This window comes from Polypterus senegalus, chromosome 7 (assembly GCF_016835505.1).
Source record: "Polypterus senegalus isolate Bchr_013 chromosome 7, ASM1683550v1, whole genome shotgun sequence".
Classification (NCBI taxonomy): Eukaryota; Metazoa; Chordata; class Cladistia; order Polypteriformes; family Polypteridae; genus Polypterus; species Polypterus senegalus.
The window spans coordinates 82,855,528-82,999,706 of record NC_053160.1 but is presented as its reverse complement, the minus strand read 5'-3'; the positions used below and the strand labels follow the sequence as shown (position 1 = coordinate 82,999,706).

The following is a 144,179-nucleotide window of genomic DNA, read 5'->3' as shown; positions in this document are numbered from 1 at the left end:
AGCATTATTTTATAAAAGGCTTAATTCAAACAAGAACGTTGGGCGATATCTTGAGCACACCACAGAGTTTAAATGTGACTAGCAGACATATATTTAATCAGCCACCTGTGTGGTATGTCACTGCAAAAATACTCCCATACAGGTCTGTTAAGAACTTGGCATTAAGAGTGAAGAATACTTACAGATCCATTTATCTTTGTTGATGTTTTAAAAAGGCACAAATATATATTATTCATGGTGCTGTATACAATATGAAATTCTAAGGCTTGTATGCAGAAAACCTTAAATACATTTTTTGGTCCAGTGCCCACACTATACAAAAGAAAAATTTTAAAAATGGTTTTATTCAAAAGATTTCTTATTTTTATATATCGAGTGGCATCAGATAAGAAAAATAAATTCAAAGTAAACTTCCAGGATCAAAAACTATAAAAACTTTTCAAACTAAGGTGAAAGATGCTCAAAACTCACACTTGTAAGGATTTCTATTAGCACTTATATTCTTATAGTTTTCCCTGTTACAAATTGGAACACCACTGTTTTCTTTAGTAATTTGTCCCTTAGGTAAATTTTCTTTTTGTTAGACTTTAATGCTTCAAAAGTAGACTTTACAAGTTTAATTTCTGTGTGTATTTTTTAAATTTAACATCGTTATTCAAAGAAGATTTTAATTTTTTTACAATTATAGTAGTAATAAAAGGCTTTCTAAGGACCACCTTCCAGGACATACCACAATTCATGTCATGAAGACCTGCTTATAAATTCCAGCACATCACCATTAGTCCTTTGTTTGAAATTACGGATTTCAACAGATCTGAATGGTTAACAAGGGCTGGCTGAATACTTTAGGTGCTAATTTTCTGATATTGACTTATAACTTTCCACTTCTTAATCCAAGTCTCAGACTTAGCATTTTGGCTCTAGTTGAATTGTTGTGCTGTTGTTAATGTCTCTGAGCCATCTGGTTTTTGACAGCTATCCAATGTGGTATAGCTGTTCCACAGGTCCGAAAAAGTGGCAGTTTTTCATAAATAAATAAATAATTGGTTGAGCTCACACTGGGGAGTGTAGCAGGTTCAAATGATCTGTTGTGAAGATGCCTCATCTCTGGGTTGGAGCGAAGCGGTCAACTAACTGTACGTTGCCTTGTCGTCATGAGCGGGCGGTCTGATCAGCTCATTATCAGCCTGGGGCGGCAATCAAATGATCGCATTTGCCCTCATCCACCAAGCTCATCTTTTTGCATTATTGACCATGTTGGGTTCAAGACTCTCCCAAAGCTGATGTGGGAGAATGGAGTCGACCCACACCATCATATCCACAGCCTGGTTAGAAACTAGTTTGTTCTGGTTTCTGTCTTGAAAACAACACATAACTTCAGGTCTATTGATAACAAAATCTAGCAGTTGCTTGCTCTCATTTCTTCAGAAGCTAGTTGAAGGGGAGTCTGGAAATTAAAATGCAGAAATAGAGCATCTGTGCTGTGGACCAGATGGGCTGCTTCAAGTATTAATAGCTGGCATTGCATTCCAATGCTAGATGTATTTTTGTCTCCTCCTCAAAGTATATTTTACTTTTTATTTTCATCACAATTACAATAAAAAATTAGGAGATGTAGTAGCCAACTTGGAAAACAGTTAAATCATCAACCTGAACTAAAATGCAATCCAAAAGTCAAAATTCAAGAAAACTTTTGCAAAGTTCTTATTTTAATTTAGTTGCCCCTTTCTAACTCAAAAAAGTATTGGTGCTTGTCTTTTTCTGATAAGCATTCAGCTCTACATACACTCACCTAAAGGATTATTAGGAACACCTGTTCAATTTCTCATTAATGCAATTATCTAATCAACCAATCAATGGCAGTTGCTTCAATGCATTTGTGGGTGTGGTCCTGGTCAAGACAATCTCCTGAACTCCAAACTGAATGTCAGAATGGGAAAGAAAGGTGATTTAGGCAATTTTGAGCGTGGCATGGTTGTTGGTGCCAGATGGGCCGGTCTGAGTATTTCACAATCTGCTCAGTTGCTGGGATTTTCACGCTCAACCATTTCTAGGGTTTACAAAGAATGGTGTGAAAAGGGAAAAACATCCAGTATGCGGCAGTCCTGTGGGCGAAAATGCCTTGTTGATGCTAGAGGTCGGAGGAGAATGGGCCGACTGATTCAAGCTGATAGAAGAGCAACTTTGACTGAAATAACCACTCGTTACAACCGAGGTATGCAGCAAAGCATTTGTGAAGCCACAACACGCACAACCTTGAGGCAGAAGACCCCACCGGGTACCACTCATCTCCACTACAAATAGGAAAAAGAGGCTACAATTTGCACGAGCTCACCAAAATTGGACAGTTGAAGACTGGAAAAATGTTGCCTGGTCTGATGAGTCTCGATTTCTGTTGAGACATTCAAATGGTAGAGTCAGAATTTGGCGTAAACAGAATGAGAACATGGATCCATCATGCCTTGTTACCACTGTGCAGGCTGGTGGTGGTGGTGTAATGGTGTGGGGGATGTTTTCTTGGCACACTTTAGGCCCCTTAGTGCCAATTGGGCATCGTTTAAATGCCACGGGCTACCTGAGCATTGTTTCTGATCATGTCCATCCCTTCATGACCACCATGTACCCATCCTCTGATGGCTACTTCCAGCAGGATAATGCACCATGTCACAAAGCTCGAATCATTTCAAATTGGTTTCTTGAACATGACAATGAGTTCACTGTACTAAAATGGCCCCACAGTCACCAGATCTCAACCCAATAGAGCATGTTTGGGATGTGGTGGAACGGGAGCTTCGTGCCCTGGATGTGCATCCCACAAATCTCCATCAACTGCAAGATGCTATCCTATCAATATGGGCCAACATTTCTAAAGAATGCTTTCAGCACCTTGTTGAATCAATGCCACGTAGAATTAAGGCAGTTCTGAAGGCGAAAGGGGGTCAAACACCGTATTAGTATGGTGTTCCTAATAATCCTTTAGGTGAGTGTAGATAAATAAGGCATTCACATTTTAAAAGTATCACGTGGCCTCCATGTCATGACATCAGCAAAGGGCTTAACAAAAGTAAATAATATGGCTGTGGCCATACAATGGCAGCCATAAAATGGCATAAACTTAACACGAATAGAATATGGTATGCCTACATTTATTTTTAATACAGCAAGAAATACATGTGCAAACATTCCTGAAATGAAACAAAATAATACAAAGGTTACCAATATGTGTATTCATCTCAGATGATAGATTTTTTTTTTGTTTTTTTTTTTTATTGTTGTTGTTCTTCCTGATGCCAATTTGTAATTTTTAAAAGAAATAGACAAAGTCTCCAGAACCTCTGTTGAGGATGTTCTGCTCATCACAAGATTTATATGCAAAATGAACTCCATGGTTACAAGACATATAATGATTCTTCTCTGCTGTACTGGTACATTTAATAGACGGCTATTCATTTCCATGTCTGACTGCAAAGCAGCATTTCCATTACCAATTGTATTGGACTTTTTTTTAAAGCAATTCCTGCAGAATAGCAATGAAAAGTTCTCCAACAGTAGTTTTACAGCAGACATATTGTATTTGACAAGATCAATGGTCACCACTTTTTTCAAGCAAAATAGATTATCAAACAGAAAATGATTTATTATGCAAACAAACATATGCCTGCTTTATTCATACATGGTACAGTTAGATACACAAGTGAAAAGAAGCAAATTACAAAAAAAAAACAGGTATATTTAAGACTTACATTTTTCTCATCTTTGTGCAACAGGCTCTTTTTGAAAGTACTCTTTTCTCAGGTTTGAAATCTGCCAGTTGTGGACCAGGGTTTTGAAATTGTAGCCATTTTAGCTCCCGATCAACTTGCTTAGGCTTCTACAATGTCACAGAAAAGACATATTATTCAAAAATAATTAGCATAAGTAATCCTTATATTTGCTTATGATCCTAAATGTTTAATTATATAGACTTGAAAGGTCTGAGCTGCATCCTGCGCAAGACTAATGGAATATCAATTAATTGCAGTGCACACTTACAGACAGTCCCAGCTTCACTTGTACTACAAAAAAACTTTGAGTTGCCAGTGAGTACACTAAGTACATCAACATAATGTGAGAAGCAAGCAGAACACCTGGGGCCTCATGCATAACGCTGTGCATGGAATTCACAATAGAACATGGCGTACAAACAAAAACAGAAATGTGCGTATGCAGAATAAAATTCAGATGCATAAAACTGTGTGTAAGCAAAGTTCCATGCACGTCTCCTTTATAAATCCCAGTTATTGGGAATTTTAACACACATGCACACACCTACAGCCCTACCCTGACTCCTCCTAGAATTTTACATATTTGAATATGCAAATCAATATAAATAGCCCCTTCCATTCAGTGTTTTGTCAAAAGACAATTGTAAAAATAATTTTAAAAAAGAAGAATTTCACTGAATACAAAGTGGAGGTCCCACTCAGCAAAGTGGAGGCAAGCAAAACTGTACAATTTCGTGCTTAGGGAGTGGTATGAGCAACAAAATGTAATTGATGGAATAGAATTCAAATGTTCAAGTTCAGAAAGTCGCACAGTGGCTGAAATAAAAAAGAAGTGGTTAGATGTCAAAGTCAACCTGAATAGGCAAGTGTCATCATATGGAAGTGTATTCAGGCCATAGAAGGAAAAAAAACCCAAGGGACACAGTGAAGAAAAAAAGGTTTATGTTAAGATTAAAGTCAAAATGCTGACTTTAATCTTGAAATTTCCACTTTAATCTTGTTGTTTATTTTGTCTATAAAGTAGAATGTCAAAAACATCATCTTAAAATAAATGTTTGATTTACTAGATTTTCTCAAATTTAATTGTAACTAAAGTAGCACGTTAAATGCTTCTACTCTATGTGTTCCATGACCAGTTGTTAAAAAAGGCTTTCCCTTACACCAACAGGAGTGTGCAGACAGTAATTGTCACACAGAATACATAACATTCATGATATTACAGCTCTCTGAATGTTTTAGAATACTAGGATGTTTACTTGTTATCATTTTCTTGATGAAATGCTTTAAAGCATGTATTAAATATATGGGGGCACAGTGGGGCAGCAGTAGCAATGAGTGATAAGGATTAATGGAATATTTTATTGCAGCAGGACTGTGTTTGTCAAAAGTACCAACCCCTAATTCCTGTCCTTTCGTCTTCTTTCTCCCCATAACCAATCACCACAAAATAAGCATCTGTAATAATTGTAAAACCAGCTGTAAGCTTAGAATGCAGATTCTTCAAAACTTTTAAGGAACATTGAAAAATCTTCATTATACATGTTTAATTATTCTATTAATCAGATTATCCGTTCAGGGTTGTGCCAGTCCCAGCAAACACAGAGAGTGAGGCAGAAACAATGCCTGGACGGGGCACCAGCTCATCACTACCACTGTACCACAATTCCCCCACATGTTTAATTATTAACAGTATGCTTTATTTAAACAAAGTGATTTTATCTGTAAAATTTAATATACTTACTTTAATGCATTTCATCATAAAAATGATATCAAGTATACATCCTAGTATTCTAACAGCACACAGCTCCAAGAGGATAGCTCTTGCAAATCTAAATTGACTTAGAAGCCAGTCATAATCATCTGTAAATACGCACTCTCTTCTATTGAATTGAATTGACTTCCTTTATTGTCATTGTATGGTATAATGAAATTCAATATGCAACTCCTCCATAAACCTATAAAATGAAAAAAATACAATAAAAAACAAAGAAAAATATACAATATGAAAGCATAAGTACAATATACATGGAAATATAGTGCAGACAATGCAAATGGTTCATAAAGTGACTTGGGTTGTGCAATATTACAGTTATAGTGCAAGATTACAGTGAGGTAATTTTAATTGTAAGAACCAACAGTTATATCAGGAGCACTTAATGTACTGATTGAGTGCATTTATAGCTCTTGGGATGAAACTGTTTCTGAGCCCCAAGGTCTGTGCAGGAAAGGCTATGAAGTGTTTTCAGGATGGGAGAGGTTCAAATAGACTGTGGCATGAGTAAATGGAATCCATGCAGAAGCTGGTGGCCTTCCTTGAGGCTGCAGTGTGTGCTATTAATGTCCTCCCGGACTAGGAGCTGTATCCCTATAATCCTCTGCACTCTCAATACCAAATGCTGTAGAGCTATCGATCATCTACAGTGCAGCTGTGACACCAGAACCACACACAATAATACAATGGGTTAAAATACTCTCGACATGCACTGAGAGTAATAACACTAAGGCAGCTATAGTATTTGTAATAGTTTGGCCATTCCGTGCCCCATTATATTGTTACAGAATGATTAATATCATGTGCCTTAAATTTGTAAATGATATGCAATTAATTTTGTCTTTTTTTTTATTAAAGTTTGTCTCATGGATATAAATTTAAAAAAGAAAGGGAGGACACACAGAAACAGTAGCACTGCTTTGACGCTGGGTGCTTCCAGTTTGCAAAACCAAGCAGAAATGTATGTATGCATGGTGTAAGGCTGCTGTGAAAATGTATAAAAAGTAAACTTGGAATAAAGCCATGCACATCTCAAAGTGAGCATGGAAGCAACATTTTTGTGTGTATACACCATTTAGACATGAGGCCTCTGGAGATGGAGTGAAGATTCAAGAACAATAGATAGGCAATTAACTCGAGTAGGGATGACAACGTTATAATGCATCATTAAAAAAGAGAAACTGTTAGATTAACCAGAGACATTTTCTAATCAGATTTTACTACTTGAAAATGATATCACTATGAAAAACTGATTTCTTACCACTTCTTTCCTTTCTTGTGAGTAGCTCACACTGGACTCTTCACCATTTGTAGAATTAGAAGTCTTTATTGTTTTTAATCCACGGTTTCTCTTCCTGTACAACAGTGGCATTGTGTTCAGATTCCTAGATCATTCAAATATTTTCCAAGCTGTGTGTTACATATGTATATCGTTATAAAGAGCAGAGCTGCTAGTGTTATTTTCAAAGGTTTATTTAATATATTGGCAATGAACTGTTAACTCAGTCAAAAGAAGCAGTTCTTTTTATCATGATATATGAGCAGAGTGCATTACCTAAACATTTAGTAACCAAAAAAATGTCTAAAATACCTTCTCATAAATGTGCTTATTCAACAAAGCACATTTTTGTATTTTTTATGACCCAGTGGTACTTACTACTTGTTATCAAAAAATTTAAAATTTATTCAAAAATGTTTTCTGACTAACAGTACAAATACCCAACAACCGAAACTCTGAAAGTGCTGGGTGAGGCAGGAATAAAGAAAAGATAGCAGATGACTGTAGAAAGTGAACTAGTCACTCTATTTAAAAACAAGGGATATACACCAGATTATGTGGTTATGTTCAACCGGTGGCACATTACAAAACTTCTAGTTTGGAATGGATATCAGACTCAACAGCTACAGTTGTTAGATCTTGAGTATGTCAGGTTATACAATTGGGAGTTGCAGGGGATAATAAAATTACATCACTCCAAGCAGACATTTCAGCACACTTCCACATTTCTAAGTATTGTGAGCTTGCCTCATTCTGACAGTTAATACCATGCTTCCTGACAGCACTGGTGACTGTATGAAAGCTTTCAACCATGCAATCTTAGCCCTTTTATTTTCCTTTTTCCAATTCTGCCATGATATGAGAAACTGAAGACAATTTGTGGTCCAAAACACATGGTTTGTCTTTCCTCGGGACCGCATTGCACTTCCAAGTGATCGCTCCTTGGTCGTCAACTCTTGCTCACACACAAGTCTACCCCCCAATGTTGTCACGGTGAATCACAGACCTGCCTGATTGAGTTGCTGGGAATGTCAAAATATACAACTACAAGTCACAGTAGAGCTCCACCACTGCCCGAACTTTCTGAGATTATGTAAAGGAGGTCTGTAAATGACAATTGCTGGAAAAGTTATGAAGTGATAGAATAAGAGAACTTGTGAGGATAGATAACAGATAGAATGGGTTCATTAATGGTAAAGATATGTATGTGCAGTATTTATTGTGCTGGAACTTCAGGGGAACAGGCTACAATAACAACAACATTTATTTATATAGCACATTTTCATACAAAATGTAGCTCAAAGTGCTTTACATATTAAAGAATAGAAGAATAAAAGACACAGTAAGAAAATAAAATAAGTCAACATTAATTAACATAGAATAAGAGTAAGGTCCGATGGCCAGGGTGGACAGAAAAAACAAAAAAAAACTCCAGACAGATGGAGAAAAAATAAAATCTGTAGGGATTCCAGACCATGAGACCGCCCAGTCCCCTTTGGGCATTCTACCTAACATAAATAAAACAGTCCTCTTTGGTTTAGGGTTCTCACGGAAGGGCTTGATGATGATGGTCATGTAGACTTCTGGCTTTTAGTCCATCAATGTTGGAGCATCATGATACTTTGAGTAGATGGTGGTGGCGCAGGCCGCCACCACAAAGAAACCGGAAAAAGAAACAGAAGAGAGAGTAGGGGTCAGTACGGATTTTAGAGCCACCATGAATAGTTATTATGAAGAATTGAACATACAGAGTATCAGCATTAAGTTAAAGTGAGGTTATGAAAAGGCCATGTTAAAGTAATGTGTTTTCAGCAGTGTTTTAAAGTGCTGGTGAATTCATATTGGCAGGCTATTCCAGATTTTAGGTGCATAACAGCAGAAGACCGCCTCACCACTTCTTTTAAGTTTAGCTTTTGGAATTGTAAGGAGACACTCATTTGAGGATCTAAGGTTACGATTTGGACTATAGGGTGTCAGACATTCTGATATATAAGATGGAGCGAGATTATTTAAGGCTTTATAAACCATAAGCAGAATTTTAAAGTCAATTCTGAAAGACACAGGTAACCAGTGTAGTGACATCAAAACTGGAGAGATGTGCTTAGATTTTCTTTTCCTAGTTAGGATACTAGCAGCTGCATTCTGGACTCGTTGCAAATGATTTATGTCTTTTTTGGGAAGTCCTGAGAGGAGTGCATTACAGTAATCTGACTGAAAACAAAAATGTGAATTAATTTCTCAGCATCTTTCAATAATATAAGAGGTCTAACTTTTGCTATGTTTCTTAAGTGAAAAAATGCTGTCCTAGTGGTCTGATGAATATGCAATTTAAAATTCAGATTACAGTCAACGGTTACCCCTAAGTTTTTTACTTCCGTCTTAACTTTTAACCCTAATGCATCAAGTTTATTTCTGATAACCTCATTGAATCCATTTTTGCCAATCACTAAAATTTCAGTTTTCTCTTTATATAGCTTGAGAAAATTACTATTCATCCATTCAGAAATACCAGTAAGACATTGTGTTAGTGAATCGAGAGAGTCGGAGTCATCAGGTGCTATTGATAAGTACAGCTGTGTGTCATCAGCATACCTGTGGTAGCTCACGTTGTAACCTGAGATAATCTGACCTAACGGAAGCATGTAGATTGAGAAAAGCAGCGGACCCAGGATAGAGCCTTGTGGAACACCATATAGAATATCATGTGTCTTTGAGTTATGATTACCATAACTAACAAAGAATTTTCTACCTGCCAGGTAGGATTCAAACCAATTTAAGACACTGCCAGAGAGGCCCACCCATTGACTAAGGCGGTTTCTAAGAACATTATGATCAATGGTGTCAAATGCGGCACTCAGATCGAGGAGGATGAGAACAGATAAATGGCCTCTGTCTGCATTTACCCGCAAGTCATTTACTACTTTAACAAGTGCAATTTCTATGCTGTGATTTGTTCTGAAACCTGACTGAAATTTATCAAGAATAGCATGTTTATTGAGGTGGTCATTTAACTGCATAATGACTGCCTTCTCTAGAATTTTACTTAAGAATGCTAGAGAAAACATGAAAAACAAAATGATCCACTTATTGAATTCAGTCCCAAAGGATGGAATGTTTTGGAGTCTATACAAGTGGAAAGTTCTGAATAAGCTAGTAAGACTGTTATAAATGAAGTCTGAAGAATTGATAGCAATAGGGGGAACTGCATATGCAGAGACAGAAATGTTTAATGTGCATGTACAGTAAAATGTTCAGAATTTAGGTATATTTCTATTTACCATGAATGTTCATTGTTTACAATGATCTACAGCTCAGGGACCACATGGGATATCTTGTTGTGAAACGTACACCCATAGCAATTTATAACCAACATATTAATGGTACATATGCTTTCATGGTACTAGTGTGGGATACTATGTTCATTCTTTTCATGATGTCTTTACTATGGTACTGTAAGGATTTTTAAGAGCAGCAGAAAGACAAGCAAAGATAAGAGTAACAAAACCATCAGAGCCAAAATAATAATTTTTTTTTTTTGGATCACTTCGTATGATCTTTGGGGGTCAGACCACAGGGTGAGCTATTGTACAGTGCCCCAAAGCAATTTTCATCTTAAGGATCGATTCTCACAGCAAAGGGATTTGAACCAGCAACCTTCCAGATACCAGCGCAAATTCTTTTTGTTTTGACATGTTATTGAATTTATTAAAAGCAAATTCTTAGCCACAGAGTCACTGTTCTGCCTTGTATTAATAATACTAAAAAAACATCAAAAACAATAATCATAGTTCTTAGTCCGTATATTGAAGTTCAGACTGGTTATGCAAACATTCATCTTGTATATCATGGCTGCCATAGGACACATGGCATGTGCATCACATGCCTACCAACCACATAGCATCATAGTGACCAGATACACTAAATGACAAAGTTAATGAAATAAAAAAGGCAAAATGGCAGCACTCAAAGAAAGACATAAAACAAAATGGCAACACAATGGTGTCACAGAATTAACAGTATAAATTATACACAAATCACAATGATTGTGACAAAAGAAACTTAAAGAATATTAATCCCCACATGAATTAGTGGGTCCCTGACAGTTATATGCATAACTCTGATATTATGTTAATGGAAGCAGAACAGCTTATCAAGATGTATACAATATATATGACAATGGGTCCAAGGATCTCACCCCGATACCTAATGGCAGTCAAGGTGCCGTTGTGTAGCCTGTAGAGGTATGTGCGTCCCTCCATGGATATGCCTCCCCAGACCATCACTGTCTCACCACCAAAGCGGTCATGCTGAACAGTGTTACGTTCTCCACAGCTTCTCCAGACCCTTTCATGTCTGTCACATGTGCTCAGGGTGACCCTGCTCTCATCTGGAAAAAGCACAGGGCGGTAGGGGTGGACCTGCCAATTCTGGTATTCTATGGCAAATGCCAATCGAGCTCCGCAGTCCCGGGCATTGAGGACAGGGCCCACTAGAGGATGTCAGGACCTCAGGCCACCGTCATGAAATCTGTTTCTGATTGTTTGGTCAGAGATATTCACACCAGTGGCCTGCTGGAAGTCATTTTTGAGCTCTGGCAGTGCTCATCCTGTTCCTCCTTGCCCAAAGGAGCAGATACCGGTCCTGCTGATGGGTTAAGGACCTTTTACATCCCTGTCCAGTTCTCCTAGATTAACTGCCTGTACCCTGGAATCTCCTCCATGCCATTGAGACTGTGCTGGGTGACACAGCAAACCTTCTGGCAATGGCATGTGATGATGTGCCATCCTGGAGAAGTTGGACTACTTGTGCAACCTCTGTAGGTTCCAGGTATCACCACATGCTTACCAGTAGTGACATCGACTGTAGCCAAATGCAAAACTAGTGAAAAAACATTCAGAAAAGATGAGGAGGGAAAAATGTCAGTGGCCTCCACCTGTTAAACCATTCCTGTTTTGGGGGTCATCTCATCTGTTGCTCCTCTAGTGCACCTGTTGTTAATTTCATTAACACTAAACCAGCTGAAACTGATTAACAACCAGCCTGCTACTTAACTGACCAGATAAATAGCCCACAAGTTTCATTGACTTGATGCTATACTTGGATTAAAAAGTGTTCCTTTAATTTTTTGAGCAGTAATATATATATATATATATATATATATATATATATATATATATATATATATATATATATATATATATATATATATATATATAGTCTTTCATGTTTTCTAAAAATAATATACACTGCAATACTATTGGAATACCATAGAATAAGACCATAATGTGTTCTGTGATAGACATCAGTATCTGTTTCTTAAGTAAAAGAAAGTAAAATGAAGGCAAAGTAAGAATAAGGCAGTGCTGCTTCATAAACTAAAACGTTTCAGCGTAGCTGCCAGGTATGTAAATTTCTTGTAATAACAGCTCTCACAACATCTGATTTAAAGGTCATTACCTTTCAGAACCACATGAAAGCAATGACCATTTTACTCAAGGATTCTTTTATCAACAATAAAAACTGAAATTTTCATTTTTTCATTTTGTACCTCACACATAAAATCATAAAATGGCAGGGTTCACATACCAGATTTGTTCTTGTAAACACCGCTCTGTTGTGTTGGATTCTCTATGGAGAGGCTGTGATCTCTATTCCTCTTGGCCTTTTGGGTAAATTGCTTCCTGCCACCTGTTTTCATTGTAAATTCATTCATCAATTATGTCAATGATGATAAATTAAACAGAAGATAAGTAATCCAATCATCAGTTTCCCATAATCTCATTTTTTACATATATTGTATGGCACCAACATAATGAGTGAAATATTACTCTTATACTGTAATCTGTTTTATTTGAAATAGAGGGGAATTAGTTATTCAAATAGTTAAATCAATTAGCGTGATTAAGAGTTGGGTTCAATTAATTCACAAAAGATAAGTAAGATTATACAGTAAATTGTTAATGATATAACCCTGTTCTTGATGTAAATATAAGGTCCCTGTCTCTTCAATGGAACAGCCGCAGTCACTCTGGGCTTTCATAAGGAAACAAAACAATCAAGTTGTTAAAAAATTGTAATATACATTATTTGGAATGCAGTCACCCAATGACATAGTTTTATTGATTATTTATTCACTGGAACCATTTTATGTTATGTGAACATTTCCATGCATGAAAAGCACCCTACTTTTCCACAAAATGAGGTAATTCAACTGAAGATTCAGGTGGACTAAGTATATGTAAATCATGGAGAAAGAGAATTTGAAATCAGTTCAATTCTTTTTTCTCCTTAGCACAATCAAATATTTTAAATTACTTCTTCCTGTATTCAAATTCCATTCATCCATTCAGAACTAAGTGGAGTTGAAACCTTAGGTGGAAGACAGAAGCCTAAATACAGCAGGCAGATTCGTGCACACACCCACATGCACCTACATTGAGTCAATTTCAAAGGGGCATTTAACTTGGCTAGCAAGTGGGGAGAAACCAGACTTCCCCGAAAAGCTCTCATATCTGAACAAGGAGAATATGCTTATGGCCCTCTGAAATTGATATGGCTGGATACTAAAATCAACATCACCTGAAGAGACGCTTATTACAGTGTCACACCTCTAATTTATTCATTTACTGAACCTGCTAATCTAATTTAGGGTGGAGGGGAGTAGGAGCCTATCCTGGCAACATTCTTCTTTTTACATACAAGTAAATACAAACTTATATTTTTCTTTCTATTTTATATAGTTTACGGATTTTAAGGATTACATTATTTTGAATGAATCACGTGTCACTAAGGTATATAGTATGAACAAATTCTGCCTTCCCACACTCATTTATAAAGGGTCAATTTAGCCTCACCAACTAAGCTGTCTTTGTAATATAGGAGGTACTCAGAGGGAAAAAAAGAGAAACATGGACATAGAGAAAAAGAAAGAGAGCAGCCAGGGATTCATGACCTCCTGACCTGTGAGGCAGCAGCACTAACTACTGAAACAGCAAACTACAGTTCTTTATTTTATCACATAGTAGTGACATATTTCAGAATTTTTCTCAGTTTAATCTTTCATCTTTTCGGATCTCAACTTACTTTCACAGTACTTCCTTAAACATTGTTATTTTTATTTCTATTCTTAAATCAATTTGCCTGTTATGATATCTACTATTTTAAACAGTTTCATTGTATGCAGCAGGTGCCACGCGAGGAGTTGTGGTATTGCATGAGGAAGTCGAGAGTGGCAGGGAAATATGTAAGAGTTGTACAGGATATGTATGAAGGAAGTGTGTCCGTGGTGAGGTCTGCGGTAGGAGTGACGGATGCATTCAAGGTGGAGATGGAATTACATCAGGGATCGGCTCTGAGCCCTTTCTTATTTGCAAAGGTGATGGACACGTTGACAGACGAGATTAGACAGGAGTCCCCGTGGACTATGATGTTTGCTGATGACACTGTGATCTGTAGTGATAGTAGGGAGCAGGTTGAGGAGACCCTGGAGAGGTGGAGATATGCTCTAGAGAGGAAAGGAATGAAGGTCAGTAGGAACAAGACAGAATACATTTGTGTAAATGAGAGTGAGGTCAGTGGAATGGTGACGATGCAAGGAGCAGAGTTGGCAAAGGTGGATGAGTTTAAATACTTGGGATCAACAGTATAGAGTAATGGGATTGTGGAAGAAAGGTGAAAAAGAGAGTGGTCTCCTCTGTTACGAGGAGTTGGTCTCGTCCGTTAAGGGAGACAGACATCTGAAGCGGAGCTCCACTGCAGCGGCTTTATTTTTACTCTTATTTCTTATTATCCTGAGGTACCCTGTATTTAACCAACCCGACGAGTTTCTACTACAGTATATAAACATGAGTAACAAAAAAAGGGGTCAGAAAGAAATAAAAGAAACCTAAAACTACACCCAAGTCTAGACAGGCATCAAGCCCAAGTGCAAGGTATGGCCTTTCAGAAACACAGACTTCCCAGGACCCCGCTCCATTGCATCATCTCCAGTCGAGAGCGAAAATGGGAACAAAAGTGCAAGTGATACAGGTCACAATAGCTTGTCGATTCCAGAAGATCATTTGAAACTAGAGATGGCCTTGCAGTTCACACATTCATCTACTCCTTGCAAGCGAGAAGCATCGGCTGTAACGAGGGTTACCACTTCACCCACGGAGCACGAAAGCCGAAACAATTTGTCCGAACAGAAGGAAATGATCGCAACAGTGGCCATGGCCACAGCCATAAATGAGCTCAAGAAAGACATTTAGAAAAATATGAAGAAAGAAATAAATGGCTTGCTCAAGACAAACGAGAAGCTGCAGCTGGAGCTGCAAGAGATGCGGCAGGAATACAAAGACTTGGAAAAACGTATATATGATCGTTTTGATGCAGCCTTTAAAGGTATGCTGGGAAAAATTGAGAAACACATTCAGGAAAATGCGTCTAAACTGAGAGAACTTGCCGATCAGCTGGAAGACGTTAAGCAGATATTCACGACTCAAATTGAAACAGCGGAACATTTGGCATCTGCCACCGATGGAAAAGCTACAGCTGTGAATTCCGAATGCAAAAAACTCGGAGACAAACTTGCGGCTCTGGAAGATGGATGCAGAAAGAATAATATTAGAATCAAAGGTCTACCTGAGAATCGTGAAAGTCAAAACCCAGTGAAACTCGTAGCTGAACTATTCTTAAAAATAATTGGAGAGGACTTTAAATCAGATACCAAGATAGTGGCAGCTTATCGCATACTTGGATCAAATACCTCTAAACCTAGGACTCTAATTGTCCTCTTGAGAGATTACAATTTAAGCTTAATGTAATGGCACTTCTCAGACACAAACAAGAGATTATATTTGAAAATAACCACATTCGTATTTTCCCTGATTTCTCACCCTGAACAGCTGCTAAACATGCAGCTTTTTACAACATTAAACAGCGGTTACAAAAAGCCGATATCAGATACAGCTTCTTGTATCCTGCCAAACTGAAAGTGGATATTCAAGACAAAATTTACATCTTCTCCTCCACGGAGGAAGCAGAAAAGGAATTAAGAAAGCTGATCCCGACACTTTTTTGAAATATGATAGTGAGTCGGGTACCATAGTTATACTGTACATCCTTTTCTCTTCTCGGCCACTTTTTGTTTATGTTTTAATTACAATTACACACGTATGAGTGGAAGAAATTAAAGTAGTTTTTTTTTATTTTAAACTATTCGAAAGGAGACTGTTTATCATCATACCCTTGGATTATTGTTATTGTTATTATTGCATTAGGGTTTACTATGCTTATCCTAGGCCACTTTTTAACACCATTCCCTGGGTTTACTGTCTTAATATTTCAAGATTGTTGAAGATTATATTTTATGCTTATAGTATTTAGCCTTTATCAGCAATAGATATCTCTACTTTTTAATTCTCAAACGCCGCTGCTGGGGGGCTTGTTTTGTTTTGGACATGCTCATAGGTATGTCAGAGAGCTGGGACTTTATGAAGTGGGGTCCAGCCTCACATGGGGAGGCAAAATGGGGTGGGGGTGGGGGATAAGGGGGGGAGAGAAAAAGAGCAAGCTATATCTAATCTATCCTTTTAATCCTTATAATTATAACTTCCAATGAAACAATAGGCTGCATGGCAATAACTCATGGGAAAATTGTGAACTGGAATGTTAAAGACCTGAATCACGAATTAAAGAGAAAGAAAGTATTCTCTCGCCTAACAGGTCTAAACACTAAAATAGTATTTTTACAGGAGACCCACTTATTAAGCAAGGACTGGACTGGCAAAATGTTCCATTCCAGCTTTAGAAAACTAGAGGTGTGGGAATTCTTATACACAGAACAGTCTTGTTTGTAGCATCAGATGTAGTATCTGATCCTGAAGGGAGATATGTGATTGTCATGGGCAACTAATTTAACTGTAAAGCGATTTTGATAAATGTTTATGCACCCAAAGTCGATGATAGAGAATTCATGCAGAATGTGTTTGCATCTATTTCCAATGTGAACACTCATAAAATTATAATGGCTGGGGACTTTAATTGTGTTTTAAATCCTCTCTTAGACAGGTATCCTGTCACAGGAGGGATGACATCTAACACTGCAAAGACAATTACACAGTTTTTAACTGACCATAACTTATCAGACCCCTGGAGGTTTCTAAACCCAAACTCAAGAACATATTCCTTCTACTCACCAGTGCATCATTGCTACTCAAGAATTGATTATTTCTTTATAGATAATAATTTCTTGCCTACAATTAAATCTTGCAAGTACGATACTATTGTTATTTCCAACCATGCCCCTCTGATCTTGGAGCTAAAATCATTATGCCCCACATACTCATCTCACAGATGGAGTCTTAACCCACTTCTATTAGCAGACGAGAACTGTACAGAATTTATATCCAAACAAATCAGTTTCTTCCTAGAGACAAATACATCCTCAGAGGTCACTGCAGGAATACTCTGGGAAACTCTAAAGGCTTTATTAAGAGGACAGATTATTTCATATCTTTCTCACAGAAATAAATTAGCAACCAAAAAGGTATAAGAGCTAACCAGTGAAATTACTAGAATAGATCAAGAACATGCCAGGTGTCCAAGTGAGGCTCTTCATAGGAAAACACAGGCTCTGCATTCAGAGCTCGTTTCTAACCAAAGACAACCAAAGAAACTGAACAACTCATTTTTAAATCAAGACATCATTACTATGAACACGAAGAGACAGCTAATAAGCTGTTAGCTCAACAAATCCAAAAGCAAGAAGTTCGCAATGCAATCACCAACACGAACAGAGATAAAATCATTGACCATAAAAATAAAAGGCACAGATTTAGAGACTACTATACATCCTTATAGTCTACTGGGGTTAAAGAAGACAAGACACAATCTAATTCATTTATGGATACATTACAGATAACACAAAAAGATACTTTTATTGCAGAGGAACTGGATAAACCTCTGGCGCTATCAAAATAACTAGATGCTATAAAGTCACTTCAGAGCGGGAAAGCAGCAGGCCCTGATGGCTACCCTGTTGAATTTTATAAGAAATTCTCCACTCAGCTAGCTCCCCTCTAATTAGCAACATTTACAGAAGCCTAGAGACAATCAAATTCTACCTCAAACTTTTCGCCAAGCATTGATCACCATCTTTCCTAAACAAAGTAAGGACTTATTACAATGTGCATCATACAGACCAATTTACTTCTGAATAATGATGTTAAGATACTCTCCAAAGCCCTAGCTAGAAGGGTGGAGAAAAGCTGCCTTTGGTAATATCAAAAGATCAAACTGGATTTATTAAAGGCTGACACTTAGCTTCCAATCTCTGACACCTGTTTAATGTAATATATTCACCTGCAAAGTCAAACATCCCAGAGATATTATTATCATTGGATGCAGAAAAAGCATTTGATATGATTAAATGGAACTGCCTTTTCACTACATTAGAGAAATTTGTGTATGGATCAAACTACTGTATACCAATCCAGAAGTTTTAGTTTGTATTAACAACATTTGTTCAGACTACTTTAAACTAGAACGTGGTACCAGACAAGGATGCCCCTTGTCACCAATGCTATTTGCAATCACCATTGAAGCACTGGCAGTTCACTGTCGAAATGCTTATCAGATAAAGGGGATTATCAGAGAAGGACTTGAACAAAAAAATTCTCTATTTGCAGATGATATGGTTTTATTAATATCAGACCCACAAAATACTGTGCCTACAGTTTTAACAGCACTTACAAAATTTCAAAAGATCTCTGGTCTCAGAATTAATTTGAATAAAAGTTTGCTCTTTCTAGTAAATTCTCAAGCATACAATATCAGATAGGACACCTTCCCTTTTATTGTTGCAGATCAATTTAAATACCTAAGGGTAAATATCACAAGTAAACATAAAGCTCTTTATCAACAAAATTTTGCCGTCTGTATGGAAAAAGTTAAGCAAGACTTGCATAGATGGTCAACCCCTCATCTCACTCTAGCTGAAATAATTAATGTTGTTAAGATGAATATCCTTCCTAAGCTTCTCTTTTTATTTCAAAAAAATAAATCATTCTTTAAGCAATTAGATTCAACAATAACCTAACTTATTTGGAACTTAAAACATCCACGTATCCAAAGAGCGACCCTACAAAGTCCTAAGGCAGAAGGTGGCATGGCTCTACCTAACTTTCAGTTTTATTACTGGGCAGCAAACATACAAGCTATAAAAACCTGGACATGGACACAAATAGATGAAAATACACAGGCTTGGTCAGCAATAGAAATAAAATCATGAAGTATTTCTTTATATTCCCTGCAATTCCCTAGTAACTTTGTTATACAGAATCTGCCTGATTTTCCTCATCTCCCACCTTCTTCTATGCTGGAAAAAATATTGCTTAAGTTTCAAGGACTCAGACAGCATTTCTGCAATATATAAAATTATTTTACAGTCCCTCCCTTTCAAAGATCCAAGAGGACAATGGGAAAAGGATCTCTCATTCAACATATCAGAAACGGAGTGGAAGGTAGCAATGCATAGAATTAATTTGGGCTCCATATGTGCAAAGCATACATTTATTCAACTCAAAATTATATATTGAGCACAACTGTCTTGGTTAAAATTGTCTCTCCAGGGCAAGATCCAATCTGTGAACGCTGCAATCAAGTCCCAGCCTCACATGGGTCACATGTTTTAGGCTTGCACCAAATTAACATCATTCTGGACAAAAAATTTTAAGTGCCTTCTAGACAGTCTTGGTGTCACAATCCCTCCTAACCCATTAACAGCTGTGTTTGGTGTTCTTCCAGATGGGCTTAAAGTGGAGAAGGACAAACAAAGTGTGATTGCCTTCACTGATCTGTGCAGAACGTTTTCAAAACCTGGCAAGATCTAATCGATAATATTTTAGAATAAGTTTTTAAAGCACTGAGGAAGTAGATTCTCTTCCCATTTCTTTTTCTTCTCCATTTATCTTTATCCACCTATTAAACTTATCAATTTATTTATTTTTACTAGCTTTATGTTTTATTCCGTTGGCCATGCTCTCTTTCTCAGGGGTGGGGGTTGATTTGTTTTCAATCCTATATTTTGTAATAATTGAACTATTTGTATGGAATGATTACAATAAAATCAATAAAATTAAAAAAAGAAAGTGCAGGCAGGGTGGAATGGGTGGAGAAGAGTGTCAGGAGTGATTTGTGACAGATGGATATCTGCAAGAGTGAAAGGGAAGGTCTACAGGACTGTGGTAGTGAGACTAGCTATGTTATATGGGTTGGAGACGGTGGCACTAACCAGAAAGCAGGAGACAGATTTGGATGTGGCAGAGTAAAAGATGCTAAGATTTGCGTTGAGTCTGACAAGGATGGATAAGATTAGAAATGAGTACATTAGAGGGTCAGCTCAAGTTGGACGGTTGGGAGACAAAGTCAGAGAGGCGAGATTGCGTTGGTTTGGACATGAGCAGAGGAGAGATGCTGAGTATATTGGGAGAAGGTTGTTAAGGACAGAGCTGCCAGGCAAGAGAAAAAGAGGAAGACCCGAGAGAAGATTTATGGATGTGGTTAGAGAGGACATGCAGGTGATGGGTGTAACAGAACAAGAGGCAGAGGACAGAAAGATATGGAAGAAGATGATCCGCTGTGGCGACCCCTAATGATTGGAGCAGCCAAAAGAAGAAGAAGAAGAAGATTGTATACAGCATATTGTTTCAGGTTATAGCTTACTGGATTCAGTTAGTATTCAAACTGTTATATTGCATCCTTGTGCTAAAATCATTTAAGTTAGTTTTTCCCCACATCAAGCAGCAATCAATACAACAGAATGACAAAGCAAAAATAAGATTTTAGACATTTTTGCAGATTTATTAAAAATAAAAAACTGAAGTCTCACATTTACACAAGTACAAGGGATGTCTGATGGAAAGTGAGCCTACCTATGAGGGAATAACACAAGGTATGTGAAATTAAATATTTCTTAAACAGACCAGTCCTTGTTTGTGATTTCCGCCAAATTTATTTCTTCTGCCTGTCACTGCTGAAAAACTTTCCAAAAAGGTGTGCCTCAGAATCCTCTTTAATCAACGCTCAGCCACACAGAGACATGTGACAGTGGAAACATTGCATGAAAGCAACTTTGAACTGTTGGCCGACCTTCCTTATTCTCCATGTTCTCTGTCCTGAGATGAAGGATCACCTGCAATGGATAACCACTGCTGCAATACTCCACTGATCTAGAGCCTCATGTATAACGCCGTGTGTAGAATTTACACTATAACATGACGTAAGCACAAAAGCGGAAATGTTCGTATGCACAAAAAATCCAGATGCATAAATCTGTGCAAACGCCAGCTTCCATGTTCTTCCGCTCCATAAATCCTGGTCAGCTTGAAAAGTAATGCACGCGCCTGCTGTCCTGCCCCAACAGAATTATGGCTCTTTGAATATGCAAATCAATATAAATAGCCCTTAAGAAAAGACAATGGCAAAAGCACAGGGGAAAATAGCAGAATTTTAGCAAATACCAAGTGGAGGCAAGGAAAAAAGTACTATTTGTTGTTTTAGAAAGTGGTATAAACAACAAAAGGAAGTTGATCGAGTGACATAGAGAGAAACTCCAAAGCTGAAGTTCACAAAGTCGCACATTGTCTGAAATAAAAAAGATGTCAGATATCAAAGTCACCATGAAAAGACAAGTCGTAGCACACTGTCTGAGTGTCATATGAAAGCTTATTAGGGTACAGAGGAAAAATAAATAGACACACAGTGGGGAAAAAAGCACGAAATGTCAACTTTAATCTCAAAATTTCCACTTAAATCACGTAGTTTATTTTGTCATTAAAGTAGAACATCATAAACTTCATCTTAAAATCGTTTAATTTACTAGTTTCTCAAATATCATTGTAACTAAAGTAGCACATTAAATGCTTTGTTTTGTATTTGATCTTCTATGTGCTCTATGTGTGTGAATCACTACGTGCTTCCAGGCTTTCTCTTATTCCGAGAGTGCACAGAATCCATTACGTTTGTAATATTACAGCTCTCTGAATAATTAAAATACTGAGATGTATACATGATATCATTTTCATGATGATAGGAGTTAAAGCATGTTTTTAAACATGGGAACACAGTGGCGCAGTGATTGTTCATGTCTCACGCAAGATGCTTGCTAGCAGTGTGCGACCTTAGATGAAATACTTTATTGCAGCAGTACTGTCTCTTTCAAATGTACTAAAATCCAATTCATGTCGTTCGTTTTCTTTCTCCAAATACCCAATCGCCACACAATCAGCTCTGTAATAGACGTTAAGCCATCTGTAAGCTTAGAACGCCGATTCTTCAAAACTTTTAAGGAGCATTGAAATATCTTCATAGTACATGTTTAGAATAATACAGCGCGAGGCAAGAACAATCCGTGAACGGAGTGCCAGTTCCTTGCTAGCTCTGCGACACCGTGTCCTCATGTGTTTAATAACAATATAGATTATTTAAATGAAGTTAAAGTTTTATCTATATAATATAATAAACATATTTTGCTGCCTTTCATCTTAAAAATGATATCGTCACCATATGTAAATACACGCTTTATAAAGTGGCTTAGGTTGTGCAATATTATAACTGTATTGCAAGTTTACAGCGAGGCGATGTCTGCGTGGGTTTCCTCCGGGCGCTCCGGTTTCCTCCCACAATCCAAAGACATGCTAGTTAGGTGGATTTGCGTTTCTAAATTGGCCCTAGTGTGTGCTTGGTGTGTGGGTGTGTTTGTGTGTGTTCTGCGCTGGGTTGGCACCCTTTCCCAGGATTGGTTCCTGCCTTGTGCCCTGTGTTGGCTGGGATTGGCTCCAGCAGACCCCCGTGACCCTGTGTTAGGATTCAGCGGGTTAGAAAATGGATGGATGGATGATTGTACATATAAATACAAACGGTTCTACAAGGAGCACCTGATGGACTGATTGAGTGTATTTATAGTTCTTGGCATGAAACTGTTTCTGAACCGCAAGGAAAGTCTCTGAAGCATTTGCCGTATGAGAGCAGTTCAATAGGCAGCATGGCTGAGGCAGCGTGTCCTTGATGCTGTATACCAATAATTCTCTTTCCAATCAGCTGCTTAGCTGTGATTACCCACTCAGATACAATGATATAAATTTGATAAACAGCTGAACTGATTTTCACGGAAGTTTTACATGTGCCTTGCCATTGATCCAATTTAATATATAGGGTATCAGGGAGAGGGGTCAAAGTGGGAGAAGGGGGCAACCCAAAAAACAGTGATGACTGGGTGCTACATTTCCCATCAGGCTGCAGGAGTGCACTACGGTTGATGCAGGACATTGTAATCAGTTTGCACAAAGTTTTCTACCGAGCAAAGCACGAATTTAAAGAGCACAAGTATGCATAGCCTTTTCTTCTCAACAAATCTGGATTACTGTTTTATTTTCCCGCTGGATTATGGCTTTTATCTAAGAGTACATCTTTATGCCACTTCATGGGTTGAATTTAGCCATGTTGAAATTTCTAAAGAATGTGTTTCCCCATTTATTTATACCAGCAAGACCGGGTACTTTGGCTATTAAAAAATATATCTGTCCATTGGATTCCTGAAATACGTCAAATATTCTATACATTATTCATAGAGACCCAGAAACTATATTGAAAATTTTTAAAAAGGGTCAGATCATGACAATTACAACCTACCTTCAACTGGTAAGGTTTACCCTCAATTCAGTTCCCGAGTTTAAAATGAATATAAATTTGTCAGAGAAATAAAGTACAATATAAACTTCAAACAGTATTATTATAATTATTTCATAAAATGGCTACCATTTTAACTTCCAAATCAGAAAGCTTTTGATGCACATTCCCCTGTAATTTGTGTTATTTTGTAAAACAACAACGCTAAGTCCTAGGATCGAGTCTAGGTAAAGGTTCAGGTAAACACCAGCCATGTTCCACGTGTGGTGAAAGTGATCTGGAGAAAGGTCCATATTGATTAGTCCACACCTTATCATCCAGCTACAGGATAACATAGGAGGTTCACTACAATTGACTCTAAAAGTTCCCAAATCCTTGCCTAATACTGAAGATTTAGGATATCAGAGCTGTGTTAATTAATTAATTAATTTTATAATGACATGTTGAACTCGGGATATTCAGGATTTATTTTCGAAGAAACCTAAACTCTATTACATTTGTCTGCTGTACAGTGTTATTTTGTTTATTAGCATTACTATAAAGAAGTTTTTGAATTTACATTAAAATAGTATTTTTGTTGCACTAGAGGTAGCTAAACCATCCTGTATGGCATCGATTCTAAAAATTTTAAAATAATATACCAAAAAGTACCATAAAAGCTCCTCGTCACTTTTAATTTTGAATGTGGATCTTGTTGGCAGATGCAGAGTGATAAAGTAAGAAGATATTAAAATTAGCAAATGAAGATCCATAAGATAGGTGAAAAACTGGTTATATCAGAAATAAAAGGAAATTAAATTCAATGTTACAAAAAATACTGAGAGTTTTTACAAAGTAGCCAAAGGCAAAAACATGAGCTGTGTCAAAAACGATTGGGACAACATTCCTCCTCCAAACGTCCAGCAACTGGTCTTCTCAGTTCACAGACATTTGCAGACTGTTGTTAAAAGAAGAGGGGATGCTACACAGTGGTAAACATGGCCCTGTCCCAACTATTTTGAGACATGTTGCTGCCATCAAATTCAAAATGATCGTATTCTTTTCTGTTTAAACATTTGATATGTTGTCTATGTTCTATTGTGTATAAAATATGGGTTAATGAGATGTGCAAATCATTGCAATCTGTTTTGATTTACATTTTACACAGCATCCGAACTTTTTAAGAATTGGGGTTGTATTTGTTTGTTTTTTAGCATTGAATTATTCTGTTCATAAGTTAAACTGAAGCAAATAATTTATTCACTTTCATGTATGTTCAATCAGATTTATGATCACGTGGAGCTCAGTACTGTGCTTAGAGAGTAAAAGTGCAAAAGAAAGAGCCAGTAAAGAAACAATTCAGCAGTCTTGTGCCAAGGAAACGCACAAGCACAGAGATACTGGAGTAATTTAAAGTTCACTAATACCTGGACCAGTGTTGTGAGGAAAAACAGAGCTCCTGCAAACAGAATTGGAAACAAACGTGACAAAGCCATTAAAAAGCTGTTCTGAAAAACACATGCTATTTTATATAGCACTTTTCCATAAGCCTAAAGTGTTTTGCATGGTTATTGTAACATGGTTATATACTTAAATGTATTTATTTTAGTTACAATTAGAGCAGGTAAGAGTGAAGGTAAGAGCCTTTTGTTAATTTGTTAGGTGAGGTTAAGTTGTTAACATTATTTTCTTAGTTAAAAAGTTTGCCTATATAAATATATATTAGTGCATAGTCAATGGAAGGTTCTATTATAGCCCATACAAGCTAAATTATAAATGAAATATTCTAATTATTTTTTGTCATTCCTCTTTTTTAATATTTTTATTGATTTTAATTAGAAACAGATAAACCTATCATACAGTCAAGAACAATGTAACAAATCAAAGCAAAATTCAACTCACAACCAAGAGATAAAGAGAGGAGCCAGAAACCGAAACTAATCTATAAAAGGAGCAAGAACAAAAGAGTATCCTTTTCCCTGAAATGGAAGTTTATTTTAAAATGTTAATTGATTAGATCCTGCCTTATTTAAAAAACAATTTGTACAGATCCTCTAAATGAGAATTAGATTTTTTCTAATTTCAAGTAGTATAGAACATCAGTTACCACTGACTTAAGAGTGGTGAGGTGGGATTCTTCCAGTTGAGCAAGATAAGTCTATGAGCCAGTAATGTAGTAAAGGAAATTACAGTTTGTTTGTCCTTCTCCAGTTTAAGTCTGTCTGGGTATTTCTTCTCATTCTTATTACAAACTAGTTCAGTTTGTGATCTGCCTTGCAGTTGATAAGGCATGGAGTGCAAACAGTTTCAAAGCGTGCTAAACCGTACTGCCATACTTTAAAAAATTTTTTAAACGTTAATCTGTCATATATCCTCCCTACGGCATTTGCTACTTTATTGACATACAGGGTGGCCAGTCTGAGATCTCTTTTCTTCTAACACACTGGTCATTCCACGTGCATGATCAAACACGTGAGCTACTGCAAAACTCCAGCTGCGATCTAGTTAGCCTTCCAATTTATATTGACTAAAGAAGGGATTAAAAAAAAATGTTTGGGGAGGGTATATGGGCTGGATGTAGAATTGGAAGAAGATTTTTTTTCTCACATTGTCACAATTGACGTGCATTTGTCTGATCTGTCAATCTTTCATTGCTATTCCAAAGAAGGAAAATGTGGAAAGGGACTTTCAAACTGTTCATAAAAACAACGAAACTGACTTTCTTCCGAAAAGCGATCTGAGAAAGAGAACGGAGAGGGAACTAAAATTGCAGTTAATCGGACAGCCGTCATTTTTCACTCGGCTGAATTCAAAAGCAAAGGCAGACACACCGAAGCATCGTTCCGGGTGAGTCACTTGATCATTAAGCATAAGAAGTCCTTCCAAGAGTTACCTCCTTGACTGCATTATTCGGCTCTTCTTATTTATGCGAGTCAGCCTTTTCCCACATGAAGATTATTAAATCCAAATACTGTAGTGACCATAAATGTATTGATTTGTTATTGTGCCATAAAGGTTATTCACTTATGCAAGATATGACAACATATATTTTATGTATAAAGTATACTCAGTATATATATATTGTGAGAAGAAGAGACAAGAGACATGGCAAGGGTTGGGGCAGCCACCCGTTTAATGCGGTATCCTGGCTGCAAAAGCAAATGATTCATGCAAAGTCAAGTTTACACGACAGAGTCCAAAACAGAGTCGAGGTGGTGGCTCCTGGTGGGATTTCCCGGGAAAGACCTGCAGGGAACTTAGAAAGAGCGTCAGCGTACCGAGCAGATGTATTATCAGTCCTCTCTAAGCCCTTCAGCTGCCTCCTATGCACACGTGTGTGACAATCTATACTAATAAAAGGCAAAGCCATCACTCACTCACTCACTCACTGACTGACTCACTCACTCACTCACTGACTCATCACTAATTCTCCAACTTCCCGTGTGGGTGGAAGGCTGAAATTTGGCAGGTTCATTCCTTAGAGCTTCCTTACAAAAGTTGGGCAGGTTTTATATCGAAATTCTACGCGTAATGGTCATAACTGGAAGCTGTTTTTCTCCATTTACTGTAATGGAGATGAGCTTGAACGCCGTGGGGGCGGAGTTTCGTGTGACATCATCACGCCTTCACGTAATCACGCAGTACATAGAAAACCAGGAAGACCTCCAAAAAGCGCTGAAGAAAACATGCATTATATAATTGAGAAGGCAGCGAAACAATAAGAAGCGAGCGAGTGACATATACAACCATATTTATGAGTTCTGCTACTTCGGAAACAAAGCACGATGTAAGCCTACACTTTAAATTAAGTTCATAGACAGGCTGCCGCTGGCGTTTGTAATTTAGTGCCTGCCCATATAAGGCCGTCTGTCAGCGGCAATCCAATAGCAAACTCCCACTAAATATTCACGGGTTAAGGACTGTGCTTATGCAGAGGAAGATGAGATGGTCAGGGTGGTGTTTGGTACAAACTCAGCAAAACTGCGAGAGAAAGTTTTAAGTGCCAGGACTAAGATAACATTAAATACAGCCATGGACATAGCACAAGATGGCACCAGCACAGCTGGGAAACTTCGATGCATGTACACCGAGTGGCTCACGTGAACTGACGCAGTGCACAGATAAAAAGCAACAGTTCCAAAGAGCGTTGAACAAAAACCGAATTACACAATTGAAAAGGCAGCAAAAAATATGAAGCGTCTTATACGTACAAGCATATTCATAAATGCAACTACTGCGGAAACAAAGCACACGGTGGAAAAAGTCAATGTCCCTCTAAAGGAAGACAGTGTAAAAAAATAACCCGTGCATGCAGTGTTTTACGGCTCAGATAAAGAAGAACACGAGCTGTTTATTGATGCAGTAAGAAACGAATCGATGAATGAAACCTGTCATCTTTACAACGATTGACAAACACGGAATGTAACTTGAACACAACACATCCTACAAATACGAACCTGATTGAAAGAAATAATGATAATCAAATCCTTGATGACAGCAACACTCAGTAACACTCACAAAACAAATACTGTATATTGACACTCATGTTACGTTATTTTTAAAATGTTCCCTTTTCTTTTTCTAGCTTTTTAACACACTACTTCTCCGCTTCGATACACGGGTATATATATATGTATATATATATATTCCGATCTACATACTCGAATAATGGATACTTTATTCGCCATCAATGATTGTTTTGGTAAAGCCATACTCAGTGTATTCATTAGATGAACGGTAAAAAAGTAAGAGCGAGGAGGATGACTTATTGAGGCATGCAGGCTGTAGTGCGCGTCAACTCTATCTGAATTGCGCGATCACATTTAAAAAAAAATATATTTTCAAGTTCTATTTAGTCCATATGTGTCAAACTCAAGGGCCGTATTATTGTTATTAATGGCCCGGGTATATGAAGCGCTGGTAACACAATAAACTACAGATCCCATAATGCAGCGCTTCAGCTGCCTTGCCGAACACTTACTGCGTTAATCAAGTCTAGCTTATGATGCTGCAAGTTATTGCGAAGCTAGCTCGCACAATGCTGAAGAGAAAAGTTGATTCTGAAAATAGAGCCTTTAAAAACCGATGGGAGGCTGAGTATATGTTTACTGAACCCGTGTGTCTCATTTGTGGAGCTAATGTGGCTGTAATTACAGAATTTAATCTAAGACGGCACTATGACACAAAACATCAGGGTAACCTGAAAGACCTGAATGCAATGCAGAAGATACAGAAAGCAGAAGAATTAAATAAGAATCTGACACTTCAGCGGACGTTTTACCGTGCACAATCACAAAGTGATTTCAAGTGAAGCTGCTTTTATGGGAGACACAAATGCACCAGTGCACCTTGCCTCACTTTCCCTGTTGCCAAGTAATGTTAAACCAAGTCGTCACTACGGTGTTCCCAAATACGCACTTTGCTCATAAACTGAGCGCACTGAGTTTGCACGGCGCTTTGGTGACTTTGAAGAACAAAAAAAGTCCGTCTACATGCGGCTCGAACCTTGTGCATGTTTGGTAGCACATATCTGTGTGAGAAGCTCTTCTCAGTGATAAAGACTAACAGAACAGCACACAGGAGTCGCCTCACTGATGAGCATCTGCAATCCATCCTTAGAATCTCCACAACACAGAACCTCACACCAAACAGAAACGAACCTGTTGCCAAAAAAAGATGCCAGGCGTCCAGCTCTAAAATGACATATGAGCAAAGGCAACTGAATGATTTGATTTGTTATTGCTAAAACGAACACATTTTATTTATATTTCCAGGTTTTGTTATGCAGCATGTTCATATTTGAATTTGTATAATTTTGACAGGATATATTTTTATGGAGAGCAAAATCTTTTGGGATATTTAAAATCTAAGTTTATTTTTATATAAAATTACATAAGAGTAAAGAAATTTGAATGTTTGTTCTTTTAACGTTTACTGTATTTCTAACTTGTATAATTTAGACAGGATATATTTTTATGGAGAGCAAAATATTATAAGTTGTTTAAGGTTTGAGTTGATTTATTCACGAATAATATTCCTGTCTGTTTTTACCATTCCTACCAAAGATATTTCTGTCGACTAAATAAAAATTCCTTCTATTTAAAATTTAAATACAACTTGAACAAATACGATAGTTCATAATCTCCACGCAGACTTGCACGTAAGAGCGGGAGTTATCTGTTTTAACAAGCAGCGTATTGCACTGATACGAAATAGCTGTGTGTGTATATATGTGTGTGTATGTATAGATATGTATATATATATGTTTGTGTGTGTGTGTAAATATATATGACAGCAATACTCATCACTCACAACAGTGACAAAACAATTACATTGACAATCATGTTACGTTATTTTCAAAATGTTTCCTTTTCTTTTTCATTGCTTCTTTAACACACTACTTCTCCATGCTGGTATTTTGCTAGTATATATATATATATATATATATATATATATATATATATATATATATATACTGAGTATACCTAGTATATAGTATATATACTGTATATATATATATATACTGCTCAAAAGAATTAAAGGAACACTTTTTAATCAGAGTATAGCATAAAGTCAATGAAACTTATGGGATATTAATCTGGTCAGTTAAGTAGCAGAGGGGGTTGTTAATCAGTTTCAGCTGCTGTGGTGTTAATGAAGTTAACAACAGATGCACTATAGGGGCAACAATGAGATGACCCCCAAAACAGGAATGGTTTAACAGGTGGAGGCCACTGACATTTTTCCCTCCTCATCTTTTCTGACTGTTTCTTCACTAGTTTTGCATTTGGCTACAGTCAGTGTCACTACTGGTAGCATGAGGCGATACCTGGACCCTACAGAGGTTGCACAGGTAGTCCAACTTCTCCAGGATGGCACATCAATACGTGTCATTGCCAGAAGGTTTGCTGTGTCTTCCTGCACAGTCTCAAGGGCATGGAGGAGATTCTAGGAGACAAGCAGTTACTCTAGGAGAGCTGGAGAGGGCCATAGAAGGTCCATAACCCACCAGCAGGACCAGTATCTGCTCCTTTGGGCAAGGAGGAACAGGATGAGCACTGCCAGAGCCCTACAAAATGACCTCCAGCAGGCCACTGGTGTGAATGTCTCTGACCAAACAACCAGAAAGACTTCATGAGGGTGACCCAAGGGCCCCATGTCCTCTAACGGGCCCTGAGCTCACTGCCCAGCAGCATGCAGCTCGATTGGCATTCGCCATAGAATACCAGAATTGGCAGATGCACCACTGGTGCCCTGTGCTTTTACAGATGAGAGCAGGTTCACCCTGAGCACATGACAGAAGTGAAAGGGTCTGGAGAAGCCATGGAGAACATTATACTGCCTGTAACATCATTCAGCATGAGCAGTTTGGTGGTGGGTTAATGATTGTCTGGGGAGGCATATCCATGGAGGGTCACACAGACCGCTACAGGCTTGACAAAGGCACCTTGGCTGCCATTAGATATCAGGATAAAATCCTTGGACCCATTGTCAGACCCTATGCTGGTACAGTGGCTCCTGGTGCACAACAATTCCTGGCCTCATGTGGTGAGAGTATGCAGGCAGTTCCTGGAGGATGAAGGAATTGATACCATTGACTGGCCACCACACTTTCCTGACCTAAATCCAATAGAACACCTCTGGGACATTATGTTTTGGTCCATCCAATGCCACCAGGTTGCACCTCAGACTGTCCAGGAGCTCAGTGATGCCCTGGTCCAGATCTGGGAGGAGATCCCCCACAACACCATCTGTCATCTCATTAGAAGCATGCACCGATGTTGTCAGGCATGTATACAAGAACACAGGGGCCATACAAAGTGCTGCATAATTTTGAGTTGCTGCAATTAAATTTTGGCAAAATGGACTAGCCTGCCACATAATTTTTTCACTCTGATTTTTGGGGCGTCTTTGAATTCAGGGCTCTGTAGGTTGATCATTTTCATTTCCATCAAACTATGTGGCATCCTTTTGTTCCTAACACATTACCCAGTCTATATCAGTATAGATATCCAGGAGGATTTCTTTTCCCATTGAGATCTGATGTGTTTTCAAAGTGTTCCTTTAATATATATATATATATATATATATATATATATATATATATATATATATATATATATATAGCATTTTTAATGTAGGTAGATCATTTCGACCTGGTCAAAAAAGTAGCTTGCAAGCCAAAAAAGTGTGGGGACCCCTGATGTATGTTATCATCCAGTTGACACTTAGTAACACAAGGGGGTGCCAGAGAGCCCCAGACTCAGCAGTACAGTCCACAATAAATACAATAAAGAGTTTTTATTCCACAAAGCACATTCCAATGAACACCTTTCCAACAATTAGCCACAATCTTATATATAAAGCAGACTGTAACAATCTTGCTGTCTTGTATGTATGTTATCATCCAGTTGACACTCGGAACGTTTCTGGTGTGATTTGTAAAGGCAACTAACAGTTTTATCATGAAAAATCTGTAGTATTATTTGTTTGTCGTTTAATATTTGTTTTGGTTAACTATATTTTCATCTTGCATTATTATTATAGTAATAATGTTGTAGTGGTAATAGAATTAAATCGACCTGATAATAAATAATATTAATTTAATTGACATTTTTTTTTGTCGTCAAAATTCTGCATGTAAAAACTTATTACCACAAAAACAAAAATTAATCTGTCAAGTTGTATTTTTTTATTATATTTTTATCAACCAGTTGATGCTTGGAACATTTTGGAACGTTTGTCTTTTACATGATCTTTGGAGGTTGTACAGTGCTTCTGGAGCAATTTTCAGGTTAAAGGCCTTACATCAAAGGTCTAATGGAGTAGGATCCCCTCTGGCAGTAATGGGATTTGAACCTTCCAGATACCTGCGCAGATCCTCAGCCACAGAGCCACCACATCTTGGAAAGTTTCTCCGATATTTTCAATCCTAATGAATTTCTTAAGCTTGAAATATGCATTATTTTTTGTATATTTGTTCAGGTGATACAGTTGTGCCAGGATCATAAACTAGTGACTGGCAGATCCAGCCGACATGCAAGGTTTTTCAAGCCCCATGTCATCTTCCACTAACACAGTTTTTCAGTTATACTCGAATCTGCTGTCACACATGTGCTCCAGGTAACCATTTTCCAGGCTCTGAAGAGGTAAACAGTACTACCCAGGAATGAGAGGGGGTGCTAACGTTAACAGTATTTTTTCCTTTCCCTGCAACATTGAACAACCACCCAAGAAAGATGCCTAGTCACGTCCATGATGCTCCAAGAAGGCTCTGCCCCTTCCGACACAAACCATATAAAAAGGAGCCACTGCCAGTGGCAGCACATTCAGATCTGGCATCAAGAGGATGGAGAGGCTAAGCAAAGCCAATTTTCTGTTGCATTTCTGGGCTCCACAGCTGTATTTTCTGTTTTTCAGTAAACAGGGAGACCCCTTTTGTACCCCAACTACTTATCTAAGTGCACTGGACTGCTTCCCCTTCACGGTACAATGTAAACATCAAGCAACTATAGAATCATTCGTGTTCAGAGTCCAAAAGAGACAAATAGTAAATGTGAAGATCTAGTTCCATTTTTGTCTTTATTGTCTCTTTGCACACTATTTTCTGTAATATATTTTATAGTACTGTTAATAGAGTCTAAAGTTATATTTCATGCTGCTTGACATAACTGAAAAACTGAATTTGTACTTAATCAGAAGACATAAACACTTGATGGCAGCTGAACTAACTAATCCTTGCTTTAAAGTCAAATACAAAAATATTCTTGGGGCCACCTTCTGCAGACTGTGCTGACAACCTGTTAACAGAGTTGGAAAAATGTAAGAGAACACAATACATACATTGTTTTATTTTGGAGTAATGATCAGGAAAAAAGAAAAAAAACATAAGATAGTCTTCTCTTAGTAATTTTTCATTTTGGCCCGGTCAAAGTATATTTTTCACTAATGCAAATTTTTAAAAATCCACTTTTTGTAGTCCTCAGAAATCAATGGCTGTTAGTTTTTTTTTTATATTACAGTTTCTTAACTGACAAATATTATTGGTTACACAGTACATTTTAAATTGTTAATACTACATGATTGATCTAATGTTCTAGTGGAGACGTTATACTGCATCAGACATCTGTATGTTGCGGTGGAATTGCGTTCAGAATGTGGATTAGATAACTTCTTTAATAGTTTAAGCAAATTTGCTCTATTTTTCTGTCCGTACATTTTGATCCCTATTCAGTAGTGTTCTTTTGAAATTAACATTTAAAAAATACCAATGGGAGAGCCAAACAAAGTGGATATACGCATGTAAATAACGTGACACATACTCATTGGTTTGTATTTTTGTATTTTTTTCTCTTTGCACGTGGCTTTCACAGTTTTCTATTACATAATGGCATAACTGGAAAGCATGCTGAATCAGAGGACATAAAATATCACTCCATTATAGCCATTACAGTATAGCCCTGCACAGGTATTTGGGACATATTACATAAGCAAGAAAGGACTAGGAATTTTAGTACCCTGGTTTCCATAATCACTACATTAACAAGCCCTGCTTTAGATAGTTAATATGCAGCTGTTACTACAAAATCTAAAACTGCCTTGAAGTCTTCATGTTTTATTAAGGATTGCAATCTGTTCTATCCTCCCATAATCGAAATAACCCTCTTTTTCCTCTTCAGTGTTACTCACAAACTGTTTTCTTTACTGATAACTTGCTTTCCTCTGGTAAATCTTACTTTTATTGTGTTCCTATTATATCTTTTGGAACTGAAAATTTTAAGCATTGCTAATGTAAGTCAAAATTGGCCCCCCGGCCCATTATTATTAACTGAAGAGGATTAATTCAACTTCTACAATAGCAATTTTTTAAAAGGAACTCTTCAGAGATATCTTCAATATCTCACAATAATACCCAGGAACTTGTGTCCCAATACATAGCTAAGAAAAATAAATGTTCAAGTAGGTGGTTATCAAAACGAATTACTGATATCTCTAAAATGAATCAAGAATATGAGGAATATGCTCAGGATCATCCAATGGTGCGCAGGAAAAGACTCTGTTGACAATCGGAATTCAAGAAACTGACAACAGGTGAAAAACATATACTGTATGTATACTGTATATACAAAGTTAGGCTTTGGTCTGATTGGCCAGTTTGGCCTAGATAGATCAGTGGTAGGGGTGCAAATGTCAATTTATTTATTTTCTAAAAAGAGTTAAAATGGAGCATTTCAATGATAACAAAGCAAACAACATAGTAAGAAATTTAAGGTCACTAAACCCAAGTAGCTTTCACAAACAGTACTCGGAAGAATATGATTGATGTTTTCACTGTGGGCCGATCTACCAACAAGACACACCAAAATTACAGTCTGTGAAGCAGGCTTTACACGAGCACACTTCAGAGAGGGAGCATCAGGTAGCAGAGGTTCAGACACACAAGGATACCGAGGAATGCTGAAGGTACATGATGTCATGTATGCATATCAGTAGATCACTCTCCAGGCACATCTGAGGTATGTACTACCACCCTGGCGTGACAGAGGGCGCTGGTGCTAACTTTATCCTCTTCTGTTTCCTCCACAATACTGAGAAGAAACCCAATCAAGGAAATAGACTCCCATCTGGTCCCCCACCTATAAATCCCAAGGAGGTGTTAAACTGTGAACAGAGCACACTGCAGGATGGAGCTCCTACCTGGTGACTAAGAACTCTGGAATTACAAACTGTGATAACTTCTGTATTTGCCTGTTTTGGACTGCTCTGTTTTTGTTTGCCTTTTTTCCTGTTTGATTCCTGTTTGCAGTTGGCACCCCAACATTTCCTTGTGGAATAATGCAGTACCTTACTTAATCAGAATGGAAGGCAAGAGATATTAAATGTTTTTAAATTTATTCTGTTACCTATATATATATAAAGTATATATATATATATATATATATATATATATATATATATATATATATATATATATATATATATATATATATATATATATATATATATACAGTCATATGAAAATGTTTGGGAACCCCGCTCAGCCGGCATAATAATTTACTCTACTTTCAACAAAAAAGATAACAGTAGTATGTCTTTCATTTCCTAGGTACATCTGAGTGCTGGGGTGTTTTCCGAACAAAGATTTTTAGTGAAGCAGTATTTAGTTGTATGAAATTAAATCAAATGAGAAAAACTGGCTGTGCAAAAATGTGGGTCCCCTTGTAATTTTGCTGATTTGAATGCATGTAACTACTCAATACTGATTACTTGCAACACCAAATTGATTGGAATAGCTCATTAAGCCTTGAACTTCATAGACAGGTGTGTCCAATCATGAGAAAGGGTATTTAAGGTGGTCAATTGCAAGTTGTCCTTCCCTTTGACTCTCCTCAGAAGAGTGGCAGCATGGGATCCTCAAAGCAACTCTCAAAACATCTGAAAACAAAGACTGTTTAGTATCATGGTTTAGGGGAAGGCTACAAAAAGATATCTCAGTGGTTAGTTCAGGGACTGGGGCCCTTGTTAAAGTCGAGGGTCGGATGAATTCAACCCAATATCAACAAATTCTTCAGGATAATGTTCAAGCATCAGTCACAAAGTTGAAGTTACACAGGGGTTGGATATTCCAACAAGACAATGACCAGAAACACAGTTCGAAATCTACAAAGGCATTCATGCAGAGGGAGAAGTGAGAAGTACGATGTTCTGGAATGGCTGTCACAGTCCCCTGACTTGAATATCATCTAAAATCTATGTGATAATTTGAAACAAATTGGCTGTACATGCTTGGTAGCCATCAAATTTAACTGAACTGGAGAGATTTTGTGTGGAAGAATGGTCAAAAATACCTCCATCCAGAATCCAGACACTCATCAAAGGCTATAGGAGGCGTCTAGAGGTTGTTATATTTGCAAAAGGAGGCTCAACTAAGTATTGATGTAATATCTCTGTTGGGGTGCCCAAATTTATGCACCTGTCTAATTTTGTTATGATGCATATTGCATATTTTCTTTTAATCCAATAAACTTAATGTCACTACTGAAATGCTACTGTTTTCATGAGGCATGTCATATATTAAAAGGAAGTTGCTACTTTGAAAGCTCAGCCAAAGATAAACAAAAATCCAAAGAATTAAGAGGGGTTCCCAAACTTTTTCATATGACTGTATATATATATATATATATATATATATATATATATATATATATACATATACAGTTTGTATGTATTTATATACTGTATTTATATATATATATATATATACATATACACACTAGAGGGCTCCGCCCCCTTCTTGCTTCGCTCACCCACCCCTGGGTGTGGTTAAACGAAATACAATTTAAAGAGATTGATATTTTCATTTCATTCATTTTTTATTTCTTGATATTTGCCAGTAATAAAGCTGTACTGAATGAGTTATTCCCCCTCCCATTATTACAAATCATTACAAATACATCACAGCATCATAGAGTCACAACTAGCTTATGAATATTTCCATGAAAACAAAAACTGAATAATTTACACATTAAATGTGTACCAGTCACAGGGAAAAGGACCATTTAAAATGTAATATTTTAAGGAGAATGAACATTTAGTTAACTTCAAAATCTTTGCCAATTTAAGTAAACTTCACTTTCCTTTCCATCTTTTATTGTACATACCATTGTAACTTAAGCAAACTTTAATTGTCTTGCCTTCACAGCAAATAAAAAGAGCACTCAATTACTAACTTACATTAGAGAAATATCTAACTTGCATTTCTATACAAGCCTATTGGTTAAAAATTACATTGGTATAACTTCAGAGGAAGGAAGGTAATACGGTATATACAGTAGAAATTTAAAATGTAGCAAACTTTGTAAAAGAACTATGGTTTGTGCAAGCGCTCCTCTCAAGCGATAGAGGCAACTAAATAACTGAGCTCTAGGTGGAGCACTGACTAATGCTGTTTCAGTTAATGCTGGGGTGCGACTCCCAGAAGAAAGAGATGCACCCACTGATTGTGAGACGTCTCTCTCACCAAGGCAGATAGGGTAATAACGTTTGGTTCACACAGACTCTCCTCACTAGATAAAATAAAGTTTTTGATTTTTTTTTTTTATGGGAATGAATTGGTTAAACTATTAAGGTAGACCTAATGTTTCTTGTGAAACTCCCTAGCACAGAAGACCTATGTAATTTGAGAAGCATGTTCTTTCTTTCATCTTATTGTTTAATATAAAATTAACTTGATGGAAACTTGTCAAAAAAACGACAGGCTGGGCACATTATATCTTCTTGCTGACACCAATCAGACTATGTACATTACAGTAATACAAGTTATAAAGACAATGTGTTAGTCAAACAATATTTTATTACATGCCTTCAATTTTACATATACTTAATAATTATTGAATAATTTAGTAAACATTTTCACAATTTCATAAATGTTATTTTGATTTTAAAAAGATTTCATTCTTTTTATAGTAGACATTTTAAAATAAAAACAGTAAACAGTTTGTTGTATTTACTAAAGAAGAGGATATAGATATAGGTCAATCAAAAATGTTAAATTATTTGTTTGCTTCCATTTTTCTTTAAACTTTTTCCTCAAATATCAAATACTGTATCTTCAAACAGTTAGTAATGGGACATTATTTTGTTATGTTTTCCGATGAGGTAATAGTTAGTGTTGCTGTGAGGATTCTCAGCTGCCAGTGTTTACTTTATTTATCCATTTTTGCTACTTATGGTACACTTTTGGTGTTCCGTAGCTGTCAACTGCAATTCTTATATTCTCACCTCAATGATGGTCTCAGTCATACTTGTACTCTGTTATTAAGTGCCTGCAGTTGATTTGCTGTGCTCAACATGCTTGTTGCAGCAAATAACCTTTTAAAAGGGGGCCGATCAGTGGCAGATGAATTGTTAAATTTTCCTGATAATTTCTTGGAACTGCTAGACATTATCTTCTTGATGGCCTTTGTTATGTTTTTTCTTGTTTGTTTCTCTTTCTTGTCTTCTACTTAGTGTGTTCCCTGCATTTTGTTTTTCATTCCTCCATCCAATTTTTTGTCCACATTTTTTGTATGGGTTTTTGACTCTTTTTTGGAGTATATTAATGATAGGGCGTGCTCCAGCTTCGTAGTGATAGTGAGGTGAAAGACAGGTCACTTCTTAGGGCGCTCATTAGCTTTTCCTTGATGAGGCTTACAGTAAGGGGTAACACTAAGAACTGTTACTAGAGACAATAAAATGCAGCAGCACACCTTACTTTTCCCCCGTGCATGCTGATTTCCGATAGCTGAAGCGCTTCCTTATTCTTTTTTCTTCCTTCCCCTCTTACTTTAACACTCTTTTCAAATGCAGTCTTCCTAAATTGTGAGACATCTTTCATTTTGGAATTCCTTTTTTACTTTGTATAATCATGTCTAGAAAAGGATGCATGCACACTGACAAATAATATGCACAAAAACTCAGACACACAATGTTCTGGGAACATAACCCTAATGTAGCTGGTTAATTTACTGGTGTGGTAGCCTTTGAGACAGTATGACTTAATTGTTAAAAATGCTGCTCAGTTCATTTTCTTTTAGCTTCAATCCCAGCTTGAAAAGGTAGATGTTAATGATGGGCACAAAAAATGGCCTTGGAAGATATTCTTTAAAGTAATTGATACTGTAACAGATTTAAACATCCACCAAATGTTTTTGTTATTGAAAGCTAGATAACAAAAAACTTGGTAACTTGTTTTGCTTTTTAAAATCCAGAATACAGTACTGTATACAATCAAATTTACCATTTAAACTCAGTGTTTCCTCCAAAAAAAAAACATCCAAAACATGTAATATAGAACTAATTTTTTTAAATATTTACTGCAATGTGTTGTAATATTCCTGTGTTCTTTACCATTTGCTATGTCAGGGTTGAAAAGGTTCAGTTTTGGGCACTTGGTCATGAAATTTATTATTATGTGTAATGCCTGAAACTGACATTTTTGACTATGGAGATAAATTATGGTCACCATACTCAAAAACCTTCAACATTGTATTTCACATGAATTACGTAAGTTAAAGCTTAAGGGGCTTGAATATGAAATACACAGTCATCTGACTTTGTTATGAGACATTTTTCTTTATATATCAGCAGTTCAGCTTTTATGTTTTTCCTTGTCAATAAATATTAGAATAAGGGTCTGCTTGCCATAAAAATCACACGCACTGCTACAGTACGTCATTGAAAGGCACCCCAGTAATACAATTAAAGCACCTTTACACATATTTTCACCTTTTACTTTATTTACAAACTAATTTAAAATCTCAAAGTACTGTCATTTAGAAACAAATTGCAGGGCCTGTATATTTGGTTTAACAAACATTTGGAGTTAATACAGTATTTTTCCTAAGCCATTGTTTAATTTAGAAGTAAGTTTTCTATAAACGAACTGTATATTTTATACTTTTCAAACCTTTCTTTAATAATCTTCTATAGGCTCAAGAAGAAATGATCCACTAGACATCAGCTCTCAAAACTCTTTACAGCCTGTAACACATCTCATCTCATCATCTGAAACTAGTTTTTCCTTCTTCTTCACTTCAGCGTTGTGCAGTTAGTAGACTGGAATAACATCTGGAAGATATCTCACAATCTAGTATAAGACAAACAGTCTTCTTTAGTCTTGCGTTTCTCATCTGCTTAGCAAGGGACACCATTAGCAAGTGGTCCTCAATATTTTTAAAATTAATCTTTTCTATATGTGGACAGTATAAAGCATAACAAACTTATCTTTTACACTGTTACACATGAATAGCATCAGGTAGAGAAACCAATTTTCTAAAAATTTCATTTTAGTCAACAAATTTTAATTTTATTTTGTTTATTTTGCATTGATTTGTGAAAAAATAACATTTCTATTTCACTGCTTGAAAAAGAAAATGCAGTTTACTTCTTCCTAAGAATTACTGAAACATTGGGATATGCAGATTATTTTTTAACCAATTCTGTATTTTTGCTTGATATTTTGTATTAAAATCACTGCGCATTTCTTTGACATCATTAATTTTTAGAACAACTAAAGAATATGAATCAGTCTTCATAGTGGTATTTACAAATTTCAGCATCTGAAAGTAAAAATAGACAAACACACAATTACATTAAAAAACAAATTAATACGTGTATATTTTGAAATGTAGAGACATAACCATAGAAATAGTATAAAGAGCACACCAGCAGTGCAAAGTCTCATGCCAGAAAATAACAAGATGTCTGTTTTTTTAACATAACAGAATCCACATTTACACTGTAAATTAAGCTAATTATAAGAGCCCAGACCTTTTCCAAAATCTTAATCATCCATTTGCCTTTTGACAACACCATTATAGGGCACATCCAAGTATCAATAAGTTAGGCTGATGATTTACGAGACAGAAGGATTCGATTTTGAAAAGTAAAAGAGAACTTGATTTGGAGTAACAGCCTCTGACAACAATAAACTTGTCCTGCTGCTTTGTACAGAATAACTCTGAATGCCTTGTACAGAAAGAAGAGCACCAAAACGCCTGCATTGTACTGTATATAGCTAACTCCAGCTTTCTTCCCTGCATTGTACAGAATTTGCTTTGCAACTCTCTTCCGAAAAAAGTGATGCTTCAAAAGAAGGTAACTTTCCTTAACACCTACCTTTATCATCATTTTCATTATAAATGTGAATAATCAATTGCATATTAATTACAGAGAAACTTTCTCGACCCACCACCACACAACATGCAACTACGTCACAACCTTTAGTTATGCAACCCTAACTCATTTGAATGTTAATTTGAACGTTGGTGCGCACTCGGTGAAAGTTCACAAGATCTGCAAACACAGACAGTCATGTTTCCACAGTATATAAGTACAGTACAGTACAGTACAGTACAGCTCTGTTGTTTTCACCTCAACTTCTAAACCACATTTTCTGCTTTGGTGTACCTACCTGTTTACTTTTTGCCTTTCTTTCTTTAGAAATGAAAGAACAGGATTTCTCCACAGCATTTATGTAAGTTACAACACTAACCAGTGCCTCCAATAGTCCTAATTAAACTGATATGCTACCTAAAATAGAATTATTTAAAAATTAAGGTATCTATTTATTTTACATTAAAATACAAAAAGCAGCAATGTGTTAACCTTACTTGAATCTTTACATATCCCAAAGAGTCTAAGCTTCTAGTGGCTCAAACATTTAAAAGAAATTGGTTCAATAGATAAGTGATGACAATGGCCAATCAGGTATATTTAGCATCCACTGTTGGTAGTTTCCTACAGGGATGGATTAAAAATGGTGTGTATCATGACTTTCTGAATAATGCATGTTCACAATATAGTTGTATTAGTTAAAGCAATGACAATTTTCTTTGCAGAAAGCTATTGAAACAGGGTGTGTCCATGCTGTGTGTCTGTTTGTAGCAGACAAGTTAGCTACAAATGTATTTCTGGCCTAAAGTTCTATTTGCGGTGTGTTTGTCCAAAATAAATAAATAAATTTGGTAACACTTTAGTTTAGGTACTGCAAAAATGCATGTATTTACTCTTATGTAACAAGACCTTAACAAAGGCTTCTTTTGGTCTTCATCACAGTCACAGTATACAACATCAGTAGATTGGTTATTCATCTCTATGCAGTGTGGCATATTGAGGTGATGGTAAAATTAATTGTTAAAATGAAGAATTTACAGGTCTTATACTAAATATGTAATATCAAGAGAAATGTGTCTCAGTTAAGCCACCACAGACCACTTGTGGTATAGCGGATCCGCAGCTCAAAAAGTGTGGCCAGTTTTATTACTGGAATTGTGGATAAATTGAGATGCTTTCCTGCTTAAGACATAGGGACCAGCACCCATACAAGCAACCCAAGATTATCATGGCTACTCAATCCTGATTGAGACAAAGTTAAGATTTGAGAAACAGAGATTTATAGATCCAAATGAAGAGTAGTCAAACTGAGGCAAGGATCAAAATGCTAAAGATCTGAGATTGGCAAACTTTTTCTGATACTGAAATTTAACTAAGTCGTAAGCAACAGCTCTGCCAAAGCCCTAAACAATTTCCTAGTATATCTGTGCTTTTCATTGCTTATTTCTCAAGTTGAGTCTTTCATTTATTTCAACATAAAGTTCAGATGCCTGTTAGCATACTTCTTTGTCTTAAATAATTGGGTGTTATGACATCTGCCTTGTGGTATTATAGTAACTGTCACACAAAATAGCATTAATTGTGACATCACTGAAAATATGGTAACATACAGTATATAAAAATGACACCAAATACAGAATATTTTTTTGAATCCTAAAAAATAGTGGCCAAATGGTTTTTTATTTTTATTAATTTTGAGTAAATTTTTTTAATACCCCACATGGCATTACCCTTGGTAGGTATGGCCTCTTTGGTGTCATTCTAAATAAAAATAGTTTCTACGATAGCTCTTTCTCCCATGACAATACATATCTTTGCTTGAGTTTGTTTGTGGGCTGCAAAATAAATTCCAAAGCTGCTGGTCCAGTTTTAGAATGGTATTCAATATTGAAAACTCACTAGTTTTATTAAGTAAATGTTGTTTTTTGATTTCAGAGTTCTTAAAAACAATTAACTGATCCATCAGCTTTATAAATCTGACTTTACTTTCAATACAGAGATACTGAGAACCAGAGTCTGATTTTACCTCATTAATTTTATATTCACTTGCGGCCCTTTCAGCTAAAATGCCCATGAGCACAGCTAAATCAGTTTCACTTTGGTTATATCTGAAAAAAAAAATAATAATAATAAGTAAATAGAAATGTAAAAAGTATCATAACACATAGCACTAGAAATATTGTAAACACAATACCCTCTAAATAGGGAGAGGATTCTAATTAACTATTAATACAAAACCCTTTCTAAAATATTTTCCCTGTTTTACAAATAAATAATATTCTCTCTGTGGCTATTTTATTAGGTACACATGTGTTTTTTCCCACAACAGCCTTCGTTTTCACACAACCAATAAAATGGCAAAAATAATAGCAAATAGTATCTTGCAGACAAGATCAAGAGGTTTATTTGTTTACCAGAATGGGAAAACATAATCTATGTGATACTGAGTGTAGTGTGATTATTGGTGCCAGACATACAGTAATCACCTTTGGAATGTTCATGCATCATCTGTACAGTTTACAGGTAATGATGAAAACAGAGAATGTGAAACACTTTGTTAATGTGAAAGCCAGGACCGATGGGGATTTACAAAAGTGGTGTACAGAATGGCATCCATGACTGGACAACAAATCAGATGGGTTTGGTACAGTTGTGCTTGAAAGTTTGTGAACCCTTCAGAATTTTCTATATTTATGCATAAATATGACCTAAAACATCATCAGATTTTCACTCAAATCCTAAAAGTAGATAAAGAGAAACCACTTAAACAAATGAGACAAAAATATTATATTTGGTCATTTATTTATTGAGGAAAATGATCGAATGTTACATATTTGTGAGTGGCAAAAGTACATGAACCTCTAGGATTAGCAGTTAGTTTGAAGGTGAAATTAGAGTCAGGTGTTTTCAATCAATGGGATGACAATCAGGTGTGAGTGGGCACCTTGTGTTATTTAAAGAACAGGGATCTATCAAAGTCTGCTCTTCACAACACATGTTTGTGGAAGTGTATCATGGCACAAACAAAGGAGATTTCTAAGGATCTTTGTTGTTGAGTTGTTGATGCTCATCAGGCTGGAAAAGGTTACAAAACCATCTTTAAAGAGTTTGGACTCCACCAATCCACAGTCAGATTGTGTACAAATGGAGGAAATTCAAGACCATTGTTACCCTCCTCAGGAGTGGTCGACCAACAAAGATCACTCCAAGAGCAAGGCGTGTAATAGTCGGCGAGGTCACAAAGGACCACAGGGTAACTTCTAAGCAACTGAAGGCCTCTCTCATGTTGGCTAATGTTCATGTTCATGAGTCCACCATCAGGAGAACACTGAACAACAATGTTGTGCATGGCAGGGTTGCAAGGAGAAAGCTACTGCTCTCCAAAAAAAACATTGCTGCTCGTCTGCAGTTTGCTAAAGATCACGTGGACAAACCAGAAGGCTATTGGAAGAATGTTTTGTGGACGGATGAGACCAAAATAGAAATTTTTAGTTTAAATGAAAAGCGTTATGTTTGGAGAAAGGAAAACACTGCATTCCAGAATAAGAACCTTATCCCATCTGTGAAACATGGTGTTGGTAGTATCATGGTTTGGGCCTGTTTTGCTGCATCTGAGCCAGCACGGCTTGTCTTTATTGATGGAACAATGAGTTCTGAAGGAGAACTCTAAAGGAAAATGTCAGAACATCTGTCCATGAACTGAATCTCAAGAGAAGGTGGGTCATGCAGCAAGACAACAACCCTAAGCACACAAGTCGTTCTACCAAAGAATGGTTAAAGAAGAATAAAGTTAATGTTTTGGAATGGCCAAGTCAAAGTCCTAAACTTAATCCAATCGAAATGTTGTGGAAGGACCTGAAGCCCAGAGTTGAAGCTGTTCTGTACAGAGAAATGGGCTAACATTCCTCCAAGCTGGTGTGCAGGAATGATCAAAAGTTACCGGAAACGTTTAGTTGCAGTTATTGTTGCAAAGGGGGTCACACCAGATACTGAAAGCAAAGGTTCACATACTTTTGCCACTCACAAATATGTAATATTCATTTTTCTTAATAAATAAATGACCAAGTATAATATTTTTGTCTTATTTGTTTAACTGGTTTATCTTTATCTACTTTTAGGACTTATGATGATGTTTCAGGTCTTATTTATGCAGAAATATAGAAAATTCTAAAGGGTTCACAAACTTTTAAGCACAACGGTAGTAAAAGACAATTAAGAATTTCATTTTTGTCAGCTAAGAACAGGAAGATTAGGTTTTAATGGATGTGTGATCACCAAAACTGATTGAGTGGAAAATTAAAAAAATATCTCTTGATCTGATGAATCTTGATTTCTGTTGCATCATTCAAATGGTCAAGTCTCAATTTGATATAAACTGAGTGAATTCATCCTAATCTGTGTTAGTGGCACAAAGTGATGATTGTGTACTTGTGTGAAGACTGTTTCTTGGCACACAATAGTGTTAATACAAATGAGCACCACGCAAATGTCACAGTGTACGTTAAGCATTGTTGCTGACCATATGTTTTCCTTTGGGATACTTCCAACAGTATAATGTGCCATGTCAAAAAGCACACATCATCAAAGATGGTCCCCTGAATATGACAATGACTTCAGTTTAAGCCAATAGAATACACAGTCTCAAGTCAAGTCGGGTGGGCTTTTTTGTCATACCATTTGGATCCATAACTTGATATGTTATATAGTTATACAAAATTAGGTTCCCCATGGCCACAGTGCAGTATTTAGGCAATCCAAGGGAGTATGGGGAGATTTTACATAAAAGAATGTTAAACAAGTAACAATTACCATACAACTCTGTATTATATTGACAAACAGCACAAAGTCAGCAATTGTTGTGTAATGAATAATACAGTATTCCCAAGGATACTGTATGTACAATGGAGAAGGTCTGTTAAAGTCCAGAAGCAGCAAGAATCAGTTGCTTTAAAGCAGATCACTAAGTATAAATATATATAGTGTGCAGGAGTACCATGTAGCAGTATGCTTTACAGCATTAAATATGTAAACAACAGTGAAGTTTGTACAAATAATTTGTTAGCAGTAAAGACACAATACTAATTAAAGTGCAAATAACAGCAATGCAAAACATGTCACATGCAGTGGTATATAAAAAAAAGAAAAAGAATAAGAAAAACAGCAGCATCAACTGTTCAAAGGAATGCAGAATAGAACAGTAATTTGTTATGAGCCTATAATAAGCGAATGCATGCAGACAGAGAATAACAAGGTGTTCAGGAGCCTGACTGTTTGTGGGAACAAGCTATCTGGTAGTGTTAGTCTGCAGACTATGATACATGAGGGGAAAAAAGTATGTAGGAGGGGTGGGAAGGATCCCCCACAATGCTGGAGGCTTTGCAGATGCAGCACTTTGTAATGCAACTGGCCATGACACTTTCTGTGGTGCCCCTGTAGAACCTGGTGTTCAGCTGGTACAGAAAATTGAACTGCTTCTGTGCTTTCTTGGTCAAGAAGGAAGTGCTGATAGACTATGTCAGGTCCTCTGACAGGTGCACACCTTAGAATCTGAAGCAACCTCTCTACCACAGAGTGTTTGATGTGCTGCTGGAACTGTGCATCTCATTATAGCTCTGAGTCAACAAGGTAAACAGGAAGGGGCTGTCCATGCAGTCCTGGGACAAATACTGCCTATGGTCTTTCTACCAGGAAGTTCAAAATCTAGTTTGAAATGGAAGTACTGAAGCGCAGCAGTTTTAGCTTCTCTGTGTTTATAATACTGTAGCTCATAAAATACAGTATGTGTACTGTATATTACAAATATTACATATGTGATCATGTTCCGCTTTAGATCACGAAAAGGCTCATTCCTCAAGTGATTAAAGTCTGGCCATTACCTTCACACACTGCAATGGACTGGACAACCAGGTGATTTAAAGCATTTCATCTCAGTGGTAAAAGTTCATTCACTTGGTCCACTTCTCAAAATAAATATTACTAAAATAATTCATAAAGCCAACAAAATACAGAAAATGTTGAATACTTGTTATTCATTATCAGGTACATTTGCAGACTTTAACCAAGTTATGAACCGAATATGTGACTTATAAAGTGAGCAGCTAAAAATTTGTCATCCAAATGTAAAATATATAAAATTTATTCTGGCTACACATTACATCAGATTTATCTGCCATAATGTGTCACATAACAGTCATATTCTGGAGAAAATGTAGAAACTTAGAGAAAAATTGTAAAATTTGATTAAGAATTTTTTTAGATAACTTGATATTTTTACTGGTATTTAAACTTTCTACATACAACAGTTATTAGGATTTCTGGTAGTTTACTCTTTCAAAATAAAATGTAGAAGGATAAAGGACATGTATATTTATTCTTACTTGTTTTTAATTATTTCCCAGTTTTCTTGAACAAAGTCCCATACTAATGGAGTACCAATTTTGTTTTCTGCGACCCACATCAATACTTGTCGTACAGAATGATTTTCAAATATTGAACTATTTAGAGATAACTGAAGGTACCTTCAAAGACAAAAGAAAAAATATAGAAACATAAAGAAAAATGAACGATAAACATGTCAAAGTAAATACTCAACATTCTTCTACACTTACCTCTACTTGATTACCCTCTCCCATTTTACAGTGTTGTGGTAGTTCTCATTATCCTCATTCCCTGTTCTTTTATTTTACCTGTTGAAACCTTTACAGTGTCAGACATGCAAACTTGTGGAGAGTTTCACAGGTTTTGAGAACAGGAAACACACGGGAAAGACTTGCAGTGACACTATTGTTAACACATGCTCTGTTTCTGTTCTTAGAATGGAGTTGTGACATCACTACTGCTGTGACGATTCATGTCTGGTCCCTTCTGGTCCTGCAAGCATTTAAGTCCTCATACAACTGAAAGGTCATTATGAAACACTAGATGATAGGCGCAAGTCAACTCTGAAAGGGATGGCAATCATTTGTAAGGCACTGTTACACATCTATACTCATTCAGTGTAGGGGTGCAAGTTAATCTGCTATTTATGACTTTTGTAAATAGCAGGAAAGCAGGCTACCTAGAGACAGAGTATACGTGCATGAAAATAACATGCTCTACAAACTTTACAAAGGAAAATATGGAGTCACAAATATGGTGAATATTAAATTAAATTAGATTAGATAGAATTTTATTTTTTCCAGGCAGGAATGGTGTGAGGTCTCCTAAAGGGCCCATACAGGTAGGCCAGTACCTTCATTTGCCAATCCAGATGAAGACAACCCCAGCAAACTATCTTTAGGCCTCGGTGTTGCTAGGCCTAAAATGGGGTAAACTGCCTTTGCAGTGGAAAAATTAAAAGAACAGTCCCAAAATGTAGCAAAGTGCCCAACAAAGGAGGTGATAACCACAAACCCCTACCTTATAAATAGGAGGGCAACACAGAATATGTATAAATGAAGAATAGAAAATAAAGCAAAGATGCTCAAACAATCCAAAACAGACAAAAATAACTGTCTAAAAAGTAATCTTACAGCAAGCAAGTCCCAATACACAATCCTTAATCAAAGTACTCACAACAAATCAAGAAGCCAGGAAAAAAACTGGAAAACAAGAAACAGCAATATTTTTGGAAAAACTCCCAATGGATCTTACACTCTGGCCTACAGATAAAGGCTGAGTGAGGACCCAGCAGTAGCTTCCTGAGGAGCTACTTGCAAAACACACAGAGAAATGCACATTTAAAAAGACAGTACATAATTGCAAAATTAACAGAAATTAAATTAAATATGAAAAATACTAAAAAATGTAAAATATAAAAACACATTAAATCATAACAGAGAGAGTCAGGAATCAAGCTCAAGTTTGTAGATTTCTGCCCCTGCATAGCCCTGATATTAATTAGACTTGCCCTAAATGCTTGGTGTTTTTAAATTTGAAACTTTATATAATACAGAGATATGTTCCATTTATCCATCAATCTATCTATCCATCTTAATAAAAGCTAAAGTCTAATATCAGATATCACAGGGCACAAAAACAGTAACATGTCCAAGAAAGAATATCACTACTTTGCTTACCTATCAAATATGCAAGAATGTTTTCAAGGGGTCAATTTAGAGTTTCCATTTAACATGTCGGTAAGTTTTTAGCTTGAGGAATGAAACAGGAGTTCTCATTGTAAGTCCATTTAAGCTTTAGGAGAACAAGACTGCTCCACATGAAAGACACCTTGCTATCTCTCTGGGCCTCCCTCTCATTTTAAATTGAAATGATATCTGATTTGATTGTGTTTCTTACCACCACAAATCACTCTCCCTATTACTTTCCATCTTTTTGTGTTTTTCCCACTTAACTTTAGCTTCTCTTACCTTGTCTCTCCAATACATTTTCATTTCAACTTTCTCCCTGACTCTTAGTTCATGTTACCTTCAATTTGAGGCATCTTTAAAGCTACTCCTTGAGTCACTTCTTGGCAAGGCTTCAAAATTACTTCTGGTGCCTTTTTTTACTACATAACTCCCATTTTTTGCATACAATGTCCCCTGAAGATTGGTTTCCCATGTTTTTCACATAAAGGTGTTGTGCTTCATCACACATGTTTTGTTACCACCTCACCTTTACTTCAATTTCTTGCAATTCAAAGATCACTTGATCCTTTACATCATATGAATCATTCTTTCGGTTTAGGTCAGGTACTCTGAGCATATTCTGGATCATCTTCTCAATCCCGTTTTATATGTAATCCTTTAGCATCTTCGGGAAACTCTTAGTTTTCCTCAAATTCTGACAAGACCTGTTTAAAATTTGTGGGCCTTTCCTATGTCTTTTGCTTTGCTGGCAGTATATTTTGCCATGGACAAACGTTGACAATGTATAGATGCTGTACATGTGTGTATTTGTGCATGAGTAGTGTACTCAATTTTACTTTGTAAGTATAAATCTGTGCACTGCTCTAAGTTGAAAGAATTATTTGTTATATTCTAAAATAAACTAAATTAAATTGGACTTTACCCTGTGCAGTGTACAACATTCTTTTCCCACTTAATGGGGCAAAATGCCATTTTGAATTACAGGTTTTAAGGAATCTGCCTACCATTTGTAATGGCTACATGCTAACATTATATATACATTTCCACTCACAGTGAACAATGTTCAGTTTTAGTTTAGCTTAGACTCAATTCAGGATTTCTGTTGTTATTTATTAGTGTCTTTTATTCCTGTATGTGCCTCTGAGATGTACAGAGTAGTTTTCTGCTTTCCCCAATTACCTTCATCTTTCTTTTCTTCACTGCCTTTCAGCATTAGTAAGCATAGTACTGCCCTTTACAAACCCAAATCTGAACGTTTTTGTTTCACCAATGGCATGAAATCCTTTAAAAAATGGACTATATCTGACCTAATGAGGATTTAAATGAAAATTTGTAAATTTAAGCCACTGCCCAAAGTTAATGAGTCATTGCCGACTCCTCTTTAAAGCTGTATGCTGTACTATTGAGTGATTGCTGTAAATCGCCTGTTTTGAGCACTTGTCACTGGGATTGAGTACTCTAGAATTTTGTGACTTTCTTTCACAGTCAGTTCTTGCCAGTTCTTTTTTCACTGTGACAGGTGAAAAAAAGGTTCTGCCTTCTGATAATACAGTATGTATTTGAATATACAGCATATGTGTGAAAATAGATTGATTCAAGTCAGATAAACTGCTTATAGACTGACAAAGTGAAGCAAGGATGATGCTTTGGAAAGGGAGTAATTGCAACACTTCACAGAAAAACCAGGGATATGTTCATGTCTGATAGTCAGCATTCCAATTTAAAATAGAAGCAGTTTACATACAAGCCATGAGACAAGTCCCTCCCTGAGACAGGTAAAGGGGTGGAGGGTATGTGTCGGCTAACTGTTGACAATAGTTTCCAGATGGGGGTGACGAACCTCCACCCCACTCCCGAAGACATCCTGGAGGCACCTGTGGAGAAAGCGCAGGGCCTCGGTGACTCACGGTTGGCGCAAGACGAGGTGAGACCAAGTCTGCCGCCAACCAGTGTAACTGACTTTTTCCGGGCTGCATGTGAGGTGGAGGCTGTCCTCCTACCTCTGCAGTCCCTGGCCCAGGTTTTTCAGGTCCTGCAGGAAGTGAGGGAGGGCCTGGAAAAGAAGCTCAGTGCACCGTTGGGAGCCCTCACACAGTGGCTTCAGAAATGCGGCGCGTCATCCTCCAAGCAGGACACAGGTGAGTGAGGCCTGTGCCATAGAGGAAAGGGGAGGGCGGAGTGCAGCGGCAGCAGTGATAATTAGTATTGCTTGCCAGGCCACCCCTCCCTCTACACTAGACGTTGCCGCAATGACCAACAGCGTAGCAGGGGAGCATGCAGGGAGGCAGCTGGTGGATGTTGGCTGCCAAACAACCTTGCCCAGACTGCCCACGCCGGTCTCGAAGCTGTCTAAAGGGGTGCAGATGGCGTGGGGTCCCTCTTCTTCCCATAGAGGGACTCAGACCGTCAGTGCATCCCAGAAAAAGAGGAGGGCCCAGAAGAAGAAACCGGGAACTCCTGACAGTGCACAGCGTCAGCCTGTTTGTTTGAGGGCATGTGAGGGCTACGCTGCAGAGGGGCGGAGACGCCAAGACGCCATGAGCCCTTCACTGTGCGGGCGAAGGGGCAGGGGTTTCCTGCCTGCTTCCGCTCCCGCAAGGGTCGAGATGGAGGGGGTCGTCCTTGTTACCACTGCGGCCGCAGTGGCCACGTCTGGAGGTGTTGTTCAGAGAGGACGTCCGAGTGGCAGGGACGTCGGGACAGCATCCCCAGACATTCTGTATATATTTCCACAGGGAAGAGCCGTAGATCCAAGGAAGCCGACTCCCTATCCTGCAGAGGACCAGCCCCAGCGGGACGTGCAAAGAGGGGCAGTGTGATGGGCGGCCAGGTCCCATGCTATGCCGGGATGACCCTTCAACACTGGATCCGGGGGAGCAGCCATGGGATACACTCTACGTCCCCTGGAACGCAAGGTGGTAGCCCTCCTGGGTTACATCGGGGCCACAGGTATGAGACTTCAGGACAGACCTGTTGGGCTCCGTGGCCACCACCCGAAGAAGCTACATGACTTAACGAGCCTCTGTGGGCTGGAATGCGGGAGGGCTACAAAAAGAGCCTGCAGCCAGTACTCAAGTGGCTAGAGTCGGGAGGAGAGGATGAAGCTTCAAGGGAGGAGTGGTGGTGCCAGAAAGGCATGTTTATGTTATTGCTTATTAATAGTGATTGAGTTGGGACTGTGTATTGCCTGTGGGTCACGGGGAAGATGTGTGCTCACAGATGAAGAAAAATAAAACAGTTTATTTTATTTTATATGTGCCTCCGAGTGTAATCTGTACAGGGTCAGGCGCTATATAGCGCTATATATATATATATATATATATATATAGTCACACACGCATGGGAGGCAGCTAAAGGGCTTGAGTGAAGGCAGTTGCCTGCGGGTGTGGCAGAGTGCACTGACTCTTTTCTCCCTTGCCTGTAGACCATCCCCGGGGGATTTCACCTGGATCTCCTGACATCACTTCGGGACTGAGCCAATGGAAGTCGGCCACACCAGCTCCAGTCCCTCTGATGTCACCTCCGACTCTGAGCCAATGGTGGAAGACCACGTGCCAGATCCATACGACCTCACTTTCTGTCTTCCCCTTTAAAACCTGCCCCTTTTCCTTTGTTTCCTCAGTCTTGTTTTGGACTCGTTGTATGCACTTCAGTGCTCTGTATTTTGAAAACGACTTTTGCAGCCAGGATACCACATATACGGGTGGCTGCCCCAACTCTTTATCTGTCCATGTCTCGTTCTTGTGACAGTGGCGTAGTCGGCAGGATGGAGAAGTCCCAGAGAGAAGGGGACAGGACCTGCAATATACCCAGGTGGGAGCGTGCGGGGCCAGTCTTCAGGCGGGGAGGGTGCCCGTGGTTGGCGTGACCGGTGCGGGCTCCGCTCCCGGCACTCATAACTAGGCCATCTGGAGGCCAGGGAGTGTGCGGGTGGGGCTCACAGAATGGGCTGCCCTGGAGGGAGGCAAAGGGACTCAGTATGCTCTCTTGGGGAGAGTGCCTGCCTCCCTGCGAAACCAAAGCCCCATTTACCACCTAGGGGTGCCCCAGACTGGCAGGGGAATAAAATAAAAATGGAGGTTGGACCCTGAGCGGCCGACCAACAAACAAGCCTGGTCCTTATGGGCAATGGTAGGGCATTGGCTACGGCCATTTGAAAACACGCCCTACCAAATAATAGAGCAGGTAGCTTGCTATCTGCTCCTGGAAGCGCTTCCCGTGGCTTCACCCAGCGGTTTGGGGCAGCAGTTTAAGAACATGTCTGAGCTCATAGAGCTTATGGAGACGCAGAGGGCGGCCTCACACTCTGGGGAGCAGAACCGTCCTCATGTCAAACTCAGCCGGGTGCGTTCCAAGACCTAGCCCCTCCCTGTACAATCCGGAGCTCAGATGCCCGCGGTGCGGGCGCGCAAACCGCTTGGGGGCAAGGAGGAATGCAGGTGGAGGGCGAGGAGGGGTTGGTGTGCTCTGGCTAATCCGTTGGCGGTCCCACATACTGGCGTGGTGATCGTCAACGGACACAAGACCACAGGTTTGTTCGACTCCGGCAGCAACATTTCCATTGTTGCCCGCCGCTTTGTGCTACCGCAACAGTGGCTAAAATTTAAGACCGGTATAACCTGTGTCCACGGAGACATCCGCTGGTACAGGTCCGCCGCTGTGTCATCAGTTACGGAGGGTCAGTTCAGAACTCACCGTAGCGTCCTACCTGATCCTCCACACCCGGTGATACTAGGGCGGGACTGGTCTAAAATCAAAAGCGGTGAGACACATACCACTCCGGGGTTAATTTGGGCCTCGTTATGGGCGGAGATAACCCGTCTCAAGCTGCCTCCACGCCGTGTAATCAGCCGGCAGAGAGAGCGAAGCGTCGCCCTGACTGGCGTGGCAACTCCGGCGTCGCGGGCTAACACGTCATCCACCAACGCCGGGCGGGCGGGAGGAAACCACGCCCATTGAGGTCGCGCTGACCCTCTCTCCGTGTTGCGGTTCCAATTTAAAGAAACGCCGGCTTCTTTTAGAAGGGAGCAATGGAATGATGACTCCCTGAAGTTTGTAAAAAATGCAGTGGTCCTTGTCAATGGCCAGCGCACTAATCAGTCGATGCCACAGGGCCCCTACTTTGTGCTAGATAATGACCTCCTTTACCGTGTAGCAATGCATGACGGGCAGGAGGCGAGGCTGCTGCTAGTGCAGCGTACCTTCCGGCGGCAGGTCTGCGAGCTAGCACACGCCCACCTCCTAGGTGGCCACCTGGGCACCGAAAAACTCTGGAGCGGATCAAGCTCCGTTTCTACTGGCCAGGAATTAATGAGGAGGTTAGCCGCTTTTGCCTTCCTGCCCGGAGTGTCAACTGCGACAAATTCCTAGGAGGGACCGTGCTCCTCTGTTCCTATTCCACTGATTGGCGTTCCCTTCCACAGAATCGGGTCGACCTGGTGGGACCCTGGAGCCCTCAGCCCGAGGACACAAGTACATTTTAGTCCTCGTGGATTACGCTACACGATACCCGAAGCTGTTCCGTTGCGCTCAGCTACCTCTAAAGCCATCGCGGGGAATTACTAGGGGTATTCGCGTGGGGATCCCCAAAGAAGTCTTGACAGACCAGGGGACCCCTTCACCTCGGAAGCGTTCAAGGAGACTGCCAGATTACTGAAAATAAAGCATTTAAAGACCTCGGTGTATCATCCTCAAACCGACGGATTAGTAGAGAGGTTTAATCAAACTCTCAAGCAAATGCTGCGTAAGGTGGTCAGCGAGGATGGAAGGAACTGGGATCAGCTCCTCCCCCTCGTCCTTTTTGCCTATCGGAAGTCCCACAAGCCTCCACGGGGTTCTCCCCTTTGAACTACTGTATGGGCGACAACCTCGGGGCATATTAGATATTTTGAAAGAAGGCTGGGAAGAAGAGGCTCTTCCCTCCACAAACATACTGGAGTATATCGCGCAGTTGCGATAGATTTGGAAAGATTCGCCTGTCCTTAAAAGTCACATGGAGGAGGCTCAAGCAGCACAGGCCGGTACTACAACCGCTGCACGTCTCTTGGGAGTTCCGCCCGGAGATCGGGTCATGGTCCTAGTGCCTACCTCCCACTCTAAATTGCTTGCCCACTGGCAGGGCCCCTCTGAAGTTAAGGAGAGGAAGGGACTGGTCGACTATTTGGTGAGTCAACCCAATGCGTCGGCCAAAGGAGCGGTTTATCATGTGAACCTGCTGAAACCGTGGAAGGACAGGGACCCCGATCCCTCCTCCGCCAGCCCGCTCACTCTTCGCTCACACACGACCTTAACTTCGCACGGACTTAAGTCCCAGACAGCGGCAGGAGCTGGAAACAGTTATCCGGACCGTTCGGGAGGTAGTCAGTGAGAACCTGGAAGGACCTCTCTGATTGAGCACAACATCGTGACAGAGCCGGGGTTGTTGTCCGAGAACGCCCGTATCGTCTTCCCGAGGCAAAAAAGGCTGAAGTGGAGCTTGAGATCAAGCGCATGCTGGAGCTAGGTGTGATTGAGGAAAGTTATAGTCCCTGGTCCAGCCCCATTGTGCTCGTCGGTAAGCCTGGCGGAAGTTGGAGGTTCTGCAATGACTTCCGTCGGCTTAATCAAGTCTCCCAATTTGATGCTTATCCAATGCCACGCGCGGGGCGACCTCCTCGAGAGGCTTGGACAGGCTCAATACCTGACCACACTTGACATGACGAAAGGGTACTGGCAGGTTCCTTTAACGGACTCCGAAGGTAAAAACGCGTTTAGTACCCCTAGCGGACACTGGCAGTATCGTGTCCTTCCATTTGGGTTACACGGGCTCCAGCAACCTTTCAGCGTCTGGTGGACAAAGTGCTTCGCCTCATAACTCATACAGTGCTGCCTACCTGGGTGGCGTGGTCATCTATTCCAGCACATGGAAGGAACACCTACAGCATGTCCAAGCGGTATTACGGACACTTGGTGAGGCTGGGCTCCGGATTAATCCCAAGAAATGCTTCTTGGATTAAGCGAGGCCAAATATTTAGGCTACCTGGTGGGTCGGGTACCGTAAGGCCACAGTGCTCCAAAATTGATGCCATTCTGAAATGGCCCGTCCATGAACCAAGCGGCAGGTCCAAGCCTTTCGGGTTAGCGGGTACTACCGCCGGTTTGTACCCGGTTTTGGAGAGCGCCCTTGACTGATTTAACAAAGAAGAGGGCCCCGAACATTGTGGTATGGACTGAAAAAACAGGCGCTGCATTTGGTGACTTAAAGCAGGCCCTTACGTCCCACACCTGTTTTGATGGCACCTAACTTTTCTTTGCCTTTCATCCTCCAGACGGACGCTTCGGACACAGGCCTGGGCGCCGTGCTGAGCCAAAGCGTCGATGGTGTGGAGCACCCCATCATGTTCCTGAGCGGAAACTGTTGGACCGGGAGACCAGGTATGCTGCGGTGGAGAGGGAGGCTCTGGCGATTAAATGGGCGATTACTCAGCTGAGGTACTACCTGTTGGGCCGGGAATTCACCCTTGTCACGGACCATGCACCTCTACAGTGGATGGCCCTCCACAAGGAGTCGAATCCGCGGGTCACCCGGTGGTTTCTTGACCTGCAGCCGTACAAGTTTTCGCTCGTTCATCGTCGGGGCGCTCTCCACGCCAACGCTGATGCTCTTTCGGGTTCACGACCTCTCGGTTAGGTCGCCCGACCCGCGGGTCTGGGCTAAGGGGGGGGCCTTGTCACACACGTGCGCATGGGAGGCAGCTAAAGGGCTTGAGTGAAGGCAGTTCGGGGCATGCGGGGTGTGGCAGAGTGCACTGACTCTTTTCTCCCTTGCCTGTAGACCATCCCGGGGATTTCACCTGGATCTCCTGACATCACTTCGGGACTGAGCCAATGGAAGTCGGCCACACCAGCTCCAGTCCCTCTGATGTCACCTCCGCTGTGAGCCAATGGTGGAAGACCACGTGCCAGATCCATACGACCTCACTTCCTGTCTCCCCCTTTAAAACCTGCCCCCTTTCCTTTGTTTCCTCAGTCTTGTTTTGGACTCGGTTGAATGCACTTCAGTGCTCTGTATTTTGAAAACGACTTTTGCAGCCAGGATACCACATATACGGGTGGCTGCCCCAACTCTTTATCTGTCCATGTCTCGTTCTTGTGACAATATATATATATATATATATATATATATATATATATATATATATATATATATATATATACAGTGTTAGTAAAACGCCTCATTATCTTGTATGAGTTTCTAATCTTAATGTTGTCATAAATGGCATTAAATCATGTATTTGCCACTTGTTTTGCATTTATATTTTGTGACACATATGAAGGAGGCAGGGTTGACTGATATATTATCAAAAAAAAACCAAAAAGAATAGACAAGCTTGGCCAGTAGAAATCAGTATCATATTCAACTGCAGCTTTAAATTGCCGATAATATCTGGAAAAAAAAGCACTAATGAAAGCCATAACAAAGCTTACAAAATATATAAGCACTACAGTATCTCATTATGCATTTACTGCCAACCTTTTCAGTCTTACCTATTCAGAATCCAGGGTTCTTTACTGAAGCTCAGAGCAAACAGCAGTTCATCACCGTAATCTGATTTATTGTCCTTTTGCTTTAAAAACATATTCCAGATAATCTCCCATTCTTGAAAGCTTCCAGATTCAATTCCATAGGACAAGACCACTTCTCTTATGAATAAAGGAAGTCTGTACGTAAAAGAATGAAAACACAAACATACAAATTATATTGTACAATTTAATTATGTTGGTATTTAAAACATGAAGGTAATAAGTCTGCTCACTTTAATTTAAACACAGAGTTTAGGTGAGTTGTCTGATAGGCGAAACTATGAATATATTATGTGATTTGGTTATGTCTAAAGGCATCAGAGGATATGACTTCAGTTTCTATTTTTAGTTTATATAAAATGCTCTTTGATTTATGAGTCCAGTGTGTCATACAATGTTTGAATTTCTGCCTCTGTTACAAACTCAGGTTCTGTCTTCTGGGGAGAGCACCAAGCAATTATTCTAGCCAGTTGAACAAAGAGACAATTCCTTGGCTGAAATGACTAACCAGGCCTTTGACAGCAAGGGTGTTTTCTTTCATAGCAGAGACTCCATTTGAGTTGTCATACTTTGCACGTTAATTGCTACACCACTCATCTCTCAAAAATTGGCTTGAACAACTTTGGTCTTTTTAAAAAGTGCTTTGATGGTAAGTGATCTACAACTAATGATGATGCACAAAATGCTGTACCATCCTAGCTACTGTACCTGTCACAGATTTCTTCTGAGTGAAGAAGGATATTTCAGTATCATAGTGAAAAAATGTGCTTGGTTATATTTGAAAATTACAGTATGTGGAAAAGCTGTTCTTGACTATGTCTTATACATTTAGATATATAAAAGCCTAGGACAACATCACTTCCTGAGATCCTGATGGCGTCTAGGATGCCATCAGAAGAAGGTCACTTCCGGTTCCCCATACGTCACTTCCTGTCTTTCAGTTCACTTTAGGACTACATCAAAGACACTTCTGTCAACTTTTCAAACCCAACACAGCCAGGGACAATACACGGGTGGCTGTCCCAAACCTTTATGAGTGTGTCGAGTATGATTTTTTCACACCATGAAAATTATAACACATTTAATGAAAATTAAGTTTAAAATTAGTTTCTAAAATAAAAACTAATAAAAGTATTTTAGAAAATATTAAGTGATGCAGAACAACCACAACCACTACTTACAGTACTTTTTGAATGAGCCATTTACAGTATATTGCAAATTACAGCTATAAAGTATTCATATTAAAGCAGCAAAATATGTCATACTGTTTAGTCAAGTTTAGTGATACTGTTTAGTCAAGTTTAGTTTTCATTTTGTGAAAATCTACACAACTTCCAGTTTTAATATTGAATTCCATATTTTTCATTATTTTTGTAGTCTGAACAATATTATCTCCTTTATTATGAGCGTAGTAAAAAAAATCTATATTGTTATTTAAACGTTACTTTTCCTAGACTTTAGAATTGTTGCAGGACAAAAAACTCCTAAACCTTGGCTTTAAATCAATAATTACAGAGAAATGTGTAATATCCTTAATGGTTTATACACAAAGAAAACAGCAACTGCGATACTAATGTTTTTGTTGCTGTTGTTCTTAATTAAAATGTTTCCTTGCATTGATATTTAAGCAAGATTCTTCTTGTCTCTCTCTTGTTAAAAGCTGAATGCAATGTCTGAAGACAGAAAAAACATCAGGCACTTCATAATATGTAATCTTCATTTACTGTATATCATCCACAAGAAACCATCAGTGTATCACCATGTGTTGTGGGGTATCTCAACTTCACAGTGAGGAAGGAGTCAAGGTCAAGAGCAGTGTGCCTTAAGAGACATGCTGAGCTGGTGACAAATGGTGAGAGTACACTAAATGATAGCTGAAACAGGGAGAAATTGTTTCATAAGCAAGAAAAACATGCTTTATGTGTAATACTTACAATGGTTATACATACAAATACACTATAAACATAAAGACATAACAGAACTTCCAGAAACCTTGTAACCTGTTTGAACACAACCTAAAGTTTAGGCACAGGTATGGAGAGACAGACTTCATAAATTGTCGGTCAGATGCATACTTGGCTGCACTTGTGTGCATGATGCTTCAGCCTTTTTGTAGCATGTGAAAGATGTTTCCTGATGGAACATGAAACAGTAGAGAAGGTGACAAGTTACAAATGTATGCATTACACTTACAGTGATGCTTGAAAGTTTGTGAACCCTTTAGAATTTTCTATATTTCTGCATACATATGACCTAAAACATCATCAGATTTTCACTCAAGTCCTAAAAGTCGATAAAGAGAAACCAGTTAAACAAATGAGACAAAAATATTGTAATAACTGGTAGTTGAATTATTAAACTTCCCGGAGCTGAACTTTGCTACTAACTTCCTCTAAGCTATTTGCTAGCGGGGTGCTAGCACCTACACGCAGCTGTACCTAGCTAATTAAGTAAGCGAACACTCATGTCCCATACACCGCACGACCCTGAGTGTCTCCGTAAATAATTGCATAGATGGAATATCTAGCAAGACACAGCTCTGTCCTTTTTTACCTCTTTAATAGAGCAGAGAGTCAAAAAAAAAAAAAAACAAAGCTTAATACATGCAAGGCCATAGCCAAAGTCATTCATCAACACATCTTTCTCCATAATGGTAACTGTTACACTTTTATATAACTGGGCTGCAAATGAACCAAACTCACCCAAACTAACTTGAACAGAAACACATATAACATCTCTAATGCAAAAGAAATCGACTGCCTTTCTTAAATAACACAAAAAGTAAACTCTAAAGAAATACCCATAATGCACCATGCTGTTAGCGCTGACTGCCGGGTCATTACAATATTATACTTGGTAATTTATTTATTAAGGAAAATGATCGAGTATAACATATTTGTGAGTGGCAAAAGTATGTGAATCTTTGCTTTCAGTATCTGGTGTGACCTCCCCTTTGCAACAATAACTGCAACTAAACATTTCCGGTAACTTTTGATCATTCCTGCACACCCGCTTGGAGGAATTTTAGCCCATTCCTCTGTACAGAATAGCTTCAACTCTGGGATGTTGGTGGGTTTACTCACATTAACTGCTCACTTCAGGTCCTTCCACAACATTTCGATTGAATTAAGGTCAGGACTTTGACTTGGCCATTCCAAAACATTAACTTTATTCTTCTTTAACCATTCTTTGGTAGAACGACTTGTGGGCTTAGGGTCGTTGTCTTGCTGCATGACCCACATTCTTTTGAGATTCGGTTCATGGACAGATGTCCTGACATTTTCCTTTAGAATTCTCTGATACAATTCAGAATTCATTGTTCCACCAATGAAGGCAAGCCATCCTGGTCCAGATGCAGCAAAACAGGCCCAAACCATGATACTACCACCACTATGTTTCACAGATGGGAATGCATTGTTTTCCTTTCTCCAAACATAACACTTTTTATTTAAACCAAAACGTTCTATTTTGGTCTCATCCGTCCACAAAACATTCTTCCAATAGCCTTCTGGTTTGTCCATGTGATCTTTAGCAAACTGCAGACGAGCAGCAATGTTTTTTTTGGAGAGCAGTGGCTTTCTCCTTGCATCCCTGCCATGCACACAATTGTTGTTCAGTGTTCTACTGATGGTGGACTCATGAACATGAACATTAGCCAATGTGAGAGAGGCCTTCAGTTGCTTAGAAATTACCCTGGGGTCCTTTGTGACCTTGCCGACTATTACACGCCTTGCTCTTGGAGTGATCTTTGTTGGTCGACCTGGGGAGAGTAACAATGGTCTTGAATTTCCTCCATTTGTACACAATCTGTCTGACTGTGGATTGGTGGAGTCCAAACTCTTTAGAGATGATTTTGTAACCTTTTCCAGCCTGATGAGCATCAACAACTCTTTTTCTGAGGTCCTCAGAAAACTCCTTTGTTCGTGCCATGATACACTTCCACAAACGTGTTATGAAGAGCAGACTTTGATAGATCCCTGTTCTTTAAATAACACAGGGTGCCCACTCACACCTGATTGTCATCCCATTGATTGAAAACACCTGACTCTAATTTCACCTTCAAACTAACTGCTAATCCTAGAGGTTCACATACTTTTGCCACTCACAAATATGTAATATTCAATCATTTTCCTCAATAAATAAATGACCAAGTATAATATTTTTTGTCTGATTTGTTTAACTGGTTTCTCTTTATCTACTTTTAGGACTTGAGTGAAAATCTGATGATGTTTTACGTCATACAGTATTTATGCAGAAATATAGAAAATTCTAAAGGGTTTAAAAATGTTCAAGCACCACTGTAGTTAAGTGATTTGAATGTTAGCGCAATTCACGTTTTTTTCCTACTAAAGTGCCATTTATCGCATTGTGTTTAACAAGGAGTTTTGTAAAGAAAATACCAATAACAATAATGTTACAATATTAGTCATATTAAAAAAATATAAATAATAATAGAATGAAATTACAGGCATCAGTAGACTAAATTAAATACATGGTTTAACAGCATTTTACAATGTCATCGGGTTATAAATGTAGCCCAGATAGGCTTGTGGTGGCTCAATAGCTTTCATAGACAGCAGATTCCAATTTAAGTGATGTAGAAATGAGATTGACTGATGTCTTGATGCTAGTTATTGATTATGGAGTTTCTGTCAGTAATTGAAGTTCAAATTTCTGAAACATACATTTTTCAAAGAAGTTCCCAATGGATAGTTAAAACTACTGTTGAAGTCCCAAGGTAAGATTGTTTGCTGCTTTGGATTACAATGCAGAGCAGGTATGCAGCTTTACCAATAAAATATGTTTGTAGTGTGAGAGAAATATTGAAACATCATATGTAGATAATGCAACCATGAGATTGTTTTAATGTAAAATAAATAATGAGTACATATTTGTACCCTACACTTACAAAGCAATGCTTTCAGTGCATAATTCCTTTACCCTTACATTCATTTCTAGATGGAGTTTTTTTTTTTGTTTACTTTTATGGTTAATTTACCTGAAACTGTAGGAGACGTGAGCTGGTATACAAGCTGCTGTCTACTGGAGACATGTTTTGTTGTCAGGTGTTGGTATTAGATAAGATAAGGGGAGGGGTGGAATATACAAAATATTTAAGATGAAGTGATCTGTCTCAACGTAAATTTGAAACAGTACACTAATCCATAACTTAAGTCACACAGAATGTTTCTCTGTTTTAAGATAATCAAGTTCGAAAAATCACCAGTGTTTTTCAAAAGGAGAATTTGAAATATCAAAACTTTTAACAACACACTCCATTTAAGATACATCAGCGAAAATTAAACATTCTTGACAAATTTCCTTATATGTGCCAAATTTACACAAAATTGGTCCACTGGGAATAACTGGGATGGACAGACAGATATGGCAATAAAAATATGTGCTCTTTATATGTTATATGTGACTACATCTAAAAATAATAAACAGAATTAACTTCTTTTCCTCCTATAAATAAAGCCCTGTCTGTGAATTTTAAATTTCAGATCTATCTATCTATCTATTTTAGAGACAACCACTACATTGCTGTTGGATGACCTAAGTTACCTGGAGGAAATATATCTAACAGTCACATTGGTGAGACAGAGAGGGGTGAAATGATGAAGAAATTTGTAAATTAGTTTAAAAGTCTTGAAATGAAAAGACACGGGTAAACAGTGTTGAGATTTACTGTTGCTAGTGTAATAGGATCCCTCGTTCTTGTACATGTAAGGATTCTGGCCACATCATTCTTAATTTACAGTATGTTTGCAGTAAAGCTCATTGGTAGGCCGAAAGAGGATGCTACCATAATCCATTTCAGACAACACAAAAGCATGTATATCTTTTTCTCTTTCAGCAGTGGAGAGAACATTGCAGATCTTGTATATATTATGCAAGAGGTAGTTATTTTACAGACATTACTAACATAGTTCTTCAGACTGAGATCACTGTCAAAAGTGACTCCAAGATTTTTAATATAGTTTTTTCACATTCAAAGATAGGTAATCAAAATAAACCTGTATATATTTTCTATGCTGCGGTGGGTTGGTACCCTGCCCAGGATTGGTTCCTGCCTTGTGCCCTGTGTTGGCTGGGATTGGCTCCAGCAGACCCCCGTGACCCTGTATTCGGATTCAGCGGGCTAGAAAATGGATGGATGGATATTTTCTATGAGAATCATTTACAATGATGACGACCTCAGTTTTATCTGTTTAAAAGTAAAACATTCTAGGACAATTACAAGCTAATGCAATCTATGCAGGAGTAAAGAGCTTTGAGCATCATGGGGTAAGGTCAAAACAGCAGCAAAGTATGCAAACTGAAGAAAATAAATGTTATGATTATTATATTATATTATATTATATTATATTATATTATAATGGGGTAAGCAGACAAAGTGGCCAGACAAGATCAACAAGTGGTCACCAGGTATCTTAGCATGGAAATGTCCTTTATGAACCCTGAAAATGACTTTAAGCCAAAGATTGTAATTCTGTAGTACTTTATCTTATTTAGTATCCTTGTTAAGAAGGGCAAGTAGTATTTGCTTTCAAAAATGCATGGGATGTTTTAAGGGCAAAAAAAAAGTCATAGCCAGAACTGATTAGGTTGAAAACTGGAAATTCATAACACAAGAAAATTGATATTGAGAAATACCAAGGAAAAAATATTAAGGAATATTTACTAATGAGTGAAGGGAGGATTATTGTATTTGTGTTTGCTTGGGAAGTGTCAGGCAATCAAATTAGCTAGCCCGTCTAGAAATTAATATTGCTTTTCGTTTTGCTAGACTTACAGTGAAAAAAGTGTTAATCTTTCCTGAATTGTATTGTGTAATATTAATGCAGTTTCCCTTTGTGATCTTCGTCATGTATGAAAGTGTGTCTCAACAGTACAAATAAACAGAAAATACTCAGATGACAGAAAACAACAATCAGATGCTGTACATTCCATGGCAGTTTACCACTGTTTTTTTCTTGACTATTTGGACACTGCTGTGCTAAAACGTATAAAATCATTTTTTTTGTGTGGTAGGGAACACATTTAGTGCAGCTTTTTTAAAGCTGAGGTCATATAGTGCTATATGATAAAGAAATCTTTTTTGACCCAAAACCAAACACAAAATTAACAATCAAAGATCAAATCCAAATACTTACATTTTGCTTAGCACTTCAGTTAAGTACAAGAGCATAATAAGGAACCACAATCCCCTGTACACAGTTTAAAAGAAGATCATTGTGAATGCTAGAATGACTCAAAGACCATGAAAACTTAATAAAGCAAAAAAAGAATAGAAAATTACACATGCTGCAAGTAAGATAGTTATTTTCTGACAGCACCAGTGCATGTTCTGCAGAGACAAGCTTGACACTTGTTAGCTTTCAGGCACTATCAAAAAATCTGCAGTGACCAGCATTGAGTACAAGGCAGGAAACAGCTCTGGGCCGACCACCAGTGCATTGCAATAGCCATTCACACCCATACTGGGCCAAATTAGAAACACAGATCAACTCAAAATCATTTAAGATGTAGAATGAAATCCCACAAATACATTGATTTCAAAACAAGATACTGTATTGCATCTGTAAGGCTGCAGCACTTATCAGTGTAAAATGTAAGTCATGTTTTATCATCCTTTTTTAAAATAAAAAATCTGCTGTTTTATTTGTAAAATCAAAGTATTACTGCCACTTGATTCTTGAAGTTTTACTCTAATAAAACACCCACTCTGCTAAATAGGGAGACAGCCAATGAGTCTATTAACCCTTGAAAAAAAAACTTTGACCTTGACAGACAGATGAAATTAAAAAGTTTGTCTTCATCTGCATATGAATATGTCACAGTAAACATTTTCCAAGTTTTAAATTAGTTTACTTATACTGTGTTCATGCTTAAAAAAATATTTATAAAATTCAGTGGACCTCCTTGTTTGTATTTTACATACAGTAACTTTCATAATAAATTATTATAGCTAATAAAATACATTTTGTATAATTCTGCATATTGATGTCGGACACACTGTATATGCCCACAACCAAATACGCAATAAATTATTTTTATTTTATACTTTATATCTGGTTCTTTAACAGAGTCAATGTTAACAAAATCCCATAAGTATATTACTTAGCAAATTTCTCAAAATATACCTACTCTTCTTTAGTAGGATTCTTTATCCATTCTGTAAAGGTCTTAGATGCCATTTGTAAGCATTCATGAAATCCAAGCCAACAAGCCACCGACATCACTCTTTGTATCTGATCCCTTGTGTTAAATAAAAAATGGAACACAGAATGAATAATGAAAGCGTTGTTCACCTTATTAAATTCCTCAACATGCATATCTATCTATCTATCTATCTATCTATCTATCTATCTATCTATCTATCTATCTATCTATCTATACATACATATGTATATTGTATATTGCTTGGGGAGCTTAGGTAAGTGTGATTTACCGACAAGACACAAGGGGGCACTGTCTAATAATGCTCTCTCTTCTCCTTCTCCCTTTGCAGAAATATAGTTTGACACCTCTCCCATTCTGATGTCACTTCTGGTCAGACCACCCGGACCCAACTCTTCCTCCCAGAATTCCTCATAGATGGCACCATTTTAAGAGCAGACTGTCTTGAGAATCTGCAATGAGTCACTTGTGTAGTACCACCCATTTTCTTTTTACTCATTTTGCATACTTTAATGTACAGGGTTTGCCTTTGGGTGCACCAGACCCTTTATCTTGTGCCCTTTTGTCTCTTTACTATATATAGCTAAATGGCTATATGTATATGTGTATACAGTATGTGTGTGTGTATACATTCCCTGGGAAATTATTACAGCACTATACTAATACTGGGTAGTGCCTACTTTTGCTTTCAAAACAGCTCATTGATATAAGGTAGGTTGGGTGTATGGATTCATACGGCCGGCACGAAATTCTGGACCCACCATTTGTGTGCCTCAACAGAAACATCAGACCAAGCTGTGTTTTTCCCAGCTTTAACCGTATAGTTTTGGTAAGGCTGAACACACTGCAGCTTTGGCTTTGTGGTCTCTATGTTTTTTTTCTTTGATTATATTTTCTTAAATATTCAGATCAAATCCAAATTGGTCAGTGGTATTTTCAAAAAGTGCAAGCTGAATTCTGATAATCGTCCTATTGAAATAACAGTTTTGGGCCATATGAAAAAGCTTATTTTTCATTCTGGTATTCAAGTAGATCATTTCAGAAGACCTAACACCAAAATTTAGAAATTGTGCTAATTCCGTATGATATTTTTGGTTCATTTATGTCCTATAGTTATAGATGTATATTAAATAATATTTCTATATCCCATTGTTAAAAACGATTAGCAAGTTTACAAATGTAGACTAGTATATTAAAATGCCTAAAAATGCACAATTAAAAGTTCAACTTCTAAAAATACTTACTGAAGAAATGAATCCTTCTCCACTTTCATGATGTCTCCTCCTATTGAGTTCATGATGTGTTGATAAAATGGTAAAAACATATTTGACACATGTTGCTGGGAAAAAAATAAGCAAACATGAAATACATGTTTTGAATCACACTGTCCAAATACTATGTTATGTTTTTCTACTTGATCTATTTGAAAAATAGTACCTTTAATGACCCATATAGAAGGAAAGGTTGGAATTTAGCCATATAATTCTCCACAATAACAAGCACCATTTGCCACACAAAAAAATCCTTTTCTTTTGCCAAATATTTGGTTGCATTGAGTATAATTTCAACATCCATGTTTTTGGATCTAGGGGAAATAAAGTGACAAAAAATAAACCATACATTATATATACTTGTGGCTGTAAATAAAAATCAATGTCATTTAGTTACATTACACTACTTCTTACAGTGTGATTTCTTTTTATACTCTTCAAGACATCTTAACTTTTGGTAAGAATTATTCATTTAAAAGTAATAGATTCTGATAAACACTATGTACTCAAATAGTCTATATATCTAACAGTCAAATAAACTGGAAAAATATATTTATTATCACCAAAAGCACATTTCTATAACATCCAGTTTTACTTTTGAATAGCAACTTTCAGGTGAAATGGAACACCAGGACAAAAACAAAATGAAAATGGATGCAGTAATACATCATGCTTGGCAGCCTTGGGTCCACTTCTTGTGATGCTTCTGGCCATGGCTCTTGCCCTTTATGCTCAGGTCCTTCTACTACAGAGTTACATTCTCATCTTTATCATTCTCCAACCATCTTAATCCAATTCAGTGTAATGGGAAGCCAGCGCCTATCTTAGGAGCACTATGGCGAGGAAAGAAACAGCCTTGGACATGACATCAGTCCATCACAGGGCTCTAAACATTCATAACTTTTACTTATTACCACTTTAATTATATGGTATAATGGGCTTCCACTTCAAAATGCTACTACTGCCAGTGCAATGGTAGATATTAAAATCTACCGTACCTGCAATCATTGTGCTTCTTTCTTTTGCAGAGACATGAATGATATTCACTATGTTTTCAAGGTTAAAATACTTACTGCACATGAAAAATTTCCCCAATCAGAAATACCCTGTTAAATAGTGGAATTATCTGTAAAATATGGGAATAATAACAAAATTACACATACTGCACTGCAACAAAAGCATCAACTTGATTTAAAGTATTTGGTACAAATAATACTGTATATCTAGGTAGGCTAAATAAATTCAGAAACATTGGTGGCAAGAATATATTGTAGATTTCTTATGCTGATTTTGACTCAAAAATCTAAACCTGCTTAAAATTGTGTATCTTTAGAAAGACTTACATATTGTAATGACCTGTTGGTGAAATGACATTTCCACCCATTTAATTAAACAAAACATAACACAAAACAGTGTAATAAAGTATACTGTACTGTTAAAAAACACATCAAATAGTTTGCATAGATTCATTTATGGTCTTTCAATTTTTTTAGTATATAATTCTAACCATAGATAACATTTTACTTCAAAAAATATTGTAAGATACAGTAAATCATATGCATATGCTTGGCAGGCATCTTAAAGGCTACGGTGATGGTAGTCACCCTATGAACCAGGGGTTGGTACTTTGTTCTAGTGCCTTCTCTCTTCCTTCCTCTGCAGAACAGGTGATTGACATATGTTCCCCTCTAAAGTCACTTCTACTGCCCAACCTCCTGGACCTGCCCCTTTCTGCCTGGAACCCACATGACCAGAAGATTGGCCATCTTTGAGTCAGATTCAGATGCCTATCTTAAAAGATTATTTTCTTTTTGTTTATTTTTATTATATGAGGTTGCATACATGCCCCAAACATTTTTCTGTGTCTGCTTCTTGTTTTACACATATAAGGACTGGTCCTGACCCTGAGTCACTGCACTTGATTCCATTACAAGAACAAACATGGAGCTCAGGCGCACCAGCTCCGTCAGAGAGACATTGATTCAGAGAGGAAGCAGATTGTAAGTAAAATCCCAGAATGCCCTGCACATGTCTTATAAGAGAAAAGCATAAGTGCATGACTGACAAGGGTGGGAAGTTGATCTCCTACTGTTTGGATATTTCTGGTGGATAACAATGATGTGTGGTTGAGCATTGTACTTTTACAAAATGGAATCAGTAGTGCTTATCCGAAAAACTCACAGAATGAATGAATGCATATACTCAGCATATAATCACATCATGTTTAAACTCCTCTAACAACATCTCTTGTACACATAATGCTTCCAAATAGAAAATTAAATGTCTCTTAGGTGCTAATTTCAATTAAACTACTTGGTAAGTTGCTATGTTCTTCCCAAAAAGTAATTTCTATTAAAATTAGTGCAAAATCTTCTTGAAGAATTTATTTTGAAATAACAGTTGTCATACACACTACCAACTGTATATCATGTCCTTTTCCCCAGCCTCAATCTCTAATTACTTTTTCTGAAAGGCTTGTGACTCCTTCGGAATTTTCTCAAATGTTTTCATTGGCTGGTATCACAATTTCACCATATTAATGATCAGCAACATTGAAATTGCATAAAAATGACACTCCACATGTCTATATTACTAATCCATACTTTTCTTTTTCATTTTGCTGAAAAAGAAGTTAATCTGACCCCTTGTATGCCATTAGGGGGGGTGAATCCCTGGGGCCAGTTAATGTGGTATGCACAACTTCAAATCTATCCATCCATCCATTTTCCAACCCGTTGAATCTGAACACAGGGTCATGGGGGTCTGCTGGAGCCAATCCCAGCCAACACAGGGCAGGAACCAATCCTGGGCAGGGCGCCAACCCACCGCAGGGCACACTCACACACACTAGGGACAATTTAGAATCGCCAATCCACCTAACCTGCATGTCTTTGGACTGTGGGAGGAAACCGGAGTACACGGAGGAAACCCCCACAGACACAGGGAGAACATGCAAACTCCATGCAGGGAGGACCGGGGAAGCGAACCCAGGTCTCCTAAACTCGAGGCAGCAGCGCTATCATTGCGCCACCATGCTGCCCAACTTCAAATCCTTCTTATTATTTCTGTCGAAGACACCTTTTGGTTTACTGTTTATCACAGAGGTGTAATCTCCTGAACAAAATAGTCCTAAAATGTTGTAAAAGTGAATGTTTTTTTCACAACATCTTGCACAAATAGGCATAAAGACAAGTCAAACAGTACATAATATAGGAGAGTTTAAGTGATTTCAAAGCATTCATAAGTAATTTTTTTCATTTATTTGCTTAACAGCTGTTTTCATCCGAAGCAATTTACAAAAGAGGTCAACATAATCCAGTAAACATCAGTCTGTTGGATGCTTCTTAAACACAGTAAGAGAATCAGCAGTTCAGATGGAGGTGGGCAGCTTTTTCAACCATCTAGGAGGTACACATGAAAAGAGTCTGGATTGAGATCTGATACCCCACAGAAGTGGTATCACCAGATGCCATTCATCAGCAGACCTGAGTGGTCAAGAAAGTGCATCGGACCTCAGTAGCGTCTCCATATATAAAGGTTCAAACCCACTGACTACTCTGTAGACAAGTATCAAAGGTTTGCACTTAATACATGTGGCTACAGGAAGTCACTGTAGTGTTCTGAAGAGAAGAAAGACATGTACCTGCCTTGTTTGGTTGAAGACCTGATGTGCCGCTGCATTTTGAATCACCTGCAGTTAGTAGGTGACACATGCTGGTGCTCCTGCCAGCAGAGAGTTGCAACAGACCAGACATGAGAAGAGAAAAGCTTCAACCAATAGATGTAAAAATATGGAGTGGCAAGTGTGAAGTTTAACCTGTTTAATAAGCTAAAAAAAGATAACACGTAATTTGTATTCTGTCCTTTAACCTTTAAACATCATTACAATCTTCCTTTAGGGAAAATCGTGCTAACTCAGAGCTAGAAAGTAACTACAACAGAAATTTCAGTCACTAGCATTGTAAACCATAAGCTAATTACTTACAATACTAACTTTGTATCACTAAATTTGAAAAGAAGATTGGGCTTTACGGTCAAGAACACTTCTCTCATCTAACCCTCCAACCTAATAGGCTCAATCGAACAGAAGTAAACATCACATTCTGCAAAACACAATACTGAAGTTGAAGTGAAGTTCAACTACCAACAGCTAAATGCACAAGCACGGAAGCATTAATTACAAACAAATGCAAAAGAAAACATCAACTTTGTGTCTTTCTAACAAAACTCAGGGTAGCTAATGATCTTGCATTTTCCCTCATTGTCCTGTTAAAGGAAAAGTATCTCCTGTGACATTAAATGCTGCCTATGTTATATACACAAAAGATACAGATAACAAAAAACATCAGAAACTAAACTGCTCAAAAAAATTAAAGGAACACTTTGAAAACACATCAGATCTCAATGGGAAAAAGAATTCCTCTTGGATATCTATACTGATATAGACTGGTAATGTGTTAGGAACGAAAGGATGCCACATCGTTTGATGGAAATGAAAATGATCAACTTACAGAGTCCTGAATTCAAAGACGCCCCAAAAATCAGAGTGAAAACATTATGTGGCAGGCTATTCCATTTTGCCAAAATTTAATTGCAGCAACTCAAAATTGTACGCAGCACTTTGTATGGCCCCTGTGTTCTTGTATACATGCCTGACAACATTGGTGCATGCTTCTAATGAGATGACAGATGGTGTTGTGGGGGATCTCCTCCCAGATCTGGACCAGGGCATCACTGAGCTCCTGGAGAGTCTGAGGTGCAACCTGGTGGCATTGGATGGACCAAAACATAATGTCCCAAAGGTCATTTATTGGATTTAGGTCAGGAAAGTGTGGAGGCCAGTCAATGGTATCAATTCCTTCATCCTCCAGGAACTGCCTGCATACTCTCACCACATGAGGCCAGGAATTGTCGTGCACCAGGAGCCACTGTACCAGCATAGGGTCTGACAATGGGTCCAAGGATTTCATCCTGATACCTAATGGCAGCCAATGTGCCTTTGTCAAGCCTGTAGCGGTCTGTGTGACCCTCCATGGATATGCCTCCCCAGACAATCATTAACCCACCACCAAACTGCTCATGCTGAATGATGTTACAGGCAGCATAATGTTCTCCATGGCTTCTCCAGACCCTTTCACTTCTGTCACGTGCTCAGGGTGAACCTGCTCTCATCTGTAAAAAGCACAGGCCACCAGTGGTGCATCTGCCAATTCTGGTATTCTATGGCGAATGCCAATCGAGCTGCATGCTGCTGGGCAGTGAGCTCAGGGCCCATTAGAGGACATGGGGCCCTTGGGTCACCCTCATGAAGTCTTTCTGGTTGTTTGGTCAGAGACATTCACACCAGTGGCCTGCTGGAGGTCATTTTGTAGGGCTCTGGCAGTGCTCATCCTGTTCCTCCTTGCCCAAAGGAGCAGATACTGGTCCTGCTGATGGGTTATGGACCTTCTATGGCCCTCTTCAGCTCTCCTAGAGTAACTGCTTGTCTCCTAGAATCTCCTCCATGCCCTTGAGACTGTGCAGGGAGACACAGCAAACCTTCTGGCAATGACACGTATTGATGTGCCATCCTGGAGAGGTTGGACTACCTGTGCAACCTCTGTAGGGTCCAGGTATCGCCTCATGCTACCAGTAGTGACACTGACTGTAGCCAAATGCAAAACTAGTGGAGAAACAGTCAGAAAAGATGAGGAGGGAAAAATGTCAGTGGCCTCCACCTGTTAACCCATTCCTGTTTTGGGGGTCATCTCATTGTTGCCCCTCTAGTGCATCTGTTGTTAATTTCATTAACACCACAGCAGCTGAAACTGATTAACAACCCCCTCTGCTACTTAACTGACCAGATTAATATCCCATAAATTTCATTGACTTTATGCTATACTCTGATTAAAAAGTGTTCCTTTAATTCTTTTGAGCAGTATAAAAAGAAAAATAAATAATGAAAAATGCACAAAATAAAGCAAAACAGGCTTGTTACACTTAACACCTTTCCGAGTGATTTCATTAATTTCTTTTTAAATCTTGGCAATTTAGTAGACTATTCCATACTCAAAGGCTGTTGCTGCTGCAGCCTCATAATACACCTAAATATAAAGTTAATGTAATATCTCCTACATATAACTTTGAGGTGATTGACCACTAACTGGTTCTTTACTTTGACTTTCATGATTTCTTTTCTATTAATTTGTCTGTGATACATGTCAACACAGTGTACAGGTTCAACATGATGAACTATTACATATAATTGTACAATGATTACTGCTTACCACTCTTGACCTATAGTGAAATCTGAAAAAATATGTATTAAGGGTTTGTATATGCAGTATAGCTTATTTTTGCACTCTTTTATAAATATTGTCTAGTTCATTGATTGCACATATACTGCTAAAACAGTGAAAAAAACTGCATTTTAGTAGAATTCTTCTTTTGCAGCCCTCTGCAATTTGTACATTACATTGTAACTGTGGCTGTCATTTGCTTGTATACCAGGCCTCTCTACATTCATGGTATTCACTAACATCCCCCATCTCCCAGCAGATGGCACTGTTTTGCCAAAATTAAATAAGTAGTGAACTCGCTTCAAATTATTTCATATACTTTTAAAGTGTTTAACGCAGACTCAACATAGTCCTCATATTAATTTTTGTCAACTTTTCCATGATACACTCAATGCATTTTCTTATCTAGAAAAATATTTTTTTGGAGTATGTGAATTTTTTTTGTGCCATGTCCCACAAGTCTGATTTCAGGTCATTGAATAGGTCCTGTAGTGTTCTAAGCATACCTTTTCTCATGTGTACTCATGTGCAGCTCAGCATTTTACTTCTGTCTTGGGGCTAGAGCCTTTTTAAGTAATTCATTAGTTGTTTTTTTGTGATGCAATTTAAAGGTGTGTGAACTTGTATGTCTCTATATTCAAGAATAGTTGTGACAGCAGTTCATCAGTCAAAAGTTTAAATTACAGTATGATTTAGCCCATTGCCAAATGAGCAAAAATTGGAAATTTATAAATATTTATTTGCATTTCTGCTTTTGGTGCTCAGTGTTTGATGTTGATCTTTTGATGTCTTTGAATACTGTCTTTTGGTGGTTTACTGTATGACAAGGTATTGATAGACCTTCATTTTGTATAATTTTTTACGGCATTATTTGGCTGACATTTTATACTTACTACTGTTGTATCCATCCCTCATCTCCTTCCTAGGTTGGCCCTTGGTTTATGTCTTTTCTGTTATTTCTTTATTGTCTTCTGTCTCATCCACTCTTGAGTTTCCAACTCCAAACATCATTAATTAAAATCTAACTAATTGCACCTCAGGTGTCATCACATTTAGAAAACAGTCCCAGTTTAATAAATTAAAGCTTTTTTGTTTTCATTGAGTAAATTAAATGCAATTGTTCTATTTATTGCTGATTTGTGGAAAAATAAAAAATAAAAAACTGTAAATTTATGTTGCTGTGATCATATTTGATCAAAAATCTGATGTTCTAAACTGTCTTGAATATTACAAAGTAGTAAATCTAGATTGGCTTAATCTCTTACAAATGTGTTGGCATACTGAATTAAGAATGATTCCACTTCAACTGACTATGCTTCATTATTGCACATTAACAGTTTATCTTCTGGCTAAAAAAAATAATCTATTACTATAGGACACTCAACTTAATGTTTAAATCCAAATATCCTAACACGGGTTCTTTTTCTGCAGTTATATTCTTGAATAGAAGCGCACTTGTTCTGTTATATTCGTACCTTTTATGAAAAGTGTTTATTTGATATTTGGTCTACAGGCTTTACACATTAAACACGTCATGTCTACATTTTGTCAATTATTACTAAAACATGAAAAACGTTTCCATTTTTAATGATGTCTTTATATAATTGGTTGTACGGAACACACATGAAATGCATGAGTTCCAAACAACCATATAGTATTTATAAAACGTGTCATTTTGCTTGACTTCTCATTCTATTCAACTCTAAGCAACTGACATGCAGGTAAACAGACTTCAGCTGAGAAAACTGTGCGCCGGTGGGGGGATGTGATAGTAGGCTGCTTGCTGCTTATTGACACATTTACAGGACAAAAGACGCTGATGGAGAGGTGCGAAGCAATTTAAAGTGGGATGGATCTATGAGTTTTTTCGTAGGCTCTGGTAATTCTAGTGTTGAAAATGCTCTTTCTTAAATGGCAGTTTATGGTTCTTTACTGTTTTTTTTTTGGTTCCTTGAAGAACCATTGTTTGATAAAGCACTATTTCATTCTGGGAAGAGTTCTTTTCATATGAAGTTGTTTCTTCCTGCTTTCAAAAACATATACATTTTTTATCCTTATTTTTTCAACACTGATTATTTATCTTCATGCATTTAAATATAGGATGAAACACTTTCTTTAGTCACTTCAAAAATCAGAATACAATTTCTACCAGAATCTTTCCTCATTAACTGCAACTTTACTACAGACTTTGGTGACTGTTTACACTCACCTAAAGGATTATTAGGAACACCTGTTCAATTTCTCATTAATGCAATTATCTAATCAACCAATCACATGGCAGTTGCTTCAATGCATTTAGAGGTGTGGTCCTGGTCAAGACAATCTCCTGAACTCCAAACTGAATGTCAGAATGGGAAAGAAAGGTGATTTAAGCATTTTTAAACGTGGCATGGTTGTTGGTGCCAAACGGGCCGGTCTGAGTATTTCACAATCTGCTCAGTTACTGGGATTTTCATGCACAACCATTTCTACTGTTTACAAAGAATGGTGTGAAAAGGAAAAAACATCCAGTATGCGGCAGTCCTGTGGGCGAAAATGCCTTGTTGATGCTAGAGGTCAGAGGAGAATGGGCCGACTGATTCAAGCTGATAGAAGAGCAACTTTGACTGACAAAACCATTCGCTACATCCGAGGTATGCAGCAAAGCATTTGTGAAGCCACAACACGCACAACCTTGAGGCGGATGGGCTACAACAGCAGAAGACCCCACCGGGTACCACTCATCTCCACTACAAATAGGAAAAAGAGGCTACAATTTGCACAAGCTCACCAAAATTGGACAGTTGAAGACTGGAAAAATGTTGCCTGGTCTGATGAGTCTCGATTTCTGTTGAGACATTCAAATGGTAGAGTCAGAATTTGGCGTAAACAGAATGAGAACATGGATCCATCATGCCTTGTTACCACTGTACAGGCTGGTGGTTGTGGTGTAATGGTGTGGGGGATGTTTTCTTGGCACACTTTAGGCCCCTTAGTGCCAATTGGGCATCATTTAAATGCCACGGGCTACCTGAGCATTGTTTCTGACCATGTCCTTCCCTTCATGACCACCATGTACCCATCCTCTGATGGCTACTTCCAGCAGGATAATGCACCATGTCACAAAGCTCGAATCATTTCAAATTGGTTTCTTGAACATGATAATGAGTTCACTGTACTAAAATAGCCACCACAGTCACCAGATCTCAACCCAATAGAGCATCTTTGGGATGTGGTGGAACGGGAGCTTCGTGCCCTGGATGTGCATCCCACAAATCTCCATCAAATGCAAGATGCTAGCCTAGCAATATGGGCCAACATTTCTAAAGAATGCTTTCAGCACCTTGTTGAATCAGTGCCACGTAGAATTAAGGCAGTTCTGAAGGCGAAAGGGGGTCAAACACTTTATTAGTATGGTGTTTCTAATAATCCTTTAGGTAAGTGTAGTAGTGCATACAGATATCTTCTTATTATTAAAAAAAATAAAAAGGTCCACCATATGAGCTCATCTTTGGCGCCTATTTCAACTATTGTCTCAAATTTACTGGCATCTGTCATATGTGTTTGGCCTTCTTGGGTAACCTACATCTATAAACCAAATTAAAATGCCATATATGATATTTCTCATATCCAAGTAATAATAATAATAATAATATGTTTTCCATACAATATAAATTATTATTATTTCATCATCCATACAGAATATAGCTACTAATTGATTATTATTGAATCCAAAATACAAGCATAACTTAAATCATGCTTGGAGTGTGGTGTGTAGATGGTTTACCAACCTTTCAAAATCATTCATGTTTGGCATCTGAATACATTACAAATGACTTAAAAACAATATACCAGAAATAAATAAAGACAAAAATACCTCTGGATCCTTCATCAGTTGATTAATAATTCTGTTCCAGTTTAATGCATCATATTGTACTCTATAATATCCTGTAATATTTGCATTTAACAAGATCCAGTCATTTTCGGAGGTAATCTTCATTTCAGGGAAAGTACCTTAAAATGCAAAAAAATAATTTAAAACAATTCAATATTCAGCTTGTTTTTGCCTATTGAACAGTTATGCCTATATACCCTTTGATTTGCAATGGTGACACACTCTTTTTTGTTCTTTTTTGAGCAACTTTGTTTATCTTATCTTATAACATAAAACACTTGAGTAAACTGTAAATAAGCTAATTTCTTGGTAAACATATATTTTTAATGTTTTGAATACTGGTAGAAATGGTAAAATGTAAAAAAGAAATGTAACTAAAGTAATTACTGTTTAAAGCAAAAGGCAATCAAGTAGGATAAGGTTAAAACTATCTTTGGTAACACAGCTATGGTGTCCATTTTAGAATATTTTTCCCTCCCGTCTGATAAAATTCTCTCCTCTCTCTGGTGAGATTCTCTCTTTCCTTGCTGTCTCAGATAAAACCCCATTCTCTGTCTTCCCTCTAAACTCTGCCAAAACCTCTCTCCTCCCTCCTGCCTTTGACTCAAAATCTAAAAAGCACAAGGTGGACACATCAGAATGAGACCAAACAGACATCAATTATTTCTACTATGATGAATGTTAATGCACCCAACGTTTTACTACCAGACAAGTTAACTTAAAATTCTATTCTAATATATAAATATATTAGGTCATTTTGAATTGAGTGTCTTGTTCGTTTTTAATCTGAATGATATAAAATATGTGGTAAAGCTTAATTGCATATTTTCTGATATGCTTGCTTGTTTATACTATGAAAAACATTTATGTGATATTTATATATACTGGCACCATGAAAATTATATTTATATCACTTAGATAATTATGATTCTTGCATTAAAACTCTATTCCCCATTTATGTACATGTCTTCAGTGATGAAATAAGTTCTTAAATCATTTTAACTTTTCTTCTTTGATACTAGCCAGAACTGCACAATCAGGCTTTTAGAAATAAGTTACTGAATTCTGTCTTTCAGGCCACACTTCTACACTAAATTTCTTCATTGTTCCATACAATTAATTAGACAAAACTGACGCACCTTCAGCGTTCTATGAATATAGCACTTTTTCTTTTTGCTTGCAAAAACCTACATTCTGAGTCCCACACAAACAAGGAAAATCATAGGATTCAAACCCTGCAAACTGGACCCATAAATCATCAGAGGCCTCATGCATAACGCCGTGCATAGAATTCGCACTATAACATGACGTAAGCACAAAAGTCGAAATGTGCTTACGCACAGAAAAATCCAGATGCAGGAATCTGTGCGTACTCCAACTTCCGCATTCTTCTGCTCCATAAATCCCTGTCAGCGTGAAAAGTAACACTCGTGCATGCACCTTCTGTCCCGCCCCAACTCCTCCCAGAATAACGCCTCTTTGAATATGTAAATCAATATAAATTGCCCTTAAGCTCAGCCTTCTGTGAAAAGACAATGGGAAAAGCACGGGGGAAAATATAAGAATTTCAGCAAATACCAAGTGGAGGCAAAGGAAAAACATACTATTTGTTTATTTAAACCGTGGTATAATCAACAAAAGGAAGTTGATCGAGTGACATAGAGTGTTGGAGAAACTTGAAAGCTCACGTTCACAAAGTCGCACAGTGCCGGAAATAAAAAAGAAGTTGTCAGATATCAACATCATAAACTTCATCTTAAAATCGTTTAATTAACCAGTTTCTCAAATCACATCGTAATTAAAGTAGCACGTTAAATGCTTTGTTTTGTATGTGATCTTCTATGTGCTCTATGTGTGTGAACCACTACTTGCTTCTTAAACCGGCTCTCTTCCTCCGACTGGACACAGAATCCATTACATTTGTGATATTACAGCTCTCTGAATAACTAAAATACTGAGATGTATACGTGATATCATTTTCATGATGATAGGAGTTAAAGCACATTATTAAACATGAGTTTCACGACGCAGTGATTGTGTGCCACCTTCGATGAAATTATTTATTGCAGCAGTACTCATGGGCGGTTCTAGGCTTGTGGCGGTCCTGGGCAGAGAAAGAATCGGTGGTCCCTTCGCCCGCCAATGTCAATATGGTATCTCATGCACGGTGGATGGCCATGTCCGTTGCAGACACTGCATAGCCGCCTCGTGCTCATGACACAAGCGTATAACTTTTGTCGAAATTTGCCACTGCGTTTTTAGCTGTGTCGTTATTTTCTCTTTCTGTTTTATATTCAATATATATTGGCGTGGCCGCCCCTGCAGTCCTTGATTTTCTTTCTCCAAGTAACTGATCACCACACAATCAGCTCTGTAATAGACATTAAGCCATCTATAAGCTTAGAGCGCCGATTCTTCAAAACGTTTAAGGAACATTGAAATATCTTCATAGCACATGTTTAATTATTCTATCCTTCACGACACTCCCAGTGAAGAATATAGATTATTTAAATGAAGTTAAAGTTTTATTATAATATAATAAATATATTTTGCTGCACTTCATCTTAAAAATGATATCGTCATCATATGTAAATACTCATTTTATAAAGTGGCTCAGGTTGTGTAATATTATAACTGTAATGTAAGTTTACAGTGGGGTGATTGTACTTATACTGTAAGTACAAACAGTTCTACAAAGAGCAATTGATTGAGTGCGTTTAAAGTTCTTGGGATGAAACTGTTTCTGAACCGCGAGATCTGTACAGGAAAGGTTTTGAAACATTTTGCCGTGGCTGAGACAGCGTGTGCTCGATATTGTATACCGATAATTCTGTTTCCGATCAGCTGCTGCTGTTATTCCCCACTCAGATACAGTGATATAAATACTCCGAGTGGTGCAGTGAGAGTAATATGGAAAAAGATGATCCGCTGTGGCAGCTCCTAACTGGAGCAGCTGAAAGAAGAAGAAGAAGAAGAAGGTGCAGTGAGAGTAACAAGGCTAAAGCAGTTATGGTATTTGGAATACTATGGCTATTCCCTGGACCATTATATTGTTACAAGTTAATTAAAATCAGATTCATTACACTAATAAACAATATGTGGTTAGTTTCAGTGTACAGTATTTATAAAGCCGCATCAGGAAAATAAAGAGTAACCACACAGGAACAGTAGCACTGCTTTGACGCTGGGTGCCGCAAGTCTGCAAAACCAAGCGGAGAACTTGCGCACGACAAGGTATGAGGTACCGTGGAAAAGTGTGTGGCTTTACGCCAAGTGTAGGTTTTATACATCGCGATTTGAACGTGGAAACATTCTTACGCAACATTTCTGTGCGTACGCACTGTTTATGCATGAGGCCCCTGGGCTTTTATAACTGGACCAACCAAAAAAAAAGGGGAAAAATGCAACATGGAATAATTAGATAAGTCCATATATACCATACCACACTGTACGATTATGCAACCTGCGTAATCTAGTTGACAGTTGTGAAGAGCCTAGAGCCTATACTGTATATCTGGCAACACTGGGCACAAGGCAGGGAACCACCCTGGACAGGTCACTGGTTCATCAAAGGGCCCATGCAGGGGCCAATTTGCAATGACTAGTTAGCCTTAGCTGCACATTTTTAGTGATATGGGAGGAAAAACTGTAGTAACCAAAGAAAAAAAAAACATATACAAATTCCACAAAACTTCACACAAACAATGAAAATGTAATAGATCTGACTTCAGGATGCTAAATAACATCATGGAAAAGTTGTACCTTCTTTGCTTTTAAGCCAGGTCAAGGGTTGAGCAGATCCATTTTTAATCCATTCAATAGGAACATACCAAGTGTTGCTAAAAGAAAAAGAATAAAGGAACACTACAGATTAATACAATATGTGCAGATCACAGCAATTCATTTTTCACTGTGTACAGGCTTAGAGAGCTGGCAATAATGTAAGTATAAGGAATTAATAGTGAATTGCTAGACAGTACATTTAAATACATGAATACTCAAAAACTTGATTAACGAAAACAAAACACAATAATATAAAGTTCATTACAATTAAGATGTTTCCATCCAGTTGATAACGGAGAAGAAATGGTCACATGTAGAATTAAATAAACTAATGCTTTAAAAAGAGTTAAATCATTTGGTTTAAAAAAGTAATTCTTTAATACTCAAATACACACAATAAATAATTAAATAGACATTGTCAATGCTAATCAGTCTCTTTATGGAACAAGTCAGAAAGTCGAGAGTTTGCTGTGATGTGCATTTATTGAAACATTATTTCTTGAATGTAAAAATTGTTTAGGGAGCACTTCACAAGAATCAAGTAATTAAAAAACACATTTAATTTGACAAGGAATTGTTTTATAACATACTTAATTTTTTTAAAACTAATTCAAGCTTGCGCTAGGTTAGGTAACTAAATAAAGTTATAATCATTTGATACAAATTACATTATTTATTAATTTAATTTTATTGATTTTATTGAAATCACGCAACATTCCATACAAATAGATCAATTTTACAAGAATAGAAGTGAAAACAAATCAACCCCCATCCCTGAGAAAGACAGCATGGGCAGCAGAATAAAGCTTAAACCTAGTAAAAATAAGTAAATAGATAAATTAATAAGTGAATATAGATGAATGGAGAAAAAAAGAAAGAAAAAAAAAACAATAGTAAGAGAATCTGCTTCCTTAGTACTTTAAAAGCTTATTCTAAAATGTTATTGATTAGATCCTGCCAGGTTGTGAAAAATTTTTGCACAGATCCTCTAACTGAGAATTTGATTTTTTCCAATTTCAAATAGTATATTACGGCTCTGAACCGCACAGTGAAAAAAAATTATGAGATAACCCTTATCTCGTACGTACGTGAAAATATCTCGTACGTACAAGATACTTCAGCACGCATCGAGATGTTTTCATGTACGCACGAGATACTTTCACGCACGCATTTAGATGTTTTCACGCACGCATTTGAGATACTTTCACGCACGTATGAGATGTTTTCATGTACGTACGAGATACTTTCACGTACGTACGAGATGTTTTCACGTACGTACACGATAAACTTAGATTAAAATATTACTAAAGTGTGCTTCGGGGCTTCCTAATTACGACCTTACCAAGGTTGTGGCGCTTCAGTTTGACGTAACTTCCAGCGCTTGTAGCGCGGTGATATAAAAAAGCAGACAGATGGGCTTTTATTTATTAAAGGAGTGTGGGATGGTTAGAGTTGGGTTTAACAGCAGCATGCAATACCTACGTCAGGTAATGCCCAAAACGTCAGTCACGAAATGCCAATCGCATACCTCATTACACTATGGTTAAGACTAGGCTTCTGGGAGGGTAAGGGTTTAGTTTACAGGTATTCGTCTGCACACTCGTACGGAGCACCTGAGGAGATCCATCTTGTCAAATACGTGACAATAAAAATCCGCCGCAACACGATTTAGATCTCTGCTGTACTTTTAAAGATCGCAGTTCGTTTTTGCACAATGCAACGGGTGACCCGGTGTGCCAGGTTTGCCAGTGAATGTCACTAGGATATTCAAGTTTGGCTTTTTAGCAAGGATACAATTCTTGTCCGAAAACGGCAGGAGTTACTGTGGCCCGATTTGGATTTAACTCTTTAGATGCACGTTAAATCACACAGTTCATTAGTTCAGATATGCGATCGAGTGTGCCAGGTTTACCAGAGAATTAAATTAGTGAACCCGCATTGAACTGGGTAAACTTCACACGCATTAAATACATGAAATATGAATTCCTTTCGTAACTTTTGCGAATAACAAGCTGCGGGCTAGAAAGAAAATGGCTAAGTAATGTAATTTCCTTTTACTATAAATTAGTGCATTGGTTAGTGGTGCTGCTTCGTGGATTTAACGATCTGGGCTTGAATGCATAGCCTGCCTTTATAAACTTGCCAATATTCATTTATGTGGACTGTAACTGTGTGAGGAAAACATCAGACTGTTCAGTGATATGTCCCGTTTCCAGAAAATGATGTACAGTAGCACGCGACGGCATTTGGTGCTCATCTGAAAGTATGCGGCGCACATGTAATATTGGCAGGTGCAACTTTAAAGAACCTGGTGCGCAGGCTATGGTAAGTGGTGGGCACGAGATAGTAAGTTGTACGCACCAAATTGTTTCCCAGAAGAAACAAAACACCATATCTCCTCAGGTGCTCCGTACGAGTGTGCAGACGAATACCTGTAAACTAAACCCTTACCCTCCCACAAGCCTACTCTTAACCATAATGTAATGGGGTATACGATGGCCATTTCGTGACTGACGTACTGGGCATTACTTGACGTAGGTATTGCATGCTGCTGTTAAACCCAACTCTAACCATCCCACACTCCTTTAATAAATAAAAGCCCATCCGTCTGCTTTTTTATATCACCGCACTACAAGCGCTGGAAGTGACGTCAAACTGAAGCGCCACAACCTTGGTAAGATCGTAATTAGGAAGCCCCGAAGCACACTTTTGTAATATTTTAATCGAAGTTTATCTCTAAGTTTAAGTAAAAGTATCTCGTACGTACGTGAAAACATCTCGTACATACGTGAAAGTATCTTGTATGTAGATAAGGGTTATCCCATAATTTTTTTTCACTGTCCGGTTCAGAGCTTCCGTAGTATATAACATCAGTTACCCACTGAATTAGGATTCTTCCAGTTGGGCAAGATAAGTCTGCATGCCAGTAGTGTGTTAAAAGCAATTATAGTTTGTTTGTCCTTCTCCACTGTAAACCAATCTGGGAGTACACCTAACACAGCTGTTAATGGGTTAGGAGGGATTGTGACACCAGGGCTGTCTGAAAGGCATTTAGAAATGTTGGTCCAGAATGATGTTAATTTGGTGCAGGCCCAAAACATGTGACCCAGTGAGGCTGGAACTTGATTGCAGCGTTCACAGGTAGGATCTTGCCCTGGAAACATTTTGGACAATTTTAAGTGAGACAGATGTGCTTGATATATAATTTTGAGTTGAATAATTGTTTGCTTTGCACATATGGAGCTCGAGTGAATTCTCTGCATTGCTACCTTCCACTCCTTTTCTGATATGTTGAGGGAGAGATCCTTTTCCCACTGTCCTCTTAGATCTTTGAAAGGGAGGGACTGTAAAATGGTTTTATAAATTGTAGAGATGCTGTCTAAGTCCTTGAAACTGATCAATATATTTTCCATTATAGAGGGAAGTGAGAGGTGAGGAAAATTGGGCAGGTTCTGTTTAACAAAGTTTCTAATTTGAAGATACTGAAAGAAATGTGTTGCTGGAAAGTTAAATTTAGAATGTAATTGTTCATAGGATGCAAAGACGTTGTCTATGTACAGATCCCTAAGTGATTTAAACACACAGCACATTATTAAAAACAATCAAAACTAAGGTACTGTAATTTACTCTTCAATAAAGTTACCCCCCTCACAATGTGCACGAACATTGTTCTAAATCTTTAAGTCACTGATAATGGACGTTCTAAACCTTCTATCAGGCTGAGTAACTACTGACTGGTCCTTTCATATGAGACTGATAAGAACTGATGACTACTTCTTCACTGACTGTAAAAAAACTCTTGTAGTTTTACAAATTACTGCATAAAACAATTAGAGTAAAAAGCAATCTGGTACTCAAGAATGTGTATCACTAAGTGGTTAACTTTCATTTTTAAATTCTCTTGTACTTACAATCAGTAAATCTTGAAAATATAAACAAAATGCTACTTTTTCGAAAATAAAAAACATTTTTTAAATTGTATAAAAAGTGCTCAATTAAATGTTATAACTTACTTAGCTGAAGTTGCCTGCCTCAGTTTGGCATCAAATGGTTCCTGAGAGAGTGTGCCAGTTGTTGCATTAAGTGTAATAACAGGATATCCAGTTTGCATTGTCCATTTGTCCATTATTGTTTTGACAGAAGCTGGCAGCTTTACTTCATTTTGACTATCTATAACCTTAAAAAATGAAAATTACTTGTTATACCACACTTTCACCTTTTGAATATATTGATTTATATATACATATCAATTTATCTGTCCATTTTCAAAATCTTTCTGGGCTGCAGAGGCACAAGATTGCACTGACACTCGCTCACTCACTCACACATACATACACACTATCTATAAAATATATATACACTTGCACATATACATATCCGCATTATTATTGTCATTTCCACTCTGATATATAAATTGGTTTGTTAAATTCCATTGCATTCATGACATCCATATAAAAAACACTAAGCTTTCTGTGTCCAGCTCCTCAGAACAACCTGATTGGTCAGTTTGGCTTTGGTGACGCGAAAAAAGAGGAAGTGCAGTTGTGAGATGCACGAGGAGAATTAAAGGTGCACAATGAGGAAAAACATTTTAAACTATTCTATTACCTGTCTTTGACAGGTTCTGTGGCTAGTTGTATAATAAAACGCTAAGGTCTGTGTGTCCATTCCCTGTGAGCAATCTGATTGGTCAGTTTGGCTTTGGTGTGATTGGCCAGTTTGGCTTTGGTGATGCAAAGTAAGAGGAAGTGAGAAGTGTGACATGCACAAGGAGGAGGAGAAAATGCATGAGGCACGCTGAGAAAAGTGCCTTCAAAGATGGAAAGAATAAAACCAAACGGGAGGCAAAAAAGGGGTCTCAAAAATAATGAGAGTCTAAGAAGTAGGCTTTACAGGAACATGCTTGAGAGAGGTAGCGCTGGTTAAGAAATATTCACATATGCAAATACAGAGGAAAGGCACTGAAGGTACACATAGGGCAAAAGATAGCAAATATTTTTAAAATATTCTTTTACCTGTCTTTGACAGGTGCTGTGGCTAGTACTGCAATAAAGCAACTTAACTATTGGTTTCATTTATTATAAAGTGTTTATGTAAGCAGTGTAATATGTTAGGTGACAGTATTTTCAGGTATGTGCACACTTCTGATCTTTTTATTAAATGTTTAATTTTGTTAAAAAAAAACACATTTGCCGTACCACTAGCATATTTATTGACTTGTTGCTTGAATTATGTTCTAGTATGCTTTTTCACGTGCCTTTTGAAAGAGTATTCTGTGAAAAGTGCTGTGCAGTTCAAAATAATTTTTTTTCTCTAACACAAAACACGGATATGTGCATTGTGATAGTACTATTTTAATCAGAAATTTCATAAATTAAAAATAATAATTTATTGTGCATCAAGGGTATACTGTGGAATCAAAAAGTATTTAGACCCTTTAACTTTCTGCATACTTTTCTACATGTGTTGTAGATTTAATTTGAAATGGCTAAATTTGCAATTTTTGCCCATCAGTTTACATACACTCAATAACCCAAAATAAAAAATATTCTCAGAAAGGTTTGCAAATTTATTAAAAACTAGCAAAATACCTGCGATTCGCAGCGGAGAAGTAGTGTGTTAAAGAAGTAATGAAAAAGAAAAGGAAACATTTTGAAAATAACATAACATGATTGTCAATGTAATTGTTTTGTCACTGTTGTGAGTGATGAGTGTTGCTGTCATATATATATATATATACACATATAAACATATATATATACATATCCATACATATATACATATACGCATATATATATACACACACACATATATACATACATATATATATATATATATACAAGCAGAATACCCGTGCTTCGCAGCGGAGAAGTAGTGTGTTAAAGAAGTTATGAAAAAGAAAAGGAAACATTTTAAAAATAACGTAAGATGATTGTTAATGTAATTGTTTTGTCACTGATATGAGTGTTGCTGTCATATATATAGACACAGACACACACACATACACACACACACACACACATATATATATACATATACATATACATATATATGCATGGGCGGCACGGTGGCGCAGTGGTAGCGCTGCTGCCTCGCAGTTAGGAGACCTGGGTTCGCTTCCCGGGTCCTCCCTGCGTGGAGTTTGCATGTTCTCCCCGTGTCTGCGTGGGTTTCCTCCGGGTGCTCCGGTTTCCTACCGCAATCCAAAGACATGCAGGTTAGGTGGATTGGCGATTATAAATTGGCCCTAGTGTGTGCTGGGTGTGTTTGTGTGTGTCCTGCGGTGGGTTGGCACCCTGCCCAGGATTGGTTCCTGCCTTGTGCCCTGTGTTGGCTGGGATTGGCTCCAGCAGACCCCCGTGACCCTGTATTCGGATTCAGCGGGTTAGAAAATGGATGGATGGATATATATGCATATATATACATATACATATATATATACATATACATATATAGCAAAATACCCGCGCTTTGCAGCGGAGAAGTAGTGTGCTAAAGAAGTAATGAAAAAGAAAAGGAAACATTTTAATAATAACGTAACATGATTGACAATGTAATTGTTTTGTCATTGTCATGAGTGTTGCTGGCATATATATATATATATATATACATACATATCTACATATATACAGACACACATTTACATACACCTATATCTATCTATCTATCTATCTATCTATCTATCTATCTATATAATCTATATATCTATATCTATCTATCTATATATGTATATCTATATCTATATATATATATCTATATCTATCTATATATATATATATCTATATATCTATATACAGTATATATATACATCTCCTTTGGGGTGCGAGCAGCTGTTGCTGGGGGTGCCAGAATCCATTGAGGAAGAAAAATTTAAAACATTATTTGTACAAAATCTTAATTTATCTATCCATTCCTAAATAATTAAATGGGCAGGCTATTTCGTATCATTGCAATACACTGCTTGTTAAAACGGATGACTCCTAATCTTACGTGCACTTAGTGCTGCGTGGGTATTATGAACTATCATATTTGTTCAAGTTCTATTTAAATTTGAAATATAAGTAATTTTTATTTGGTCGACAGAAATATGTTTAGTAGGAATGAAAGTTAAATTTAATCATCATTGCATAAATTTTTCTTCACCATAGAAATTTAAAGACTAAATCCAACTTCCATTCCTACCAAAGATATTTCTGGCGACTAAATAGAACCTACTTATATCCAAATTCGAGCTATTGAGCTGTCGCCTGCCTGCCTGAATAAGTCACCTCGCCGCTCTTACTTTTTTACTGTTCATTTAATCATGGCTAGTCGCGGAAAAATTATAACATGGAAGGAGGATTACACTGAGTATGGCTTTACCAAAACAATTATTGATGGTGAATAAAGTTATCTATTATTCATAAAGCTTCAATTGGTGATCTGTTTTTTTGCGTTAACCTCATATTTTTTCATACTTCTTCCCCAACTAAGGGGTTGCGAGGGTAAAATGAATCGGGAAACGCTGATATATATATATTGAATATGTTAAAATAGTTTTACTATCAAATAATGCAAACAGTACGCGGCACGTGCTTCGCCCTAATTTTGGGCTCATCAGGCAGTACACACTCACTGAACCCACTCGCGAATCGAACCTCAGACGTCAGCTAAAGGCGAAGCCTCTCATGTTGCGCTAGGGTGTGTGGTTCGTTTATTTGACAGTATGTAGATCGGGGTGTGTATATATATATATATATATATATTACTTTTGAGAATGCAACGTATAGTTTTGTCCAGGAGGAAAGCAATGTTGCCTCAAATCAATGGCAACCTTTTGTAGGGTGTGTCCCAGACACTTATTAATTGTCATCGCGAAGCAGAGCCTTACTGGAAATTTGAGGCATTTCAATTGAAATGAGAGATCAGAGGGTATAACGGTGATGCTATCAATACATTCAGAGTGTGACGCTCTGCTGTTTTTTTGTGCAGCTGCCTTCACACAGCCTCTCCGCTGCTTTATAAATGAACGCCATATAAAGCCATCACCTTGTCAATTGTGTAATGCGTTTTTTGAACAGGTTTGATGCATGGAAGTGATCACTCGTACTGCGTTCAGTCAGTTCACGTGAGCTGCTCTCTTGTGTGATGCTGCGATATTTATTTAATGTTAGCTAAGGCACTTAAACGTTTCTGGCTGCACTCTGGTTGTAATATGACGAAGCTGCACAAGCTCAATTTTGAGAATGCAAGTATAGTTGTCCAGGAGAAAAGCAATCTTGCCTGAAATCAATGGCATCGTTTTGTAGGGTCTGTCCCTGAGACTTATTACTTGTCATAAGCAGCAGAGCCTTACTGGAAATTGGAGGCATCTGAATTGAAATGGGAGATCAGAGGGTATAAAGGGGATGCGAGGAATACATTGAGTGTGGAGAAACTCTAGAGACAGGGTGTGTATTAACTTGTGGATTTTTCTGTGAGTATTTCATGGCAGTGTGACGAAGTTGCTTCGGAAGACGGCGTTAGCCGCGGAGTTCAGCTCAGAGCGAAATGGGGTGAACGGGAGGGGAAATGATGACGTGACTCCCCCACCCGCCTTAACTGTCAATCCCCCACAAACACAGTCTCTCGGAATTTGCATAAGCACAGCCATTCACCTGCAATTTTAACTTAGTTACAAAGTGATCAAAACTCTCGTTTATATCCTGCGTCCTCTCATTAAACTTGTATGTCGCATTACCCGTGGGCATGACAAACGCCAGCGGCAGCCTGTCTATAAACTTTATTTAAACTTTAGGTTTACACTGTGCTTTGTTTCCGAAGTAGCAGCACTCATGAATATGGTTGTAAATGTCAGTCGCTCGCTTCTTATTGTTTCGCTGCCTTCTCAATTATATAATGCATGTTTTCTTCAGCGCTTTTTTGAGCTCTAGCTGGTTTTCTACGCATCGCTGATAGTCAGTTCACGTGATTACGTGGGAGGCGTGATGATGTCACACGAAACTCCGCCCGCAACGGCCATCCAGCTCAACTCCTTTACAGTATATGGAGAAAAATAGCTTCCAGTTATGACCATTACGCGTAGAATTTCAAATGAAACCTGCCCAACTTTTGTAAGTAAGCTGTAAGGAATGAGCCTGCCAAATTTCAGCCTTCTACCTACACATGAAGTTGGAGAATTAGTGAGTGAGTGAGTGAGTCAGTCAGTCAGTGAGGGCTTTGCCTTTTATTAGTATAGATCAATATCTCTCATTTCTAAAGTTACTCAGACCCTTTTCTGTGGCACTCAAAATTGTGTGCCAAAGCTTTATCTATCTATCTATCTATCTATCTATCTATCTATCTATCTATCTATCTATCTATCTATCTATCTATCTATCTATCTATCTATCTCTGGTGAAAGACAATGGCACTGCTCAACCCTATTCTGATACCATCCCTATGATAAAGCATGGTGGTGGAGGCATCATGCTATGGGGCACTCCTCAGTGGCAGGTACATCGTGACAGGTCACCTTTCAGTATGACAATGACCTGAAGCATAGAGCCAAGAAAATGCTGGAGTGGCTTTCAAACAAGAGTCTGATTGTCTTTATGTGGCCTATCCGAAGTCTTGCCTTAAACACCATTGAACAGATCACAAATGTTCCCATCCAATCTAATGGAGCTTGAGAGGATCTGCCAGGAATCTTGGGAAGATCTGCCAGTTTTACTAATTTTGAGTTATAAATTCGGGTTCAATCTGTACCTTTTGCCTTTTTGGCTGCTGACCACAGCTCATTTTGACTTAGAGTAACATTTATTCTCTTCACCTGTTTCCAGTTATTTTGTTTTTACTTTTAATTATCTACCTTTTTACAATTTGGCAAAACACTGTCATGTCTACACACAAGGCCTCCTATGTATAACAATTTAATGATAAACATTTAGCAAAAAATTGTAGAGCAACACCTTTCTAATATCTTTAATGATAATAATATTACCTTTTTTAACAAAAGTTCTGTCATTTTTCTGCACCTATGTTTACTTTTCTTTTAATGCAATACATTTGTTTTATTTTTCTGGATTTTTCAAGAATGTAGAATGCAGTTTTGCTTTCAATTCATAATGTCAAGTGATTTTGATATGTTTCATTTATTTGATTATTTATGTTTACTGCAACACCATTTTTGATCCCACTTCTATCAAAGTCATTCTGGCTGTTCCCCTAACAGTTAATGTTGTCACTGCCACCTTCCAGTATAAATATGGTGGCAGTCACCATGTTTGTTATCAGTCGATGGATAAATCTCTGTTAAAGAAAAACCTTAGTGTTAATTAGTTTCAAAGAGGTTAGCTTCAGATGTGTATTGGTTCTGACTACCTGTCATGTTTGGTTGACTCTTTATGATTCTGAAATCGGATTTTAACTTTTTCTTTACGTGGTAGCATTTTACCTTTTTTGCACTACCTTGATTATTAAATTGGTCTTTTTTGACTTCAGGCTCAACTTTGGTTTTATTTATATTGTTATATCTTTAGGTGTGTATTTAGTTTATGTATTCAGGCACTTTTACATTTTTGGCTCATTTTTGTCTTTGGCCCACAAGTGAGACAAAAATGTTTCAGAGTGTTTCAAATTAACATTTAGCTTAAACTGATTTATGCATTTATAATATACCCATAGTTTTAAAGTTAAAACTTATTTTAAAAAATCAAGACACTTTTAGCTTCTAGACAATATCTCGCTATCACTAGCAGGATTTTTTTCCACTATGAAAGCTAATTTTAAAATGCAAATGTTTATCTAATTAAATATAATGTTCCAAATATTTGTTTTTCTAAATTAATCACACAGTTTTGAATTTTCAGTTTTCTCAAAAGTACAATAGCTAAAGAGATAAGATACCAGGATTATAAATATTACACAGTACCTTTTGCCAATGATGCCACAGGTCGTCTTGCTTTACATTTGTGTAAGAGAAGTCTTGAAGATAAGACTGCATAAACAAAAAGTGCCAGGTTATTGCCTAGCTTTAGGTCAAAATGCATTTCTTAAACAAATACGGTACAAAGGAATACTTAATTACAGGAGCAATTTTAGAACATGATTTAATTTGTACTTGTTTGGTTTTTCCATAGTTATTCACACTTACATTTATATTGTGAACTTTTTATACAGACTTTGGGTTAATTAAGTTTTCATTTGATTTGAATTGCAGAACCAGTCTTCTTGTTGTATCAAAACTGAATGTCTAATTGTCTAAAAATGACTCCAAGGTCAAAGTAAAACAACATATATTATATATACGTTAAAAGATGAATAGCATAAAGAAAATCTTTATCTGAAAAAAGTAACATTATCGTCAGAACTTTGTAGTTGTGGCCATCTCCTGCATTGTAATGTCTTTTTGATCTGGTGTCATCAGACTGTGTGAATGGTTTGGAAAGAGGTTCATTGGTCAAAAAGACCAATTAGATCTACCTACCTGGTTAAGAGGGAAGCAACAAGTAATGGACACTGTTTTAATCAAGTATGTGGTGCTACACTTGGTTATACAAACCATATCATACATTGGTAGAGTGCAAACTCCAAGGGGTCCATATAGGACAATATCCTGTCACAAGCTCCATAGGTAAAGATGTGAAGTGTCTAGCATCCAGCAATCAAGTGTCACTCCTGACCTCAAGGAACGCTATTACGGTACAGCTTTAGACTGTAAATATTTTTCCTTATAAATTAAATTTTTTGATTAATTTTATTTAAGATTCCACTTTTGTGTATTATACTGTCTTTTCTCTCTATTTTATGACTAGTAATGAAGTTCTCTTCTAATGATGCTGTCTAGTGCCTGATCTTCAGTGGGAATGTAGTGATCATATCACTCTTAAAAATAAAGGAGAGAGAGTGGTTCTTCAGAGTGATGCCATAGTGAAAATTTTACTCATTTAGGATCCATACAGTTAATAACCATGAATAGATGGTGACAGATTTGTGAAGCACTGATGGGTCATGATTTTTAAAGGACTCCCGCCACATACCATAACAAAGGCTAAGTGCAGTTTTTCTTTAGTGTACTGCTAGATAGTCTATGAAACACTAAAGATTTTTTTTCTACAGATTTGAAACATTTTCATAATAGAAAGAACCAACTTCATATGCAAAGAACTCTTTCCATAATGAAATTGTGTTTTGTCAAGCAATGGTTCTACAAAGAACCACACAACCCAGTAAAGAACCATAAAGTACCATTAAATAACCATTATTTTTAAGAGCAAGAGATTAGAGGAAAGTGAGTAAATATGTAAATTCACCATTCAACCATGGACAACATATTAAAATCCTACTGAATAAAAGAAAAGACCTTTGCAAACTCACGGTGAGCCCTTTCTGGAACAATTTTTGACTCAGGAAAGTAATCACCATCTGCATTAGCAAAGAACCCTAATAAATAAAACAGAAAAAGTTATAAAAACAGTCAAAATACTGTACATGTCTAGTTCATACATGACTTTGAGTTAGAATTTCATGGAACACAATTAGCCATCCTCCTGTTTAACCACATTCCAAGCTGATCTATTGGTTTGAGATCTACTGTGTGCAAACTACCGAAAGAAAAACTGAAGTTACTGTAATGTTGATGGACTATCTTGAAATGATGCATACTTTATGAAATGGTGCATTATCATCTTGGAAGTATCTATTTGTAAAATGGTAGACTCATAAAGAGATGTACATGTCAGTAACAATGCTTAGGTGCACTATAATATTCACACTATACTCATTTGTTACTGACAAACTAAATGTCTAAATGCCATTATGCTACCATCTGTACCGTTAAAATAACAAAGGATGGATTGATTGATTCGTACTGTTTACAACAAATTCTGACCTCAAAATCTACAAAATATATTGCAATGGAAATTGACTGCAAAAAATCCCTGAAGCACTGAAGCTTGCCAAGAGGACAGCTGCCTTCATGTCCATTGACCATCTCTATCCAGCCTGAAAGAGCTGAAAGAACTCCAAGAAGAATGGCAGAAAATGTAAAAATTCAAGTGTGTTAAGCTTGTCACATCATACCCAACATGACTCAAGGCTTAACTGCAGCCAAAGGCGTTTCAACGAAATACTGAATAAAGGGTCTGAATATTTGTGTTAATGGGATATTTCAGATTTTCATTATTATTGGATTTTCAAAAAAAAATCTAAAATCCTGTTTTTACTTTGTCATTCTGGGGTATTAAGTGTTGTGTGATGTGGTAAAAAATATGTAAATGATTTTAGCACAAGGCTGCAAAATGTGAAAAAAGTGAAGGGTTCTATACATAAGTGACACATTAATCACTTTAAGTGCAATTGCTGTTCTGCATTAGATATTGAATTGCAAATGGTGTTAGAAGTAAAGAAGGTAACAAAAATAAAATATGAACTCTTTCATTCTTTTTTACATATCACAAATGAGGGTTAAATCACAAAAATACATTATATAATTCTAATATTATAAGAAAGTATGCCTCAAAACATTTTGTAATACCTAACAAATTGAATGCAACACATTATTTTATGTGGGTTTATCAATGCAGAACTTCCTTAATGCCTGTCCTGTCCAATTAACTTTAAATGTGATTTGTAAGTTTTTTTTTGTAGTAGCAGAAGCTCAGCAAAATGAATGAGTAAACTGTTAAAGAAGCAAGGGAAAGAAAATCACAATAGAGAAAGAGACAGAGAGAGGACAAATATGTAGGATAGAATGTATGTATACTGTAAGCTAGAAAGTGAACTGGTTATGAAGGTACTCATTTTTTGAGCTCTTGTTCCAAAAATAATTTACAAATGAACATTCAATACGTATGTAACTCAAATGATAAATGAACAGATGGTTATCTTATATAATAGTTGTCTTGCTTTATTGTATACTGAAAGTGAAAAACTGGACCAAATGTTAGATGAGTGAAAATCCAGAAGTTATCAGTGTAATTCTATTAGCTGTAAATGGGAAGCACATTTCAAAATTTTCAGAAATTAGGCTGTTGATTTTGACCCATAGTATTTTTAATAGTAAACAAGATTTACTGTTTGTGAAGGAAAAGATCATTGAAAGGCAAAGGAAAATTGTTTTGTCCTCGGTACAAAAAGTTCAATCGTGCATTAAAGCTGCCAGTCAGTCAAACCAGAATGTTTTGAGGTTGTGAAAAAGGAGCATCCAAAAATCTAAAAAATATGCAAACTTTAAACAAACATTTACTGGGACAGGACTGGGAATCAGGAATTGATCAGCTGCAGAGCTAACCACCATGCAAACATATGCTCTCGAAACAGGTTTGGTATTTTCAGTTTAAAATTTACATGAGTAAATCCATATACTGTAAATTGCAGCATATCGTGAAGATATTTATTACATATTAAAAAAAATCTTAAAAGATAAATACTATAGCATCAAGTACAGTTTTCCTGTCAATGGTTCATTAATAAAGGAATAATCAAAAATATTTTGCATATTTTTATTCTATATTAACATATCATAGCCAAGTCAAGTGCAACATAGCAAGTCATGGTTGTTTGCCAAATCTACAGAAAAGAATGTTATTACGCTGCCAAACATAAAATGATCTCTGTATCATTTTGTTTGTTAATGTGGCCATTGTTTGCATGGAGCACAGTAAGTATAGATACAGCCTAAAATGTAATTTTATTTTTTGCCCTCCATACATTAATCCAGGAGCAGTATTTGTTAAGAGAACTTTGGAGGTACAGAGAAATCAAACTGTGGAAACAATTACAACAATCTGCAACACATTAGTAATGCCGGTGTCTTTGTATGGAGCTGAAAGATGGACAGTTACCCAAGCAATTAAGAGAAGACTAAACGTGTTTGACCGAAGATACTTGAGATGGATCATAGGAATAAGATGAGTGACATAAGTGTACAGAGAATGATAAGATGGGAAAAACATGCATGGCCCATGGACAACTCAGTGACAGCAAGAAGAATGGAATGATGGTTTCTAGTACGAAGGAGAAGATCAGGAAGGCCAAGAAAGAGATGGAAAGATATAGTGAAGGGAACCAAGAAACAAGGGGAAAAAACCTGGAGGAAGTGGCACAAAACAGAAAGAATTGAAGGAAGATGTTTAACAGGCATGGATGCAAAATTTGATGCATTCCATTTTATTGTAGGCATACATACACACAAACGGGATATTTAGTAATACCAGTCATCCTAAGGTTTTATTTAGATTGTGATAGAAAATTGAACCCTGAAAATAAACCACAAGCATAGAGAACATGCACAATTTAAATAGAAGGCATCCAATCAGAGAATCAAACTTCAAAGCAAATCCTGCAAGGAGTCAATGCTTTCTCTTTCACTACTGGTTCACTATGATTAGGCTCTGTTCGGATAATCATCAAAAGTTGTTTGAAAGGCTGGGCATATAAGAGAATAAAAGAGAGTAGATGATGAATGAATGAATTGATAATACATACTATATGCTGTGAGCAACATGGGGTGCCCCAGACTCCAGACACAAGTGCACATACTCAGTCAAGAGTTCAAATAAAGTCAACAAAGATGTTATTGTATTTCATTTGCTAATGCTATATGATCATCTTTACACTATGCCATGACATTCTCACTTGTATGTCTCCCACAGACAGGTTTATACTTCATAAGATGCGACGCATGCTCAAGCGGACGCTACTGCTACGAAAGTGTTGTACTGTTCATACTTGTGCAAGTACTTTATGTAAATCTGGAAGATTCCACCAGATGGCAGTGCAAGATATTATCACGATGAGAAAATGTTCATCTTCGCTGTGTTGTTAATTACCTGAAACATCCATTAAATTCCAAGGAGACTTTACCACAATATTTCTGAAAAGGGTGTTTAATGATTACATCCATCAATCGAGGGATTAGCCCATTCCAACAAGCATTGGGCGCAAGACAGAAACTAAATCCCTGGACAGGACATCAGCTCATCGCAAACTGAACACAAGCATACACATACACTAGCGTCATTTTAGTTTCATCAAATTCCCAAACCTTCATGTCTTTGAAAGGAAACCAGAGCGCACAGGAAAACATGCAAACTCCAGGCAGGGAACACTAGGGACGTGACTCCCGGTGAGGCAGCAGCACTACCACTCTGTCACCGTGCTACCCCCACACATGTAATTATTAACAGTATTCGTTATTTAAATGAAATGAACAAATTATCTATAAAATGTAACATACATACCTTAATGCATTTTATCATGAAACTGATATCAAGTATATATATAAGGATTCTAAATGTCCAGAGAGCTTGAATATCATAAATTTAATGTGTTCTGTATGGCGATCTATTGCTGCTTGCCACTGCTGTCAGTTCAGGAGGAAGCACATAGTGATTAACAACTAGGTCGGTTTTAAGATGCTGTTTACAAAGGTCTACTTTAATGATAAAACAAACAAATATAATAAATAAATATAAAACAAATAAAGGTTAAAGTGGACATTTTGAGATTAAAGCCGAAATTTTCACTTTGATCACAAAATAGACCTTTCCACTGTGTCCTTAATTTTTTTCTCAGTGACACAAATATGCTGCCGTACATTCTGATGCTGTTGTGAAGGTGCAAAAAAAAGTGGCACAGAAGATGGCATGTGAGACTTTTAAAATGTCTGACATTATGTTCCAACTTGATCAAACTGCTCCCCCTGACTTTTTGCTGGCATTGCAACTCATGCACACACCTCATTAATTTCTGAGGACGTGCTCAGAGGACGCGTCAAATGAACACTGGGAACACGTGGAAGCCACGATGCGTGGGCATACGTGTTCTGAACGTGAAGTACAGCATAAACCGGCCCTTAGAGTAATAAGCAGTGTAATCTAGAATATGATGCCAACTCTTGGCATGTTCCCATGTCTTACTATATACTTTTTGTCAAAAGGCTTATTGAATTACCAGAGAAATGAGCAGACATAACCATATATCAGAATGTTTCACTTTGAAGAATATATCTGTGTATGTAATTTAGACTTGTCTGATCATTTGCAAATATTTCAGCATTCTGTGTGTTTATTTTGGTCTAGATGAGAGAAACTGGATTGGAGCCTAGATATAACGATAAAAAGAGAAACAGAATCAAAATTGCACATATTGAAAAACTGAGCAGCCTGCAATTTATTTGACTATTGTGTTTGTGTTGACTGTGACAGTCCCAATGCACACCCTATCTATCCCTCCATTTATTTTCAGCATTGCCTGCTCAGGGTCATGGTTAAAGATCTACTTTACTCTAAACACACTAAGAAAATACAGTTTGAAAACATACTGTACCTTATGGTATGTTACAGAATCAAAAGCCTCATTTATTTCATTTGTTGTTTTCAAATTTTCTTCTTCAACAACAAGAGGATGTGAGAAAGGGTAAGAGTCTGAATGAAATAGTCTGACTGTCTCCGGTATATCGTGATATTTCTTCTGAAATGAAAATATGATGTAATAATGCAAAAGTTAAATTAACAAAATTGAATTAATAGAGAAGAGAGAACTAATACTGCATAATTTTCTGCAAGTGAATAAATATACTTGGCTACACAGCCTTTCTCTATAGCCATTTTTTGAGCCACAAATTTAATTCTAGGCCTTGAAGAGTCAAAATCTGTCGTTGCATCAGTGTCTACCAGGAACAAAAATCTAGTCCTCACTGGATGTAAATTTATAATTTTAATTTGATGGCATCACGTTATCTTATAACTGTAATAGTAAAATAAAATTCTCAGGAGAAACCTCACATAGACATACATAGATAAATTTAAATTTCAAACCTACATGCACAATTGAATAATAATGCTATACGATTCCTGTGCCAATTTGTCTTTTATAGCTGGTGAGGACTGGCATGATAGAAGAAGGTATAGAAGAAGGTATATAGCTTGATGGTTGAGGAAAAAATACTGCCCCTGTACTGCTTCTTTGAACAACATGGTGTAAGGAGTTGATGACTAAAGGTGTTCTAGTACAACACATAATGAAGGAAATGAATCGTGTTGACCTCTAATTTTGCCATCATCCTCTCTTCTGCCAGTGTGTCCAATGAGTCCATCATCAACAGTGTAAAAGAGCTTACTTTTCTGGTTAGACTACTCATATTTTTGGGATCCATTAAGCTGGTTTTACTCCCCCAGCATGCTACAGCACAGAACACTACACTACCACCCACCAACCACGAACTTCCAGAACACCAAAATCATTAAGGAACCAGAATCTTCACAGAAAGTTGAGCCAGCACTGACTTTTTTTGTACAGTAGGTCTGGATTACTTCCGCTTCTCCCCAAACTATGGTGACTGATTTCAGGGGCTCCCTGCCCAACATGAACAAGTCTACCCTCATCTATCTTTCTATCTTTCTTCCCCATCTTCACTGTTATTTTCAGCTTACAAAGAAGGCATCATCTAAGCCATATAAAGCACATGGAGACTCCATGCTGAAGGCACCAAAAGTCAGAAAAAGAAACCAGGTCACAAGTATTGAGAGGAAGAAACAATACCAACAATTTCCCCAGTACTATCTATCTATATGAAACCTCCATAAAATTAGATATTATTCATTACATATTTCAAGTAAATTGATTTCATCATTAAATATACCCTACCATAAACATTTCGGTCTCCAATTTAGGGGGGATTGTGTTCTCTATGTAGGAAGATAAACCTTCTTTCAGCCATAACTGATTCCACCAGTTCATTGTAACTAGATTTCCAAACCACTGTTAAAAAAAAGCAACAGTAATTAGAACCATACAATGGCAAACAATAGGAAAAACATCCATAGAATATAGAAAACAATTCTCAGATTACTCATGTCGCATAACCACATGTCTGTTATCCAGTCATATGCTCAAAATACTGTGTTTTTGAATTCAATTGAATTGAAGATCTTTCTACCCCTCATTGGTCAATGGTCAACAGTAATTGCTACATCCCAAAAACTGAAAAACTGGCTCAATATAGCCAGTTATATATATATATAAATGGTTTTCAGTGGGGCCATGGGGGTGCATGGACCTTTCCAGGGCCTTATTTGGTCACGCTTCTGCCACACCCAGAAGTGTGGCCGGAAGAAGCTTGTTAGGCACCTGGAGCTCATCCAGGTGCCTTATAAAAAGGAGCCACCTCACTCCATAAGTGGCCAGAGTCGGGAGGAGAGGAAAAAGCCTGAAGAGGAGTGGAGGGAGAAGGACTGGCGGCAGAAGGGACTGAATGGTGCTAGTGGTGTTGCGTAGTGCTTACTGGTATTGTGGACTGGTAAAAACTGTAAATAAATATGTGAAGTGTGGCAAAACTTGTCTCCTTCCTGTCTGTGTCTGGGTTAGGGTGGCGGTACGCCCTCTAGTGGCTCACAATATATATATTTATATATATATATAATTTCAAGGAGGTAATTTTAAATGCAGATGTATTGATATTTTTTACTCAAGTAAGATATTAAATTATACAAAAAATACTATTAGTGAAATGTTTTCAGAGGAGAAGCAATATACTGTACTGAGTTTGTAATACATTAATAACTTACATACAGATTAAATAATCTAAAGGCTACAACACCCTATAAATATGAATGTCATAATTTACAACTGTTGCACTTTTAAAATACTGTATATGCAATGTCAAGGTTACTGCAGGCCAGCTTTATGTTTTAGCAGTTTTAAGTATTTTGTAACACGTAAACTAAAAGGTTGAGAATTTAACACAAACTTTCTATACATTGACAAGAAAATGGAGCCAATTGTTTTGTAGTAACCCTTTTATGAAGATGCTGAAGTCAAGAATACTCTAGTTTGTATTCTAAAAAGGTTCTGGAAATATCATTGTCAGACTTCTCATAATGAGTACTTTATTGTAATGTAGCCCCAAATATATGTGTAGCAGAACTAAAATGATTGTTCTCTGTTAAAAAAAGAACTCCTACCTATCCATTTTCTGAAGCTGATTTTCCATGCAGGATTAAAGGATTATAGGTCACATTGTGCCAAACGTACAAATTAACACAGGAAAGAACATTTTAAAAGCATCTGGACTGAATAATTTTGCTTGCTAGTAGTGGTACAAATATAGGCTTACATTATTGTAAAAGTAGTTTATACTGTATATTAGGCTCATACACTTCATTATCTGCCATTCATGCTATTTAACAATACCTACAAAAATTCCAAAAAAATGAAACATTTATCAGTTTTTGCTTTAACCTGCCTGATGTCCAATCTCATGTGTAATGACTGAACAAATGAGTCTTCTTTTTTCTTTTGTATCTGAACTGTAGTCGAACAACAATGAATTCTCATGAAAAATGATGAGTCCCCAATTTTCCATTCCACTAGCAGGAAATTCGGGAACTGCAACAAGCTCTAAGAACCACAAAAAACAAACAAATAAATAAATATTATACTGAAATATCTTGTTTCTAGTCATACTTAGTTAAAATAACATGTTAATTGCCTTTTAAAATCTTTTGTTTTAGCAAATCTATATTTGCAGTAAGAAAAGCTTGAATTACTATATGTTGCACAGCATTGTTTTTAAGCAGTAAACATAATGAAACAAAACAGTTCCCTATGCATCTGAAATTTATCTGCATGTTAGGCAGTAATTTGATATACTGTAATTCATATTGCTTACTGTATGCTTATCTTGATGACAAGTCTTAACCACTGATTGATATAAAAAAAATACAAATTTTAATGGGTCCCAATTTCAGTCTCGTGTAAATAACACTTTTTTGCAAATATCATTTTTATATACTGTATATACACAGTACCTTTTATTTCTATTTGTGTATTTCTGAAATCATATTTCTGCAGGAGAGTGTACCATTGTTTTTTTTAAGTTTAATTGTAAAACTAAATAGGTTTAAATTAAAAATACATTTGAGAAAAATGTATTTTCAAGGGAACTTTTAATTACTATTGCTTTATATGTTATTTGGAACAAATTCTAAAATTAAGTGATATTACTACTACAGCTACAACTACTACAATTAATAATAATAGATAAGAGGACCAAGTATCATTAAACATTGTAAAGTGGTCTTATCATGATATGTAAAACAAGTCAATTAACTAGATTTACTCAGTACTTAATCCTTTTATTTCATTTGATGATACACATTCTTCTTACACTACATCCAAAGCTTTATATTTATTTTCTTATGCATAGAATCTCTGTTCATCTATTTTTTATTATTTATTTAATTTATTATAATTTAACTCTCTGTTAAGTGACACAAATAAGTCAAAAGAATCCTGAGTTGAATCTGAGCTTGGAGAAACTTGCCTTTAAATGAACTTTCAAAAGTGCGGAAGAGGTTTATTTTAATAGTTGATTGAAGCATAACGATAAACAGATTACAATTTTAGTTGCATAATTGGATTACAAATTTTGAAAACTCCTTTAAAACTGACAGTCGATCTCTTGACTATCCATTTTTGACCTTGGGCAGAGCGTACTCCTTTTTGTCATCCTCAGTCTCAGCTATTTGATTTAACAAAAGTGATTCCTCCATACTTTTATGGTAAAAAGGCTTTGGCAGAGAAAAAGACACTGCATACTATGTTGGATTTCGCAGACTTGTCATTTAAATAAAATTATGAGTTCTTAAAATAAATATCTGGCTATAATAACAACAACCAAGAAACCTTATTATTGGTTATTTTTATGTATTGATTTATTGGCAATTAAGACAAAGTTAATGGATTTGTTTTATCATTTCTATTTTTAATCCTCAAATATATAGCTGTTTTTCTTCATGGACACTTCTAATTCTACTTCTCTAGGAATACTGTATGTTGCTTTTAGACTAATAAACAATATGCAATATCACTTTAATCATTTTAAAAAGAGAGTCAAAAGGTTGGTAACAAGTCTTCAGACTTAAAACGAACCAAGTAATGACAAAAATACACACACAATTGAATTTGAAAGTCTAAGGTACTCACCCGTTTTTGTTAGGGGGTAACTCACATTAAGATAATCCATTACATGCCTTATGATTGCCCCTGTGATATTTAAAGCATAATCAGCTTCACCATTTTCTATAGCACTTTTTCGAGCCCAAATGCGTATCTGTGAGAAAATCATGGTGACATAATTATTTTAATAGAGGTTAAAAGTACAGTATATTAGATTGTTGTTTTTCCATTTACCTTTGTTTTTTATTTTTTCTGCTCCACTAAATGTAGGGAGCTTACATTTTATGAACATACTAAACACCCACACTAAAGCAGAAGGGAAATACACTAAGACAGATTTAATTGAAAGAAGACCTCTTTCTTCCGTCATCATAAAAGCTTGTCAATAAAAGCTCCATTTTCAAGCTAAGAAATTAAAATATAACTAGTCTGCACTCATAAAACACGACCGCTTGTGGACATATTAATAATGATATTAACAAGCCAATGCAATTAAAACATCAACAAATGCAACAAGAAGAACTTGAATGGTACAAGAATGCTTCAGGAAATGTAGTAATGTTCCCATTAATTTTTTATTGTAGGCTACAGGCAAATGTGCTATGAGGACTAACGTTATGTCAATTTCATTAATAGTGAACGGTGGTATCCCTGTATGTTCCAGACATGCTCTATCAGAGATCGATCCTGACTGGCTAGGACACACAAGCATTCACTGGGAGATTGAAGCATGACTGTTATTTTTTTGGAGAAATGGCACAAATTAGGCCCCGCCAAGTGCAAAACTTCTCAGTATTTGGATTTATATCGATGGCATAATGCAGCATTCTATTGTGTAAAGCATTATGGGGCCTGGGATGGTCATAGGCATGATCTGCAATTCCTGCCGCCACATTATTTGATTTGGCCCTTGGATCCTTCCCAACACCCATGATTAACTGCCTGTATAACTTAACATTCGAGATTATTGTCATGTGTACAAAGTACAGTACAATGAAATTTCTACTTTCATGTCTATGCAGAACAATTTACAAAAATACAACAAAATAAATAGTTTACTTAACATACAGCATACAGTATATATATACACATATATGTAAACCTTTATACAATACTTGCTGTTTTACCTGTTGAAGATGGGTAAAAGAATAAATTAGAAAATATTTGATACCTCTTGCTTTAGCTTTAGCATTTCTCCTTAGCCTTTATTCGGTATCCTCATGTGTGTCAACCTCTCTTGCCCAGTCTGGTTTTCAGACTCTGCAATTTATAGGCACTTTGCTCACCTCCTATCCACTTTTTCACTACCACCAATGGGCCCCTATTACCTGCTGTGAAAATATCATTTGTAATTTTGCGAATATTTCCCATGTTTGAAGGTGACTCTCAGACTTCTTTCTATGACTTTTGTTTATATCTTTGTGTTTGTCACCATTCCTTGGCCGATTTTGTTTGACTGAGCATCCACAGCCACATTGAACATTCATGCTTGGGGGGACCAGACTGACAAACAGACATTAGAGTTTTATTGTATACTGTATATTTACAATATGTGTTTGCTAGTATTATATAGTTATATACAGTTTGTTAAGTCACAATATACAAATTCTTATAATTGAATATACTGAAGCCTTATGACCTGTGGTTTGAAACTACCCCTGAATCTATGGGTGCGAGTGCAAATGGCCATGTACAGTTCACTAAAAGGAAGGATTGAAAACGAAGTTTTGCAGGATGGCTGAAGTCTTTCATTATGCTCTTTGCCTTTTTAAGGTAATGAGTGTTGTATATGTCCTTAACTGAAGTCTGCTTTGTACCATTAAAATTATGTGGCACCTTCACCACGCTCTTCAGCACATTTCAATCTTTACGCAAGCAGGTGCTATACCAGGATGTGACACAGCCAGTGAGGATGGACTTCACTCTCCAACTGTAGAAGTTCATGAGAACAGACAGAGAAATACAAGCTGTCCCTTAGATGTCTGACAAAGTAGAGACACTTGTGGGACTTTTTGATAAGAGCCCAAATGTCTTGTGCCCACTATAATCATCAGTGATGGTTTAAAGCTGCTCACTCTCTTAAAAGCATCCCCTGTGATGTAAATGTTATCGTGATCTGCCTTCTGCTTCCTTAAGTCTATGACCATCTCTTGACATTAGCAGTGAGACTGTTGTCCTGACACCTCTTCTCCATAAGCTGTCGCATCATTGCTGGTAATCAGGCCTATGATGGTGGAGTTGTCAGCTAACCAAATGATAGAGTTGGAGCTCTGCATCTGGCCACATAGTCCACACTGTATGCAATATTGCTGACAGCAGCCCACCATCACATTCATATTGTCAATTTATTGGGCAAGATCTAAGGTTCTCTACCAGGCCATAAAGGCATATAATTTGCCTTATAGTAAGCCAAAAAAGTTGTTAATATAATTGATTACCATTTGGTTTAGGAATGCTTTCTGAACAGCCAGTTAAAGCTTCCTGTAATTACTATAATTTTTTTCTGTTTAATTAGACAAGGTTGCTAAAATAAAAAACATTCAGATGTAGTTATTTATAAACCAGCCTATCCTGACTGGTAGTTTTAACCAGAGGTTGAAGTGAAAAAGTTATAAGCTATTACACTTCTCTAGGGGGATCCTTTAGTAGACTGGTGGTAACTGCTAATGTATTGTACCACAAGGTTGTGAGATGTGCCGGTACAGGATAGAACAAGTGACCATACTGAAAGAATAAGTGTCCATACTCCGAAAAATAAAAAGTACAAGTAACAGTATTGCATACTGGTGAGTACCAGCTGTCTTCAACCACTGCAGGAATGCATAGAAAAAATGTCCAGCTCTGCAAACAGCAAAATGTAGAAGTGTTGGCCCACTTCAAGTACTGGTTTTAATTTTAATTTCAGTACTCTTCAGAGCAACTTTTTTATTGAGTAAACAATCAATTTCGTCATTAGGATTCCATACAGATCTTAGTTCTATGTTCAGTCAGTGAGCTGTAGCAGCAGAAAACCTGAAAGGGTTTCATTCCTTTTAGCTAAGAAATGGGAGACGAGACTACATTGACTACATGATTACCAAAACTGGACATTTAAATAGAACGAATATCACCTGGCCTGATGAATCTCAATTTGCTGCTGCAACCTGAAGATGGTGGATCTATCACCTTGTGGAAATGGTGCAGGACACCTTGGTTGTGTAATTATGTGGAGAGTGGTTCCTTTGCACACCTTTAGCATCTTTATACTAGCTAACCATCATTTGACTGTCATACTTAAACATTTGCTGATCATGTATGGTACTTTATGTTCTTAGTCTTTCCTTTTTCGAATTTAGTATTAGCAGTATTATTATTATTAACTTATTTGGCTGACATCTTAATCAAAGGTGACTTCAAATTTTGAGATACAATTGGTTACATTTCTTTTGTTTTTCCAATTGCAGCACAGGTATAGTGACTTGCTCATGGTCACACTTGTCATTAGCAGGATTTAAATCCACAACCTTGGGGTTTGAAGTCCATAACCTTAAACACTATGTCACACTGAATGTATAATGTGCCATGTCACAAATCATACATCATTTCAAGCAGATTCATCAAACATAAAAGTGCCCAGATCTTATTCCAACACAGTACCTTTGAAATGAGGTTGGAAATTTGTAGTAGTAGTAGTAGTGTCTGAATGAAAATCTTTAGGAACTGTATAATGATATTTATTCTGCAATGTTTTTGTCTCTTTGCTTATTCCATACCTTAAGCAAGTTCTGGAGGTGGAAGGAAGTCATACTCAGTACTAGACAGGTGTACCAAAAAAGGTGTCCGCTGAGTATATGTTGGTTATGGATATAGGTCACCATATTACAATTAATGTATATTGCTTAGTGATTTTAACAATGGATAATGCATGTAAATATTCCTTAAATGTTTGTGATAGCTAAGCTTCATTGTGAACTGTAAACCAAGACATTTTTCATCAAGTGCACAATATTATATTAATGCAAACAGAACAGAAAAAGGAGAAAGAGTAACAAGCTGTACTTTCCTGAATAAAGGAAGAAAAGACTGTGGAGTGCAACAGCAAGCCAGGCAAGAGGAATCTTCTGTGAAAACTGGAATCTGGAAGGACAAGTTTGAGATCACTGGTGCAGCAGAGTTTAAAGGCAGAAGATGGTTAGAAGAGAAATAGAAAAAAAAAATCAAGATTTTGTACTAAAGGAAGTGAAAAAGTCTGTTTAAAGTTAACAGTTTAGTACAAGCTGGTAATGCAAAAAGTCAGGCAGCACTTATGAAAATAACCGAGTTTTTGGATTCACATTGAATGAGATGCCAAAAAACAAAAGCTATGCAATAATAATTTTTTTAGTACCAGTATCGGCTTAGATCAGTGGTTCTCAATCTGTGGGGCAGGTAACAAAAAAGGGGGTGCGAAGATGTAAAAAAAAGAAAACAAAAATCGAAAATATGAAAAATACATCTATTGAAACCAAAACAAATTAACTTAAACTACATTCTGATACTAGAAAAATAAATATAGAGTTAGATAAATGTCAATAAAAGTTAAGTAGGTATAATAAAATATGCATCTATGATATACAGTATCATTAATTAAAAAAGAACAAAGATGTGCAGGCTGTGTCCAGTGGTATTCTTAAATTACACCATTATGTGTGGGCTGTTTTGGGAATGTTCCATTCAAATATCTGGTATTCCAGGTTTGTTCTTGCCTTGCCCAATGCTAAAGAAATGACTCAACTACCCTCTGACCTAACAACCTGGTTTTCCCTTTTCGTCTAGTTATTGCCTGTTTACAGTATGTTTCCTTGTGGTTCTCAGTATGGTCCTATTTCCTCTCTTATCCTAAAGATATGTGCCAGTTTAATTGGTTAATCTAAATTGGCCTAGGATGAGTGTAGGTATGAATATCACCTGTGGTAAACTGGTGCTACATCCATGATTCCTTCTTACTTATTCAGGACAAGCATACTCCCAGTAAAGCTGTAATGGAAAAATGTAAGAGTGGAAAGTGGAAGAAGGGATAATTATAGTTGAACTGTTTCTTCTAACAGTTATTTCTTTCACCTTGGGTAATTGCTATGTCCTCTCTACTCTTAATATGCCCAGAGCAGATACATATTTATCTTTTGTAACCTTTTTAATTGCTTGTTCAAGAATTCTTGTTATTTACAGAATATAGTGGATACAGAAAGTCTACACATCTCTGCCAAAATCACAGATTTTATGTATTAAAAAATGAAACCAAGATAAATCCTGTCAGAACTTATTAAACCTTAATTGCAATCTATACAAAGAAGGTGAAAACAAATCAGAAACTGTTTATTGAAAAACAGATTTAAAAAATCAGGTTGCTTTAGCATGCACATCCTTTAATAATCAAGAATGTGGCTGTATTCAGAATCAACCAATCACAATAAGTCTCATCTTCATTAAAGTGGCTCTGATTGAGGAATAGAGAAAGTTGGACTGTTCTTGATTGAGTATTCTGATATCCTCTTCATTGTAACAGACTTTTTATATTCACTATATTTTAGTTTGGTTTCATTTTTGAATGATGATTCACTTTTCAGGTACTTTAGTTTTGTTACACAAGTTGTTTTGTTTATGGATTAAATTTGTTTTACATTTTGTCAATTTCTGTTTTAAATGCTTTAGTCTTGTTCTTATGATGTTGTTAATGTATCTAATGCTTTTTGACATACTACAATTTGAAATCAGTTCTATATTTACATGAAATGTTCCTTTTTTTTCTTCACACAAGTAAAAAGTCATCATCTATATTGATTACATGCTTACACTTCTTATTGTGATAGACAGCTCTGTTTGAAATTGATTGACAGATACCGTAATTAGATAAACACATACTGCGCGCTGTTGAATGTACCTGTTGAACTAATACAATACATAGCTAGCAATGGAGCAAATCACATGCCAATGAATCAGTAAACCAAAACTTGAAGGAGACATAAATGTTACTTTAAAGGAAGGTGTTTTATGTCAGAAACAGACAACTTTCTGAACAGTACAGAGCTAGGCATGCCAAAGGAAACTTGACATTTTTTATTCCTTCTTCTTTTTTTCCCACTGTACTCATCTACTGTCTTTCAACTTCATAGTATACAGCACATATGCAATATTCACACAAACTGAATCTGGCCTCTCACCTCATTTCCATGCTCAATCATTTCAATGTAGCTAAATTCACAAATTACAAATGCTACAATGTATGTTGACATCTTTAAAGTTGTATTAAATGTGGTCACTTTCCATATGACGCCATCTTCATCTGATATTGGTGATGTATCTGAAATGTAACCATAAAAGAATATTCACAAAAATGCACAAAAAAAGATTTTTTCTAATAACTGTATTGCAGTACATTGATAAAAACAGCTGTTAGAAATAAAATTATTAAAGACCATAGCTAACAACCAGGTAATATTTATTATGATGAAGACATCAATATATGAGTTAAGAGGTAAGCCTGTTATATTAGGCAGAGTATTACAGAAATGCTTTTTCAGTTCCAGAGGTGAAGTGCCTGGATGGCAGGGTATTCTTTGCCTTAACCAGAAGATTGGCAGATGCCATCTGGGAAGTGGGTACACTGGACTGAAGACCCTTACCTGGCTGGGAGGCCAGTGTAATGGAGGGACCTGGGGGGATTGGACTTATTCAGACTATTGGCTCCCCGACACACTAGGTGGCAGCATCTCTAAGCTATGATACCCATATGGATATGGGCTTGCTGGGAGTCCCATAAAGCAACCCTGTTAGGTTCCATGGGCGCACCAAGAATTCATGATCCCTACTTTTTTGGGCTTCCATTTGACCTGGAAGTGCTTCCTATGAGTACTGCCCTGGCACCAGAAGTACTCCCATATCGGAGATAACTGGGGCCACTCTGCCTCGCCCAGGCAATTTGCAGTTGGGTGTAAGAGGACAAAGCTTGCCTAGGAAGAGTAGTGGAAAAGAAAGGAAGAAAGTATATTGTACTTGTGCCTGCATTGAGAAACCTGGTATTTTATATCAAATAAATTATTATTTGAAGTCAGAATTTGCATCTGTGGAGATGTGCTTGGGATTTGGGGTGGTGGTCACAACTTACACAAATAAAACATGATATAAAATGTAAGAAAATAATGGTAATGTAAGCTACACTATGAAACAAGTGTAACATTGTAAAAAAAAAAATAAGTTGCATGAATAATAAGCAAATGTTAGCTTTATTATCTTGATACTCACTTCCTTAACAGTGCAACAGTAACAAAGAAATTAGTACTAAACTTGAGACTGTACACCTTCCCTCAGTTAAGGTAGACAATACATGGGTAAACGAGGCACTTGCATCCAGCAAAAATTCGGTGTACAATTATACTGTTATTACACTTCTTTAATTTGAAGCTAGAATATAATAATATATGGAAAAATATCAGGGCTTTTCAGGCTGAAAAATATACTAACAATATTTAATCTTCTTTTTTGAAAGTACAAGGTGTCATATCAGAAAACCAGCTCATAACATAGCATATGAATAATTCTGAAAGATGCAAAGGAAGACTGAGGTGCAGGGGCGAAGCTACCTACAACCCATGGGCCCAAGGATTCAGCCAGGCTCCCATTCAATAGCAAAGCCCCTCCATAACATAATCTTAAAGAGAGTTCCCTTACCTGGACCCCACTTCGAAGGTCATGAAGCCTCAAAATTTCAAGAGGGAAAGGACCATACTTACTTAGGTTGTCATGAAACTGAGCAGCTCAAATCTTCAAGCGGACACCCCCTGGACCCTACTTCAATGGTCATTAAAAAAACTTTAAGTGGGATCCCCCCCAGGAATGGCTTATTGCTTGCCCACCCAGTTGTTTCTAGGTCCACCTACTTTGCAGTTTCTGGCTTTGCCACTGCTGAGGTGTACCACAATGAAATATTGTAACCTATTACAAATTACTTGGGATGAAGCGAGTCCCAGACTGAAGTTTACAGAGAATCTGTGCAGCTCAATGTGCTGAAAACATAGAACCGACAAGGGTATAATGTCTAAGCATCTAATAAAGAATAAATACAATCATTTGTTTAGCAATGGAAATTTAAATTAGAGGTCGGACAGATATGAATAATGTGCTTGAAGCAGGACAGTACTCAGTACTAGCACCTTTTCCAGTTTCAACATAGAGTACCAGCACAATACACAGCTTTTAGCATACCACTGACCACTGGAACTTCCCAGTGTTCAAAGTTTCTATTTCACAATAAAAAGAGAGTCAGTCATTTGCTTCCACTTTAAGCAGTGGGAACTACTATACAGTTTTAAAAATACTTTTTCCTAACAGCAAAAGACTTCTTAAAATTTTTAAATGGATTTACCTAAAAAAAGTAATATTTACTTACTAATAGCAGGCATATTTGAGAGTGCCACATAATTAGGAAGGTAAATTAGACGAATATCAAAAGTAGCTTTGAAACTGGGTTCATCAAAACATGGAAAAACACTCCTTGCATAGGTTGGCTCCATCTGAGTTGTGATAACTGACCTGAAACATGAATGAAAATATACAGTCTGCACAACAGTCTTGTTAAAGTAAAGCTTCTTTGAAAATAGCCACATACCTACAAGTCGCCATCATCTCAATACTATCCACATATTCATCCAATTTTTGTAACTTCCTTATCCTATTTTAGAATAAGATGGGTAGTGTCTTTGTCAACAGGAATAAAGGCACACTATTGACCCATCCAGGTTGGTTTCAAAGCTACAAACAGTACTAACTCACTCACATTTCCCCATGTAAGTGTTACTAGTCAATGACAGCACATCTGTTTAGATGGTTGGAAGAAGATAATCTTTAAGGAACATACTTTTTTTCTCTAGTAAAGAGAGCAGGTGATAAAGTTATTTTAAGTAAATTAAATTTGCCCAAGCAAGGCTACTGGAAATTATGTTGTTGTAGCCCTACTGCAACTGAAATATCCCACCACTCTCATTGGCAGAGACAGTAAAGCAAAGAAAGAATTACAGAAAGGAGGCATTTAAATAATTTTTAATGGTTGCTCACACTTTTTATTTTATTCATTTTAATTAAAGCAACACTCAATACAATAAAATCAAACTTAACAAAATCAAAATTCAACCCCCACCCAAAAGAAAATGAGGAAATCCAGTCCACAAAGCAAATCTTTGAAGCAGCAAGGAAGTGTATCCTTGATAGGCATTCAAAGATTTTTGCCCAAAACAGGTTGAATCTTGCCTTGGAAACATTTTGGATGGTTTTAAATGAGATAAATGTGCTCGATAGAAGATTTTAAGTTGAATAATTGAGTGCTTTGTGCACATGGATCTAGAGAGTATTCTGGGACCGACTGCCTTCCAATTGTGACCTGAGATCTTTGAAAGGAATGGACTTTAAAATGTTTTTATAAAACAAGACTGATCAATATTTCTTCTAGAACAGAAATAGGTAGAAGGAGAGGAAAATTTGGCATCTTCAGTTTAGCATAGTTTCTAGTTTGGAAGTAGTGAAAACATTGTGTTAATGAGAAGTTAAAGTTGAAGCTTTTTGTACAAGTCTCTAAATATTTTAATCGCAAACATTTTCCAAGCATTAAATACTGTGTATGTTTGGAAGGGTGGAAAAGAGTGGTTGCTATGTAGAGTTGAAACAGATAAGAGCTTCCTACATTGGTTCCATATTCTGGGTGAATGAAGGGAAATTGGATTATTAGTGTATTGACAATATCTTGTATTTACTGGAGCACAGACTAGGGAATATAAAGAAGTTCTGCAAGATTTTAATTCTATTTTATATCAGGCTTGCATATGTTCATCATGTTTGTGTTGATGTCCAGGTCTTTAGGGCCTGTATATTTGCAGCCCAGTAATAAAACTGAAACTTAGGAAGTGCTTTGCCCCATTCTGCTTTATGTTGCTGCAGAGTCACCATTTGGGTGTGTGAATGTTTAGAATTCCAAATAAATCAGGTTATGATTTAATCTAATTTCTTAAAAAAAAAATTGTTACTGTATATGGGGATGGTTTAAAATAGAAAAAGAAGCTTGCGAAGGATATTCATCTTAACAGTGTTGATTCTCCCTGCTAATGGGAAATGGAGGGTGGACCATTTTATTAACATCTTGTTTAATATTTTCCATGCAGAGAGCAAAATTTTGTTGAAAAAGAGTTTTACATTTACTTGTGATATTTACCCCTAGATATTTAAACCGATCTGCTAAGATAAATGGGAAAGTGTCCAGTCCAGTACTGCATGTTAAAGAGTTCACTGGAAAAAGCACACCTTTATTCAAATTATTTCTGAGTCCAGATATCTTTTGAAAATATGCTAGTGCTTTTAGGATTGCTGGCACAGAATTTTGTGGGTCAGATATATACAGTACCATAACATCTGCTGAACTCCTGGACTAGGAGGATGGGGGAAGGCAACTACTTGCCAACACTGCTTCCCCCAAAACACTAGATGGCAGCTTCTCTGGAGTGCAGTGGTACCCTGGATTCCCGCAGGGCACTATGGGACATGGAGTTCAGACATATATCCCTGCTGGATGCCGCCAGGAGGAACTGTCAAAAGACGTGGGGGCATTTATTTTGATTGTGGCCCGGAAGTACGAGGTAGTCACGAGGACAGAAGCCCCGAAATACTTCTGAGCTGAAGAGAATCCCTGTTCTTTATTAGACCCGGAAGTGCCAGCCATACGCAGAAGTCCTCGCCATTCTGACTTTTATCGGATCGGCCAATGTCTTCTACGGGATAGCAGCTGGCTCCTTGCCGAACCTCCGGATGTCTTTCTTCTATGAGGTATGAGCACGGCCCAAGGTTAATTTCATCCGGAATTTTTTTTAATCCCCTCCCTGGCACGTACCTCATTCAGGATGCCATCATCCAGAGTTTTCTTCTCCAGTTGATTTTGGCCACTTGCTGTGTCCTTTTCGACAGTGCCTGTCGCGAGTGCAGGCTGATTTTCGATGTTGTCCATCTGCTTGTTTTTTTTCTTTTCCATTACGGCCCAGTTTTAAGGGTAGGCTTATCGTGGGGCTCCCTTGTGTCACAGCACTGTCTGTCTGGTTGAGTCCACGTTATTATTAAAGGTCTTCTGACCCAAATGATGGTCAGAATCCTGCAGACTACGCCAATATCACAAAGTCTTTGACCCAGCCAGTCATGTGGTTGGAAGGACAGAAGCACTTCCATGTCAAAGACTATTTAAAGAACTGTTGGGAACACAGCAAGGGAGCCGGAGTTGGGAGGGAGTGTAACAAAACTTGCTGGGAGGAGTGGAGAATTGTATTATATTGTATTATTATAGTGCCTCATTTGGAGACCTGGTGTATTCTAGACCTATTCTGGTAATTTTGCTGATTAACTCAGATGACCTCTTGCTTTATGATTTCTTTTTTGTGAGAAAGGTACAAAATAGTCTGTCCTCTTAAAAATGCCTTCATAGTTTCCTACAGTATTCCTGCAGAGACCTCTGGGGATATATATGTTTCCAGAAAAAAATCAATTCGCTTGAATAGGAATTCTGTACAGTTCTCATCAGGTAATGACAGGGGGTTAAGACATCAGCTATGAGATGAGTGTGTAGGGCATAGTAAATTAAGCTCCACAATTCTAAGCAAAAATGACTGAAGAAAGCCCATGGAACATCTAAATTGTTAAGCAAAGTCAGTAATGTTCATCTTTGTTCCCTGCTAGGTCTACGAATCATTCCTGTTTTCTAATTCTGACACAGTTCTTTATTTCACAAGTCCATTCAATCATGTAATAACTAATTTCACAGAATTTATATACTAATGAGTAAACATGCATTTACTTTCTTTCAATCAATCCCACTGTTAGAAGCCTTGCTTCTTAATGCAGCCCCATTCAGGATAGATATAATGAAAACTGCAGTCTGCTAGAGACTTCAAACTTTATTAATTTCTGGGAGGATATCTCTTTTCATTTTTCTCTGCTGATAAATAAATGCTCCGAATACTCTTACCTGCATTGCATCTAGCTTCAAATAATTAAGTCTATAGGAAGGTATACACACACACATACACAAATATATATTCATTCACCAGCCACTTTATTATATATACCTTGTTGGACCACCCTTTGCCTTCAGAACTGCCATAATTCTTTGTGGAATAGACAAAGTGCTGGAAACATTCCTCAGGGATTTTGGTCCATTTTGACATGACAACATCACTGTTGCTGCAGATTTGTCAGCTGCACATTCATGATGCTAATCTTCCCTTCCACCACATCCCAGAGGTGCTATATTGAAATGAGATCTGATGACTGTGGAGGCCATCTGAGTACAGTGAGCTCATTATCATGATTCCCATTGCCCATGTGAATTCTAGCCTCAGTTGCCTGTTCTTAGCTGACTGCAGTGGCACCAGGTGTGGTCATTTGCTTCAAGTTTCAATAAGCTGTGCATTTAGAGATGCTCTTCTGCATACCTCAGTTGTAACGAATGGTAATTTTAAGAAGTCTGGCCATTCTCTGACTTCTGGCATCAACAAGGTTTTTTTGTCCAGGCAACTGCCACTCACTGGATATTTTTTTGTTTTTGGACCATTCTCTGTAAACCCTAGAGATGGCTGTGCATGAAAATCCCAATAGATCAGCAGTTTCTGAAATACTCAAACCAACCTGTCTGGCACCAACAACCATGCCACGTTCAAATTCTCTAAAATCTCCTTCCTTCCCTATTCTGATGCTTAGTTTGAACTTTAGCAGGTTATCTTGACAATGTCTACATGCCTATATACATTGATTTTCTGCCACATAATTGGCTGATTAAATATCTGTGTTGACAAGCAGCTGAGAAGGTGTACCTAATAAAGTGTCCAGTGAGTGTATATGCCAATGATGGATACTGATATAGTAATAAAACAATTAGACTCACACTAACCATACTAACATAATGTTCAGTATTTATAATTAACCTCAGGCTACATAGACCATTAAAGAATTCCATTTATCTTAACCTTCTTGTCTTTTTGATGTGGAATGTAGGAGCACAAGCAGACCTGAGTGGAAGGCACCAGCCCTATGCAGGCGGTGACTAACATAGGATCTGCAGTTAATATTTACACAATGTTCCAAAGCAGACCGGTACATATGGAGATTACAAAGACAATTGCCAGCAATTACTTTCTTAATCAATTACTTGCTGCATGTGTGATTATAACATAGCCTAAATCTTTATATAGTATCAAATCATCAACCTGCTATGAAAAGTAGAGCTTTAATAAATAAGCACAGAGTGTGTCTCTTCATGGTCAACAGCAGAACAAGCTTGTTGGTGTCAAAGATGGAGCCTCAAACTATGTTCATTGTTTTAATGTATGTTCAAGCATGTTCAATCTGTCTTCTGTCAGAAAATCTGGATTTTTGATTTTTAAAATTATTGTCATTGTTGTCATTGGTGATAGCACAGTGTCAAAGAGTTTAGGACTGCTGCCTTAAGGATCCAGCATTTTAGATTTGAATCTGGCAAAAGGTATTGTGACTGGATACTCTAATATTCATAAACTGGCCCTGGGTGAGTGTAGGTGTGTGCATGAGTGGATCCTGTCCTGAACTGGAGCCCTATACAAGGTTTGTGCCTCTCTTGTGCTCATCTCATCCCCCTGAATTGAAGTGAATGGGGTTGAACAGTGGTTCCCAAACTCGGTCCTGTGGACTCCCTGTGGCTGCAGGTTTTCAGTCAAACTAGACTCATAATCAGTGATAGCAATTGATAATAATTAATGTAATTTAATTTGCTGGTGTGTTTTTTTCCCTCTTTTCTTATTCTGCATTCAGAAAAAGCACAAGAAAGCACATTTATAAGACATTTACAAATCTATATTTGCTGTTTTGTTGGTTTCCTGTTATTTTGCCCTTTCCTATGCAGTTTGCTCCCTTCATTGTATCTTAATAATGACAACGAGGAGTCAAGCAAAATGAAACCTATTATTGGTTAAATGTACAGATAATATGCAAACTTTCAAGGTAGTTCAAACCCCTTCTTCAGGCAGGTAATTAAAAATAAAGCAGGCAATTAAAAACAAGCAGCATAGAAACTTGGGCAAACAACAGTGAACAATGAAAAGCCGCAACTACTTCAGTGTTAGGCCCACTAATTAGTAAATAAACGAATAAATAACCAGAAAACCTGGAAAAGCAGAAAGAAAAAATGACGAAAATATTGTTAAAAGGAAAAAAATTACATTAGTGTCATAAAACTGCTTAGTAAATTTTATAAATTTCTTTTTACTAAACTTAGTTTTGTAATTTCCAAATTGTCTTCAAAACACATAAAATTGGAAATAACAGCTCACTTAATTAGGCCAGGAGTTCAGTTAAAAACAGAAGCTGGCTGGAAAAAAAGCCTGAAGCCACTGGGCTTGAGAATGCTACAGTATAGTCAGTATTATATTATTATGTGATTTGTAGTTACTGCTACTGGATTTTTTGTTTGTTTGTTTGGTTATTTTATTTGTTTTTTCAGATCCATCAAATTCTGTCTGCATTGTGTGCCGAAAAGTGGCTACATGATATATGATGGCCAAGAACACTATAATCTGTATAGACATTGGGAGGGTGATAATTGAGTTCAGGTACTACCTAGATTTGTGTATTAGTTACTGTACATGTTGCTCAATTATATTACGATTTCAAAGCAATGGCAACATTTTCAAAGAGAGGCTGCCTGTACTGCATTTATTACTTGCTTGGAGCCGTGTAATAAAACCTTAACAAATGTTTTGTGTTACATTAAATAAGTAATAGATGCATTAAAGCAAGCTAGTAAACCTCCAAGGGTTACCAGCTGAGTTTTGTTTTTTTCTTTTTTGCTAGCTGGTCTTAGTTTAATGTATGCATTGTTTCCTATTTAAATATTAACATTTATATGCAATAAATTATGAAATGTCTATATACATGAAAGAAAGCAACAAACTACACCAAAGTTATTTGTATTAAAACAAAAGTTTGTTACTTTATGTGTAAGGGCTATTGCGTTGCCATATTAAAATGTTTAACTTGACAGATTCTCTCGTCTACATAACTCTTTCACAAATCAATCGAAAATGGGAATTTTAACATCATTCTAAAATCAACACACATGAATTCACTTGATTTTTGCTTTTCCTGTTTTAAGGAAAAAATTGTGTGTTAGGATTTAAAACCACTTTTAAACAAGTTTTTACAAAATTGTGCATTGCTTGCCCAGGTGCTAGGCATCTAATGTTCCTTCCTCAATACAATTAAATATCCACACAAAAAAATGACCTTATGTTATTATTACCTTCATTAACGCTTTAAAATAAAATAACAAAAAACTTCAAGTTCAGAAAGTCTCTTTAAAGCTTTAATCTTAGTGAGAAGTCAAGCAAAATGTCACCTTTTATTGGCTAACTAAAAAGATTACAATATGCAAGCTTTCGAGGCAACTCAGGATCCTTCTTCAGGCAAAATGCAATCTTGTAATTGTACCTTCATTTCTGTCAGCAGGTGGTGGTATTTATTCACTTCTTGCCCAGAGAAACGGCAATTGGGTGAGGTTGTTCTGCTATTCTTATTTAAAGCTGTAACTCTTGTGATGTTGACGCGGTGCTTATTTTAGCTCCTCGCAGCTTCAGGAGATTGGGAGGGAATCTTAAATCCGGGTACTTTGAGCGGAATTTGCGCTTTCTCGGCGTGTCTTCGCGGCATTTTCTCACTGCACTCCGTTTTTCTTTTATACACTTAAATCGTGCTGTTAGGTCTGCTGGTGACAATTCACTTTCCGGGTGTTATTAAAAGTTAATGACTGGGTTCTGTAAAGCAGTGATGCTCTGTCCGAATTCTGCATCTAATTATGCCGTAACAGGCTCGAAATCATTGTGACCCAATAATAAGAAATCAGGTTCATAACATGGGACGTTATTTTATCCGTTAAATAATCCGGGTTATCATTTACAATCAAAAAAGTACCATCAGAATTTTAAATTAAAATGTACGGCTCTGTGTGTGTTCTGAGGCAAAAAGGTGTAATCAGATCTTACTGGAATCTCCTGAATGGCAGTTGGATGTATTAACTAAAGGGTTATAAATGTGTGCAAAACAATCTAATTCATCAAGCAAGTGTGTCTCAAGAGTTAAATGCAACTATTCAATGGAAATAAACGGGTAAGTTTATGCAATATTAAAGTCAATTTCATATAATTTCACTTCGCTGCCTGTGTTGACCTTGAATCCTGGTCCAGATCATTGACCACTTGGAGTTTAAATGGTATCCACGTGTCTACATGTTTATTCTGCACTTAGTCCGGTTTTCGTTTCACATCTACAAAGACGTGAACGTTAAGTTAATTGGTGACTCTAAATTAGGCCCTGTATCAGTGCAATTGTGGATATGTGGGTGAAAGGGCCCTGTGATGCAGTTGTGGGGGCTATTTCCTGCCTTGTGCCCACTGCTGCCAATATAGGCCCCAGCCTGAAGGTACTCTGATTAAGTGGATTGGAGAATGCAAACACACATATATATAATTATAAATTTGATGAATCTACATTTAATAACCATTAATGTTTAATTTTCAAACTTGTATAGTCCTGAACACAGTAACAGGGGGAGCTGGAGCCTAGGCCAACAGCAGTATAAGGCTTAAGGCAGCAACAAACCCCAAACAATGTGCCACTCACCGGGTGAACAAACACACACAAACCCCAGCCACACACTAGGGCCAATTTAGTATCATCAGTCCACCTAACCTGTGTGCCTCTGGACTGTGGGAGAAAACCCATGCAGACAACCCAAGGTCCTTCCTGCCCAGCTACTCAGTCTGGTCATAGAGCCAATTAGGAGAGACCTGATGGTTCCAAACTTTAATTTAAGTACTAAAGCCATTATACTGCAGGGAACACACAAAGCTTTAGAAATAGTTTTATATCCTTATAGCCCTGATCTATGCTTCATTACAATTTCATCACAGAGACCTACGGAGAGTTCCTTGGACTTCATGACTTGGTTTTTGTTCTTCTGGCATGTAGCGTGAATTGTGTGACCTTATGTACAAAGGTATTTGACTTTCTAAATGATGTCCAATTAATTCAGTTTTGCCACAGGTGGACTGGAGTTAAAGACACAAAGCAGGCAGGGTGCACCTGACTACAATATGAAGTGCCACAGCAATGGGCCTGAATACTTATATAAATAAGAAATTTCAGTTTTTGATTTGAGAACCTTTCTATTTTACTTTGTCTTTGTGGCTATTGAGCGTAGATTGATGGGAAAAAAATGCATATTTATTGATTTAAAATTAAATCCACAACCCAATAAAATATTCAGAGAGTAAACGAGTCTGAATACTTTCTTAATCCACTACATATATGCAGTAGATATATAGATTCATAGATATATAGAATGATTTATTGATTAATAGAGTATATATAATGCATTTAATACTAATATATTTTATATAGCACATGTACTATGCAAAAATAGCTTAAATACGAATTAAAATTTTTGGATTTATTATATTTATTTTGTGCTACCTTATATATATATATATATATATATATATATATATATATATATATATATATATATCTACATTAAATCTCGGACATTTGTGAAAAGATCACTATTTCTGACTTTATAAAATGAATGGGGAATGAGGAAAAAGTGGCATGTTGATAAAGAGGCCAAGGCTACTGCCTCAAAGATACACTTTCAAAATTTAGTTCAGTTGCTGTCTGTGTGGAGTTTGCACGTTCTCCTCATATCATATAAGTTTTTTTTCTTTATATGAGCGTTAAGTTAAATGGTGAATCCGATCCGCAGTGGGTGTGCATTTTAACGTGTCCTGTTATAGACGGGCGGCCAGACAACAGTTGATTTTTGCTTTGTACCTAATATTCTGGGGGTATTGTCTTAAAATTGATTACTAATTATTTATTAATTGCTACATAACATGGCATAACATTCCCAAACTTATTCAGTCCGGTTCAGGAGCGCGGTGCGAGATAATGGATGGATAATTCCCTTCATCAACTGTTAATTTATTAATTACAACAGACAGACAAACATGTAAAAAATGAATATGAAATTTTAAGGCAGCAATACTACAGTCATTCTGACTAGAACGTTTTCCCATTTACACTGCTTTGAGTCCAAGTGGCCCTAGAAAAAGAATTTTCAGAAATGGATAGTCAGAAAGCGAAAGGTTATACAACTCAATAAAATATATAATAATTGTATAATGAATACAACTGCATTAAGGAAACAATCCATCCTTACTTTATGCAGTGCCTTAACATTCCAATCCGCTTTACAAATACACATACTGTACTGTGCACAGAATAACGGTTTACATACTTTTTAGGAGATCGAAAACAGGCAAGTTAAGTAATTCGTTCAGTGTCAGACAGTAGGTGGACCATTGGAACTATAGCCGGACTATACAATATGTCAGTGATCATCCTGTCTGCTTATATTAAACATGTAGCCTATACCAGTAAGGCAGGAACAACACTTGTGCAGGGTGTCATTCCATCACGTGAACACACACATATAGACCTACACACAATAGTGGTATCTATCTATCTATCTATCTATCTATCTATCTATCTATCTATCTATCTATCTATCTATCTATCTATCTATCTATCTATCTATCTATCTATCTATCTATTAACTGAAGCTTAACTAGTTAGCTGTCCCAAGAAACAGCAGTGAGGTGTAAAGTATGGCCATCGACAAAATTAAAGACCTTTAAACATTAAAATGTGCTGTATGACTGAAGATTAAAAATGCTCTACATACAATAAGGATCCTTTAATTCAGAAATTACAAATACGGGGAGCAATATTTTAAAAAATAGTTGAGAAGCGCTTTTCAGATACTCACAGGTTCCTTCCATCTTCTTCATAATCCATTTTCATAAACCCCCCAGTGGAATTGTCGATCACTCCCGAAAAGTTGACCCTGAGAACATATATGCTATTTTCGGTAAGAGTTTCATTCAGGTTGATAACCAGATAGGAGTAAAGACTAGATCTCCACACTTCCAGAATTTGGGGAGCCTCCGTTCCTATTTCGAACCTTACCAGCTCCACAACTGTAACCTCGATCTGTTCACTGTGCAGTAAGATCACATCTGTTGCATTCTTACACTGAAAGGTGATGTTCACGTCACCCGTAAATGTGGACTCCGGGCTTTCCGGGTGGAACCGAGGCCACAGTTCAAGCTGATAATTTATGGGGACTAGTGAAGTAGGGAGTCGGTAGTGGTCCCAGATTCCTTGGCGCCCCGGTGTCGGCACTACGGTGCAGTTAAGCGGCTTTACTTTGTCGCTTTCTTCCTCCTTATTTAAAGTGCAAAATCCGGTCCTTCGGAGGTACAGAACGGCAAAAACTGTAAAAGCGATAAATAAAGCAGCAAAAAGAAGCGTGAAGAAAGCCACAGTTGATTTACTAAGATAAAAGCCAGAACCGGATTTGGTGCCCATAGTGGAAGATCTGAACTCCTCCAGTTCGATGCCAGATTAAAAAAAAATCGCGAGAAACTTGGAGGTGCTATATATATTCGTCTAGATGTGATGAGCTGTGGGCTGTGCTGTCTGCTGCCAACCAGACTCAAATGTTTGAAACGCTCGCGGTGATTGCTTCGGAAAAAGTAATGGGGGACTGACAAACAGCAGTAAAGACGCAGTGCAAATTTGTTGTTTATTTTACAGATGGAACTAAATCGCATTGCCTGGACTTAACTGAAAACTGCAATCGAAGAACTGAAAAACAGATCCAATGGAATATTTAGCTGTAAGGGTTAAAATAAAAGCTAAAGAACCAAATATATGTGAATTACTCCCTTTTAATAACCTTATATAAAATATCATTAACGCTCTAGCTTTAATCAAATAAAAGGAGCAATATGCTTGTAACTTCTTTCTTGCATTCTGATCAGTGAGCAATTGTTTCCCAGATAAAGTCTTTATTGCTTTTAATGTTCCTTAACTCACTTGGTTGAGCTTCGTGCTTTCCTCAGACTTGAGTCTTTGCGGAGCTTCTGTTCGAATACCGCTAGAGGGTCAATAATGTTATAAAAGAATATATGAAATAATAATAAAAATTAAAAAGTAGTTAAAGGCTGTTCTTGAAAGCATTCAATGAACGAGGAGCCGTGTAAGCAAATACGTTTGCCAATTTTTGAATTGAAATACTTTTTAAAAAGGCAGTGTAGCTGGTATGTTAACTACAGAAATGCCCTTTTTATTAAAAAATGTTTTAGGATTGTGTATCCCTATTACATTAAACATACTGAAACTTTCTTCTTTCAGTTCACGTGCAGTTATTAGCTCAGATGACTGCAGGGCCTGTTCAGAATACAAATAAAAGTGACATACTTTGTGACTCTTCCCCGTTCCGTTTTTCTTCTCAGTATTCCGCAGTAACAATTGGTACCATTGGTTCAATAAACATTAGTGAAATGTTATCAGGTAAGCAACTGGGGAAATAAACACAGTGTCAAACCTTCCACTTACAGTTTTGGACCTTAACATGAAAGGTGTTTTTTCTGTCCCAGTCACTTTATGACTCTGCTTAATCCCAGAGACTATTGAAGCCGTGGAGGTTTATTTTTTCCATGAATGCCATTGATTACCAACTTCAAAAACAACTTGATTAATTTTCAGTAAGCAGAAATGTATTCATTTTCACAGATTGGGCTTTTATTAATCATTTATGAAGATGTCTGTTTGTGTATTTAAACGTTTCACGATTTCGTTTTTCGTTATTACTTTGTATTTATGAGTATGTGCGACTGACTATTATCAGTGAACAGCAGTATCTATGAACAGATGTTACTGAATTATATAAATATGACTGAATATATACTGCTCAAAAGAATTAAAGGAACACTTTTTAATCAGAGTATAGCATCAAGTCAATGAAACTTATGGGATATTAATCTGGTCAGTTAAGTAGCAGAGGGGGTTGTTAATCAGTTTCAGCTGCTGTGGTGTTAATGAAGTTAACAACAGATGCACTATAGGGGCAACAATGAGATGACCCCCAAAACAGGAATGGTTTAACAGGTGGAGGCCACTGACATTTTTCCCTCGTCATCTTTTCTGACTGTTTCTTCACTAGTTTTGCATTTGGCTACAGTCAGTGTCACTACTGGTAGCATGAGGCGATACCTGGACCCTACAGAGGTGGCACAGGTAGTCCAACTTCTCCAGGATGGCACATCAATACGTGTCATTGCCAAAAGGTTTGCTGTGTCTCCCTGCACAGTCTCAAGGGCATGGAGGAGATTCTAGGAGACAAGCAGTTACTCTAGGAGAGTTGGAGAGGGTCATAGAAGGTCCATAACCCATCAGCAGGACCAGTATCTGCTCCTTTGGGCAAGGAGGAACAGGATGAGCACTGCCAGAGCCCTACAAAATGACCCCCAGCAGGCCACTGGTGTGAATGTCTCTGACCAAACAACCAGAAAGACTTCATGAGGGTGACCCAAGGGCCCCATGTCCTCTAATGGGCCCTGAGCTCACTGCCCAGCAGCATGCAGCTCGATTGGCATTCACCATAGAATACCAGAATTGGCAGATGCACCACTGGTGCCCTGTGCTTTTTATAGATGAGAGCAGGTTCACCCTGAGCACGTGATAGAAGTGAAAGGGTCTGGAGAAGCCATGGAGAACATTATGCTGCCTGTAACATCATTCAGCATGAGCAGTTTGGTGGTGGGTTAATGATTGTCTGGGGAGGCATATCCATGGAGGGTCACACAGACCGCTACAGGCTTGACAAAGGCACCTTGGCTCCCATTAGGTATCAGGATGAAATCCTTGGACCCATTGTCAGACCCTATGCTGGTACAGTGGCTCCTGGTGCACGACAATTCCTGGCCTCATGTGGTGAGAGTATGCAGGCAGTTCCTGGAGGATGAAGGAATTGATACCATTGACTGGCCACCACACTTTCCTAACCTAAATCCAATAGAACACCCCTGGGACATTATATTTTGGTCCATCCAATGCCACCAGGTTGCACCTCAGACTATCCAGGAGCTCAGTGATGCCCTGGTCCAGATCTGGGAGGAGATCCCCCACAACACCATCTGTCATCTCATTAGAAGCATGCACCGATGTTGTCAGGCATGTAGACAAGAACACAGGGGCCATACAAAGTGCTGCGTACAATTTTGAGTTGCTGCAATTAAATTTTGTCAAAATGGACTAGCCTGCCACATAATTTTTTCACTCTGATTTTTGGGGCATCTTTGAATTCAGGGCTCTGTAGGTTGATCATTTTCATTTCCATCAAACGATGTGGCATCCTTTCGTTCCTAACACATTACCCAGTCTATATCAGTATAGATATCCAGGAGGATTTCTTTTTCCCATTGAGATCTGATGTGTTTTCAAAGTGTTCCTTTAATTTTTTTGAGCAGTTTTATATTCATCCTGTTTGTTAACTGGCAGAGTTACCCGGCTTCTTAGGACATAGTCCTTGCTTCTGGTGCTGTCAGTTAATCAGATGTTTCAGAAGGACTATGTAACTAAATAAGTACTTTTCTGTACATGATATTTATATTTTTTTACCTGTTATAAACATTATTAGTTCATTGGAGCTATTACTCTTGAATATGATCATACAATTGCATAAAGCTTTCATGAAATAGATCAATTCTTGCTTTTCCTGGTAAATGACATTTGCTTATATTAATGGACTTTCGAAAACAGTTTTACAGTAAAATGTTTTCTTTTGAATTCAAAGTGGTAATTAGTAGGAATAATCTGAATTTTTGTATAAACATAAATTAATCCTGTAGTATTTTCAGTAAAACTGGTAGCTTCAATCACATTTGAATGTAACACTTTAATGTGTAATTTTTTACCATTACAAGGTTTTAGCATGTTTAGATCAAAAGCAATATACAGTGAGTCATGGTATTCATTGATATTTAGAGCCTGCATATTTTCATGGACCATGCAATGAACTGAAATTTTTAAGCTTTATGCAGAACAAAAAAAAAAAACAAATATTGTGAATTATGTACTATGTCCACCCCTTTATATTCTGTCCATGGGGGACCCATTTACTGAGCTGAGCAAGCATTTTAACTTACTAAGGCACACTGTTGCTTCTAGCATGTGTGGTACCCAGGACTTAAAGTGAGGCGGTACACTGTAGTGGCACTTCTGTGTTTCTTAGTGGATACCTACTGCTCTAGATGCACAACCCTGACAAATTTCAGCTTTTCAGCTATATGGGAGATAGGATTTTTATTGATGAGTGAGTGAGTGAACTTTGCATTTTATAAATATACAGCCATCCCCCCACAGCTTCACCGATGTATTAGTGAAACAAGACAGTGAGGAGCGCCCCACCCAGCTCTCTACTGCTGACGTCACTCTTCCCCCTCCCCTTGGCCCGCAGCCTCTGTCTCGGATTAGCACGGATATATCGTCCTGCAAGTGAACTATGATTCTTAGTGCAATGAGAGAAGTCAAAAAATCAACCAGAATGTTCCAGCAAATTATAGAAAAAAAAAGATCAAAATCCATTAAGTAGTTCTCTTGTTTGCTAACTAAGCGGAGTTAAGGTTATGCCCCGAGGCAGACACGTGAGTGAGGAGGGCCCTCCCCTCAGCCCGATGAGTCTCTCTTGTATTCGTACTAATAAATCGGTACCATAAGTGAACCATGATACTTAGCACAATGAGAAAGTTACAAAATCAACGGAATGTTCAAGCAAATTATACAAGAAAACCCAATCTATATCTGTTAAGTAGTTCTCTTGTGAAAAGTGGACAGACATACAAACAGATCTAAACAACTATAAGAAATTTCGCGCTTGGACCACGAAATTTTTAAAACAATTTCTTAGCAAGCACCTATGGTTCAAGGGTGACCTACATTCCAAATTTCAAGTCCCAAGTCCTCATGGTTCAGGAGATTTCGTGATGAGTGAGTCATTGGTATTTGGCTTTTATATATACAGATGATGATATACAGTACCTGCCAAATAATACAAAGAGTACACTACACATATTTCGCCCAAAATGGAGCTCATCAGGTGTGCGCACTCTTGCTTCCTCTTGTGGGGATCAAACCTTGGAAGTCAGTACCTGAGGCAAAGCCTTAGATGTTGCGCCACGACAACTGGTTCACTTACTAGACACGGTGTATATTAGAGTTTACATGCTCTGATGTCTAAGGTTTGATCCTCACAAGGGGAAGCAAAAGTACTTACATATATACACATATATGTAGTAAAAGAAAGAGGGGACATTGATAAAACCTTGGAGTGCTAAGACGGACACCTCATTAAAAACACACAATTATTCTAGAGTAATCTCTGCAGATGCAAATTCAAACAGAACTTCCAAACATGGTGGAGCTTCCGGCTTTCAGTCCATCTGACAGGAAGTGGAGGGTCCAGGTGGACAGAAACCGGAAGTGACGTCAGTGGTGTTCTAGCCATCAACCATCAAATCTAAAGAGGGAGAAGGAGAGAAAGATGTTAAGACACAGCACCAACCCCTGGTGTGGTGGGTGAATTACAGTTACTGAAGCCCTTTAGCAGTCCTCTATGTGCACAGCTGTGACTACATAGGTAGGTGTGTATATACATATATATGTATATATATATATACTGTATATATATATATATATATATATATATAAAATATTTAGATAGATAGGTAGATCATGGCTTATTGAGTATACAGTGAGTAGTTTGAACCCTGTCATCAATTATTCACTACAATCCAGAACAACTAGAAATGTGAAATTTAATAACTTCCTTTTTCTTTGATTTGGTCTGCTGATGTGGCCTGCCCTCTTGTCTACTATTCAAGTAATATAAAGTGTGTCTTTTGCTTGTTTCGTTCTACATCCTAACTCTCCTTCTCCCTTTGACACAATGTGGCTTTAACTCTGCCTCTGGGGTGCTGTGAAATGTAGGCCCATGAAACTAAAAAACAGGCCTGATTCTCCAAATGGGCTTCAAAAATACAGGTGGACATCAAAAACACAAAGTAGGCGTAGTCCAGGAATATAAAGCAAGTCTATCCTGCAGTCATAAAAAGGATATGTTTATTAATGTAAGTAAATTGAGACGGAAAACATAAAACATCTGGCTCATAGGAACAAAAACAATAATCCTTTAAGTAAATTTTATTTAAAAAAATAATGAGAGAAGGAAAAACTATATATATAAAAGTTGCCCCAAACTCATAAATAAACCAAAAAATCATACTTTATAAGATTAGAAAGACCATCAACAGAGAATTTTAAAAAGGAACCATTACAAATCCAAATGAACAGAAGGAATCTAAGAAAGAGGAGCCAAGGAATATGAGCAAGAGCTATTATTGACACATCTCAGGCCTTATATAGGTGGGCTGCAGCCCTAGCTGCAGGTTAAGGGGCCCTGCCCTCTTTGCTTCAACATTCAAGCAGCAAAGAAAACAACAAACTAAATTAACATTCTTAAGAAATACAAAATAATTAAAACACATGAAACATAATCTAAAAAAGAAATTATTAAATAACGTCTTAACTAAAACATAAGTATAACAAGAAAAATTCAAAAACAACAAACAGCAAAATAATTAGGCAAAGAAAACAGCGATCAGGGACAGAGCCATAATTAAATCATGATATGGGAATAATTTTTATCCTAACTCTTGGAATTACTTCTAAAGTCAGGGTGGCCTTTCTTTGGCTACAGAGGCTCTTAGGACTTAAGAAACACCTAAAGGACCAGGTCTACAAGCCTCCAAAATGCCTGTTCTCTGAAGAGGAAGCGTTGTTCTATCCTTTCCAGTTTTGCAGTTAGTACCATCTACTCATATGGAAAATAATTGGCTTCCTGATAGATCTCTATAGTTCATTTTCTCCTCTAAGGAGACAACTTAATCCTTTCTTTTGCAAGGAATAAATTCAGCTAGTACCCATTAAAGGTCTACAAGGCTCTTTTCACAACTGTATGTATAGGGTCAGACATTGTTAGCACTTGGTGAGTTCTGTACCTTCTGTCATCTTGGGAGAACACATTTTTTCCTCTTTCTCTCTATTGGATTGGTGCCCTTGTCTGTTGCCTTTACTAGGCACAATGCATGGAAGGTGGTCCTCTTTCAGTTGCTTCCTTCCCATACTAGTAGCTCTCATCCCCTGCTAGTGTCTCTGTCACTTAGGGAGATTTTATGTGGGTTCAAATCTGTCATGTGTCTTATTGTTGGTTCCGTTTCCCTTGGAAACTTTTCTAGTTATGCACCACTTCACATCAGCTTCCAGTTTTTTGTAACAATTTTCTTGCAGAAAGAATATTTAACAACATAAAGGTATGTAATAAGTTTAATAATGAAGGCTGCATCTTTTCTGTCAACTGAGCAAAATAGTTCATTTCAAACTGATGTACTGTAGCAACAGTAATTATGTGAGGAGCTCTGAAGCTTCAGTGACACTGCAGATGTTTAAAATAACTTGTTTAATTAAGAAGGGCCTAATATGTGAATTTAAAAGTGTTTCACAATGTTTGTTTTTACAAGATAATCTTGTAATTGGAAAATACATATTTAAGTTACCAGTATTTATTCTTTAATGGATGGGGAGCACATGGCTTGATTTTTAAACTTTAAAAATATTTATCATTTTGAAATTTTAACTGAAGATAAATATTCTGGTACAAGTGTTTACTCCATTAACAGAAGATAAGGACGCAACATGTCTTCTCCGTTAGATGATTTTATGTCCATATGAAGTCATGCGTTTAACACCACTTTAAAAATAAGTATTTAATTTATTGTTAACAATTTGGAAGACATTTTCTTCATATCACCTGGCAGTCAGTAAAATTTTTCACATGCTTATAATTCCTCCTGACTGAATATGAGATGTTAAAAATGAGCACCACTGGTAAAATGAGAATTAAAACAACAAAAACAACGTTTATTTCTATAGCACATTTTCATACAAGGCAGCTCAAATTAATTCATTTTATTTAAACCAGCACAAGGATAAGTGATTAGAGAAATATGTTACTGACAAGAATAGGCCTGACAACACATTGAAGATTTAACAGTTTTCCAGAATGTGAATTTCAGATTATGTAATTTATAAGAATTCTTAAAGTGACCAGCTCAACATAGTTATTAGCATCAGCTTTGATACTAATATCAAGTTTTCTGATGACACAGTGATAGTTAGTCTCATCAGCAATGACAATGAAACAAAGTAGAGAATGGAAGTGGAGCTGCTGGAAGACTGATGCAAGTACAACAAGCTGCCTCTCAATGTTAACAAAATTATAGAAATTTTCATTGAAAATGGAAAACCCACCCTGCCCACACTTCACTTTACATCTAGAGTTTTTGGTAGAGAAAATGGAAAGCATGATATGGTCTATCATTACCTCCTTCTCCTTGACAAAAATGCACAGCAGCGATTCTACTCTATGCAGCAGCTAAACAGGACAAACCTTTCATGTCATATCCTTAATACATTTTCCAGGGACACCATTGACGGCATCCTAACCAGTTTCATTACTGGTGGGTATTGGAATTGTTCTTGGTCATGTGTTCAGAAGGAGCACTGCATGTGACATTAAGATTGCCAGCTCTGTTAAAAATATTGTCACATTTTGCTGCCATTCAAGTTTATGGATATTTACCAAACACACACTTTGAGAATCTACTTATTTAGATAAGGTGTTTTTAGGCAGATAGGACAGTTGGCTTTGTTTCTATTGATCATCAAATTGTGATTTGGCAGATGTCATTGTGATTTCCTGGTTCAGACCCACTTTCTGGCACATTCATTTAATGTTTCTTGGTATTTGAAATTCAGTCATTTAGAACAAGCTTCTTCCACCTCATAACACTGAAGGTCTCCTAGATCTCCTTAATTAAAATCTAAAGACTATTCATTTTTAGTTTGTGATTTGTAATGTACATGAAAGAACTAGGAATAAATTTGGCAAGCTGTAAAAAACAGTGAGGTTCATCATTTTGTTAGGTCAAACAAGGAATTACGACCAGAAGATCACAGTTGCAGATTCCTAATTGGTGAACTGAGATTAGTTATTCAAGGGGTAAGGATAGAGTTGCCTGCCAATGGGAGGCAAAAATTATTTTAGAAAAAGTCCCTTAACCTAGTAGATAGGACCAGAGGGGCTTGTTAGGCTATATCTGGACCATCAGCAAGAGTTACAATGGACAGACTTCCTAGGGGTTACCCAGAATTTAGCAGTTTGATGAGTCTTAATTTCCACCACTCTGCCATTTTGTAGGAGTTTTTTTGATGATCATATGATGATGATTGTTTGTAGCAAAATCATCTGATGCAAATCTTGATATAAGGACATCATTGCAACACATGTTGTCATCACATCAGCCAATTTACAAGTGACATAGCAGTGAGCTGCTGCTCCTTGTTTGAGTATTTTCTCAACTTCATCAAAGCATTAAATAGGGGCAAGAAAAATAAGTTAAAATTAGGAATTCTGCTTCTCTTTTCAACTATGACTTTGGTTTCACAGCTTGGCTTTGATGTTTGGTGTGGTGAGCTCTATTTGGTACTTAGACCCCTGCTTGTTCAATGTACCATACTCTGATACTTAAAACTACATTTTTATTCCTCTATCTCCTAGTCCTTTAGAGTAATTAGGAATTACACAAGAAAAGTTAAAGGCACCAGAGAGCATATAGTTGGAAGAAGAGAGACCAGAGCTTTGTGATCTTCTTAAAGTGTAAAGTGCTTTGAGTAATGAGAAAATGTAATTAATTTATTTATTAATCATTATTATTATTAGTCTTCAATGTTTCAATTCAGAATTAAAATATTTGTCCTTTTAAAACTTTGGCCTGTTCCAGGTTCACATTATTAGTTCCAAATGTTCAAAAACAATTTTATGAATTTTTGTTGCTTCACCACAGCTATAAGCTGCAGCTCTGTGTCTGTACATTAAGCATGAACACATTTCTAATGATGGACCTCACAAGAATCAAAGCGTCAGTAGCTTTAGGAAAGATCTGTGTAAAATTGTGCCAAGGAAAACAGTGTTACAAACAAGTTATAAAGTCATGAAAGAAGAGTTAGAGCATTTGGATTTTAGGAAGCAAAAAAAGTTTCTTTGAGAGACAAAGACCCTTGTAGCCAACAATGAAAATTTCATAAAACTAGACAAAATTTTTGCCTGTATTTTGTAGTAAAATGTAACCATAATGACTCATACTAGTATACTGGCTCATAGTAGATTGTGAAAGGGATTATAATACCAGGAAATAGGCTTTGGCAATAAAAAAAAAAACAACTAAAAACAAGCCAGAGTCACAACTAAAAGATAACAGTATCAGAAACACTAGTCATAATGAAAAATTGGACACAGGAGCAACAATTATTTAACAAGTAAGTCAAAAGCAAAAGAGTTTTTTAAGGTTTTATCCACAAAATCGGATAACTCAGAAATGCCTGGGTCAACATTTATACCATAGCTCATCTGATGGCAGAAGCGTTTAATACCCAGTGGGATTCTACGTAGAGAAAAGAAAGGGAACCCTTAAAAACCTTTGGTTAAAGAGAACAACCACACAATGAATAAAGAAATATTTATTGGAAAAAGGAAAACTGCCACAAAGGCTCCAAAATAAGCAAAAATGATTGCCTAATATACAATCCTCGGCTAACAAATCCAAATATGTGACCCAGACATCATAAACCAAATATATAGAGGAATAATATCAAAAAAGTCAGAAATTCTATAAAAAACAAGACTCACAATGCAAATAGACTTTGGTGTACCATATCTAAACTCTCCTCTGGCTTTGGCCTAAAAAGCCAGAGGGTGGGCTCAAGCATGGTGATGTCAGGGTAGCCCTGCCTTTTGTGGAACACACAATAAGTCAACTTATAGACAAGGTACATAATTATACAATAATAAACAAAGTCAACTGAAATAACATACAAAATATGAAAATAATAATGCAAAGACAATAGAAACAACAATAAAGCATTTAAACATATGCTAACACAAAACAGCTGCAAAACACGTACGCGGGCCTAAAGATGGGGAGCTTGCTTTGAAGTTCAAAAATGCAATTAATTCCTAGATTTTCCAAATAATCCCTTACAAAGGAGATTAAGTGTAAAACTCTGACTTGTAAACCGAAGATAACACTGAATTTTTATAAACAGAGAATTTATAAACGAAAGCAAAATACTCTTAAAGAGCAAAAAGGATGCCTAAAAAGGCAATCTTGGATGGGGTGACCAAGTTCAAAATCACTATCCAAAGAGCAGAAACCCAAAAACAGAAGCAAATAAATTCAATAATTAGGAAAATCAAGGCAAAAACAATACTTACAATACACTCCAAAACTAACTCAGTGCTCTACTGCTGGGTTCTCTTTCTGGTCAACTTATAAAGACAAAAGTAGGAAGCAGCAGTAGTGATGTTAGCATAGACCACAAAGCACACGGAGTAGCTGCACATTTGAAGATACAGTACAGTACATCAATAACAAATTATAAACAAAAGTAACAGAAACAGCCATAAAACATGAAAATTAGTAATTGAACCATAACAAAAAAGGAAAGAAACAGAAAATAAACATAAATCAGGAAATAAACCCTGATCAATGCAGGATAGCAGAAGAATTTGAGACATTGAGGACCAAAGCTATGCAGGGAACTTTATGACAAGAGAAGAGTTTTGCATTGGAACATTGCTAAAACTGGAAACAAGTGGTGGAAGAAAGAAAGTGAAAAAGAGGAGTCAGGTTGGGGAGCATGCACTGGTACAGCACTTTGCCATACCCACCACATGACGAGACAGGTTGGCATCACCCCAGGCAGACACACAGTCCAGTCCCACCATCTGGAAATTACCATCTATCTGCCACAGCCAGGTGTTATGTGGGCATCCCCTTGGTCTGGTCCAGCTGCTCAGGTCTTCAAAAACGAGGATCCTGTGAGCCAGATCACCCTCTGGGAATTGCGCTACATGTACCGTAACTGACGCTCCCTCACAAAGCAGGTAAGTACATCACTTTCATTAACATCTGTTGTGTTTAAATGTGTGATTGACTGATTCAGAAGTCAGAAATCAAATATGAGAATTGATGAGTGTGAAATCCAAAAGGAGTTAAGTACTATGTTTGGATTTCTAATTTTAAATATATACTTTGCTTTTACTGTATAATGACACTTTCATCTGGCTAAAATATTGTTGATATGATGAAAATATTACAGGTTAAAATTACTGTATATGCATCCAAGCACAGTGAGGTTCAATACATATCCACCCACATATACAGTATAAAACAGCTTGGAGAGATTGTTGTCTAGGTCCAGATGAAAGCATTTGTGCTTAATTAAAAATGCCTGCACAGTAATTCTTAGCTGTTCAAATCACTACAAACTCAAGTGCATGTTTTTGATTTTTGCTCATAACTATTAACTAAATGACTAATTTATTTCCATATTCTCTAACAATAGTTTACTTTCACAGTCTCTTTGTAGATTATGTGCCTTATTTTAAATTGGCAGCTGCTGTATTCTAGTGACTGTAAAATGTTTTATTTTAATATTGTATGCCTATTAGTTAAACTTGAAAGTGATACTTTTTGCTGTACAGTATACAGTAACAGGCTGCTGTTTAATGACTTGCAACTGATCTGTGGCCTGAATCAGATTAAAATGGGAAATAGCAAAAAGGAATATGAACTAAATGAATGCTCTCAATTTAAAGCAATGGAGCCATGTTTAATGCTAAATGGTATGTAACTAAAACAAAGAACTATTGTGCAAATTTGCAGGTATGTTTGACTAGGGGTCTTACATGTTTAAGATCAGTCAGATGTAGAGGATGAGCCAGTCATCCTCTGGCACTATCCACAAGGTTAATGCTGTTTTTCTTAGTTTTGAACAGAACCCTAGTGTTAGTTATTACAGGCATCTTAAGATAATGGAAGGATGAAGGGTGAAAATTATATATAACTTACAAGTTCAAGAGTCTGCTATATGCAGCAGAGGAATGTGCAGACACTGTCAATGCATCAACCTTGGCAAGTGCTTGATCTAAGAACCAGTTTGAGTCAGAAGTTGACTGGCTACATTCAAGGGTTAAAAAACACATGAACTTCTAACAGAACAGTCAGATACCCTGAAGACTGAGAAAGAGAAGAGGGATCTGACAAAAACATTGAGAAAGGCCTTAATTACAGTTGGATGAATTCCTCAAGGATAAATTCCTGTTATGTGGGATGTAGCTTAAGTGAACTTTTGAACTAGGATGTGTCATTGCCTAAATTCTCTGCTCTGAAATATTAAATGAAATAATTCATTTATACATGCTTTTTAAAACAATTATATAACAAGTTTGAAGCTTTTGGCTAACTCTAAATCAGGATAAGAAATGAGGGAGCTTGCTTAATAGGGCTTTACATTTGGTAATAAAAAATGAAAGAGAAAAGCAATAATCTGAGGATTAGGAATTGTAATCTATGTCAAAAAATGTAACATTTATTAGCACTCTTTTTAAATTTAGCCATACAATCCTAAAGTGTTCTTGCAGCGCCTATTATTAACATTATTGCATGGCACAGTGCCTGATGCACTAAAAGTGTCAGTCATTAAACCATTACTTAAAAAGTCAGACCTAGACCCACATATACTTAATAACTGTAGACCCATTTCAAATTTACCCTTTCTGTCTAAAATACTTGAAAAAGTAGTAGCCAATCAGCTTCAGTCACACCTTATGCATCACAAATTATTTGAGAAATTCCAGTCTGGTTTCCGCACTGGTCATAGTACAGACACGGCACTAACACAGGTTGTAAACGACATTCTGATATCCTCTGATAACGGAAAATCCACTGTAATTATGTTTTTAGACTTAAGTGCAGTGTTTGACACCATTGACCATTCTATTTTACTGCACAGGCTAGAAAATTACATTGGGCTCACAGGCACTGTGCTCGCCTGGTTTAGTTCTTATTTATCAAATCAATTCCAATACTTACTGAAATGTGCTGACAGTACTCCATCATTATACACAGAAGTGAGATATGGTGTCCCACAGGGCTCAGTACTGGACCTTTACTCCTTTCACTTTACATGCTTCCACTGCTGGGATCTATCATTAGGAAACATCATGTTAATTTTCACTCATACGCAGATGACACCCAGTTATACCTTTCTTTTAGATCAAATGAAGTTTCTTCGATGTTGTCTTTAATTAGTTGTGTTAGTGAATTAAAGGAGTGGATGGATGAGAACTATTTGTCTTTAAACACAGAAAAAATAGAGATGTTAAGTATTGGAGGGAGTGATGCTGATCACAATAATATTTTGTCATCATTTAACTCAGTTGGAATCACCATTCATTTTACTGAATCAGCCTGCTATCATTGACTCTAGCATGTTATTTAAAGCGCACATTACAAAGTTGTCTGAATCATGTTTCTTCCATTTAAAAAATGTTGGGAAATTAAGGCACTTTCTAAATAAGCAGGATTCTGAGAAATTAATTCATGCATTTGTTTCTAGTAGGATTGACCATTGCAATGTGGTGTTCACTGGATCCTCAAACTGTTCTTTTTACAGCTTCCAATTAATCCAAAATGCTACTGCAAGAATTATTACAAGAACAAGAAAATACGAACACATAACTTTAGTTCTTAAATCTATACACTGGCTTCCGGTTAAGTTTAGGGAAGATTTCAAAGTCCTCCTTTTAACATATAAAGCCTTAAATGCCCAAGGTCCGGCTTACTTATCTGAGCTTACAAACTTACAAACCAGAGCGCACATCAAGCTTATGATTCCAAAGATTAATAAAATAACAGTGGGAGGTTGAGCTTTTAGTTACAGAGCCCCTAAACTGTGGAATGATCTGCCTACTACTATAAGTGATGCCCCTTCAGTCTCAGCTTTCAAATCCCTGCTAAAGACTCACTACTTCAGTTTAGCATATCCTGACTAGAGCTGCTTATTAACTGCACAAACTACATGTCTGTTGTTAGTTATTAGCACTAAAACATGAGTACTATGATAGTTGTAATTTGTTACTAACCCTCACCTATTCTTTTTCTCTTCTGCCCACCAGCCAAGTTGTTTTACCTGCCTATGGTAAAGTAATCTCTGATGGAGGATTGCAGGAATTTTTGGGTAAAGGGATCCTTTCATTGGATTGGCTGGCCCAGCATTGTCTCAGCTGTGGAATGTCCAATAAGGGGAGGCAGCTCGATGGCTGTAGTCTCCAGGACTCTAAAACAAATTCAAATCCTATTATGTGATATCATCTACTGTTAAATTCTGCTCTGTACTTGTAATATTTTTATTTTACTATTATATTGTATTGAGGACTACTTGTGTTCTGTTCTGTTTTGTGTATTGTATTTCCTCTCTTCTTTTTGACACCCACTGCACGCCCAACCTACCTGGAAAGGATTTCTCTTTGAACTGCCTTTCCCAAGGATTCTTCCATTTTTTTCTCTACTACTTTTTTCCTTGTTTTCTTAGAGAGTCAAGGTTTTGGGGCTGTCAAAAGGCACAGCCTGTTAAAGTCCATTGCAGCTCTTCTTGTGTGACATTGGGCTATATAAAAATGAATTGTATTGTATTGTATGTGTGGAATGTATAGAACATTAATTGTTCAAAATTAAAATTCAATTCAACAACATGTTAACCTCATTGAAATGTAATATATATGCACATGGTGCATTTAATTTTTGTACAGTTTTTGTACACTATGGCAAGGCATACAATTTGTGCACTAGTTTGCATATTCCATTTTAATTTATGTCAACAGAAAACATTAGCAAATATATTGTATTTTGCTTTGGGGCTGCTTCAAATGTATTGCATTTTGATTCAAGACCATGCTTCAGTTGTGCCAAAACTAACTGTAATCAAATGACCAATCAGAGTCAAAAGGTGAGGCAAGCGGCATCAAAAGTTGGGGTATGAGGCGTTCAATTTCTAAATATTTATATATGTTTACAATGTTTGTATCAATGAAATTACAGTAGTAAAACTATGTCGCAACCATATGTACTATTGCAGAAAATAGTGAATAAAGAAGAGACTTAAGCCATCATGATATATGAAATCCAAACATGGACATCCTTTATTGACACCAGCTGATAGTTAGATTTTATGTATGATCTCATTTTCTAATTTAAATGTACCTGTACAAATGAAGTCAGGATGTCCTAGTTTAACATATAGGCAGTTTCAACCACTTTTCTTTTCTCTTACAGTACTAATTGGTTCTGCACAAGAATACTAAAGCTCTGTGATAGCACGCTGGCCTCTCAGATCATTGGGTGCTGGGAAATAATATTCACCTGGTAAAGAAGGCCCAACAAAGACTCTTCTTCCTCAGGAAGATTAGATGTGCTGGATTCTCCTCTCGGCTGCTCACAAACTTCTACAGATCCGCTATAGAAAGCATTCTCTGTCACCGTATGACAGTGTGGTATGGCAGCAGCACGTCACAGGACAGGAAGGACTTGGCACGGGTGGTGAGAACAGCACAGGGAATTGTAGGAAGTCCTCTCCTAGACCTGGACTCTGTATATGCTGGAAGGGTGCAGAAGAGGGCCAAATGTATAGCTGCGGATCTCACCCATCTGGGAAATTGATTGTTTGTACCACTGCCTTCTGGAAAGTGGTACAGAAACATAAAAACATGCACTAGCAGACTGAAAGACAGCTTTTTCCCCAGAGCTGTGAAGTCCATCTGCCCCTGCTGATACACACACATACATCTACATCTACCCCTAAACTGCCCCCCTGTAGACAAGCACATGCACAAGTGATGAGCAGTGCCTGTTTGTCTCCACACATACCGCTTAGAATTAAGGCCAAAAAGTTCTATCTTGGTCTCATCAGACCAGAGAATCTTATTTCTCACCATCTCAGAGTCCTTCAGGTGTCTTTTAGCAAACTCCATGCGGGCTGTCATGTGTCATACCTCTCCTCAGTGTGTGGAGACAACCAGGCACTGCTCATCACTTATACAGTCCCCACAGTGAAGCATGGTGGTGGCAGCATCATGCTGTGGGGGTGTTTTTTAGCTGCAGGGACAGGGCGACTGGTTGCAATCGAGGGAAAGATGAATGCGGCCAAGTACAGGGATATCCTGGACAAAAACCTTCTCCAGAGTGCCAAGGACCTCAGACTGGGCCGAAGGTTTACCTTCCAACAAGACAATGACCCTAAGCACACAGCTAAAATAACGAAGGAGTGGCTTCACAACAACTCTGTGACTGTTCTTGAATGGCCCAGCCAGAGCCCTGACTTAAACCCAATTGAGCATCTATGGAGAGACCTAAAAATGGCTGTCCACCAACGTTTACCATCCAACATGACAGAACTGGAGAGGATCTGCAAGGAGGAATGGCAGATGATCCCCAAATCCAGGTGTGAAAAACTTGTTGCAACTTCCACAAGAAGACTCATGGCTGTATTAGCTCAAAAGGGTGCTTCTACTAAATACTGAGCAAAGGGTCTGAATACTTAGGACCATGTGATATTTCAGTTTTTCTTTTTTAATAAATCTGCAACAATTTCAAAAATTCTTTTTTGTCTGTCAATATGGGGTGCTGTGTGTACATTAATGAGGAAAAAATTAATTTAAATGATTTTAGCAAATGGCTGCAATATAACAAAGAGTGAAAAATTGAAGGGGTTCTGAATACTTTACGTACCCATTGTAACTTAATTCCTGCTTGTCTTTTACTGCACCTAATTGCCTGAGGTTATAAATGTAGAAGGGAAGGTGAGGAGAAGTTATATGGTACAATACCTTTTAAACAGTGGTAAGTCTGTGAGATTTGAGGCCTTCTGACAAAGGCTACATAATAAAACAAAAGGGAAATGTAGAATAATATATTAAAGCATGAAAAGCATGAAAAGAGGAAGTGAGGAGTTTTCCAGAAATGCAGGTGTTAAAAAAAAGGTTTTTTAAAAAAAAGTTTCCAGTAAAAAAAGTTTCCAGTAAGCTAAAGCATTTGTGATGTATGGATGATGGGCTGTGCAGTCATACACATCATTTACTCATAGTTTTAGTCTCATAGCAGATAGAAAGGAAGATTAAACACATTTAGCCAGTATAGTGTATACTTTTCTGTGAAACGCATTCTTTAACTTCTGAAACAAAGACTGTTCCAACTTTTAAAATTATTGAAAACAGCCTGAAATATGTGAATTATTTATAGTTAATGAATCATTTAAACTTTAAGTGTCTTGACACTTAAGAAGAAAAATGTTAAAATAATGGATTCAGTCACGAACATTTCAAATGTAAAATGCAGTTTAAAATTGGTTATTCAAACAATAGGTCCTGATGTGATGTTTATAAAAAAATCTATTCCAATTTTAACGATTGTCTATACATTGCCTCTTGTAGTTTATAAATAGACATTATTTATTGCAAAAAAGCAGGTGTATATCAGCAGCACTTCTCAAACTATGTAGTTCATAAAGGAATACAAAAAAAGAAAAGAAGATATGGGAAAAAAAGTTGGCCTTAGAAAGACCGTTGGTTACACATTGGCTGAACTGGAGTCTCCATGCCCTGCTGCACTCCAATGTCTTTGACCTGTCTCATGTCTTCCATGTCCACCTTCTGCACCAATCAGAACTCTCCCAGTGCTCAAATGGTGTTGAAGGTAACAGCTCCCACTCGCTCTCCTGTACCTCCTCGAGCCAATCCAAGGCAGGATATTTTTCCTTCTTCTTTTTAAATGAATTCCTAAGAAACTGTATACTTTTTGTAAACGAAAAGTATAGAAATTTTACACTTTCTAATTTGTATTGCTTATCAATCCACAATAATTATCTTATATGAAATAATAATTTATTCACAAGCATTTTGCATAAAAAAGAAAAATGGAAAAACACACACCCTCTACTTGACCTCACGTCTGCCTGAGTTTTCCTCCGGGTAGTATGGCTTTCCTCCCACATCCTATAATGCGGTTGACCATAAGTGAATATGTAAGTGATCCCTGTGAAGGAGTGGCTTCCTGTCCAAGTTTTTTTTCTCTCACCCAATGCTGCTAGTTTGAGATTTGGCTGAACTGATTTGATTGAATTTACTATAAACTGTAATTAAAGTATGCTGTGTGTGATTGATGTCAGGTTTGTGTTTTTGGGGTTCTCTTAGCCCTCCTTTTTCCTACAGTTTATATCAGTGCTAATCTTGCTGCAGTCACATGATATGAGAGCCCAGACAAATAAAACAGGGGATTCTGGCCAAAGCCAACGTTCTGCCATTGTGCTCAGTACTTGAAAAAAATGTAGCTGTAATAGTGCTTTAGTCCTAAATGTTGTTTCACTTTCTTCTTATCTTTTGATTTTGTCTGTGCCATCTCTTTTTAGTGAGCTGCTTTTTTTGTCATGTTGCTTACATATTGCACTGCTGCTGGTTTTTTGAATCATCATTTTGTAACTATTGACTTTGATAGATCATTTAGTTTTAATTTATTGCCTTGTCATGTTTGCTTTCTTGCCACCGGGTGCACTAAGTCTGCACTCACATTTTGGTATGTACTGTCTGCCAAATTTAATGAAGTGTACCTTTATTACTGGCCCCTGTGGCACAGCCCAGGTGTCAAAGAGCCTGCTGTCAGGAGGTCATACCAAGTGAGAAGTTGCGATTGGTCAGTAGAAGCCTAACTATTATTTTGTAAAATTTTTTATTCAAAACACTCTTTACACCTTATAACAGTTTTTTTTTTTAATCAGTAATTATGCCACCTTGCTTCTGTGCGTCTCAAACAAGATCAACAAATGTCTCAATTTAGTTTGGTCCAAACTACCAGCTACTCCACGCCAAATTATATGATTTTCCTAAACAAAATGCAGAAATTTAGGAAATTTGTCTTGGATGGTGTTTTGTTCAGCCGCACCATGTAGAAACGTGGTTCCATAGCAACCACAATAAAACAAAATGACATTATAAAATAAACAAAATAAATAATAATAAAGTCATTTTATAAATAATGCAATTTATTCAGAAAGAAAAAAACATAATGTATTAGCCCAAATATTTTTTCTAGGAAAATTAAATAAATAAATCACAGCAAAGGAAAAGTAAGGGATAAAAGACTAAACTAGGAATGGCTTTCAAAAGAGACAGAAATATCAGAGATTCAATATTAAATACAAAAATTAAAAAACTGCACAGAGTGCGTAACACAGAAGAAAACAGCTGTCCAACTGCAGGTTCATACACATCGATTTATGCTGTTCTCAAACACCTGCACACCATACCTCCCTGAAAGTGAAAAGGGTATAGTCTTGTTATTTTTTAGTCAGCCCTTGTATTTTGGGACATTTAAGTTATTTTGAGGTTTAAATCTCTGTGGGGCAGTCATTGAAGTAGTCATGTGGAGTTAGGAGTTTAACCCATTTGAAGTGAGGCCTAATCCAGGCAGACATAAGAGGCCTATCTTGAGCCTGGATTGTGAAGGCTTTTGAAGGCCTCAGGTTCTTCTTGCTTTCATGGAGGCTCCAGTTCATGACATATAGAAAAATACATTTACTGTACATATTATGATAATAAATTGACATACAGAAATATGCCATACATTTAATCCATGTTATTTAGTGTTTTAGGAACATAACCCCTATGTAATTTGGGGAAATAGCATACGTACAACCTTTTCCATCAAGTATTGGGTTAGCATGCCTGAATCAAGATTGATCTGTCTATTTGCTGTGAAAAAATGTGATGTTTTTGATTATGATATGTGCAAGTAATCATATTTAGTAATCTGTAAACTAGTAATTGTGGCACAGCATAGTGATCAGTGTTGCTGCCTCTAAGCTCCAAAAGACAGGCTAACAATCTAAGGCCCAGAGACAGTTCATTGTTTAAGGTTCATGTCATGCTTGCATATTTTTGTTTTTTGTTTTTTTTTATCAACTACTCAGATTTTCCTCCCACATTTCGTAGACTTGGATGCTTCGTTAATTCGTAGCACTAACCTGACCTGAAAAGACTGTGTGTACCACTTATTGAATAGTATTTTATCCATGATCATCTTGACCCTAAAAAGTGGAATAGGCAGCTCAAGGAATATTTATAGCTGGATTTAAACTGGCCTTTGAGTAGCACAAGAGCCCCAGCATCTGTTTTCAAAACTTCAATTTTAAAGCTGTCAAAACCACACATCACAAAAGTGTGTTGAGATGCAATTCCCATGCCTTTTTGGCATTTAACAGATAACTATTCCTCCTCGGTTTATTAATATGAATTGTTTTTTCCTTGTGTGTTGAAGGATTGCCTTTACAGTCAAAAGTCTGCCATGTAAAAATCTGCACTATAACATCACATTTTCCTGCATGAAAGTATAATTACATAATCTTATAAACTAAGTAAATATACATTGAACAACAAACTACTATAATGAATGTTTCAGAAGTTTATTTCCATCTGTCTATGTTTATAATATTGTAAAAGAGCTCCATTTACACATTTCAGTAATAATATATACAGTATGTAAAAAGCTGTTGGTTAAGCTATCTGTCAAACTTCATTCGAGCAAGCTCAGCAGATTTAGAGTAGGTGTCAGTGACTAGGCTAGCACAGAGCAGACAAGGCAGAACTGAGAAAAGCCTGTGTTCAGTAATTCCAACTTTCTTTTTCTTTTTAGCAAAGTCAGTGGGAACAACTCTAAAGTAACTGAGCTTTTCATGAAAGAACCATGTTGACACTCTCAGGTACATACTGTAGGTAATAAAAATGATCACCTAGAATATTTCACTCAACTTCATTTTCACAGGAACTCATCTATTAGCTGATTTACTTGTTAAAAAGAATATGCTACATTTGTCAGGTCACTGAAAATCACTTTGTTAATTAACACATTTACTTTGAAGTGCATGATGTCCTGAACATATTGCTGTAGTGCATCTTTTGGATGCTTGTGGGTATGTAACAAACAAAGCTTCTCCTAGATCTTGTTACACAGCAGCAGGGGAGTAACAGATGCACTACAGGCAGCTCCTGTTCTAAAGTGTATTTACATGTTTTTAAGACTAAGCAAGGCATCTATTACTATCTTGTTAAAGACCAATAAATGACTAATAGATGCTCCTAGGTGG

The 144,179-nt window shown here is 37.3% G+C and overlaps 2 protein-coding genes across 4 annotated transcripts in view; both read right to left on the bottom strand.

Annotated features, from left to right (window-relative positions):
- Positions 1-12,426, bottom strand: part of LOC120532160 (ARL14 effector protein-like) — a 12,756-nt gene extending 330 nt beyond the window's left edge. Inside the window, exons 1-3 of the mRNA XM_039758039.1 lie at positions 12,401-12,426; positions 6,797-6,945; positions 3,744-3,871 (exon numbers count right to left, since the gene is read on the bottom strand). Coding sequence (XP_039613973.1) covers positions 3,744-3,871; positions 6,797-6,907 — 239 coding nt within the window. The 5' untranslated portion in view covers positions 6,908-6,945; positions 12,401-12,426. The remainder of the gene's footprint in view (positions 1-3,743; positions 3,872-6,796; positions 6,946-12,400) is intronic.
- Positions 12,427-38,770: 26,344 nt separating this feature from the next.
- Positions 38,771-122,684, bottom strand: LOC120532687 (aminopeptidase Q-like). Of its 3 annotated transcripts, none has more exons than XM_039758962.1 (20): positions 121,954-122,684; positions 111,463-111,605; positions 109,238-109,377; positions 103,086-103,212; positions 101,344-101,498; positions 99,747-99,860; positions 98,427-98,567; positions 93,474-93,539; positions 92,029-92,094; positions 85,151-85,314; positions 81,117-81,193; positions 77,337-77,473; positions 68,276-68,328; positions 67,369-67,516; positions 67,176-67,270; positions 65,899-66,009; positions 57,712-57,885; positions 47,494-47,634; positions 43,143-43,224; positions 38,771-40,560 (listed from the first exon to the last, which is right to left on the bottom strand). In XM_039758962.1, the coding sequence occupies exons 1-20, from the start codon at positions 122,553-122,555 to the stop codon at positions 40,399-40,401; spliced, it is 2,898 nt and encodes a 965-aa protein (XP_039614896.1). In that variant the 5' UTR covers positions 122,556-122,684; the 3' UTR covers positions 38,771-40,398. The 3 variants fall into 3 exon arrangements, with proteins under 3 accessions (XP_039614896.1, XP_039614895.1, XP_039614897.1); XM_039758961.1 differs by having other exon boundaries at positions 98,427-98,570; positions 121,954-122,683; XM_039758963.1 differs by lacking the exon at positions 111,463-111,605 and having other exon boundaries at positions 98,427-98,570; positions 121,954-122,075.
- Between the last annotated feature and the right edge of the window lie 21,495 nt (positions 122,685-144,179).

What these genes read in the sequence shown, in the direction of transcription:
- LOC120532687 (XM_039758961.1), bottom strand. Translation starts at nt 122,555, where the DNA reads ATGGGCACCAAATCCGGTTCTGGCTTTTATCTTAGTAAATCAACTGTG. An exon ending in GAAGAAGATGGAAGGAACCT is followed by an intron (nt 111,606 to 121,953) that starts GTGAGTATCTGA and finishes TTCATGTTTCAG; the next exon opens with GTCAGTTATCACAACTCAGA. An exon ending in CTCAAATATGCCTGCTATTA is followed by an intron (nt 109,378 to 111,462) that starts GTAAGTAAATAT and finishes GTTACATTTCAG; the next exon opens with ATACATCACCAATATCAGAT.